The sequence below is a fragment of the Salvia splendens genome, chromosome 13 (assembly GCF_004379255.2).
Source record: "Salvia splendens isolate huo1 chromosome 13, SspV2, whole genome shotgun sequence".
NCBI lineage: Eukaryota > Viridiplantae > Streptophyta > Magnoliopsida > Lamiales > Lamiaceae > Salvia > Salvia splendens.
In genome coordinates this window covers 3,929,202-4,070,062 of record NC_056044.1, presented here as the reverse complement: position 1 = coordinate 4,070,062, position 140,861 = coordinate 3,929,202, and the positions used below count along the sequence as shown (strand labels likewise).

The following is a 140,861-nucleotide window of genomic DNA, read 5'->3' as shown; positions in this document are numbered from 1 at the left end:
GTCTCTATTTGATCCAACGGCATGGAATCTCCCTCATCAAAGCGACACCTTAACATCTCAGTTTCCGGCCCCTCGAGGCGGCGGCGATCTTCAAGAACTGGCTCGTGAGTTTCTGGCTAGACGCGAGCCATGTACAAATCAACCAGCTTCGCCTTTGCCACCCCACTCTACCTAATTAATAATTAATGGAAAGGAAAATTAACTCTTTTCTCCCATAATATGGAGGAAATTAACTTTTTTAATTTGTATCTTTTTCTTCTTCTTCTTTTGCTTTTCGGGAATTGATTGATCGATCATAATTCGATCTGATTTTGATTTTTTTTTTACAGTGAACTATTTTCTCTGGCAAATTTAATTTCGATCCGGAGATTATTTTTTGTAATTAATGTGTCCAGGCTCCATTTTTATGTTTACCTAGTGCAACACTTGTATGATACACAACCCTTTATGTGTATATTCATATTTATATAAGTTGTAATTTGTAGTACTCCGTATATTTTTTACACTAATAATAATTTGATTAAGTAATATTTCTTTGTCTCAAGGTAGTTGATTTGTATTCATTTTTTATTGTCCAAAGGTGGATGAGCCATTTTTTTTTACAAAAACTTTGTCCTTTTTCATAGTACTTTACTTTCTCTTAATCTTTCTTACTTTATTCTCTCTATTTCTATGTATATTATTTCCACTTTAACCTTTAACACATTAATTTATTAAATCTCGTGGCCAAAAGAAATGCCCAACTACTTAAAATATACTACTAGTATCAGTTAATAATAATAGAGATTTTATCCACTTTCAGTGAGCACATGTTATTTAATTTGTTATAAATTATATTAATAATAAATGTCTCACAATTTAAAATCTCATAGTAATTGTTTTTGAGTTTTAAATCATAATTCATTAATAAAAACAATTTTAATCAACAATAGTAATTTTTGTTTCATTTCAAATCACAGTCTATTAAAAAAAATAATTTTGATTAATATATAATTTTTCAATTAAAATTACTTTGAGTAAATTTCTCCAAAACTCCCTTTTTTATGTACTCCACCCGTCCTGAAAAGTATGAACATTTGGTTTAGCACGAGTTTTAATGCATAATTGGTAAAGAGAGAGAAAGATAGATAGAAAAAGTTTTTAAAATATTGTTAATGGATAATGAGTCCCACCTCATTGGAGAGAAAAAAGTTTTTAAAATTAATATGTTCATACTTTTCAAGGACGGACTGAAAAGAAAAGAGTTCATATTTTTCAAATACGGATAATATATGAAAGTATCTAATTAATATTGCAAAGATGTAAAAAAACAACACGAATATAAATTATTTGTCATGTGATTTCCTTTATTTTATGTTAAATATGTTTAAGCAAATATGTTTATGGGCCTCGTAAGCATCTGGTGAATGATTTATTTGTGGGACTTAATATATTACTGGGTTATTTCTTACATTAAGTGGCCCAAATTAAAAGAGTGTGCAAACTGAGTTATGAAAACAGAGTACCTTAGTCCAATTATAGTGATTATTGAAAAGAGTCAATTAGTCAAAATCAAAGTGGATTAGTGAAAGTTATATGGCTAGCCACTCTAACCTTACATATTCAATCTTGTGGCTGTGGGTGCTCCCCTTTTTCTCCTTATATTCCTTTTGGATCTTGACTAGATCTACCTATTGGACTTTGACCAAAGTGATAAAAATTAATCCTTCATTACATGGTTTACTCCATACTCATACATGTTACGTAGAATATAAGTCATAACACAAATCATTGAATTAAAAATAGAAAATTGGAATCCCTCAGATCTCAATCATCTTGGAATTGATGGAGTAATTGATAAAATCGGGGATATAGACGACTTAGGTGTTGGATTTTAGACCGTGGCAACCTCCCACTAACACGCATCCTTCTAATTTAATCAACATTCGTACTTAAATAAATTATATTTCTAGCTGTTAATGAATATCGATATAGATAAGCTACGCTGTTTCTTATCTGTCACTTAACCCTCTCTTAAATTACTATTCTTGGGCCCCACTGTACTTTTTACTCCATCTCTTAATTAAGCGACAGAACCTGCAACCCTTCATCTCTTATCCGTCTTTTAACCATCTCTTAAATGACTATTCATTCATTTTCATTTTTTATTTTTATTTCCAACAAATTCAATTAATAAAAAGCACACTTCATTAAATAAAAATTACAACATAAAATAAAAATACAACTTAAAGTTTAAAAAAATAAAAAAATACATAATTAAAATCCTAAAAAAAATAATAATTACATAATTTAAAATACAATTTTATAGAAAATAAAAAAAACTACTCTGCCGGCGAATCATCCCCCGAAGGCGGTGGAGGTGCACTGAAGCCACCTGGAGGCGGAATACTAAGTTGTCTTGCCATAAACTCAATTCCGGCAAGATAGGATAGGTATTGGGAGGCGTCATGCGGGAAGTGTCCGTCATTGTGGCGGTCATGTACATGGACATTAGGGAGTTCGAGGGTGCCCTCGAGCCTGCCTGGCTTGATTCGGCTCGGCCCCTCCTCCCTCTAGCCGCCTTCGCCGCATTTCTCCCTTGCGGCCGATGACGCCCACGGGAGGACCCCCCGGCATCGTCTGCCGTGCCCTCAACCTCCTGCGAGGCAAACTCTTGTGCGGCGCTGCCCGAACCGCCCTCACTAGACGAGTATTGGCCATCCGCCGTGTGCTTCATGCGCTTCGAGGTCAAGCCCGAGCTGGACCGGACACCGCTGGCCCACCTTTCCTCGTCTTTGACAACCTCCCAAACATCGACATGTTTGAATTGTTTGGCGGTGTCGTCGAAGTAGACTCGCAAAGCCAACCTCAGAATGTCGTCTCCCGTGGCTCCGCTTTGGTAATGAGCCGCTTCACTCTTGTAGATGTCGCAGAATTTTTTGACATCTCTGTCGACTCGGTCAAAGTGAGCGCGAAGCATCTTAAATGTGCGGCGGCGGGACCCCTTCGGCTTAATCTCGTGGTAGGCCTCGGTGACCTTTTCCCAGAAGCACTTCCGGGATTGTTGATTCCCCACAATGGGATCGTACGAGACGCTGATCCAGGCGTTGTACATAGCCAGCGTTTCCTTGGGGTTGTATAGATGTCGGCCTAGATCCTCCTTCTCCTCGCCCGCCTCCGCCCTGGAGCTTCCACCGCCTCGGCTCCTTCCAGAGTGGGTTCAACCGAATAATCCTCCCGAATCTGGGATAATCCCTGCGAATACCTCGAGGTGGAGGGACGGACGTATGCATCCACATCAAAATGAGGTGGTTGGTACCCCCGGCGTCGCCGACCCTGGCTGCCCGGCGTCGACGAACCGGAACCACCACCCAGGACATTGTACATGCCCCCCCAGTCGCCGAACGCGTTGATGTCAAACCCGCCGGAGCCGCTACCGCCAGAGTTTCCGTCGCCGGACATTTTGTGATGAGAGGTTAGATGAAAAATATAGAGGAAATGGAGATGATTTGGGAAGAATAGATGTCTATTTGTGTGTGAAATGAGGATGAATTATGAGTATTTATAGAGTAAAAAAAGAAAGAACGGTCGAAAAAATGGTAATATTACCGTTTTCAATTTTTTATTTTTCAAAATTTGAATAAAAAAAAAGATTTATTGCGTCAGCGTGACGATGCCCACTCGCGGGCCGGCGAGTGGGCGTCACGCATGGCGCCGGAGCGCGCCACGTTGCGCGTGGCGAGACGGCTCACCATTCGTCTCGGCGGGACGGGACGCTCGGCAGGCTGGGGACGAGACGGGACGCTGCAACGGTCTCGCCGCCATCTCGTCCCAGCGTGACGGGTTACGAGCCACCCACGTGACGCGTTGCGGGTGGCCTAACAATTACATTAATTTCACTGAGATGATGAAAATCTTTAGTTATTTTTGCATATATATATTATTAGTTTTTTTGGGTGAAATTAAATCTGATGTGCTTGTCAAAAATTCATATGTGGACTTTACCACCGTGATATAAACAAAACCATTATTTATAAAGAAAATAATGTTGTTTAGTAAAAAACATCAATAATAAAATACACGTAAACTATCATTTTTTGCCATAGAATAATTGTAAATAAATTTCAATCTTATAATTTTGTAACTCATTTTTTAAGTTGAAGATGCACAAAATTTGACTAAAATTTGTAAATTACTCTTTCTATAGTCGTCGTCAATAAATGTCCAATTTTTATCGGTTTAAATTTTATTAAATTGTTTGACTTTATAAAGAAAGGAGACAAAAAAAATTTGTGAAAGAAAATTTATATTTTTATATATTAATTATAATAAAATGTGAATAGAATAATTTAATGTAATATAAACTCTATTTGCCAAAATAGTAAAAGTTAAATAAGAAATTCATTTACGGTGCGATAAAAATAAAAAAAAACAATACATTTAATAACAGACAATAACACATTTTTTTTAGACTAAAGTCTAAATTTAGTCCTTTACATTTGCTCTAAAAAACTTTTTGATCCTTTACATTAAGTTTGTTACATTTTGGTCCCTAATAATATGTTTTGGTCCAAAGTTAACCTTTTCTGTTAAACTTAACGGTCAAACCTTAGTTGACCAAATTTGACTTATTTACCCGTATAATTAGTCAGATTTTAACTTATTTAATATTAAAATTTATAAATATTTTACTTACATATAATAAAAATTAACTTACAATTTATAAAATATTTTATAAAAATTAAATTAAATTAAAATTTATAAAATATTTTACCTATATTTTTTTATCTATAATAAAAATTAAATTTGTGAATATTTTGTAATTTTAATTTTAGTTAATTTTAATATAGGTAATTTTATAAATTTTAATTCAATTTTATTTTTGTTATAGGAAAAAATATTTTATAAATTTTAATATTTTTGTTATGTGTATTAAAATATTTTATGAATATTAATATATTTTGATATTGAAAAAAAAGTATTTATAAATATTCATATTGAATTAATTAAATTAATCTTACTAATTAGATTGATAATTAAGTTACTAATTTGGTCAATTAACGTTTGACCGTTAAGTTTAACAAAAAAAGGTTAACTTTGGACCAAAACATTTTATTTGGGACCAAAAGGTAACAAACTTAATGTAAATGACCAAAAAGTTTTTTAGAGCAAATGTAAATGATCAAATTTAGACTTTAGTCTTTTTTTTATCTCACATGACATATATGTTTTAAATACAACTACACCTTTGCATTTAAGTTACAAATTAAAAAATATTCTACTGGATATATGCTTGAATCACAATTAGTTTAGGTGGTAAACCTCCGGGGCTCTTCCGTCATTCAAACTACCGTGTATAAAGAAGAGTAAAACTTCCGTTCCATTTCAGATCACCGCCGATTAACATGGCACGACCACCGCCGCATTCTCCACCGCGCTACTGAAAAAAAAATCAGAATTTCGTCGCCACTTTACCGCTATCACCACGACGGACATCATCACCAATCCGGATCCACCCGCTCCTCACCTTGAATCTCCGGGAATGGCTTCTGCGGGAGCCGATTCCCGCCTATCTAAAGTCCTACTCCCATCGCTCGACAAAATCATCAAAAACGCCTCATGGAGAAAGCACTCCAAACTCGCCGCTGAGTGCAAATCCGTTGTCGAACGCCTCACCACACCAAATCAACCTTCACCCCCCTCCGCCGAATCCAAATCCGAGTCGCCACGGTCTCCACACCCCGGAGTTCTCCTCGACCTCTCATTACCCGATTCCGAGCTCATTCTCAGCCCGCTGATCAATGCGCTCGCGTCCGATCACCTCAAGCTCGTGGAACCCGCGCTCGACGCGGTGCAGAAATTGATCGCTCATGGCTACCTACACGGGGAGGCAGACACATCTGGCGGCGACGATGCGAAATTGCTTTCGAAATTGATCGACTCTGCGTGTAAATGTCATGATACAGGGGATGAGACGGTGGAATTGCTGGTGATCAAGGCGCTTCTATCTGCTGTTACGTCGGTCGCGCTGCGGATCCACGGCGACTGTTTGTTGCAGGTGGTGAGGACCTGTTACGACGTTTATTTAGGCAGTAAGAATGTGGTGAATCAGACGACTGCGAAGGCGTCTTTGGTTCAGATGCTAGTTATTGTGTTTAGGAGAATGGAGGCTGATTCGTCGACTGTGCCGGTGAATCCGATTGTGGTGGCGGAGCTGACGCAGCCAATGGAGAAAGCTGATGCTGATGGTTCGATGACTGTGTTTGTACAGGGATTTATTACTAAGATAATGCAGGATATTGATGGTGTTTTTAGTCCTAGTACACCGAAGAGCATTATAGGATCGGGGGCTGGGGTGCATGATGGGGCATTTGAGACTAAGACCTCGACCGTCGAAGGCACTAATCCGACAGATTTGTTGGATTCAACGGATAAGGATATGCTTGATGCCAAGTACTGGGAGATCAGTATGTATAAGACGGCGTTGGAGGGGAGGAAAGGGGAATTGGCAGATGGTGAAGGGGATGAGCATTTGGAGGTCCAGATTGGTAACAAGTTGAGGCGGGATGCTTTTCTAGTATTCCGAGCTTTGTGTAAGCTCTCTATGAAGACTCCACCAAAAGATGCACTGGCGGACCCTCGGGCAATGAAGGGGAAGATTCTGGCTCTGGAGTTGCTCAAGATTTTGTTGGAGAATGCTGGGGCAATATTTAGGACAAACGAAAGGTATTCAATGCTCAACTTCCTTCTATTGTTTGCATGACTACTTCCTCAGGTTTTCTTTTTTTGTTTATTGGATTGATGGACTTTCTCTCAGGTTTTCTTTGCTGTTTGTGAACTGTGATAATAGCATGCATAGCATGACTATGGAGTTTCTGCTTTTATAAATGCTGGTGGAATCAACAATGTTGTACAACTTTTTCATGATATGCATTGTTAAGTAGCTGTTAGTACTTTGGCACATTGCTAGAAAATTTCCTGCATTATCGGTTTAGAGAGTGCAATTAACTTAGGATAGTTGAGCTGCAATATTTTGCTCCATATTCCATAATAGTCCTGAGTAAATGTTGGTTTGAGGCTCTGGCACATACTGGACTTTGAACTTTTTTTTGATGGGGGGGGGGGGGTGTGATTGGATTTTGAAATAGGTATACAGAATCACACATTATTCACTATTATCCTATTTTCAGACTTTAAGTTAACATCTAAGATTTGATATGCTAACTATTCGTTTCTAATTCTATCATACACAAACACATACATACATGCATATATACATGTGCATATACACATACGCATACATGTGAATTGAATTATCCAAAACCTTGTCAGGGCACGCCCCTGGTGGTTTGAGATCTTGGATTAGATAGGAATACTGCAGCTATGATGTGCTTATCAATTTATCATAATAAGGTCTCTTTATTCATGCCAATTAAGTTATCCTCACATAAGTTTGTATCCTTCTCTAATTTTGACCAGTGGCATTGACTCTAGGTTTTGAGTTAGAGTCCCATTGTTTACATGATGTATTGTTATTCCATCTTTCTTTACCCTTGTTTTCTTTCTTTTCTGATTTTTTTTCTGTTGTTTTTTCCATCTATAATCATCTACGTACTCTACTCTTGCTTTTCCGCAGATTTTTAGATGCTATAAAGCAGTATTTATGCTTGTCGCTTTTGAAGAACACCGCTTCGACCCTTATGATCATTTTCCAGCTTTCATGCTCGATATTTGTAAGTTTGGTCTCAAGATTTCGAGCTGGACTGAAGGCCGAAATTGGAGTATTTTTCCCTATGATTATCCTGAGAGTATTAGAAAATGTTGCACAACCTAATTTTCACCAAAAGGTAACAGTGCTTCGGTGTCTTGAGAAGCTCTGTGGTGATTCACAGATCATGATCGACATATTCCTTAACTATGACTGTGATGTTAACGCTTCAAATATTTTTGAGAGGTATAATTTTGACATGGCTCTCTTTATTTGTTATTGTTGAAGTTGCATTAATATTATTTGCAGTTATGCTTACAGTTTTTTGACATTATTCAAAGGAAGAGGGCATTTTTGTGTATATGCGGTGTCTTATAGTTGTCCATAACACACTTAATGTACTTTTAGATCATATTCCGAAATCAGATTTGTTTTTAAATCTCTGTTGCCTTTTATTGTTTGAAATGGCATAGTAGGGTAAGAGGTTATTTGATTGGTTAGTGATATATTTTCTGAAAAAATACCTCAAAGTTTAGGTATCTAACCTAATTCAATTTTCTTTCTCAGAATATAAATTTTGGTTGAAGCAACACAATCATAAGATGAAGTTCTTAATTTGCACTCTTTATTTTGTTCCGGTATTCCAGGACAGTCAATGGACTACTTAAAACTGCGCAAGGTGTTCCACCTGGTGTTGTAACTACACTCCAGCCTCCACAAGATGTTTCCATGAAGCTAGAAGCTATGAGATGCTTGGTTGGTATTTTGAAGTGCATGGGTGACTGGATGAACAAACAATTGCGGATTCCCGACACTCACATTCCGAATAAACTTGAAGCTGTGGATAACAGTTCTGATCCTGGAAGTGCTCCTCTGACAAATGGCAATGCAGATGAATCATCTGAAGCATCAGATAGCCACTCTGAAGCAAGTGAGGTTTCTGATGTCTCAACAATTGAGCAGCGTCGTGCATATAAACTTGAACTTCAGGTCCAGTTCCATAAATAAGTTTTTTTACTGCAGTAACTAGTTGTCACTCCAAATTATAACAGTGGTCTCCTTTTTAATTATATTGCAGGAGGGCATCTCTCTATTTAATCGTAGTCCCAAGAAAGGTATTAATTTCCTGATAAATGCTAAGAAGGTGGGGGACTCTCCAGAAGAGATAGCAGAATTCCTTAAGAATGCATCTGGCTTGAATAAAAGTCTGATTGGTGACTATTTGGGTGAAAGAGAAGATTTATCACTGAAAGTGATGCATGCATATGTTGATTCCTTTGATTTTCAAGATGTGGAGTTTGATGAGGCAATAAGACTCTTCCTACAAGGGTTTAGACTTCCAGGTGAAGCACAGAAGATTGATCGTATTATGGAAAAGTTTGCTGAACGGTACTGCAAATGTAATCCAAAAGCCTTTATAAGTGCCGACACAGCTTATGTGCTTGCCTACTCTGTCATAATGCTAAACACTGATGCACATAACCCCATGGTTAAGGTCAAGGTACTGTGACTCTTCTATGATGGGGTTTTTATGTGTGATCTCATCTGTTTTTATAGCTTCTTACATTTTTCTGTTTATATAGATGTCTTCTGATGATTTCATAAGGAACAATCGTGGAATTGATGATGGGGAAGATTTACCTGAGGAGCAATTGAGATCATTGTTTGAGCGCATATCAAGGAATGAGATCAAAATGAAAGAAGATAAACTGTCCATCCAACAGCCACAATCTGTGAACTCAAACAGACTGTTAGGGTTAGATGCCATACTGAATGTTGTAATCCGCAATCGAGGTGGTGACAGCATGGGGACTGGTGATAACCTTATTAAAAACATGCAGGAGCAATTCAAAGAAAAGGCTAGCAAATCAGAGTAAGATATATTATAAAATTTCATCATTGGCTTGGGACATGATGTGCAACTGTTGACTATAGGATTTCTCTCTCTATATTCTTGCTTCTTTTCCTTCTCACTGCCCCATCATCTTTACTCGAGACATAGTCTTTGTAAATCTTTTCCCATTTTACACTCACTTGACAGACAAAAGTTATTCCTGTACTGTGGGAAATGATGATGAATTCAATAATACCAGAACGAAAATATTTAAGACACTTTTTCCTGTCAAATTTAATGACTTTTTGCTAGTTTTCTAGGATGTGTAAACCAATATGACACTATACTTGCATTTTGGTAAATGCAGGTCAGTTTATTATCCTGCAACAGATGTTGTGATTCTCAGATTTATGATAGAGGCATGTTGGGCTCCTATGCTGGCTGCCTTCAGTGTTCCTCTTGACCAAAGTGATGATGAAGTTGTAATAGCTCTATGCTTGGAAGGCTTTCGCAGTGCAATCCATGTTACCGCAGCAATGGCTATGAAAACTCAGAGAGATGCTTTTGTGACATCGCTAGCCAAATTTACCTCCCTCCATTCACCAGCAGATATTAGACAAAAAAATATTGATGCAATCAAGGTAGTTATTTCTTATCTGCTTATCATTAAAATCATTAAGGTAGTCTAAATGAATCTAGTGATACAAATAAAAGTAGCAGTTCTTTTTTTCAAATTTCTGTTACTTCTATCATTAGTTGGATCACATGGCATATAGAAGTTAAAAGGTAGCTCCACCAGTGTCTTAATATGGTATTATTTCCCTGCCTCTCTAGTGCAGTGGGAACAAACCCTTGCACCAGCAATAAGCTTCAAGAAATAATTTTCTCTACAATTACAAAAAATTACAGTTTCATGTTCATCAAGGCACCTCTGGTCCATTGGAGTTCTGCTCTTTAGCTACTGTGTTTTGATATCCCATCTCTGCTATGAATGTTTATTCCTCTCACTGATCCCTGCAACCTCCTAGTTCGTCAGCATGTGAAACCTTCTTTTGTTGACTCCTCTGCAGGACTCTACTCATGGCTGTTCTGTATATCCTGTGCTTATAAGAACTTATCTGTAATCATTGTCAATTTGTCATCTTCCCAGAATTTTGTCTCTCTACTTTACCAGTATCTGTTCATCAATAAGAACCTTTTTTTCGTAGTGACAGTATGCTTATCCTTTAGCTACTTCTATGACTCCTCATTCAAGTAAAAAAATCTGGCAGGGTTCTAAACTGCTGCTGCCTAGGCTTGGCCTAGCGGCTGTCATGCTTCTGTCCTAATTGGCCTAATAAGGCGCTGTCTCACTTAGGTGTCAGCAGGCACTATCTGGGCCTTTATTTATTTTTGTCTTTCTCATTATTGTTTTATCTTTTAAAGTTGATTGTTTTTATTTGTTCCTAGCTACTCCCTCCGTCCCAACTAAGTTGGGTCACTTCTTTTGGACAGGGAGATTAAGAATTGTGTTGAATGAGTTAAATGATAATAAAATAAAATAGGAGAGAGGAAAATAGGTGATGGATTAAAGTAAGAGTGATTAAATGTTTTGTTTTTTTGTCAAAAAAGGAAATGACTCAACTTTGTTGGGACGTCCCAAAAAAGAATATGACTCAACTTAGTTGGGACTTAGTTGGGACGGAGGCAGTATTATTTATATTAGAATTTAGATTTTTTAACATACAATCACTAGATTGTATCTGTCAAAAGTTAGAAAGTATATGTATATACTAACCAAATATGCCAGTCTCAAAAAGGTAAATAACTAAATATCAGTGATACTAATTTTACTTCTTGAACAGCACCTATAGTACTCCTTTTCTGATGATTTAGTTTGACTTATATCACTAACTTTGATTGTATACTATTTTTGTATATTAGAATTCAAAACTAGGAAAAAGTATTGATAGACTCAAAATATACAGTGAATATAAAATTTTACCTCAGAAACGTATAGAAGTCACAATTTCATTACCGAGCCTAGGTCCCTTTGGACCAGGCCTCAATCTGCAATCTCGAGGACCTTGGATTTTTTACAACACCAGCATGTGGAGCATATTCCTCTAAACTTAATGCAGAGAGTAGATGTAGTTGGCTATTACTTGAGTTCAATAATAGCATGCCTGAAATATATTGGTAGCTGAATTTCTGCAAATTGAACTATGTCTTATGAAATCATGTTTAAATCTGGGCTTGCTTGAAATTCAGATATGATTATGATTTGGTATAATTTTATTGGAAATTTATCGCAACTCTGATCAAATCTCTTACTTCCATCAACAGGCAATAGTAACAATAGCAGATGAGGATGGGAATCACCTACAGGAGGCGTGGGAGCATATCTTAACATGTGTTTCAAGGTTTGAACACTTGCACCTGTTGGGTGAAGGTGGTCCCCCTGATGCTACTTTTTTTGCAATTCCTGAGAATGAACTGGACAAATCCAAACCAGCCAAATCAAATACTCTTCCTGTTCTGCGAAAGAAAGGACCTGGGAAAATTCAGAATGCAGCCTCACCTGTGAGGAGGGGATCATATGATAGTGCTGGTATTGCTGGTAATGTGGCTGCTGGAATTACATCTGAACAGATTAACAACTTGGTCTCTAACTTGAACATCATAGAACAAGTTGGTGATGTGAACCGCATATTCATACGGAGCCAAAAGCTAAACAGTGAGGCTATAATTGATTTTGTCAAGGCTCTTTGCAAGGTATCTATGGATGAATTGCGGTCCACATCTGATCCACGTGTTTTCAGCATCACAAAGATAGTTGAGATCGCGTATGTTACTCAACTTTGATTTTTCTTTGATCTTCCATAATATTTTTTCCTGGAACTTGTCTTCTGTCACCTTGTTTTTTCTTTCTTTTTTTTTGGCTACATAAGTTTATGTTGTTCTCCCCATCCTTGACAGGCACTATAACATGAACCGCATCAGGCTTGTCTGGTCCAAGATTTGGCATGTGCTCTCTGAATTTTTTGTAACCATTGGCTGTTCAGAAAACCTTTCAATTGCAATATTTGCAATGGACTCTTTGCGCCAATTATCAATGAAATTCTTGGAGAGGGAGGAGTTGGCAAACTATAATTTTCAGAATGAGTTTATGAAGCCTTTTGTAATTGTGATGCGCAAGAGTAATGCTGTCGAAATCAGAGAATTGATTATCAGATGTGTTTCTCAGATGGTGTTGTCCCGTGTAAACAATGTGAAATCTGGATGGAAGAGCATGTTCATGGTTAGTCTTCTGCAATTGTTTTGCTTTCTTAACCATTGGTTTAGTTTATGAATCATGAATCCAACACATGGATTCATTCAGCATTAACTATTACATTTCTTGTTTGCATACTTTCAGGTCTTTACAACAGCAGCTTATGATGATCATAAGAACATTGTACTCCTTGCCTTTGAAATAACTGAGAAGATTTTGCGCGACTATTTTTCTTATATCACTGAAACTGAGACTACTACTTTCACAGATTGCGTAAATTGCCTTATTGCATTTACCAATAGTAGATTCAATGAAGACATTAGTCTAAATGCCATTGGCTTCCTCCGTTTCTGTGCTGCAAAACTTGCTGAAGGAGACCTGGGCAAGGAAATTTCAGGAAAGGTTGCTCCAACTTCACCGAAGATCGACAATGAGGAAGCTGCTAATAAGGTGGATCATCTCTATTTATGGTTTCCTTTGCTGGCAGGTATGGTATTTTTGTTTTTTTTTTAAATTATTTTTGTATATTTGTAAATTGATCAAGATTTAAAACTTGTTTTACCCTGATATTCTCCTTCAATTGTGATTTTAATTTGACCCCTGACTACAAACCAGGCCTATCTGAGCTCAGCTTTGATCCAAGGCCTGAAATCAGGAAAAGTTCCCTACAAATACTCTTTGACACCCTACGCAACTATGGACAGCATTTTTCATTGGCGTTATGGGAAAAGGTGTTTGAATCTGTCTTATTTAGGATCTTCGACGATGCTCGGCGTGCTATTGATCCATCCCTTGCTAGATCCCCAAGTAACATGACTGATGGCAATGCGGAGGAACTTGATCAAAATTCATGGCTCTATGAGACATGCACGTTGGCTCTTCAACTGGTTGTTGATCTTTTTGTTAACTTTTATGATACTGTCAGCCCCCTATTGAAGAAAGTATTGTCGTTATTAGTTAGTTTTATCAAACGTCCTCATCAAAGCCTTGCTGGAATTGGTATTGGTGCTTTTGTTCGTTTAATGAGTAATGCTGGAGAACTGTTTTCTGAAGAGAAGTGGTTTGAGGTGGTTTTGTCTCTCGAAGAAGTTGCCAGGGAAACACTCCCTGACTTTTCTATTGTGCTCAACGAAGATGATAAAATCAGGGACCGTGAAGAAGATACAAAGGATGATAGCCATGATGAATCTACTGGGACAATTGATGATGCAGGTAACTCGAGCAGGCATCATTTATATGCAGCTATATCTGATGTGAAGTGCCGAGCTGCCATTCAGCTATTATTAATACAGGTGCAATTTACATCACTTTTAAACTTATATCTTTCCTGAACTCACTGTGTGTGTTAGAGGGGCCGGTAATTACCTTGTCGACACAGCAATTGGTATTGCATACTTTAGTTGAAGGACCATCTTAATGTCAGAAGATGAACAAAAAGAATAGCATGGAATTGTAAAATTATAATTGATTTTTCACTGTAGTTTTTGTCCTTAGAAGGAACAAGGAAATCATATGTCCTAAATACCGCATTCGTAATGAATCATTACCAATTTAGAAACAGTACATCGATATCTATTTCTGGTAAAAAAGTCTTGTTATGGCGTAAAATTGCTACTGACATTACTTTCTATGATTGTTGCAGGCTATTTCGGAGATTTATACAATGTATAGAGCTCAACTATCAGTTAAAAACACTGTTATCCTCTTTGACGCCATTCATTCTGTCGCCCTTCATGCCTACAAGACAAACAGTGACGCCTCTCTACGGCCAAAGCTGCAAGAACTTGGGTCCGTGACACAACTGCAGGACCCTCCTCTACTCCGTCTCGAGAATGAATCCTATCAAATCTGCCTCACATTTCTACAGAATCTTGTTCTTGACAAGCCTCCTAGTTTTGAAGAGTCAGAAGTGGAGTCTCACCTCATGAACCTCTGCAAGGAGGTCTTGCAATTCTACATCGAAGTCGCATGCTCAGTCCGGACGCCTGATTCATCGCTCGACAGGAAGCCCTTGCGGATGATACCCTTGAGTTCCAGCAGGCGCAAAGAACTGGCTGCCCGAGCACCTCTTATCGTTGCAACTTTGCAGGCCATGAGTAGCATAGAGTATTATTCGTTCGAGAAGAACTTGGCTTCCTTCTTCCCCCTGCTCGCGAGCCTAATAAGCTGTGAGCATGGATCCAACGAGGTTCAACTGGCACTTAGTGAAATGCTTAGCTCAACAGTGGGTCCAGTTTTGCTCCGATCATACTGATCTACATGTCCCTAGAGATGTATGATTATTTTCTCAAGAATTTTCCATAATGTTAGACAGTAATAGTTTAGGAAATATAAAAAATAGCACTATAATGTATTTAGAGATGCATGGAATTTTATGAACAAGTGCAGCAGCAGTTGAGTTACAGGAGCCCCAGAGATGTATGCTTATATTGTTTCGGCTATGAAATAATTTGTCCTTTCAGTTGCATATTGTTTCAGTTTTTACTTGGAATGCTCCATTAGTCTTTTATTTTGGCAATAAAATGCATTTTATATTTTGTATAGATATGATCTTGTTATTATTTTTTGGGCTAAAAGTTGATGACAATTTCTAAAATAGGCTATAACTTGGGGGTATTTTCTGAAGGGCAAATGGGGAAAAAATTACAAAGTTCGGTAAAATTCTGGTCTATCCTGTAGTTTAGAAAAATGGAAAATTAAATCATAACTTTGATGATTTTCTGAATTGTCCAATGGAGTCGAAGTTGAGGAGAATTGAGCATTACGTGGATGCCGGAATTGGTGAGGACACAATACTAATCTTTCTTATTTTTTTTATACAACGAAGTTGTTTTATGTGTTGAGCTGGCTATAAAATTATTCTAACTCATACTATGACGAGATGAATTAACTCGTCATTTTGTATGGCGGAATATTTTATGAAAAATGGTGAAAATAGGAAATATTTTTGGAATATGTTGAAAGTAACACTATTAATTCTTATTTTATTTAAGTTCAAAATTGGGCTATAAAGGTACAGCAATAATATCTATTAATATTAAGTTTTGTTTTTGGAAATTAGGGGGCTATAGTGAAATTTGACTGATGAGATACAATGTCTCAATTATGTGTCTCATTACTATGTCCATTACTACAAATAATTTTTATGAAAATAATATTTATGAAAAAAATTACTATTATAAAATTGAAATAAAAAAAGAACAATCTGAAAAATGAAAGTGAGACATCACTTACAGTACACTGAATTTAAGTGAAAACTGGGGCTTATTGTAAATAAATTGGAATTTGATGTGTAGTCCAAAATGATGATTTCTCTCATTTATTCAAAATTGAACTGGGCCAACTACACGTGTTACGGTCGATTAAAATTGAAAACGTATAATTTGCGAGGTGTAAATTCACGTATTATATGTCTGTATTTTCATAATATATCATCATTAAATATTCATCCAAACTAAGTTGAATTAAAAAAAGTAGTCCACAATAAATTATTAATGGACACTTAACTAATTAGTTATGGGCAGCAGCCTCAATTCTAACCCAAATAGGGGACAGGCCCAAACCATGTGTCCCTTTATTTCTCATAACTTTATGCTCCGTCTCACCATATGCAAGATATTATTTAAAAAAAATATTTAATAGTAAAGTAAAAGAAAGAATAATATAAAAATAATAATTGAATTAATTAATACTATTATTATCTTAGGCAGTCTAGTCAAGATCCAATTTACTAAATTAGGTTAATCTGAATTTTGGCGCGTTTCGTAAAATGACTCCACATTCGATATATAGAAACTAAAAATACAATGCATATAAATTCATTTATAAATTGCAGACAAAATCACATGTGAGAGTTTTATTCTATGGTCTTAAATGTTTTTGCCATGTTAGAGACATGCATATTAAAGTTCATATATACTAAGTATTATACATTAATAATAATAGTTCTACTTGCACTAGAATATAGTTGTAATTGATTCGTTCAACTCATTAACTTTATGTATATTTTGGCTCAAGGATATAATAGGAGATTCTTAATTCTCTATATTAGTATAAATTATTAATGAATAATGATAAGAGCATCATAAAATAGTCAAATTAATGACAAAAGTACGAAACTATCCCATTATGGGTACGTTTATTGTGTGCATTTTTTTACTATATCTGTATGTGTAAGATTGTAACATTAAGATTGAATATGAAAATCATGATTTTGTTTTGTGTTGAGATCTATGATTGTACGGAATTTCATCTCATTTAAATTTGTGTGTTCATATTTGTGTACGGAGTAGTATTGATTTTCATAAGCTTATAAGAAGTTGCCTATATAAAATATATACTCACTTAATTTAATTCACTTGTTAATTCCTATACTAATTAAATAAGTATATATACAAACCATGGAGTTCTATTTACTTTATGATTTGGCATGTTCTTGGAACTGTCAAGTGCACAACTTTTAGTTATTCAAAAAAACATCCTTTTAAGACTACTTTTAGTTAATAATATTATTAATTAGTATGGATTAACCATCGCCCAACGCCCAACAAATATTTCTAGATTCAAAACAAAGACATGATCTATTGTTAATTAACTTAAATTGCTAACTCTGTTAATTTGTCAATTATATAATATATAAAAAATGTCAACACAATGCTACAGAATATATAAATTTAATTCCACGCACATATAAATATGTCAACTAAATTTCTGTTGATATACTAATAGGACCCTTTAAAACTATATGTCTATATATATGGCACAATAAATCATTCCTTCATGTGGTCAATTAGCTAATAAAAAAATAAGTATAATTTATTATTTATAGTGATCATATTTACCCTAAATTCATTATTTTGCAATCTAATACACTTATAACATTATAGAATAGACCGATATAAATAACATCCAGTGAAATACATCATATTTTGTTATGATTTCATTATTGTGGGAAGCATCGTTTTTACTTTTTAGCATTTCATTCTTTGTATTTCAAAAAGTATTAATTCAAATGTAACCAATAATTATACAATGTATCATATAAATAAGGCTCGATTTAAAATGTACCCAAATTCACCACCGAAATCCCAGTAGTCGATATCTAGTGCAATTGTCTCCAAATTATTTGGAGGAATGTGGATCATAATCGTTACACCCTATAGCCATATTGTCCTTCTAAATTATTTTGGGGTACCTTAATAAAACGAGTTTTAATTAATTAATTAATTAATTATGTTTTCGTAAAGTGTTGACATTTATGTAGTGGTTGATGAAGTTAGCAGGTGCAAAGATGACTAATTAATTAAAATAGATTCCAAACAGATCACTATCTTATCACGTGCTGACCTCAACTTTGGTCGGCTCTTAATTAATTAATTAATTAAACCATCCCATTACAGATGCAATTAGCCATTAATTAATCTCAACTTGTTTGAAAACGCAGGGGCTTTTTCGTCATTCCACACATGGAATAAGGCCACCTCTTTTGATTTATTCGTAACATTATATATAATAATTTCGCCTAAGTTTGGCGTTTAGAGCCCACACCATAAATCTACAGTATTTGAGGGATTTTGTGTACTTCGAGATTAATTAAATATATTCAGATCTGATTAAATATATAATTAAATAAATGAAATTTTTGGTGCTCCGGTCGATTGACTTAACTCGTTAACTATTTGAAATTTAGATTAATAAGAAAAAGATTTAATTATAAGTAAAAACAGTATGTGTACATCACACGAAAGTGATACTGTTGTTTCAAGTTGTCCAATTCCACCGAGGATTAGCTGCTTAAGCAAAATTTTTTAATGAGGGGAGTGTAACTAATGGAATCCATCAAGCTAATTAAAGAGTTGATTAAGATAAGCATAACAGTTAATTAATTAATTAATTAAGATGGTTGCACAAACTCCAATATAATGTTGCTTTAATCAACTTATAATTATTTATCATTTTCCTTCTAAAAAGGCAGGGTGCCATATGAAGTCAGAAGTGCTACTCCATTTGTCACAAGATAAGCGACTCACATTCTTTTTTGGGACGTCCCAAGATAAGTGAGTCATTTTCTTTTTTGATATTCTCTCTCGTACTTTTTCTCGCTACTCTATTAACTCTCTTACTTTATTCACTTTCCACTTTACTAACAAAACCTCATTTCCTTAAATCTTGTGCTGAAAAGTTTGTGCTCACTTATCTTGGGACGGAGGGAGTATGTCTTATTCAGTTATTTGAAAGCTTAATTAGCATCAAAGAATTTGCAAAGATTTTGATTTAAATTCATATTCACTAATATGTCTGTAATTTCATTGTTACTTAACTGTGTTCTTCAGTGTTTCAATTCAAATTTAACTTAGTTATTCATATGACATGACCATTGATGAAGCGGCGAATTTTTGATGTTTGTAAATGCAGGAAATAAATGAAGATCAACACAGAGATTTTACGTGGTTCGATTTACTGAGGTAAATCTACGTCCACGGGGAGAAATGGGGGCAGGTTTGTATTGCTTGATCTGCGAATTACAGCTTACAACACTGGCCTGCTTTATGATATTCTCTCTAGAGAGCTTTTTAGAATTTAACAGAAGAAGCAGAAGCCCTTATCTATCTGACCTAGGTTCTATTTATACAGTGAACCAAGATCGTGGAATGCAGCATTTATTAGGTAGTGGATGTCGTGGAGATCGTGGCGACCTTGCATGGGTCCACTATCCTGCATGAGTTAATGACTGCTTGACACCACTAAATAGATCGTCGGTGTAGTGGAGGTGGAAATCTTGCATGAGTCCACTATCTCCTAGTTCGGTCGAATACTGAGACCGAACTGCTGAATTATTGCCGAGCAGCTTTTGCCGATCTGAGAGTAGAGCTTGATGCCGACCTGAGAGCAGAGCTTGATGAGTTGGCTTTCACCGAGTTGTAGGCTGGGGCCGAACTCTTTGGTTGTGCCGAACTGAACTCTTTAGTCACGCCGGACTGATACTCTTTAGTCATGCCGAACTGATACTCTGTCTTGGGCTTTACTGCTGTTGGGCTTGTTTAGTACGTACTCCATCACTACCCCCCCCCGAAAAGCGAAGTGAATCACTTCGGCATTCTGGATAAAAGTATGGGGTAAGTTGATGTTTGTCCACGGTCTCATGAAGTGAACTCTTCTTTGATCGGACTTGGTTTGTGTCCTAATTTGGCGAGTTTTATCGCTCGGATCGGACTTTCCGTTGTCCTAATTTGGGGATCGGACTTTCCCTTGTCCTAATTTGGGGATCGGACTTTCCCTTGTCCTAATTCGGCGAGTTTTATCGCGTGGATCGGACTTTCCCTAGTCCTAATTCAGGCAAGTTTTATCGCGAGAATTGGACTTTTGTTGCAGTTCGTTTCAGACGAAGTGCTTGTTTAAGCTGAATTGTGGTCTTGTATCCTCTTTAGAAGCTTTGACGCACAATCGTGGGCTTGTTGCAGCTCGTTTCGGACGAACTGCTTGTTTAAGCTGAATTGTGGTCTTGTATCTTCTGTAGAAGCTTTGACTCACAATCGTTTAGCTTGTATATGTTCTAAGAAGGGGATCAGCCTTCGAAGAACAAGATACCTCAGTTACATTTGTAAGAGACGACACTCACATAGACAGACACAACGCACGTAAGACAAACAAAAACGCACATAGGCAAAGAGAGCAAATAAAAAACAAGGAAAGCACATAAGACTGACTGACTGGACTGTCTCTTACAAATGGAACTTCTTGAGGTTGGAAATGTGCCATGTTCGGGGTACCTGTTCTCCTGACATGTGAGCCAATTTGTAAGACCCTTTGCCGAGGACTTCTGACACCCGATACGGACCTTCCCATGTGGGTTCGAGCTTGCCCAGCTTTTCTGCTCGGCTTACTTCGTTGTTTCTCAAGACGAGATCTCCCACTTGAAATTGCAGCTTCTTCACCCTTTGGTTGTAATACCGGGTTACTTGCTCCTTGTACTTGGCTGCTTTTATGCACGCCAATTCTCTTCTTTCTTCGGCTAGATCTAATTCGGCTCGCAGTCCATCATCATTCATTTCTAAGGAGAAATGTAGAGTTCGTGGACTGGGTACGCCGATCTCAACCGGAATCACGGCTTCAGTGCCGTACACCAGACTGTACGGAGTTTCACCGTTGGAGGTTGTGGGTGTAGTTCGGTAGGACCATAGGACTTGAGGGAGATTTTCTACCCATTGTCCTTTGGCTTGTTCTAACCGAGCTTTTAACCCTTTCACCAGGATACGATTTGTTACCTCCGTTTGTCCGTTTGCTTGTGGATGAGAGACCGAAGTGAACCGCTGTTGAATATTCAGCTCTTGGCACCAATTCTTGAACGTCTTGTCGGTGAACTGAGTCCCGTTATCCGAGATGAGGATGTGGGGTATGCCAAATCGGCACACTATGTTCTTCCAGACGAAATCCAATGCCTTCGAGCTCGTTATCGTAGCTAATGGTTCAGCTTCCACCCACTTCGTAAAGTAGTCCACGGCAACGATTAGGAATTTCATTTGCCGAGGAGCTTGAGGAAGTGGTCCCACTATGTCTATGCCCCATTGCATGAAAGGCCAAGGACTTTGCATAGTGGATAGATCGGTCTGCGGCATCCTTGGGATATTTGCATGGATTTGGCACTTCGGGCATGTCTTGACGAGCTGCACTGCTTCTTGTACCAAGGTTGGCCAATAATATCCCCATCTTAGAACTTTTTTAGCTAAAGCTCTAGCTCCGATGTGGCTGCCGCACGATCCTTCATGAACTTCTCTGAGGATGTAGTCCGTCTCTTCTGGTCCTACGCACCGCAATAACGGCTGGAGGTAAGACTTTCTAAAGAGGACTCCTTCATGAAGTTCATACCGAAGTGATCGGCACGTGATTTTCCGAGCTTCTCTCTTATCCTCGGGCAATTGTCCCTGATCCAGATACTGCAAGATCGGCGTCATCCAGTTCGGCGAGTTAGATACTGAATGTACCTCGGCTTCATCAATGCTTCGATGCATTAATTCTTCCGCCTTTGAGCTCGGATCTGAGGCCAACTTACTTAAGGTATCTGCTCGGCTATTTTCCGCTCTGGGAACGCGGATTATCCGAAAATAGGAGAAACTTCGGCTGATGCTTTGCGCTTTGTCCAAATACTTCTTCATTCTCTCGTCACGGGCTTCACTTGTACCCAACATGTGATTCACTATGACTTGTGAATCACAATGGACTTTGAGAGATTTGACGAGCAGACTTTGCGCTAACTGGAGTCCGGCAAGGAGGGCTTCGTACTCGGCTTCATTATTAGTAGTGGGGAATAGGAACCGAAGTGAGTAGGTTACCTCGTGTCCGTCGGGAGCGATGAGTAAAATACCAGCTCCACTTCCCATCTTGTTTGAAGCTCCATCTACGAATCCGCTCCAGCAGTCTGGCGGCTCTACTTCGGATTCCAAGGGCTGTGCTAGTTCGGCATCGGCAGACTTTTTCTGTTCGGCAATGACAGGGATTGCTTGATCGAACTTGGCCTCTGTAAGAAAATCTGCCAAGGCTTGTCCCTTGATGGCTTTCCGAGGTAGGTACTCGATCGAGTGTTCTCCCAGCTCTATGGCCCATTTGGCGATTCTGCCTGATGCTTCTGGCTTGGTCAAAACTTGCCGAAGAGGCAGATCGGTTAAGACGCATACCTTGTGAGCATAGAAGTATGGCCGCAGTCTCCTTGCTGCATTTACTAACGCCAGAGCAATTTTTTCCAGAGGTTGATACCTTGTTTCTGGACCTCTTAATGCTCGGCTTGTAAAGTAGATGGGAAACTGCTTTAGGCCTTCTTCTCGTACAAGCACCGCGCTGATGGTTTGATCTGAAGCCGCTAAGTATAAGAATATTACTTCGGCTTCGGTTGGAGCAGAGAGAATTGGAAGCTCGGCTAGATAACTTTTGAGCTCGTCAAAGGCCTTTTTCTGCTCGGCTCCCCACTCGAACTTTGGTGCTTTTTTCAACACTTTGAAGAACGGCAGTTGCTTTTCGGCTGCTTGGGAAAGGAATCGATTCAGTGCGGCTAGACATCCGGTTAGCCTTTGCACGTCATGTATGGACTTCGGCATTGCCATGTTTTGAATGATTTGAACTTTTGAAGGGTTTGCCTTGAGTCCGTCCTTTGAAACCCAACAACCCAGAAACTTTCCCGAATCTACCAAAAAGGTACATTTTTGGGGGTTGAGTTTGAGGTTGGCTTTTCGGAGCACGTTGAGAGTGGATTTGAGGTTGTCTTCGTACTCCGAAGTGCTTTTGCTTTTGACAACTATGTCGTCGACATACACTTCAACCTGTTTCCCGATTAGGTGCCGAAAAAGCTTGTCTACCATCCTTTGATAAGTGGCTCCGGCATTCTTTAAACCGAATGGCATCTTTTTATAAGCGAAAATGCCGAAATCGGTAATGAAAGCTGTTTTCGGAGCGTCATTCTCATCCATCAACACTTGGTGATATCCTTTGTATAAATCAAGAAAACAGAAAATTTCGAAGCCGATCAAAGCTTCTACTTTTTTATCTATATTCGGAAGGGGATAGCAATCTTTTGGACAGTGCTTGTTTAGATCGGTAAAATCTATGCACATCCGCCATCCTCCTCCTTTTTTCTTGATCATCACAGGATTGGCCACCCAAGAAGGATATTTCACCTCGAATAGTACATCCGCTTTTAGTAATTGGCGGACTTCGTCATGGATGACTTGGCTTCTTTCTGCCGCAAAGAGTCTTTGCTTCTGTTTTACTGGCCGGATTGAAGGATCAATATTTAACCGATGAGTGATTACCTCGGGGGGCACTCCGGTCATGTCCAACGGAGACCATGCAAAGACATCTTTGTACTCCTTGAGGAGCTGAATGGTCTTTTCCCGGAGTAGAGGCGTTCCTGCGAAGCCGACTTTGACCGTTTTGGATGGATCATCTTCGTATAACTGAACGGTCATTGAGTTCGGCCCTGAAGTGACTTCGGTCATCTCGCTTGCCTCCGACTCCGGTTGCTGTGATTGCTATGCTTGATGGTGCTGAACTGATTGCTCGGCACTTTTAAGCGCAATCTGCAGACATTCTTTTGCTCTTTTTTGATCACCTCGGATGACCGCTATCCCACCTTTAGTGGGGATCTTGATGGTGAGGTGATAAGTAGAGCAAACGGCCCGAACTGTGTTGAGCCAGTCCCTCCCCAGGATGATGTTGTACGGAGACCGAGCTTTCACCACAAAGAACTCGATCATCGTATTGGAGCTTGTAGGCGCTTTTCCCACCGTGATCGGAAGGCTGATAATACCTTCAGGGCGGGTGTCCTCCTGGGCGAAACTTTTCAGAGGAAGTGGAGCCGGACTGAGCCGAGCTGGATCCACTTCCATTTTATCGAAACATTCTTTAAAAAGAATGCTGACTGACGCTCCTGTATCCACAAATACTCTGTGGATCAGTTTGTTTGCCACTCCGGCTTGAATGACAATAGCGTCTTGGTGAGGAGAGATGGCTGGGACGGGATCGGCATCTGAAAATGTAATCACTTCGTCTTTCTTCAGCCTTTTGTGTGTTGGCTCCTCTTGATTGGAACCTCTGCGTTCTGCTTTTAGGGACGACTTAGTCTTTCCGGCAGGGAGAGCATCAATAGTCAGGATTACTCCATCGTATTGCGGCTCGTCGTCGTCTTCGGGATCCTCATGCCTTTTCGGATCCTGAGGATTGCAGTTCGCACTTCTCTGCCTTTTGTTCTTTTTCGGCTGCTTGCTTTGGTATTTTTTTAACGTTCCTGTTTTCACAAGAACATCAATACCTGCAGCCAAATCTCGGCACTCCTCGGTATCATGACCGTGGGTTTGATGGAAGGAGCAATATTGATCCTGAGGTCGCCGCGCGGCTGATTTCGTCATCCGCTTTGGTCTTTCGAACATATCGGAATGTAGTTCGAAAATTTCCGCTCTTGACTTGTTCAGTGGTACGAACTGAGCGGGCGGCTTCTCAGGATTGAGACGTGGCCCCAATCTGCCTTGTACCGGTGCCCTTTGAATTCTTTCAAAAGGAGTTCGGCGAGGAAGCACCTGGTCGCTTTGATCGGGCTTCCTTTTGTCTCCTTGGGATGAGCTGTCTAACGACCGTTTTCGACGGTCTGCCTCATCCGCACGAGAAAACTGGTCCGCAATGTCCCACATTTCTTGAGCTGTTTGCGGACCGCACTCCACGAGCTTTCTGTAGAGAGCTCCGGGCAGGATTCCATTTTGGAATGCCGAGATGATAAGTAGATCATTGAGATTATCTACTTGTAGGCATTCCTTATGGAATCTCGTCAGGAAGTCGCTGATCTTTTCGTCGCGACCTTGACGTATAGAAAGCAGCTGAGCCGAAGTGATTCGGGCTTCCGCTTTCTGAAAGAACCTCCTGTGGAAAGCATCCATGAGATCTCGGTAGGATCTGATGCTGCCTTGAGGAAGGCTGTCGAACCACCTTCTGGCGTTCCCGATGAGTAGCTCGGGGAACAGCTTGCACATGTGGACCTCATTGAGACCCTGGTTCGCCATATTATATTGATAGCGTCCCAGGAAGTCATGAGGATCCTCCAGCCCGTCATAAGTCATTGACGGTGTCCGGTAGTTCCGCGGCAAAGGAGTTCGGGTGATATCGTCCGAGAACGGAGTCTTTAATGCTCCGTACATGGCGAACCCGACATCTCTTCGGTACGGAGGAGATGGAGTTCTCCTGTGGTTCCGGTACCGAGGAGGAGCAGGAACATGTCGGGGTTGAGGATTCTTTCTCCTGGAAGACACGTCACTACTGCGGTAGTGACTTTCATGTCTGGATGAGGAGGGAGAATCCGTCGTTGTCTTCTCCGGCTGTTGGCTCTTCTGCAGGAAGGTTAAGAACTCCTCCTGCTTCTCGGCCAAGAACAGCTTGACAGCTTCGTTTAAATCGGGCTGCTGGGAAGACTCAGCGCGATGACTCCTGGAGTGGCTTGTTCCTCCTTCGTGAGAACCGGAGGTAGATGTCTCCCGAGGCCGTTTTTCAGACCTGCGAGCTGGACTAGCTTCCTCACGGTTATCACGAACGGTATTATGGGTGTTATGTGATCTGGTATGCATTTTTTTTTTTTGGGGTGGAAAAAGGATCAAAAATTCGCTTTATCACAAATTTGGTTCTCTGGTTCCCACAGACGGCGCCAGTGATGAAGCGGCGAATTTTTGATGTTTGTAAATGCAGGAAATAAATGAAGATCAACACAGAGATTTTACGTGGTTCGATTTACTGAGGTAAATCTACGTCCACGGGGAGAAATGGGGGCAGGTTTGTATTGCTTGATCTGCGAATTACAGCTTACAACACTGGCCTGCTTTATGATATTCTCTCTAGAGAGCTTTTTAGAATTTAACAGAAGAAGCAGAAGCCCTTATCTATCTGACCTAGGTTCTATTTATACAGTGAACCAAGATCGTGGCATGCAGCATTTATTAGGTAGTGGATGTCGTGGAGATCGTGGCGACCTTGCATGGGTCCACTATCCTGCATGAGTTAATGACTGCTTGACACCACTAAATAGATCGTCGGTGTAGTGGAGGTGGAAATCTTGCATGAGTCCACTATCTCCTAGTTCGGTCGAATACTGAGACCGAACTGCTGAATTATTGCCGAGCAGCTTTTGCCGATCTGAGAGTAGAGCTTGATGCCGACCTGAGAGCAGAGCTTGATGAGTTGGCTTTCACCGAGTTGTAGGCTGGGGCCGAACTCTTTGGTTGTGCCGAACTGAACTCTTTAGTCACGCCGGACTGATACTCTTTAGTCATGCCGAACTGATACTCTGTCTTGGGCTTTACTGCTGTTGGGCTTGTTTAGTACGTACTCCATCAACCATCTAAGTATCTGAAATAAAACTTGTTTTTATTTTAGTGTTGTGTACTATAAATAAATATTTTTTGATGATTTTTTTAAAAGGAATTCTATGTTGAGAAAAAAGAAATACAGACGAATGAAAAGAATTATGACGAACGTATAACGATAATTAAAATAGTCACCAGCACAATTATTTTGTTAAGTGGGCAATTTAATGAAATTTTTTGTCATTTTACATTGTGTGAAAATATTATTAGCTGGATCTTTGATGTTAACTTAAGGAAAAAAATAAAATGTTACTTTTGGTAAAAGAAGGGATAAGACTGATAATATTTTTCTAGGCATTTGTATTTTATTTTGTTAATATGTAAGGGAGTAGGGTGATCATCATATGGATCACAACTTCGCATAAAAGATTATTAGTTATTGCTAATATTATTATAAATCCCCACTTCACACAAGATATTATTATTATTATCATCATCATCATAATAATTAGTATTTATTATTTTGGTGTGGTTGAGTTTGTGGTATAAAAGTAATGGTGATGTCGACATAAGATACATTTGGGACACAAGCCAATCATTTGGAAAACCATTGCAACCAATATGAACTCCAAAAGACAAAAAAAATAGTACTATTAAAGAAAAAATATATTTTCTTCCATACAAGAAAAATAATTAAATTAAACGAACTTGAGGATTGGTTGACTGCCCCATAAAATGATAAGTTACTAATATTTTGTTTTTGTTACCACACATGCATTAATTTAAAATTGTTCATTATTTTATAGGGTTTCTTTAATGCTTTTTTTCTGCATTGGTCTTTTTTAAACTAAAGAGTTCGAAATTGATATTTTTCTTATGAAAATGGCTTCCAAATTTATGTGTTTGGTTGAAAGATATAAAATGCTCTCGATCTCAGTGAAGAAGTTTCTTTTTGGTATGATATTTAAGAAAATGGTGTTTACAAAATCTAGAAGATAATAAAATATACACAAATGAAGAAAAAAAAATATTAAATTATTAATTTTTAATTAAAAATAAAATAACTCATTTATTGTTTTTTATTGGCATATCAAGAAATAAGGGTGGGTGAGTAGGATGAGGTAGAAAACTCCAACAATTTGTTGTATAACCCCACCAAATTAACATGTTTTTTTATCTCCTACGAAATTATAAAAAAATTACTATTGTTATTTCTTAAAAAATGTAAATTATTTATATTTTGATATGTCTCAAACATTGTTGGCATAAGGTGGCGCTACTATTATGGAGACAATCGATGTTCACCAACCATCCTCAACCCCACATGAAATCAATATTTGATCCCCCACTTAACCTTAGCATCAAATACCCAAAAAAGGCGACAATCATTAATTTTCGTTCCTCAAACATCGTTGGCATCAGGTGTCACCGCTATTATGAAATACTGCCAAAAAAAGGTCACCAAACCCTAGCAGTTTCCGTTCCTCCAACATTGTTGGCATAAGGTGGTGCCACTATTATGGAGACGATCGATGTTCACCGACCATCCTCAACCCCACACAAAGTCAATATTCGATCCCCCACTTAACCTTAGCATTAAATACCCAAAACAGGTCAACAAACATTAATTTTCCATTCCTCAAATATCATTGACATTAGGTGCTGAAGCTATTATGAAATACCGAAAAAAGGTCACCAAACCCTAGCAATTTCCGTTCCTCCAACATTGTTGGCATAAGGTGGCGCCACTTTTATGGAGATAATCGATGTTCACCGACCATCCTCAACCCCACATGAAATCAATATTCGACCCTCACTTAACCTTAGCATTAAATACCCAAAAAAGGTCGGCAAACATTAATTTCCATTCCTAAAACATCGTTGGTATAAAATGTCGCTGCTATTATGAAATACCGAAAACGGGTTACCAAACCCTAGCAGTTTCCGTTCATCCAACATTGTTGGCATAAGGCGACGTCTCTATTATGGAGGCAATCGATGTTCACCGACCATTCTCAACCCCACATGAAATCAATATTCGATCCCTGCTTAACCTTAGCATTAAATACAAAAAAGACCGGCAAAGATTAATTTCCGTTCCTAAACCATCGTCGATGCTATTATAACTTTCCGTTCCTAAACCATCGTCGATGCTATTATAACGACAATCAATTTTCACCGACCATAATTAATCCTACAATGAATCAGACATTCGATCCTTCTCTTAGCCCTAACCGTGAAATAACAAAAAGATTTCCCAAACCATAGCAATTTATTAATAATGGGAATCGACAACAAAAAAATTCGATTGGTAAGGATGCAAAGCCATTGGGGCACACATTGTAGTTGGGGCTTAAGCCCCCATTAAGCTCTTTTTTAATTATATAATATTGTCAGATTATCAGTACTTCATATGAATTATTATGCAAAAGCCCCTATCATCACAAAAAACATATTAAAATTATTAGTATTATCTTAAAATTTAGAATAAATATCTCTACCTTCACCCTTATGTAGTGTTAACGCATGAATATCTTAGCGATTAAATTATAATCGTCTATATACGTAGAATTCAGTTTCTACATACTACTTTCAAATTAGTAGTTTTTTATTTGCACAAAACATGTCCAAAAGTTTATTTTATATTTTACTAATTATTTTAAATTGGTTAATTGCAAAAGATATGTGGTATAATATATAGATAAAAAAGAAAACATATAAAGAATTAATATTAGTACAGAAACACATTCTCTTAATCATTAATCCCGTGCTCGTGATTAACGACAGAATGGCTAGATATTATACGATAGCTAATTTTTAAAACGCATAACAATAGATATTATACGATAGCTAATTTTTTAAAACGCATAACAACATACAAGGACTAATATTTTTTTTACAATTTCTTAATCTTACAAACACAAAATAATACTACACCAATTGCAATAGAATCAATGAATTAAGTAATAAAACGATTATAATTTCCATACTCCGATGTATGTGGCATATTAATTTTTAAAAAGTACTATTATTATAATGAATACAAACATGCTATGTATGCTTTTATGCACATGTCTATGTGTAGCATTTATGTACATAGTTAATGGCATATCAACAAAAAAAAATGTGGGTGACTCATGAGATGAAAAACTCCAACAATTTGTTGTATAAAATTCAGTGTCATCCCTAACAAACTATGATGTTTTTTTTAATAAAGCTATGCGGCCACATTATGGCCAGCCATAAATTATTTAAATAACAAAAAAATTGATTTTTTTCAAATTTTTGATTTAATACTACTTGATTTTACTTTTGTATCATCTTCATTATATGTTGCTCAACATGTTAATATTGCTCTTTCGTAGTTTTTGCTCAACTTATTACTACTGTCACTCCTTGATTGTTGCTCAACGTATACAGTAATTCGTGATATTAATGTGTTTTACGTAATGGAATTCAAAGATAAGTATCAACTCACAAGTCCATTCACACACATATAAGTTTATGTCGGTAATTCTAATTTTTTTATACATGTAAATGGACTAAATTAACTCTTTATGGCCGGCCACATTATGGCCATTTAGCATCACTCTTTTTTTTATGTATATGAAACTCTAAATTAGATACATTTTGTAGATGGCAATAATATTTACTGGCACCCACAGAATTAAAACAATTAATATCAATATGGTTTTTTGTTTCAAGGTGGACCTATTAATTTCCAAACCAAAAAATTAGCTAGTAAAATTGAATTTTTATTTCTAGAAGGAATGGAGGTCTCTCATTAAATGAATATGTTAACTAAAATTAAAATCACTTTTTATGAGCAAAGAACATCTATTAATTACTGTCAATTTTAAAGATAAAGGACTTAAAATATTCTCTATTCTCATAGTAATAAAAAAGATTTTCATTAGAACCTCTCCATTTCAATATATTTACAAAGTAGTATAAAATGCAAAATAAAAGGAGTAGTGTTAATTAGACATATGTTAGCTAATGAAAGTGTTAGTTATAAAAATATTCTCTATTATTCTATTGAAGGAAGTGTGTATAAATATTAAATATAGTAATGAATTAAAAGTCGAATTTGAGTGATTTAAAAACAAAAGAGTCGCCCTTTAGACACGGTCTGCAATGAGCAGAAGCACTTGTTTTCTTCCAATTCCCCATAAACATGTGCTATAACATGTCGTCTTCTTTCTTCTTGTTCTTGTATGCTTTTGATTTTCTTTTTTTTGAATCATTTCTGCGTGCTTAACAAATCTATTTTCACCTATGTTACGTCTTGTCACTCTATAAGTAATTGTCCAAAAATAAAAAAAAGCTAGCAATTTTTATATGTAAAATTTAAAATAAGCTTGGTAGGGTGCACCACAAAAATGTACTATAGTACTAGTAAAATATAGTAAGATGTTGCACTATTTATATCAGAAAAACATCGTACTATATAGTATTAGTAGAATAATACTTCATGGAAACTTATAAAATAAAATTTATAAATTATAACTGGAAAGCATACGTGGACTTTTAATTTAATCGATATATAGAATAAAATCATTAAGAAAATTAAATTAAAACCTTAATAATTTAAAAACAGTCAAATTCTGCAATCAATTTGATTCAAATACAACAAATTAATAACTGAAACTAACCTGAAAACTGAGACTTTATTAAATATCACAAATATTTTAAGTTATACATATAGCAATTTTTAATTTATCACTAGATTAATGTAAACATCACAACTATTTAACTCTATGCATATAACATATTTAATTTATTACATGGAGTATAATATAAGCGATTGAGTAAAATTGACGAGGACGGCAATAATTTTTGAAGAATCATGATTTAATTATTTGTCACATTTCAACATCATCTGTAACACCCAAAACTTTGGTCTGTCTTTTGTAAAATGCTCAGTGCAAGAGATGACCCAATTCAAACACTTATTTACACCTCCATTTTCTTGATTTGATTGAATGACATGTATATGTATAAAATATAGAAAGCCCTTCAATAATTCGAGGGAGTTGTTGATCACGTTCATCGACCATTTTCTTCTCAATCATCGGACATGGTATATATCATGAATAATCATAAAGCGACAAAGTTGGGGGTCTTGTCCTATAATCTTCACAAAAAAAATGAAAACAAAATTGTTATAGCATTGAAAAAATGAATAGATTAATTAATTTACTGATTAGGACATGAATCATGCCCTTCAATTAATTAATTCGAATATTCGGCTATAGGATTTTGACATTTTCATGTTTGTAGGGAACTTGTTTAAAGCCAGTAATCAATTACCCTTGATAAAGTTGGAAAATACTTGAGAGTGAACTTGTTGAAAGATATGAGTATTATTCATTCAACTTGTTAATAGAATTACAATGGGTACGCCTCCTTTAAATAGGCCAAGGGTTACATAAAATTGGCAAGATTTGCCATAATACTCATTCCCTAATTAATTTTTTTTCCTTGCTTACCTATTTTCCTTACTTACATATTTTCCTTTCTAACACTCCCCCTCAAGTTAAGTAATGGGATTACCGATACTTAACTTGACCAATACCTCATGGAAGCTTCTTGCATCGACAGCTTTCGTGAGTATATCCGCCAACTGATCTTCAGATCTCACAAAAGGAAGTTCTACCGTCTTGGCCTCTATATTGTCCTTGATGAAATGTCGATCCACCTCGACATGTTTTGTCCGATCATGCTGAACTGGATTTTCAGATATACTGATTGCCGCCTTATTATCACAGAACAACTTACATGACTTCTGTGAGTTTAAGTTCAACTCGGTCATCAATTTCCTCAGCCACAGAATCTCAGTCAATCCACTCTTAATCCCTCGAAATTCAGCTTCTGCACTTGACAAGGCAACCACTTTCTATTTTTTACTTCTCCACGTGACAAGATTTCCTCCCACAAAGGTAAAATATCCAGCAGTTGATTTTCTGTCATTTGGGTTCCCTGCCCAATCAGCATCCGTGAACCCATGAATCTCTAAATGTCCATGATTCTCGAATAGAATCCCATGGTTCACTGTCCCTTTCAGATATCGGACAATCCTCAGTGCTGCTTCCCAGTGAGCTACTTGAGGTGCATGCATAAACTGACTAACTACTCCAACTGCATAAGCTATGTCGGGTCTAGTGTGGGATATGTATATCAATTTCCCAACTAAACATTGATATCTCGTGCGGTGAGTGGCTTCAGCTCCTTCAACTATCCGCAGACCATGATTCTGAACCATAGGAGTATGTGCTGGCTTACAGTCCAGTAGTCCTGTCTCGGTTAACAAGTCAAGTACATATTTCCTCTGACTGATGAAGATCCCCTTCTTTGACCTTAGCACTTCTATACCCAAAAAGTACTTTAGTAATCTCAAGTCCTTCATTTCAAACTCTGCAAACAAATTCTTCCTTAGCTTGCTTATTTCCTCTTCATCATCTCCCGTGAGAATCATGTCATCTACATAGATGATGAGGCATGTGATCTTTCTTTCTCTTTTCTTCAAGAATAATGTATGATCAGAGTTGCTTTGTTCATACCCATACTTCTTCATTGCCTCAGAGAATCTCCCAAACCAAGCTCTAGGTGACTGCTTTAGTCCATACAGTGTTCGTTTTAGTTTGCAAATCTTTCCTCCTTCGAAATCTCCAACAAATCCAGGTGGTGGCTCCATATAAATGGGCTTCTTCAGTTCCCCATGTAAGAATGCGTTTGTCACGTCGAACTGATGTAGTGGCCATTCCCTGACTGCCGCTATTGAGAAGAGCACTCGAATAGTACTCATCTTTGCTACCGGTGAGAATGTTTCAGCATAATCAACTCCATAAGTCTGAGTGTATCCTTTGGCCACACGAATCGCCTTATACCTTTCAATCGACCCATCTGGCCTCCGTTTGATAGTGAAGACCCATCTGCATCCCACAGTTCGAACTCCATCAGGTTTAAGACATACTTCCCATGTATTGTTCTTCATCAGGGCCCGCATTTCTACTAGCATTGCTTCTCGCCAGTGAGCAATTTCCATAGCCTCCTCGGCCGTATATGGGATTTCTTCTTCTTCGTAAAGTGCTGCTTCAAACGCCCTAGCCATCTCTGTTAGATTTGCTTTAGCCAGATTCGCCATAGAATATCGGCTTCTACTAATCCTCTCAGGAATGTATCTCTTAGCCGGGACCCCACGAGTAGTTCTGTTGGGGAGTATATAGCGGCCGGTATCACCATCAATTGCTGCATTCTCATTCTCGTCTACACCAAAAGTGTCAGGGGTAATAACCGTATTATCTGAGCTAGTTTCAGGAATTACCTCAGATATCACTGGAAGAAGACTCGATTCAGGCGTGGGCGGTTGAGGAGGCTCTACAGCAGATGTGACTGACTCGGCAGTGACACTAGCTTGTTCTGTTGGTTCCACGATCGAGATACTTGGATGTGGCATCGGCGAACTGAGGGGTCCAATTTTATCACACTCCCCCTGAACAGCACTCTCCCCCTGACCCCTAGGTTGGGTGTGATAAAAGTATTCACTTTCTAGAAAATTACAATTCATGGTTGTTATAACCTTCCTAGACCCCGGGTGATAGCATCGATAACCCTTCTGATTTATCTCATACCCCAAAAAACACATTTTATTGCACATGCAGAAAATTTTCCTCTTTCGTGTTTCGGTACATGCACATAAACGGAACAACCAAAGATTTTGAGCGGAAGTGTGAGAGGTGGGGGAATATTAGTAAGGGATGCGAGAGTCTGCAAAGGAGTTTTCATACCCAAAATTTTTGTAGGCAAACGATTAATCAGGTAGACAGCAGTGGCAACAGCTTCGGGCCATAAAAATTTAGGAACATTTGAGTCAAAAAACAGGGCTCTCGTGACCTCTAGGATTATCCTATTCTTTCGTTCAGCTACACCATTTTGTTCAGGAGTGTAAGGACAAGTAGTTTGATGAACTAACCCATTTTCTTTAAAAAAATCGGTCATGTCTTTGTTAACAAATTCCCTACCATTATCGGATCTAAGAATTTTGATCGTGGTTTGGAATTGTGTCTGGATCATTGTAAAGAAACGGGTAAATTTTTCAAAAACGTCAGATTTATGCTTCAAAAAATATACCCAAGTCAATCTAGTGCAGTCATCCACAAAAATGAGAAAATATTTAAAACCATGATCACCAACAATAGGAGCTGGACCCCAAACATCGGCATGCACTAGAGAAAAAATAGTCTTAACGCGAGTATCACTTGATCTAAAGGGTTTTCTGTGGTTTTTTGCCAAAACACAAGATTCGCAAGTAATATCCTTAAAATGGGAAAACTTTGGAAAAAGCATTTTTAAATAACCCGAGGATGGATGCCCCAATCTGCGGTGCCACAACCAAGCTTCCCGATTTGCAGATCCGTGAGCAAGCATCGCGGTGCCACCTTGTTGAGTAATCTCATCCACATAATAAAGACCTTGATGCTCAGTGCCACGCCCAATTATCCTCCTCATCCTGATATCCTGTAATACACAGAAATTTGGATGCATTCGTAACGTACAGTTTAATTCTTTCGTCACGTGGCTGATAGACATAAGTTTATGAGATAATTTAGGCACATAGAGACAATTTGTAAGCTTTAGGGTTGGGGATATTTCAATGGTTCCACTCCCACCCACAGCGGTCAACTCTCCATCGGCAGTTTGAATTTGGCTTTTAGTTGCCCCATTAAATTCAGAAAAATCTTTCATATCGTAGGTCATAGTATTAGTTGCCCCACAATAAAAAATCCACTCACTCTCCTTAGGGTCAATTTTACTTTGGGCAATGCATGCAATAGGTATATTTTCCAAGGGTGCAAAACGATTTGGGCTTAAGACGGAATTTCCAGACAGTTTTGGGGTCAAACGTGGAATATAGTCTTTCTGGGGTCCTAACTGTAATTTTCCCGGGTTATATTGCATATATTCTGAACTATAAGGACCAGAAATTAAATTACTCATGCTTTGGGGTTTATTCTGAAAAACAAATTGGGGATCGGGGTTTCTCAACCCCAATCCGTTACCTCCATATGACCCGCCTCATTTCTTCTCCGCGAAGGCTGCCTCGACGGGCTTGCCGCCTCCACCCGGTTGAGGACCGGTATCTCCTGCTCTCCCACGGGTGTTAGTCATCTCCCTATTCCCTGCTTCTTGCGGAAATAATCCGCATCCATCTCCGACTCCGATGGCTAATCGAGCTTTAGCCTTTTGAGTTTCATCCCACCATTCCGGAAATCCAACTAGGAGGAAACAGGTATCTCGAGTATGTCTTTGTTTTCCGCAATGAGAGCACCATAATTTTAATTTGTCGGGTTTGAAACCGTCTTGGCGATTGGGCTGTTGCGCGGTGGTTCGTGGTGGTGGCTGTTTTGGTCGCGGTGATGGCTGGTTTCTGACGGTGAACCCGTGTCCACTTGGCCCGATGATGATCCATCGTTGATTGCGCCGGTCTGGGGATCGATGTCTGCTGCTGGCATGATTTTCAACCGCGTAGCTTCTCGTTTTACCAGACCGTATGCGGTCTCGGCTGAGGGCAACGGAGTTTCCTTGAGAATATCCCTTCGGATCCTGTCATATCTTGCTTTCAAGCCTGTTAGGAATTTGAACAACCGTCTTGTTGCTACATACGTTCGAAGTTGGCTAATCCCCTTGTCGCAGCAATCCACAGGTTGATGTTGGCATCGGTCAATTTCGACCCAGATTCCGTGGAGATGTCGCCAATATGTTTCTAGCCCATGTTCCCCTTGCACGATTCGGCCTGCCTTTTCCTCTAGATCGTACAACAGATATGGATCTGCAGTACTTTCGAATGTAGTTTGTAGGCTCTCCCACAGAGCCTGCGAGGTTTGGTGATGTGCAAAGTCGACAACAATTTCTGTTTCGACGTTGTCAATTATCCATGAGAACACTGTCATATCGGCTTCCTCCCATTCTGTGTACCCCTTCATTCCAGGTTCCGGCGGCTGCGGTGTACCGGTGATATACCTGTTTGCTCGTCTTCCCACGATGACTACTCTCATCAGCCGTTTCCATAAGGGATAATTCATCCCGTTGAGTTTAACGGCTAGAGTAACATTCTTACTCGTCTTTAATCGTGTCTCCTCCATATTTGGTTTCTCTTCATCGTCTGACATGTTGCAGGTTGAGAATAACCGCCTTCTTGGTCGGGAAATGTATTAGGCTATGATGATTTTGTTCTGAGCCTTTGCTCTGATACCATGTTGAAAGATATGAGTATTATTCATTCAACTTGTTCATAGAATTACAATGGGTACGCCTCCTTTAAATAGGCCAAGAGTTACATAAAATTGGCAAGATTTGCCATAATACTCATTCCCTAATTAATTTTTTTTCCTTGCTTACCTATTTTTCTTACTTACATATTTTCCTTTCTAACAAACTAATAAAATATTTATATTTCTATTGTATAGACAAAAAAACATAAATTAAAATAAAGGGTTTTAGTTTACATGTAGCAAATACTACTCCTTGTTACTAAAGTTCTAAATGACTATGGTTCTTAGTTGTGACTTGGGATCAGAATTTGGTTCTTATGTGAGATTAATTATCAGTCAAGATCAGTATTCAAATATGACGAAATTCAAATACGAATTTCGGATTAAAGTTAATATTTTCAATATATGAGTAAATCCCAATTCCGTATATATAACTGTTTAACATACAATTTTGTGCTCCAATCTTATTTAAGATGTCTAACTTTTTGTCCCATTTATTTAGAATAAAATTTATCTAAATTAATTACAATTTTCTATCTACTTTAATACACTCAATAACTCCATATAAACTTCCGCGTTATCAAAGATTGTGATAAGACAGAGAGAGTAGTAGTATATGCATCGATAGATCTAGAGATGCCACGATCGTCCTTCCGATTTGCATGATTTTTTTAATAACACGACAAAAAACAACGTTGTTTAACTTTTTTTTAAAAAAAAATTATACCGCGAAAAAACAATCACTTCCCCGTTATTCATCTGTCGAATGATTCCGATATTGTTAAAATTATGTTTTGGATCCGCCGGCCAGCGCTGACGAGATAGTAATAAGTGGGATTATCTTAATAATAAAAAGAGTTGAGTGTGGCACTTAAAAGTGTAAATGCGGGTTCGCAAATTGTGTGCTCAAGAAGAGGGTTTTTAGAGACAAAAGATAGAGACTGGTGGGGCCCATCACCACCGCCCATGCGCACGCTATTCCCTTCCCCTCACCGCGCCACCACCATCATTCCTCCCTCCCTCCCTCTTTGACCTAACCCTAACCCTCTCTCTCTCTCTCTAAAATTAGCAACCGAGTAACATTAATTGCAAACTCCCTCAAGCAGAAGAAGGCCAAAAATCATAATCATACGCGTATGTGAAGATATTGTTGAAGGTTGTACACAGTTGTTCCTCAAATCTCTACTTAAATTCGTCCAATTTCCTAAGAAATAGAGAGTGTGCAGCAATTATTCAAAAACCATGGATCAGCTCCCGCCGCCGTTCCACGCCCGAGATCTCCAGCTCCACCACCACCAATTCCAGCCCCACCTCCTCAATCCCGAAAACAACAACAACAACAACGAGGAGAATGATAATTCCCCGAGCCTAAAGCGCGACCGCGACGAGAGCTACGGCGCTGGCGTTGACGCGGCCTCGGAGGGCGAGAGGGACGCGGACGCCGCGGGCGGGGAGGTCGCGCGGCGCCCGCGCGGCCGGCCCGCGGGGTCGAAGAACAAGCCGAAGCCGCCCATCATCATCACGCGGGACAGCGCCAACGCGCTGCGGTCCCACGTGATGGAGATCGCGAGCGGCTGCGACGTCCAGGAGAGCATCTCCGCCTTCGCGACTCGGCGGCAGAGGGGCATCTGCATCCTCAGCGGCGGCGGCACCGTCACCAACGTCACCCTCCGGCAGCCCGCCGCCCCGACCTCCGTCCTCACCCTCCACGGCCGCTTCGAGATCCTCTCGCTCTCCGGCTCCTTCCTCCCTCCCCCGGCCCCTCCCGCCGCCTCCGCCCTCGCCATATACCTCGCCGGATCCCAGGGCCAGGTCGTCGGCGGCACCGTCGTCGGCCCCCTCATCGCCTCCGGCCCCGTCGTCATCATGGCCGCCTCCTTCGGCAACGCCGCCTACGAGCGCCTCCCGCTCGAAGACGACGAGGCCCCTCCGCCGCCGCCGATGATGCCCGATCCGAGCGCTGCGGCGGCAGAGAATTTGTTCCAAGGAAATCCTCAGAATCTGCTGAATCCAGTGCAAATGCCGCCGGAGGCCTATTGGGCCACAGGTCGCCCTCCATTTTGATAATCGATCATCCTCATTTAGTATTTCTTGCAATTCATTTTAGTGTTTTCTCCCTTTTTTTCTCTCTTGAATTCATGGTTAGTTACAAAGCATGCAGCTTTAATTTCATGAATTCTTTTGTGCTACATTTTCATATATCAAATCTTGTTACATTACAAATTTACAATCTCTATCTCTTCTTCTTCATTCCCTTTTCATTTCATGCTTTTTTAACTACATAAAAAAATGAATTGATTAGTAGTATCATTAAATATGTAGTGAATATGTATTGATGTGTATAATTGATGGAAGTGGAGATGAACAGAGGGGTATGGGCTTAACAATAGTAGTTTGACTGTAATTAATATTTAGAAATTGAAAAAATGTTGGTGAGAGACATGAATATTGGGTAGTGGGGTTACACGTGCAGTGGCCTTAAGTAGGTCATTTCCAAGGCACAACTAACTCCAGCAACAAACAGCAGGGATTATTGCAGATGCAGATAAAGTTTTCACCACCTTTATGCCATCCACACACCTCCCTTTTCTATCTCTCTCTTTCTCTGAATAACATATATAGTTGGTGAGGTGAGTTATCTGTCTCTAGTCTTGATTCTGTAAATTAAGCTTCACTGGACTAAGGCTACTGACATGTTACTCCACAAAGAGTATTTATTTTATGGAATAAGGTTGGAGCTAGATTAATTACACAAACCATTACTGCCTTTTGCCTTGCTATCATAATATGAATAACTATTTATTACAATTTCCTTGACCTAAATTGAGATAAGTACGTAGAGGAGTTGAAAAAGAACTCCCATTTATTGTAGGAGTATTGTAATTAATTGTAGATGTTCAATTCTTTACTTATGTGCCATGAATTAGTGAAAAAATTTCCCTCCAAAACTTTGCAATTTAGAGCGAAAACGGCGAGCATTGCTTGGTGCTCGAGTACATTAGTGGTTACGGAAGTGTTTTGGAGGGAAAATTCCTGCCAAAATTTTGTAACTTAGGATAAATGGCGAGGGATTCCTTGTGCTTGCAGAACTGTCTGGCACACGATGTTCGCAAAGATAAGTAATTTTCTTATTATCAACTATGGGGGTGTTCGGTTGGCAAGATAAAATCTCATGATTAACTATGTATCATGTTTGGTTCATAAGATTGAACCCTTCAACTTAATCCTAGATGGATAGTACAATGGTATAGAGGTCGTTTTGGTTAATTTATTTATTTCCTACGTTGCTTTGTTAAGTGAGTCGTATTTCTTTTTAAGAAGTTCTAAAGTAAGTGAGTCATTTTCTTAAATTACATTCTCTCTTTTACTTTATTTTCCACTTAACTCACAAAATTCCAATTTCTAAAAATCTCATATAAAAAAGAAACGTCACTTTCAACTAGGGATGGAGGAAGCATTAATTAGTGGCTTATTTGCAGTTATTGAAAATGTTAAGATGAAAGTATAATTTTTTTGGTATTAGTTTAGGGATTAGTATGTAATACGAACTTTAAATGAGTATACTTGAACATAGTTTATTTTTTGGAAGGTTTACTCAAAGTATTCGTTAAGAGACATGGATATTACGTGGAGTACGATTTACTAGTAGAGAGTGGTTGTACGAGAGAAAATTTTCCAGATTTTTTTCAAGGCATGGAGTTTTTTTTTTTTTTTTTAATAAATTTACTTCTAGTCAACCATCCAAAATGGTTAGTTCAAAAATAAAATATCCTTGTGCAAAATGCGACAATATGAAATATCAACAAACCGACATGATAAGAAATGAAAAGGTATAGATATAATAGATTTGTACTAGTGTTTAGCAAAAATGAAAAGGTGAATTTTGTACCATTTGGCAATATGTTGACACTTATAATCAATGAACTTATTTCGTAATTTTTTTTTTCAATATAATTAGTTATAAGTCAATAGTACTAGCCAGCCAAAAATGTCCAAATAATTCCATCATGGTAAAAAACTAAAAATTATTCGATTGGACCGAACTAACATTGATTTAACTATATATATTTGCTATTAAGTAGTCGATCGTCCGATTAATTAACCTATGAATCGTTATTTCATTGATTTGCTATATATACATTTCAATCAAACACTCGATTAGTCCGATCAATTTAACTATGAATCGATAATTCATCGATTTGTTATAATTTAAAATATTTTTCTAGCCCGTTTAAAGTTAAAACACGCCTCAGCGAACACGCAGGCTAAATTCCACGAATGTACGTCATGGGTGATGATTTACAAACAAACACGCATGAGCTTGATGCGTGTTTAATTAAAACACGCATGGGAGTAACGCGTGTTTTGTATACACGCAAGAGACTATCGCGTGTTTGGTTTATCAAAGACGCGAGAGCCTCACGCGTCTTTCCCATCACTGGAAATCTTTTTTTTTCCGGATACAAATAGCGGATATCATCTCCCATGACGTACATTCGTGGAATTTACCCCTCATACCCACCTCGTGACTTTTGACTCCCAATTTGATTAGATCAAAATCACACACAAATCTCTGGTTTTGAATATCAGGATTCCGATCACCATTCATCCCAGCAGGCCTCAATGATGATGGCAGCGACCAAAGCCGCGCCAATCCGGCTTTTCGTCGCGGCTCTGATCGTCGCCGCAGCTGCGGCGGCGGACACTTACACCAACCATACAGTGGGCGGCGACGCCGGCTGGTTCTTCAACTCCACCGCCAATAAAACTTCCGCTGATTACACTGCTTGGGCTGCTAATACCACATTCAATCTCGGAGACTATCTCAGTAAGTGCTCAATCCTGATTTTGAAGTTTCAGCTCGATTCATACTCAGTATTGGATTTGATTTTATTGATGCTAGATTTCTAGGTTTTATGAGTTCCTGCTATTGAGATTATGGATTAATTTTTGGTGTTTTCTTGTTAATTGTTGATTGCAAATAGTAATATGGATGTTTGTATAACAGAATCTAGACTGTAGCATGTTCCATTATTTGGGATTAGGGCTTTGTTAATGAATCTGGTTAATTTTTGGGGAAGGAATGAAGAAAATAAAGAAAGAATGTTGCTATTTAAGCTGAGATGGTGAGAATTCATTAGTTGAAATCTTCAATTTAGAGTGTTTCAGCACACTTGCATTTATTTATGCATTCAAAGAAATGGAACATCAGAATTCAGACTCAAAGAGAGGCAACAAATTTGGTTGACAACAAATTGAGCTGAAATTAGCATCTAGTGAGATTGCAAGTAGGGAAACTTATCTGATTATCTGTTTCATTCGGCTTTTTTCTGTAGTTTTCAACACAAACACAAACCAAACTGTGATCCAAACCTACAACAAGACGACGTACAGTAGCTGCATAACCGATGATGCCTTGGACAGCGATACGTTTCAGTATGATGGTGGAAGAAACGAGTTTGGAACCGAAATGACCATATCTGTGCCGCTGACCATTGAAGGGACCCAATACTACTTCTCGGACGCTGATGATGGGGAGCAATGCGAACAGAGGATGGCCTTCGAGATCAAAGTGGGGCATGGGCTGGGGCTCCCACCGAGCCTCAACCAACCACCTCCTCCGGCCTATGTTCCGCCACCGGGCTCAGCAAATGACGAGGGGGAGTCGCCACCTGCAGGTACGGTGGCGAACACTCCTCCTTCCTCCAATTATGCTGTCATGACTGGTGGTAGCTTCTTTGTTTCTGTGGTTGTTGTTTTGATCTCCTTGGTGGGATGTTGATGGTATAGACTATAGATATTCAAGATTTTTATTAGATTTCAGGGTCTTTGAATAAATTTTTGGTTTTGTTGTTTGAACACACACAGTAGAAGAGAAGAAGATGATCAACTTTGTTGCACTCACCCTACACTGAAATTTTGATTTTTTTTTCATTACCGTCTTCTTTTCTTTTGCTTTCACTATTTTTCATCTTCGAATTAAAGTTTCATTAGCTCAAACAGTAGAGAATGTGATCTTTAGATTTATTGTCATAAGTTCAATTTTTCTCCAATACCATATTTTGTAGTACTATCTTTTTTTAACTTATTATATCGAGCTAGGTTTAAGGGTCTAAATATATTTTTTTCATATTTTATGGATGTAATTTGGCAACATAATAATTTAAGTAATACTAGTATTTTTTTTTCTTATTTTTGATAAAAGGTCAAATTTAAGATTTCGCATACGGCAACCACCCCTATTAATTCATTTGCCACTCTTTCAAAATTACGAGCAGCAACAAACAAAAACATTACTCGTCAAAGTTAGAAAAAATAAACATCAAATTAGAAATTGGAGTATATAATATCAAATTTGCATTAAATTTTCACTTTTCTAATATCACCCGAGTATACAATTATGTTTTTATGTAAGTCCGAGCTACCGAGTATACAATAGTTAATATTACAAGCTGAAGTTAGTCCAATGATATCAATGTGTATATAGTATTTCACAAATGCATAATACTTTAATACTATATGGGGTGTTTGGTAGCTAAGATAAGCCCTTGATAGATGAGTTATCTTGATTTATCTTGATTTATATGAGTGTTTGGTAGGTAAGATAAATTATCTATATAAGACTTAGGCCCATCTCGGCCCGAAATAAATTAGTTCATTTTCTCATCTATGTTATCAGCCCAAAGAGGTGTGATAATTTATCAGGCGCATATCCATCACCAAGATAAAATATAAATTTACTAAAATACCCTCTTCTTTCATCTCTTTTATCCGATTCTGTAGCCCTAATTTATGAAAAAACCCCAATTCTAAAATCCCCAATTCTTCTAGCCCTAATTTCCGGGAAAGCTCTCTCCGACGGCGCCAGTATGATATGATAAGGATGTTGATTTGATATCAGATCTGGTGTGGTGGTGACTCCATGTCTTCTCTCGTGGTTAAGCCATCGAATTTGGGTGGTGGTGGTTGTATGAGGTGGTAATGGAGGTTCTCCACGGCAGGTCCATCCATAGCCGTCGCCGGAGCTCCGATCCGATTCTATTTTTTCCTAACCCTAATTCTTCGATTTGAGATTTTTTTTTATTTTTGGATTTTGGTTTATTTGTTGAACAATGTTCTTGAACAACAGTGATCAAATGTCATTTATGGTGAGAGGTTGTGATGATTTAATTATTTAATTTGAACCTATTTTTTTTATTAGGGTTTATCATTTGAATTCTGATTTTGATGAGGTGATTAGGCTCATTTAGTTCTTAGTTAAATAGAGTAATTAGTTCACCATATTAGAAATTTAAATATATTTGCTTCGAATTAGCAAAACACAATTGCAGAATTAAATTCATACTATAAGGGCAAAAATGTAATTGCAAATCTAATCCATAAATCAATCTTGATTTTTGTCTTAACTACCAATCAGTATTACTAATTTCTTATCTGAATTTGTATCTTAATTTTTATCTTAAAGCCCATCTTATCTATTATCTTATGTTATCTTAACATCTCTACCAAACAAGCACTATAGATACAACATAGTAAGATTAATATTACAGTGTAATTCTAGTTGAGGATAAAACAAGCAATCTATAACAATTCCAGAAAATATAATTATTCATCAACAATGTCACACACACAACACGCACTAGTCCCCTCAATCAAGACAATATTTCATGCCAAATTTTACTACTACAATTTTAAACACACAATTAGGGGTGAGCAAAAAAACCGGAAATCGAATATCCGAACTGAACCAAACCGAAATTTTAAAATTCGGTTCGGTTATTTCAGTTTTTCGGTTCTGTTCGGTTTTGAAAATACAAAAAAAATTGGTTTTTCGGTTCGGTTCGGTTCGATTCGGGCGAAGAAAAAATCGAATAACCGAATAACCGAATTTATTTAATTATTTATATTATATATATGTTACTATTATTTAATTATAACTAAAAATAAAAGCCCTAATTGGAAACTCAATAACTCACGTTTCTGAATCTATCGCTCTCGGCTCTCCTCTCCCTCTAACCCTAAATCCCTCCACCAATCCACCACCAACTCCATCGTCCTCCGTCGCCGATCGCCCCTCCAGCTGTCGCCTGTCGCCGGTCGCCCCTCCAGCCATCGTCCTCCGACTCCAGGTAAATCTCTACTTACACCTTCAATTGCATCCCTAAGCTCGTGGAGAAATAACACAAATTAGAAGAATAGTATGAATTACACCAGAAAATGAATTGCAAAGAGGCAATTTCATTTCATGATATACCTGACATCAATGCCGACGAGCTTAGGCCCCAAAACTCATTAATATTCCTCACCGCATTGAGGACTCCTTTTCCCCCATATACGGCCTTGTCGCCGTCTCTGAGCTCGAGTGCCTTGTAGATCCCGTTGGAGGCGCCGCTGGGGACGGCGGAGCGGTAGAGCGCGTTGTCATCGTGATCAGATCGACCTCGACGGTGGGATTGCCCCTGCTGTCGACGATCTGGCGCGCCTTAACGTGCTTGATTAAAGTGTTATGATGTTGCTAATTTTGACATGTTTCTTTCGTACTTACAGATTTCAGATTTAGTAAGTAAAAGGCATACGGTTTTTCTCCACTCTACAACATAGATTATTCAGCATCAAGTTGTAATGTAAGTTATTCATTAATTTTGATGTAATTTATGCATTGTTAAGTTGCAAATTGATTGCTAAGTATCTCTGAATATTTCTTATTATAGATGTTGTGTGATGAAAGTGAAGCGGTTGGAGATACCATCGAAAATAATGCAACTGAAGATACTCCATCTGAGGATCCTCAAGACAAAGGAGATGCAAAAAGAGGAAAACTATGGAGAAAAGATCAGAGGTTTGGGATCATTTTACTCCGTTCTTAGATAACAATAAGAAACAGAGAGCTAAGTGTGTGCATTGTGCGAAAACATTGTGTGGAGAATCTAAGAATGACACTTCTTCACTTAAAGCACATTTGAGTAAATGCAATAAAATTTCAACTACAGGTCCTAGGCAAACACGGTTGGTGTTACAATCTGGTCAAAGCTCATCACTTAGTAGTTGGAATTTTGAGCAAGAAGAGGTTAGGAAAGCTTTAGCTTATATGATCATTGTGGATGAGTTGCCTTTTAAGTTTGTTGAAGGGGAGGGTTTTAAATACTTTTGTTTGAAGTCATGTCCTCAGAAATGCAGTTCGGTTTATTAGGCACTCATCTACAAGGCCGGGCAAATTTAAGGAGTGTTGTGAACTAGAAAAAATATCTAGTAAGAGCATGTTGTGCTTAGATGTTGCAACTCGATGGAACTCAACATTCTTTATGTTGGAAGCTGCGACAACTTTTGAGAAAGCTTTCTATAGGTATGAGTTGATAGACTCATCATATAAAAAGGATCTTGACGTAAGGCATAAGGATCTTGAAGTTGATGATGATGAGGATGAGGATGTGGATGGAGATAGAGTTCACAGGGTGCCAAAAGAGGAAGATTGGAGGAAAGCAAAATTAATGTTGAATTTCTTGAGGATTTTTTATGAGGCAACTAATAGGATTTCTGGATCTTTATATGTTACCTCTAATTTATTTCTTCATGAGATTTACAAAGTGCATGCATTGTTGAAGGCTTTCATAGAGGGTGATGATTTTGAATTGAGTATCATGGCAAAGAAAATGAAAGAAAAATTTGACAAGTATTGGGGGAATCCTAGGAAGATGAATAAGCTCATTTTCATGGCTGTTGTTGTTGATCCTCGATACAAGTTGAAGTTGGTGAAACTTGTGTTGGCACATATGTACGATGAGGAGTTGGCTAACTCATTTGGAAATGAAGTTGAGGCTCAATTAGTTAACATGTGTGGTGATTACAAACAACCAATTGTCCAACAAAATGTAGGACATGCAGAATTGAAATTGAATGCTACACAAGATGATAATGATGTATTGAAGAATGCTATGAAAATGGTGGGTTCCTTGTATGAGACTTTTCACCAAAGGCATGATGAAATCAATGATGTACATAAATATCTTAAGGAGGATATTGAGAGTGGTGGGCCAAAATTTGACCTTTTGGATTGGTGGAAAAATAATGAATATAAATATCATGTACTCTCCCAAGCTGCCCGTGATATTCTAGCAGTTCCTATCTCCACTGTAGCATCTGAGTCCGCTTTTAGCACCGGTGGCCGAGTTCTTGATCCATTTAGGAGGTCTTTAAGTCCTAAAGTTGTCGAGTATCTTGTTTGTGGTCAAAATTGGCTTCGCAAATCTTCCAAATTTAGTGTTGAAGAAATTCTTGAAGATGTCCAAAAGATAGAAGAAGGTAGTTTTATACATTTAAGTTTTTTGTTATTGATTATTTCATTTATAGTACTTATATAACTCTTTTTTGTGTAGGTATTGCATTGATGTTTACTCAAGATTCAACAAATTAATCAATCTCCATTATTTGTTGAAACTTGCTTGCACTTGGACAATATTGAAGACTTGTCATGGAACTTCATTTTGGATTTATTTTGATGTAATGTGTTGAAACTATTGAAGACATTTTGGTTGATGTTTTTTATTGTGGAATGTTGATTGCATATTTGTATTTGTTGGTTGATGTCTTTGATGGATTAGGGATATTATCATTTTTATCATGTTATGTTTCGTAGGTTGAAAATTTCTAAGTTTCTGTACTATTTTCTCTCTCCGGATTTTCGGTTTAAGGTTTTTCTATTTTTCGGTTTTTATATAATTTTGGTTTTTCGGTTTAATTCGGGTTTTTAAGTTCGGTTTTCAGTTTTTCAGTTTTCGGTTTCGGTTCGGTTTTAGTTTTAGGCGAAATTCGGTTTTTTGGGTTCGGTTCGGTTAGGGCGAAAAACTGAACCGAAACCCGAATGCACACCCCTACACACAATGTTCAAGCATATGCGGATAACAATATTTGCATGTCTTCACAAAAAATTTACGATACTATAATGTCTTTGCAGCTTCGTAACACTTTTTTTTCAGCAAAGGAAAACAAACATCTTATTATTTGTCAAGTTTAAAGTTAGTGGAAAAATTCAACTTTTTGAAAGTTCCATGATATTAAGGCATCAACAATGGGGCACCCGATGCGTGCCATCATTCTCGGGCGCGCCATCGGGCTCCATTGTGGGTGCCCGGACGATGGCACGCCCTACGCCCATGCCCTAAGCTTCGGGCGCGGAAGAAGCGCGGACGATAGGCCATCGTCCGCGCCATCGGGCACCATTGTGGGCTCCGCGGACGATGGCACGCGTTTTTTATTTTTTTTTCCAAATTTTGTCTTTTTAAACCTCGTTTCTCATTTACTTGTTCATACGAACATCTCGCCTCTCTCATTTCTCCTATCTCTCACATTTCTACCTCTCTCACATACCAAAATGAACCACGACGACGACACTATGGGCTTCAATGAGGTTCTATGTAGGCATACCTCAATGCGCAACCAACAAGACCATGCTCAGCTCATGAACAACATGATTAAAGAAGTGTGGGCACGTAACCGCCGTCGCTGAGTTTGCGTATTTTTTTAATTCATATTGTAATGTATTAATTTTTATAAATGAAATGAAGTTTTTTCCCAATTTTTGTAGTTATTTAGATATTCAAATAAAAGAAAATGCTTAGAGCGTCCCTTAGGGCGCCCAACTGCAGGTGAAAGGGTAGGAGGATAAAAAGGATGACGTGGCGGTGCATAGGGTGCGCCCCATAGCTAATGCCCTTAGAGCATCCACAACCGTGCTCTTGCCAGCGGCACGGTTGTGGGCCCGGGCGGTACTATTCATGCCTGCTCTCTGGCAAGAGCACAATACCCACAACTGTGCTCTTCCGCAAGGACGAGCACAATTAATATAAAATTCAATTAAACAAAAACATTTCCATAATATTAAAATTCATTTAAAAACCACAATAAATATTACAAATTACAAATAAAATTAAAAATTACATAATTAAAATCCTAAAAATTAAAAATTACATAATTAAAATCCTAAAAATTAAAAATTACATAATTAAACTCCTAAAAATTAAAAATTACATAATTAAACTCATAAAAATTGAGATTTAGAGAGTTGTTTAGTATAGTGTCATTTTTTGTGTTTGAAATGAGAGTATTTATAGATGAAAGTATGAATTTTGGGGTAAAAATAATGAAAAAAAATAAATTAAAAGTGTGGAAAAAATGGATATATTTTATTAGGAAGTGAGAAAATATTTTTTTTATTAATTTTGAATTTTTCAGATTTTTTCGATTTTATTAAAAAAATAATAATAAAAAATGATAAATCAACTGGCCAATCAGAAGCTGCCACGTCGCCACCTCGTGCTCTTGCCGCTGGCACGGACGTGCTCTTAGCTAAGAGCACCACCCTGCCAGCGGCAGGGCGCATCAACGGACGAGCTCTGTCCTTGCCAGCGGCAAGGACGGCGGTGAGCATGCTGCTCACCGCTGCGGATGGTCTTAGGAGCCCATAGCCCGGCATGTCTTCACAAAAAATTTACAATACTGTAATGTTTTTGCAGCTAGGTAACACTTTTTTTTACAGCAAAGGAAAAGAGACATCTTATTATTTGTCAAGTTTAAAGTTAGTGGAAAAATTCAACTTTTTGAAAATTTCATGATATTAGGAGCCAATAGTCTATTATTTTCAATAGCCTATTATTTTCTTTCCCCTCAATAAATAAAAAACGAATTTGCTAATCCCATTCTTTTTTCGTATCCATATTCCTTTTGGTTTCAATTGGTTTTCATACATACAGAAAGCAACGCCTTGATTTATTCCTAGTATTTTTTTGGAAATCTAGACAATTTTAAGATATTTTAACTAGCTAGATTGAAAGTTTGTTACTAAAATCGCAGTCATTGGTTTGATCGTTATCTTTATAAAATGAGCTCAAATAAAACTCCACTCAAACATTTCCAAACTAAATATGCATACATAATGCACACAATTTCATTCATAATAGTAATTGTTTGGAAAAAAATAAAAATGTTTGGAAAAGATGAAAATTGTCATAGTACATATGAGTTCGACGGGGCGGCACGAGATGAAGAAGAACAAGAATGATCTCAATGCCGCTACGGGATGCAAAATTTCAAATATCTCGAATTAAAATGTTTATATTCTTTTGAGCCGAGCAAAAAATATAAGCTCTTTCTTTGTCAATTCTTTCCCGGAATGCTTAGCAGGTTGAACATCATAGGTTTAGGGTATAAATAAAATTACTTATTTCATTGAATTAGATTAAGAAATATCCCATACAGAAAATGCAATTCACATGCTCAATAGACCACAATTGTCAGAAAGAAAAAGAGTTTATTGATAAAAATTAAACTTGTACAATCTCATTTCAACTATCTATTTGGAAAATGGAGAATTGAGGTTAAAATCAGAGGATTCCGCAATTGTATTTTCATTTTAATTCCTTTGGCTTGTTATTTCGTGCTTTAGGATTTATGTTTTTCTTTAGTTCGGTAATTTCGTCTGAATATCATAGTATTTGAGTTCGTTATTTGATTGTGAGCTTGTTATTCAGATTTGGTGGTGTTTGTGGAATTAAATTGTATCAACTCAATTTTGATTAATATATGGAGTATCTCATAGTTAATGTGAATCAAATCTTTTGGGAGGTTTCTATGTCAAAAGAAAATGTTTATCAGAAACTATTATATTTTTCTATCACGTGCGATATGCGTATACATATGAGAGAATTGTATATTAAAAATACCTTCATAAAGGCTGATCCACCACGGTTAGTACCAACGAAACCAACGAGATTGCTTGCCAGTATGTGATATTTGTCTTTACCACTAATATCCAATATCAATACATACTATGGATTTCAAGTTGCTCAGGGCACTTAGATATTCTTGCAGTTTGCTTTTTTATCATATTCCACATCCCAATTGAAATTCTAAAACTAATTTGTCCAAAGTAAACTCATTGATTCATATCAAACCTTTGTCACATTCAATTTTTATCAAACCTTTATCCGTCCATATATATTGATTGTACATTTGGACTTTGGAGTAATTTTCATTGATCGCGCAAACATTATTTCCTAAGGTCATCTGCAACGCTGTCTCTTATCCGTTCCTTAACCGTCTCTTAAATTACTATTCTTGAGCCCCATTGTACTTTTTACTCCATCTCTTAATTAAGAGACAGAACCTGCAACCCTCCATCTCTTATTCGTCCCTTAACCATCTCTTAAATTACTATTCATTCATTTTAATTTTTTATTTTTATTTCCAACAAATTCAATTAATAAAAACACATTTCATAAAATAAAATAAATTTACAACATAAAATTCTTAAAAAAATAAAAAAACATAATTAAAAATCTTAAAAAATGAAAAATACATAATTTAATTTCTTCCGCTCACTCTCACTAAATTCAAAATCTTTAAAGCTCAAAGAAGCAGAAGAACGGCGATGATGGGCGTCTACCGGTTGCCAAATTTTGCTCAAATATGCTCAATTAGATCATCTTGGAGTTGGGCGTGGGCGGTAGAGTCACGTGTCCTTGCTCGAATAGACAACCGTTCTTGTATAGACGGATGCACTCCACTGCGAGGCGGACTACTTGCGGTAGAGCTTCCGAGGGCTTCAGGGTCGAACCAGTTTCCCGCCTCAGGTCCTTCGTCTTGGACAATCATGTTGTGCAAGATTATGCACGTATACATGATGTCGACCATACTCTCCATAAACCACGTACGAGCCAGGGCTTTGATAATGTTGAAGCGCGCTTGGAGAACCCCGAACGCCCTCTCCACATCCTTGTGAGCAGCCTCCTGCTTCTGCGCAAAAAGAGCCTGCTTTGCGTTCACAGGCCGGCTGCACGTCTTCTCGAAGGTTGGCCACTTCGGGTAGATGCCGTCGGCAAGATAGTACCCCATTTTATACCGCCGGTTGTTAGCGATGAAGTTGATGGCCGACGCTTTACCATCCAAAACTTCGGCGAAGAGGTCGAATTGGTGGAGCACGTTTACGTCGTTGTTCGATCCGGGGACCCCGAAGTACGCATGCTTGATCCATAGCTGGTAGTTGGCAACGACCTCGAGTATAACGGAGGGGTGGGTGCCTTTGTGCCGCTCGTGTACGACCACCTCCACGCCACATGGCAATTCTTCCATTGTCAGTGCATGCAATCGACGCTGCCAAGCATCCCGGGGAATCTGTGCACTTCTTCGTGAAGGTGGAGCACAAACTGGCAATCTGTTGTGCTTGGCTTCCGGAGAAATTCATCGGTGAAGGCTGCCCGGACGCTTTGCAGAATTGGATCAAGCACATTCTCCCAGTGCTTTCTCCAATGTGGAGGTATTCGTCGAACACATCCGCCATTTGTCCAGTCGCAAGCTGACGGATTGCTGCAGTACATTTCTGCAGCGTCGTGTGGCTGGGACGGCCGACGGCGTCGAACCTTTCTTGGAAGAACTCTTCCCGGGCTGCCAATGTATTTGCGATGTGGAGAAATAGCGATTTCCGCATGCGGAAACGACGACGGAAGTAGGTATATCGCAGAAGTAGTCGCGTACTAACCTTACGGCAGCTTCCTCCTGGTTACGATGGATGTAAGTCCGGGAGCGTCTTTGGGGCGGCGCCGCTTCCTCTGCCTCCCGGCGTCGATCTTCTTCAAGTGATTCTTCCATTATTCGACGCATTTGCTCATATGGATCCATTAGATCGATTAACTTTGGGGGAAGAATAAAAGAGTTGATTTGAGATGAAAATTGGAGTGGAAAGAGAGATGATTTGAGAAGAATAGATGTGTGTTTGTGAGTAAAATGATGATGAAATAAGAGTATTTGTAGAGTAAAAAAAATTAGGAAAACGGTCGAAAAACGGTAATATTACCGTTTTCGAATTTAATTTTTTTTATTATTAAATAACTTATTTAAAAAATAATTTACTGCGTCAGCGTGACGAAATCCACGCGCGCGAGTGGGCGTCACTCATCGCACCGGAGAGCGCCATGTCGCGCGCGGGGTGGCGAGACAGCTCGCGGGCTGTCTCGGCGGGCTGGGGACGAGACGGGACACTGCAACGTGTCCCGCGCCCGTCTCGTCACGGAGGGACGGGATTCGAGCCACCCGCGTAACGCGTTGCGGGTGCCCTAACTACTAGTATATCAACGTTTTTTACTCCTCTCCGTGTGATGTGACAATTTAATTTATTCAAAGTGCATTTACTTTTGAATTACGAAGTGGCGGTCACAAATTTCTTATACTCATAAAAGATAAAATTAGAGGAACAAACTCAATACTACTGTCACTTTCTTTTATGTTCTCGTTTTGAAAAATCATACTCCCTCTATTTCACTTAAAATATTCGCTTTCCTCTTTACTTTGTCCTAATTAAAATGACCGATTATTAAAATAGATACATATTTATCTCTACTTTATTCCTCCTCTTTTACTTACTCTCTCCACTTAACACACAAAATAAAGTTGCATAAATTCTCGTGCCGCTCAAGGGATCATATTCCTTTTGAAAAAATTGTAGTAATAAATAGTTAAAGTGAATATATTGTAAAATATAAGCAAGAATAATGTAGTCTTCTCTACATTATTAATTATGTTTAATAGTCTCATAACGGTCAATCATGGAGTGATGGAACGAGTTTATACGTAGATTATTAGTACGTATTTGTGTCGATGAAGTAATCATTTACCGAAAGTTCAATGAAGAAAAGTAACTGCATGTATAATTTAGTGAAAGACCACAATAGCGAATCATCATGTGACAAAACTAAAATCTAAAAATTATAACTGAAAAACAAATATAGCCAATCATCATGTAACAAAACAAAAAACCATTTTACCTTTTAGACATTTTATTTGATTTATTCATAAGTAACAAAATTATAAATTCAATTAAGGTGTATTTTAAGTTATCAATTATTGAATCAAATCATTTATTTGCATCTATTTGTAATATTCATTTCACGTTGAAACTATCACGCAAAGCAAATGGAGACGTATAAGATTTTGATCACCGATTTCTGAAAAATCAAAGCAGCAGTTGAAGAGAGAGTGGATTAATTCTGACAAGTAAAACCATGCATCGATCAGATGATCATATCGGAATTTGTACGTACACATATACAAACATACGCCTCGATTCAAATGTAATGCAGCAGTGAATTCTACGGTAGAAGCCAGTGGAATTCCTAAGGTGCAATTTCCGGTTGAAACCGTGAAATCAGGGTTTCAGATTTGAAGAAACGGAGAAAAATGGGGCTGATATCGGGAATGGTGATGGGGATGCTGTTTGGAATCGCGTTGATGGCGGGTTGGAAGCGCATGATGCACCGCCGCAGCGATAAGCGAGTCTCCAAGGTTGTTTTCGCTTCCATTTCCTCATAATTTTGAATGATATTGTTCATTTTCTCTGTTTCGTTCGTCGAAATTTCTGGATTGAAGCGCTCGCACTCAGAAATAACTCCTTGATTACTTCGTCTACATTTGGTTTGATTGCTCAATTGAGTCTGATATTACTGTTTCCGATTTCAATTTTGGTGCACTGCTGAGACTCTGTGTAACGATCTATATATGATGCTTCCATCGGCAGGCAGCTGATGTAAAGCAAGTAAGCGAGCTGAACAGGGATGATCTGAAGAAAATCTGCGGCGACAACTTTCCGGAATGGATATCGTTTCCTGTTTTTGAGCAGGTGAGGATACTAGTTTTCTTCATTAGGAACTGTATGTTTATATTAAGCTTTCTTTTAGCAGCCTGGATTGGTAATTGTTTTTTTTTTGGTTTGTAGTTTGTTTTTAAGTATCTTAACTTTGGTTACAAATAGATGATTTCTGTTTGAGATAAAGGCTGGAGACTTATGCTACTCTGCCTGTAATTTCAGGTGAAATGGTTGAACAAGCACCTGAACAAACTCTGGCCATTTCTTGCAGATGTAAGTTTCCCACATTTTCCTTCAAACCATGTCATATGTAATTATTCTTTGTGTAACTAATTATCATATCATGCTATGGGATCTAGTCTTCCTAATGATTACTCATGCTATGGAATTACTTCCTTTTCTTATAGCCCCTTTCTAGGTTCCTTCTTCTAAATTTCTTCTCATCTTACCTCTGTAATTAAATGTGGAATACCTTTACATGTTGATATCTAATCCTAGTTATGATATTCACATTTTTTATTTTAAGTTTCCCATTTACTTGGATTCAAATTACTGAGCATGAATTTCTTCTTCTTAGGCGGCAGAGGCTGTCATACGAGATTCTGTTGAACCAACATTGGAAGAATATCGGCCTCCAGGGATTTCTTCATTGAAGTTCAGCACATTGTCTCTAGGAACTGTGGCTCCCAAAATTGAAGGTCACACCTTTATTGGCATGTTGTTAAATCACTTGCTTAATCTTCTATGTGCATTTTCCATCATTCAGTTCTTATGTACTTATTATATTTTGGCATAATGTCATTTTGATACTTTTTAATTCAACCTCTTGGCATGAGTAATTACTAAATCCATGCAGGAATTCGAGTTCAGAGTCTTAAAGAAGGTCAGATTACTATGGATATTGACTTCCGTTGGGGTGGTGATCCTGATATTGTTCTAGCTGTTGAGGCAGCACGTCTTGCCTCCATACCTATACAGGTTGGTACATCAAATGTTTCATGCTAGAAAACATCACTCCCACCCGCAAAGTGCTATTGTACAAGTTTGTAATATCTTTATTCTTTTCTTATAGTCTAGCACTATGGACCAAAACTTATGTTTTTCATTCTGTTTTCAGTTAAAGGATCTTCAGGTTTTTACTGTAATCCGTGCTATATTCCAGCTTTCAGATGAAATTCCTTGCATCTCTGCTGTTGTTGTTGCTCTACTGGCTGAGGTATATTATTAGCATCCTACTTCTACAGTATGGCTAGATTTGAGGAGATACTTTATATTTCCTTTTTATTTTATTTTTTATTTTTGGAGTAACAGATGAAAGGTAATGAATTTGAGTCAGAGGGTATAAAATTTAGAATGAGCAAACTCCTTTTGTCAGTTAAGGTAATGAACTTGTAAAAATTGAAGTATATTTTTATGTCTTTCCGAATTGTGGTATGGAAGTCTGGTATATACCATCCATGCTTGATAGTGTTTGTTTGTTATTACTTTATAATTATTTATAGTTTTGAAATGTTATTCAATTAGTTTGTACCATATATTAATGTCAGGTTTAGAGGAAAGGTGTTTTTCAGGAGGCATTTGCAGTCGTCTTTCTTTATGATTGACTAATGTTTGTGATTGGTGAATTCCTATATTTCAGCCAAAGCCACGAATCGATTATACTCTGAAGGCTGTTGGTGGAAGTTTAACAGCTCTTCCAGGGGTCTCAGATATGATTGATGTAAGCTTTTATAGTGTTTATCTTAGTGGAAAGTTCACCTTTGTTATTGTACTAACTGTAATTTTTATGGATGTAAGGATACTGTTAATTCAATTATAACAGACACGTTGCAATGGCCTCACAGGATTGTTGTTCCTCTTGGTGGGACGGATGTAGATACAAGGTTACTCATCTCCTTTTTTCATGCTTTCACTTTTAGTATTCTGAGAATCACAACTTGTATGAACCAGTTTCATATTTCATTTAGTAAAAAAACATCGTATGTAAGTTTTTGTTAGGCATCTGTCTGTAGGAACCTGGCTTGCTGTGGCCAGATAACATGTAAATATATTTTAGAATTTGTAAAATCAAATTGCTCTCTACTCTTCTGTTCTAGTATTTGTTTGCAAGGTTGATACCCATGAAAATACATGGATATCTTGATCAAGAGACTTGACTCTCAACTGTTAATTTGAACCTTAGTCGCTTTACTTGACTAGAACTTTCCTTTTGCAGTGACTTGGAACTTAAGCCTGTTGGAAAAGCTACAGTGACGATCGTTAAGGCAAATGAACTGAAAAACATGGAGTTGCTTGGCAAATCTGACCCTTATGTTTCTGTGCACATACGTCCGCTGTTTAAAGTCAAAACAAAAGTTGTAGACAATAACTTGAATCCTGTTTGGAATGAAACGTTCGACTTAATTGCCGAATGCAAGGAGACACAGTCCATCATTTTTGAGGTTAATCTCTTTACTATTGACAGAATTCATATGTAGAGCAGATGATGAAGTGTTTGATGAAACAGGTATTTGATGAAGATATCGGGGAGGACAAGTGTCTAGGGGTAGCAAAGCTGCCTCTGATTGAATTGGAATCTAGAAGATATAAACAAATGGAGCTAAAGCTGCTTCCCTCACTTGATATGCTCAAAATCAAAGATAAAAAAGACAGAGGATCTCTCACAATTGAGGTGTTCTACTCCGTGTTCAAAACCATCTTTTTTGTAGTAGTATGATATAAACGCATTGCAACTTCTGAGTGTTCCGGGTTGAAACTTGTCAGGTGACTTATCATGAATTCAGCAAGGAGGAGCAGTTGAAGGCGCTCGAAGAAGAGAAGAGAATGATAGAAGAAAGACATAAACTGAAAGAAGAAGGGGTGCTCGATAGCACGATGGAGGCAGTTGATGAGACGGTATCAGGCGTTGGCGCTGGAGCTGGCCATGTCGGGGGTGGCTTTTCAGCTGTCGGCAACAGCCTGCACAAAGCCGGGAAGTTCATGGGGAGGACCCTCGCGGCCCACACCGGCGGTGGAAACAAGAAGAGCGGATCCACCACGCCTGTCAACTCCATCCAAGAAAATGGTGGTGCAAAACCACGTCCAACTTGACTGATTCTTGCCTCATTTTTTTGTTTCCTTATTATTTTTTTCGTCTAGTATGTAAACTACGTATAATAGAATACTGTGAAGTTCATTAATCCTGTTTAATAATTTGAGGCAACAAATTGTTACTTAAATGAGTATTATGTTTATTTTTGCATCCAAAATCGACTAAACTAATTCCAAAATTTTCCTCGTTTTACAATAAAACAAAAACAATAAAGTAGAATATCTGTAAACCTCAAATTACATTATCGGATTTTCCCAAGTGAGTAAATTACTATCTGTATACCGATGGGCTCCGGCGATGAACAGTTGCCGGAAATCGTAGTCCTGGGCCAGCCGGTCGTTTTCGAATTATACGACGAACAATTCTGCTCGAGGTTCCGATTTTTAAGGCCATGGGAATCCGAGGAACCCTTGCCACACTTCCTAGCTTCCCGGGGCCGCAGCACTCAGGCCGCCATCTGCAGCGGCGATTTCTCGTTATCCGCCGCCGTTCTCGCCAATTTACCCTCCCTGCGCCTTGTCGTCACTTCCAGCGCCGGCCTCAACCACATAGATCTTACTGAGTGCCGCCGCCGTGGCATCGCCGTTGCCTACGCCGGGAATTTCTTCTCTCCCGACGTGGCTGATCTCGCGGTGGGGCTACTAATCGATGTCCTTCGGAAAGTGAGCGCCGGAAATCGCTTCGTCAACAATGGCCTTTGGCCTCACAAACCAGACTTCCCTCCCGGGTTCAAGGTAACCCTTTTTTAGCCAAAAAATAAAAATTAATTGATTACAAATTTATCATCAGAAATTATTTGATTTTTTTCACTCATATTCTCTAAATTGAAAAATATTATGATAAAAATTTTATGAATTGAAGTGAAGATGAATGAAGTATGATTATTTTTCCATCGAAGAGAAATGATATTTTATTAAAGAATTGTTGATTATCAATAATATCCGATCAAGAACTCTTTAGTAACAAGAATGAACACACTAGTTTATGGAGGAACGTAAACTCTCATTGAAGAAGATGGAATGTAACAGAAAGAAAACGTGCTCTGTCTAACTAACAACCGAGCTCTTCTCTATCTAACTATTGAGCTATGAACTAACTACTTAACTACAATGATTGAGTGCATGAGCTTTGCACTTAATCAGTTACAACAAACTTCTTCTAACGGCTAGTTCACTAACTAACTCCTCGGCTCAAGCCTTGATCTCCTATGCCGCAACTCCACCTTGCTCCCATGCACACACGGCTGCTGCTGGCTGACCATATTCATAACAATCTCCACCTTGGTCACCACAACAGCTCGAGTACTAGAAATCAGACTTACGCAAGTTCACTAGCCTGCAACAGTAGTCGAACTTTTCTTTATTCAAAGCTTTGGTAAACATGTCTGCTAGATTATGAGCTGTATCAATCTTCACCACTCTAACCCTGCCACTTTCCACTTCATCTCTGATAAAGTGAAGCCTCACGTCGATGTGTTTACTGCGTTCATGAAATATTTGATGTCTTGCTAAACAAATGGCTCCATTATTATCACAATGGATTGAAACCGTCTTGTATTACCCCAAAGTCAGATATCAGCCCCATCAACCACTTGCTCTCCTTCACAGCTGAAGTGAGGGCCATATATTCAGCTTCTGTGGTTGATAGAGGGTTAATTCTTTTTTAGTTCTAGGCTGTTTTATAAATTCCATAAGTGTACTGGGCTTTTTTTTTAAATTCTGGCTTTGGGAGAGACACATGACCCTCATGCGTCGCCCGTTAATGAAACGCATGACCGTGATGCGTTTTAGGGTAAGACGCATGACCTTAATGCGTCTTTCAGTTTTTTTTAATTGAACGACGCATGAAGCACATGCGTCTTAGGGTAAAACGCATGACCCTCATGCGTGTCTCTTTCGAATCCTCAAAAACCATTGTCTTCGTCTTCGAAAGGGCTTCACGCGAGTATCTTGCACGCCCCCATCGGAGTCCGGATGAGAGAGTTATGGCCATTATACGAAAGTCGCGCATTGAAGCGCGGATGACTCCAAAAGACATGTACTCGTCATTGGTCGATGAATGTCCTTGGTGGGGTTGATCAAATGATGCGAAATTATTCATAATAATTTCTCATTTAATTCTTGTTACGAATAATTACGCATCATTTGATCAACCCCACTAAGGACATTCATCGACCAATGACGAGGACATGTCTTTTGTAGTCATCTGTGCTTCAATGCGCAACTTTCGTATAATGGTCATAACTCTCTCATCCGGACTCCGATGGGGGCGTGCAAGATACTCACGCGAAGCCCTTTCGAAGACGAAGACAATGGTTTTGGAGGATTCGAAAGAGAGACGCATGAGGGTCATGCGTTTTACCCTAAGACGCATGTGCGTCATGCGTCGTTCAATTAAAAAAAATTGAAAGACGCATTAAGGTCATGCGTCTTACCCTAAAACGCATCACGGTCATGCGTTTCATTAACGGGCTGCGCATGAGGGCCATGCGTCTCTCCCAAAGCCGGAATTTAAAAAAAAAACCAGTACACTTATGGAATTTATAAAACAGCCTAGAACTAAAAAAAGAAAAAGCCTGGTTGATAGAACTATCACATTTTGCAAGCTAGACTTCCAACAAACTGTTGAGCCAAATAATGTGAAGATGTACCCAGTTTGGGATCTTCTTGTGTCCAAGTTAGCTGCATAATCTGAGTCACAAAATCCCATTAAAGGCTCCTTCTCATTTTTCTTGCCTCATTTTTCTTGCCTCCTTATCAGCTACTTTCAAATACCTTATTGTCCACTTCAAAGCATTCCAGTGCTGTTTCCCATATTCTGTCATGTATCTGCTTGTGGTGCTTATGGCATGGGCTATATCTGGCCTTGTGCAGATCATCATGTACATCAGACTTCCTACTATGTTAGAGTAAGGGATCAACTCCATTTCCCTCCTCTCTTCATCATCTTTAGGCCTCTGCTCTTTTGAAAGCTTAAAGTGAACAGCCAGTGGAGTAGCAGCATCTTTCATGTTGCCTGCCTTGAATTTGTTCAATGTTTTCTGAATATATTCAGTTTCAAACAGCCACATATTCATATTGTCTCTGTCTCTGACTATATCCATTCCTAGGATCCTTTTAGCAACTCTAAGATCCTTCATCTCAAAATCCTTTTTCAACTGAGCCTTCACTTCATTGATCTCATTGATGTCTGCACCAGAAATTAACATATCATCTACATAGAGTAGAAGATATACAGGCTCCTTTCCTTGCTGCCTTTTAACAAACACATAGCTATCATATTGTGATCTTGTGAATCCCAGCTTTGATAGGCTTTCTCCAAACTTCAAATACCTTTGCCTGCTGCTTTGCTTCAGCCCATATAGGCTCCTTTGATGTCTGCACCAGAAATTAACATATCATCTACATAGAGTAGAAGATATACAGGCTCCTTTCCTTGCTGCCTTTTAACAAACACATAGCTATCATATTGTGATCTTGTGAATCCCAGCTTTGATAGGCTTTCTCCAAACTTCAAATACCTTTGCCTGCTGCTTTGTTTCAGCCCATATAGGCTCTTTTTCAGCAAGCATACTTTTCCCTCTGAGCCTGGGACCTCAAAGCCTTGGGGCTGTGACATGTAGATTGTCTCTTCCAGATCCTCATTTAGGAATGCCGTTTTTACATCCAACTGCTCAAGCTCCCAATCCCTTCTAGCAGCCACTGACAGTAGCACTCTGATGGAATTATGTTTAACCACTGGAGAGAAAACTTCATTGAAATCTATTCCCTCTTCTTGATTGAACCCTTTAGCCACAAGCCTAGCTTTAAATCGACTTTCTCTGAGCCAACTGATTCAAACTTCTTTTTGAACACCCATTTGCACCCTATAACCTTTCTGAATTCTGTTTTATCAACAAGAATCCAAGTCTTGTTGCTAATCAGAGAATCAATCTCCTCTTTCATGGCTTGTACCCATTGCTTACTGATAGCCTCTGTATAAGATGCAAGTTCATTCAATTCCAATTGCTCAGCAATGCAGAGCAAAAAATAGGATCTCAGAATCTCTGAACCTTGCTGGAGTTCTAACATTTGTTCTTCTTTGTCTGTCTCTAGCTAGCGGATAGTTTGCTAGATCAGCTTGGTTTTGTTGAGGCTGACCTTGTTCCACATCCTGAGCCTCAAAACTTACTGGAATATCACTGATTTCATCCTCAGACTCAACATGTTGTGGTCCTCCCATGAGCTCATCTACCTCAAACTGATCAGGATTCTGAACCCTGCTATTCACAGACTATTCATCAGCTTTGTGCTTCAAGTAGGGCATCATGTCTTCTATGAAAACATCTCTGCTAACAATCACCTTTTGGTTCCTAGCTTCAATACACCAAAGCCTGTACCCCTTCACACCTTTTTGATATCCCAGCATAATACATTGAACTGCACTGGGATTTAGCTTCCCTTGCTTCTGGTGTGCAAAGGTTGTACAACCAAAAGGTCTCAGCCTTGAGTAATCAGATTCCCCCCATACCATCTCTCATCTGGAATCTCACCTTGAATACCAGAAGCTGGACATTTATTGATCAGATATGCAGCAGTTGAAACAGCTTCTGCCCAGAAATTTTTCTTAACTCCAGATGAAGATAGCATGCATCTAACTCTCTCAACAAGAGTTCTATTCATTCTCTCAGCAACCCCATTCTGTTGAGGATTTGCAGGGACTGTTTTGTGTCTCTTTATTCCCTTCTCATGGCAGAACTGATCAAATCCCTTTGAGAGATATTCAAGGCCATTGTCTGTTCTCAAGATTTTTGGTGAAGAACCTTTCTCAACTTCAACTTCTTTACACCAAATCTTGAAGAACTTGAAAGCATCAGACTTCTCTTTAAGCACATACACCCAAACTTTCCTAGACCAGTCATCAATGATGGGCATGTAATATCTACCTCCACCTAGACTCTTAACTGGAGTAAGTCCCCACAAATCTGAGTGAATATAATCAGGGGGTGAGGTAGAGGTATGTTTAACTGTTGGAAATGAGAGCTTCTTAGCGTTTCCAAGCAAACAATCTTCACATATACCTAGCCTCTTAGATCTATCTCCATCTATAAGGCCCTTCTGGATCAATGCTTTGAGACTTCCTTCTGCTGGATGGCCAAGCCTGAGGTGCCAACTCCTCAAATCTGTTCTGGTGATAGAATTAGTTTCACCATTCACCACAGTTGCTTGCAGATAATAGAGGCTCAACTTTCTTTGAGCAATCATCATGGTTTTGGAGTTCTTGCAGACTCTAATCTCACCATTTTCAGAGGTGAATGAGAAACCCTTCTTTTCAAGAGTTCCTAGAGATATCAGATTCCTTTTAACTTGTGGAATAAACCTTCTGACAACTTCTTCATAGTGCCATCATGAACCCTCAAGAAGATACTCCCAACTCCTTTAATCGAGCAAGTCTGATTGTTACCTAGCAGCACAGTTCCAGTAGTCTCATTTAAATCTTGAAACCAATCCTTGTGAGGGCACATGTGAAAGGAGCAGCCCGAATCCATGATCCATGAGCCCTTCTCATCCCTTTCCATCACATTCATTACCTCATGCGTTTCATCAGCATCACCACTGACTATATTGGTGTGAGACACATTCTCTGATGCCTGCTTCTTCTTCCATGCATAACAATCACGTTTCAAATGCCCAGGTTTCTTACACCAATGGCAGCTCCGAGTCTCCTTGATTCCAGAACTTTCATCCTTTGCATCCTCACCTTTTTTTTTATTTCTTCTTGCTGAACCTCTTAATGTTCAGAGACTCTGGTTGGGAGTCTTGACGTCGAACCACTCCTTTCTGCAGCTCCTTTGCCATGAGTGCGGCATGAACCTCGGCCAGAGACTGCCATACAAAATTGCATCGCGCATCTGGTCGTAGGAGTTTGGCAAGGCATTGAGAACAAGGATTGCCTTGTCCTCATCACTGATCTTGACATCGATGGCCTCAAGATCATCAATAGATTTGGGGAAATCCTCCAACTGCTCTATAATGGATCTATCTTCAGAGAAACTATATGAGTAAAGCCTCCTCTTCATGTAAAGGCGATTAGCTAGAGACTTATCTAGATTAACTTTATCTAGCTTAGCCAAGATCGCAGCCGCCGTGCTCTCATTCTGGACCTCCCTCAAAACCTTATCTCCGAGGCACAAGATGACGGCGCTATGAGCTTTCAATTGCATCTCATCAAGCTTCGCCTGAGCCTCTCATCGAGAGCAGGCTCCTTTCCTTTACTCGCAGGATCTGCCGGAGCAATCACGGCTGCAAGGCCTTGTTGTATCAATACCGCACGCATCTTCATTTTCCATAAGCCGCAATCGTTCTTCCCGGTAAATTTCTCTGCCTCCAAACGTGCTGCCATCTCTCACTGCTTCTTGATCGATCAAATCGCTTCCCACAGACGGCGCCAATTGTTGATTATCAATAATATCCAATCAAGAACTCTTTAGTAACAAGAATGAACACACTAGTTTATGGACGAATGTAAACTCTCATTGAAAAAGATGGAATGGAACAGAAAACGTGCTCTGTCTAACTAACAACCGAGCTCTTCTCTATCTAACTATTGAGCTATGAACTAACTACTTAACTACAATGATTGAGTGCATGAGCTTTGCACTTAATCAGTTACAACAAACTTCTTCTAACGGCTAGTTCACTAACTAACTCCTCGGCTCAAGCCTTGATCTCCTATGCCGCAACTCCACCTTGCTCCCATGCACACACGGCTGCTGCTGGCTGACCATATTCATAACAAGAATTGGGGCTAACTTGATTAGGGAATGATGTGTTCTAGTTAAATGTGTAGTTTGATGGTGAAGGGTGAAGAGAATTATCCTAGATTTATGAACCAATTTGTGGTATGAATTTTGTGTTTTTAATGTTGGTGCTGCATAGATATCTATATCAAGAAATGAAACATCATTGAATAATATCGTACATTCTATATTCACAAATGTTGGTGTGCTTAGATCTTAGTAATGCAGTGTTGTGTTTGCAAGTATGATTATAGTTGGGAGGCAAGCGAGTTGGAATCGTGGGGTTAGGAAGCATAGGTTTCGAGGTAGCAAAGAGGCTCGAAGCATTCGGTTGTGGCATATCATACTACTCGAGGAAGCAGAAGCCATTTGTTTCATACACATCATATTCCACCATCCACGAACTAGCATCAAACTGCGACGTTCTTGTCCTGTGCTGCTCATTGACCGAGCAAACGCACCACATGGTCAACCGGGAGGTCATGCTGGCACTGGGTAAGGATGGGGTTATAGTAAACATTGCACGAGGTGCTGTCATTGATGAGAAGGATCTGGTGTCTTGTCTGCTCCGGGGAGAGATTGCGGGTGCTGGCCTGGACGTGTTTGAGCACGAACCTCGTCCTTCTCCGGAGCTTTACCAGCTCGACAATGTTGTGCTGTCGCCTCACAATGCTGTGCTCACTGAGGAGTCGATGGAAGGATTGTACCAACTCATTTGTGGGAATTTGGATGCCTTCTTCATAGGTAAGCCTTTGCTTTCGCAGGTTCCAGATGAGTAGCTTAGTCTGCGGGGATGTATCGAGCATCCGTCGTCATCACCATCACCAAATGAAGTTTGGTTGGATAGTTCTTACTTCTCAACTTGGATGTCATGATTTTCCCAGTTGTTTGAGTAGAATGCTGCAAAAGAGTGCAGCCAAATGAAATTTTAGTACTATACAGTTTAGTGAATTTTGTTGGATGGATTATATTGGAGTTATTACCTGTGTTTAAATGAAGATGTTATGAAAAGGAGAGGGTTATAAACAACCTAAAACCTAAGACAAATCACATAATTCAGTATGAGTAATAGTATTTGATTTTGTCCCATCGTTTTAGCATTTTAAAAAAAAAGAAATGACTCATTTTAGGTGAGATATCCTAAGAGCATCTCCAATGGTTCTGGACATGCAATAGCCCTCCCATAGCCTTCACATTGCCACATCATCTGCACTTTGCCACATCATCTGGACATGCAACTGGACATGCAATAGCCCTCACATAGCCTATCCACATCACTAATAACAATTATATAATTTAATTTACAATCGTAGCAGCATACGGAATTTAATTTACGAGACAAATACAGGAAAACTGAATAATAATATTAAAATTTATAAAAAAAGTACAATAATTTATAAAAAAAAAAAGTACATTAATTTTAAAAAATACAAAAATTAAAAAGTACAAAAAAAATACATAAAAAATCACTCCTCGCCGCCGTCCTCGCCAACCACCTCCCACGGGAGCCGGGGGAGTCTGAGACCCTCTCCCCGGGAGTCGGGGGAGTCTGAGACCCGGTCGTCACTGGAGTACCTTCGTAGTTGTTCTCCATTTCTCGTTGTTGATCTTGTACAGAAATTAAGATAGAGAGAGTACTCGTTAATACAACTGGTGCGAATGAAAATGACGTCCAAAGCGCGTATATGTAGTGTTTCGAAAAAAAATTTTAAAAAATAAAATTCTGACGCCGATTTGGGGCTTACAATGGCGCCGTGAGAGTCGGCATCAGAATCTGCGTCAGTCCAAGAATCGGCGTAGGCGCGCCGATTTTGACGCCGGTTTCGCTGACGGCGTCAGTACCGGCGTCCGCGAAAAATCGGCGTGCCTACGCTGACGCCACCATTGGAGATGCTCTAAACATGAATATGAGTTTATAATGGCATGGGACAGAGGGAGTATGATTTTTTAAGACGAAACGAAATTGTGAGCTTAAATCTTAATATAGGAAATTATATAGTTGTAATAGCAATATTGCGCTTGTTTGTATAATTGTGAATGACGTTTTGATTGTCCACGTCGAATCGTATTGGGGAAGGTAATATTAATAATAATAAATTTTTTTTATCAAACTGTCAAATTATATTGAAAGGTGATAGGTTTTGATTGAGAAAATTATTTTTAAGATATCCGTAAAAATGCAGTTTTCAGAGTTTTATAAATGTGATACCCAGTGGTCAATGGTGGCACAAATCCTCTGCAGTGTTAAAAAACCACAGCACAAGCTGCTGTGGTCAAAACGCAGCTGTTTGCACATTAAACGCGTGAAACTGACAAAATCCCATTCATTTACTTTTTCTCTTTTCTATTTTAGTTTTTAGTTTTGGATACTTCATTTTATTTAAGAATTAAGAACACTATCAAAACAATTAAGTCAATAAATTAATTCGTATAATTGATCTTCACTATTTATTTAGGACTTTTAAATTCACAGCTAAAAAAGCTTATACGTCAGTAACTTGTAGTTTGTTTATTTAAATGAAAAAAGGAAATAAAGGGATTGTGTCAAAGTCTTGCGTTTAGTGGGTATTTGGCTGCGTTTTAACCACAGCAGCTTGTGCTGTGGTTTTTAACACTGCAGAGGATCTGTGCCCGTGGTCAATGACTCTCTAACTATTTTGCAAAGGGGCCTTCACTTTTAATTTATTAAAATTATTGCAGAGTAGATTAAAAGGAAGCAGCCTTTGCTTTGGCCATCTTATCCCTCACCATCTTCGCATTTTCACAAATCACAATCACAACTTGATTAAATTTTTCTATTTAATTTCGTGTTAAATTATAAAAATAGTACTCATATTAATATGTAAAAGTATTAGTATAGTATTCTAAGGTAGTTGAGTCGTATTAGTATAAATGGTAGTAACTGATATTTTTGGGTTTTTGACAAAATAATGGAGTACTTCATAACAGATTCACAGCACAAGATAATGAATAATGATGGTGTAGTTAATACCATAATTAAATAGGATTAAAGTTAAAGTAAAGATGGTGATGGTGGTCCCCATTGATAGTACGAATAGGGCGGCATCTTGAGACGTGAAAGCTCAGGTGATAAGAAAGGCTTGCCTATAAATGGAAATAAGGCAGAAATATTACCAACTTGGCCCTATTAATTTGTTTCCATAAATGGGAAGCTTTAACTACCACCACTTACTAAACAACCAACTCTCTCTCCATCATGTGTGCTTAACAAAATGTGTCTAGTGCATACCTTTTGAATTTCTATTTCTTGATTGGTTACTATTATATTCTCTTACCTATTTGAATCTCTTTGTAGTAAAATTTAGTTAGTCTAATGTGGATTGTTTCATACTTTCATGGGGTGGGAAAAGAATGTACTAATTAGTGAGGAATGAGGCAGTATGAGTTTCAACATCTGTTCAACTTATTAATACTCAAGATTGATTTGTCAATTCATTAAGTTTAGGACAAAAAGTATGAAGTAGAATATATATCACTACTAGAAAAATTGCTTCTTACTACACTTTTTTTATCACACTTTATAAAAAGTGCCAGCATAGATGTACTATCTACACACTAGCTTTTCACTGCACTTTATAATATATTGTTACTGCACTTCAACATAAAAAGTGTCATCATAGATGTACTATCTACACATTACCTCTTACTACAGGTACCCGGTGCTGCACTTGCATCAAGTGCCATTATAGATGAAGTGTCAGCACAGTAATTTTCTAGTGACAATTTTAAGTGTCAATACAAGCCAATTTTCTAGTAGTGTATTTCGTCCCCTACATGGAATATTTGTATTTGTGCGTATCTAAAAGTGGGATATTTATATGATTTGGCTCCTAATTTTGTAGTGTATTGGACTATATGTATTTATTTAAGTATGATATATGGTTTGTGATATATGTAAAACTCAATCTTACTGCAAAGCATAGAATTAAAGCACAGAGGTCAATATTTTATTACATGGAATTTTTTATAGTTATTTTAGAAATCATGACCTAAAACAATCTAAGTAATTATCATTAAAAGTGAGTTTTGTTTTGATCACAATTTGGTACTACTAATAATCTAATAATGTGGTGTACTAAAAAAATTAGAGTTACATTTGATTTCAAATTAAATCTTAAGGACCACCTATCTATGACATCCAAGGATCAGCTAATATTGACAAAATTCAAAGAGCATAGCTGTAATGTAGTACTAACCTATTCATGTGTCCCTTTTTAACGAAGTTTTTTAATATTGTGGTCCTCCTATTAAATATTATTTATTCTCTTGCAATAATCAATTTTGCTAAAAATGAAGACCTATTAGACCCTATCTTGCCTCACTTGAAGGAGTAAAACTAAATTACCATAAAAGCTTTATTTTCCCTTTTTTTCTTTCCAAAATACAAAACTATATTACATGGTTATCATTGATATGTTGTATTATTAATTGTACATTTGTATGTTGCAAGTCCTCGATTGCTATCATCAATATTTAGTGTATACTTTTGAGTTTAACCTTAGTACCTAATGAATTAGTTATGTTTCAACTTTCAAATTAAAATTGGGTTGAATATTTAGTTATGTTTCAAATGAAAATTGGGTTGAATATATGATAATGGAGATCTAGTTGGTTGTTGAAACTCCACACACATATAGGGTTGTGCTAGGTTGAAACAACCTAGCACAAGCCCATTAAGATAGGTCTCTAAGATATAAGATTACATAGAAGAGAAGATCCAAACTTTCTTGTCAAATTTTGTGAACGACGCATTCATTCGTGTAAAGAAGGAAGATATCGGATTGTTAGGTAAGCAAAAGGCGAGATTCCACATTCTACTAGAAATCATGTATCCAAAATTGACGTGGTGAATTGTTTCAGGTTCCTCTTTACATAAGACGCAAAACTCATTTTCAACTCTATAGTAACAAAATCTGAATAGCCTCTCCTTAGTGTTCAGTCTATAATGCAAGACTAACCAAACTACAGTTGCGCACGCAATGAGGCCACATTTCTTCACGCTAACTTCTCATGACGACGGTGGTTGTTTCCCTGTCCGAAGATGTGAGTAACCTATAAATAAAAATTAGAAATCATAAAAAGTTGGTTCATCAAAATTATGATCTACAAATAGGTAGGGATCCTTCTCGGAGTCCTCTTCCCAAGCAAAAAGCCTCCAACCAGAGCACGAGAGGCGTAATAGGGAGAACATCTTAAAAGTATCATTTCCGATTCAATTATGGAACCAAAATTCAAGATCTGACCCAATTCCTTTTCTATGATTTATTAAGAATCGTTTTCTTTACACTCCCACTTTTTAAAATTTTTTTTTTTGAATGGTGGTAATTGTATTTGTGCCCCAACTCCCATAGTAGAAAGTTGAGCACGAGCCATTGTAGCGCGTGGTGGAGTTGTGGAGATGGTAATGAAAAGCATTGGTTGGACAAAAGCATTAGAGCATCCGCAGCGGTGGCCACCGCCGTCCGCGCCGTTGGCAAGGCGAAGGACCGCCGCCGCTGCAGCCGCGCCGCTGGCACGGCGCTGCTCGATGTATCGAGCACGTCCGTGCCAGCGGACGCACACGTGTCGCCCTCCCATTCGTCAACGGCATAGCCGTTGAGTTTAAAAAAATTTTATTTTTTTTTTAAATCGGTTTTTTAATTAAAAAACCGATAAAAAAAATTTCACTTCCCCAAAAAAATATATCCGTTTATAACCGTTTTTTACACCTTTTTAATTTTTTTTTTCATTTTTTTACCCCAAAAATACACACTTTCATCTATAAATACCCCCAATTTCACTCCCAAAAATTCACACTTTCACTACACAATTCTCATCATCATTCTCTCATCTCCATTCTCATCTTCAATCTCTCATATCCATTTTCATCTTCCTCTCACACCCTACAACACCACTATGTCCGGTCACGACGACAACCCAAGCGGCTCCCACGGTTGGAACCCCGAATGGTTCGGTTCGCAACCGTTTCCTAGTCCGGATACGGAATATTCGGCCCCTCCTCAAACCCAAGATTCGGGCGTTCCGGGTGGCTACCGGCCATACCCGGTCGACGACCAAGGTGGCTCCGATGGGCGATACGGGTGGACTCCGGAGCCTAGGCCTCCCGTCCCTTCCCAAACGCAGACTCCTCCATCTCGCGCCGGTGTCCGCACACCGTACTCACCGGCGGAGATGGATAGATTGTTCAAGTCGTACTTGGAAATCTCCGAAGATGCGGTGGTTGGCACGAACCAATCCGGCGATCACTTTTGGTGGCGCGTCTCTCGGCGGTACAATGCAAACCGGCCGCCGGGAACGATCGAGCGCAACGAGAGTATGGTGCGCAACTGCATCGGCCGAGCCAACGACGAAATTTTAGTATTATGAAAATGTTTTTGTGTAATTGAATTTTATATTAATTGTGCTCGTCCTTGCGGAAGAGCACAGTTGTGGGGGTTGTGCTCTTGTCAGAGAGCAGGCATGAATAGTGCCGCCCGGGCCCACAACCGTGCCGCTGGCAAGAGCACGGTTGTGGGTGCTCTTAGTGTTTGAGGTTGAGGCCACTCTATTTTCTATATTAAAATTCCATATTTTAAGAAAAAATGTTTTTTTCATACTACAACGTTATTTGATTTAATATGTTTTGAATAATGTGATGATAATTTATGATTTTATAAATAAAAGGGGTGAGAGTTAGAATTGAAATTTTGTTTTTTCAAAAAAGTTCAGTGTGCTTGCCTAAGAATAGTTTCATTTTGATACTTCCAAATAATGTTTCATTTTTATTTGTGGACTCTATCAACTATATATTATTTTTAATATATCAATTTATTTATCATTTTTATCATATGACTCCATCACTTTACCACTTAGTATTAAACATTAATAACAACGCAGTCTACACTTTATGGACTCACAATACACCAATCGAAGGGAATATATATATATACACACACATAGATACATGTATACTCCAAGGTATAGTCATGTCATTGATGTGAATAAGTAGTAGTAGTAGTAATAATGATAAAGCGGGGGCATGGGACCTAAACTATGCAATGATGTGACCTAATTGAATTGAAGGGTCACAAGGGGGGATCAATCACCTTTGAACGAAGACTATGAAGACCTAGCCAGTGGAGATCAGTTCACAAACACTTCCTCAAGATTAAATTATTTTCCTTGCAGACGGACAATTCTTTTAATTCCAAGCCTAGTGCACATAGTCGATGTTGTGTGTCGTGTTCCATTCATATTGAACAGGCAATCTTGCATTGTCGGCCCTTCAAATATTTAGCAATGAATGTGTCATGAATGGCGAGGCGGAACCGTCTAAATTATTCTGCTCAGACAAGGTGTATGCGGCGACTTCACGTTCTCTGTATATGTACTTCCCCCACAACTTGATGATGGATGGCTTAACCTTCGATAAACAATAAAAAATTAGTGGTGTGGCGGTTCAAGTCACATTACGAATTATGTTGCGTTCTTTGATATTGGTCTGATTTAAGACAACAGCATCCCCATCATCATATGGCTCTATATTACCGCCCTTGTGCATCACATCGCGCCCGAAAAACCAAAAATTGACTGCATCGTGGATGCCCCAATACATAAGGGCATGAATAGCCCCTCCACGTCATCATTCCTCTACAGTTGCGGCCCAGGCCCCAACTGCTCTAACCCTGCAGGCCACAACCCGGGTCGCAACTAATAAATGATACTATTCACAACTTCAGACTATTTTGCTCGTAAATGCAATACGTTGAACTATTGAAACCGAGAAAATACATTGTTCAGTAGAAATTAAAATTACAATTCCTAGAAAACGCAAATTATAACACGAGAAATTCATTTTTAATACAAAAATAATAAATTATAAACTAAAAAACATAAAAAAATAGAATATTAAAAATCTGCAAAAAAAAATTAAAAAAAAATTAAAAATCTGCAACAACGTTCTCGCCCCTCTCCCTCTTTTTTATTATAACATAAAAAATTGCAAATAAAATGCAAAAAAAATTAAAAATTGGAAAATGGGATCGTCTCCCCTTTTCTTCATCTTCCTCCCGGATCTTCATCTTCCTCCCCCTTCTTCCTCACCCCCCTCCCTCTCCCTCTTCTTCCTCTTCCAATTTTTGCCAAAAATTCCCCCTCCATCACGGCCCCTCTCCCTCCATCGCGCCACTGGGCCTGGCCGCGGGACGGTCACCAGGCCGGGAACGCGGCCCCGGGACCGGCCCAGGCCGTGCCTCTCCTCCGATTAACGCGTGGGACGGGCCGGGACTCGCGATTTGCGGCCCGGCCCTCCGCGTTATTCATGCTCTAAACAACCTATAATTAAAATTTTCACCGATCCAATGCCCACCTCGATCTTGTTAACTAATTAAGTATTATATACTTCATTCCCCTCAAAATACAATTAATTATATATTCGAAAATGAGCAATATTATCACATTAAAAAAAGTTACTTCATCTGCTCCCCATTAAATATCTCATGTATTATTTCTTTATTTAAACGGTCCCTAATAAATGTCCAACTTCACTTTTACTATTTTTAGTAAATGGACCTCACACTACACTAACTAATTCTATTCATAGTTATTATAAAACTAAGTAGTGTATATAGTATAGCCCATATTTCCAATAATTTTTTTATCAAATTTTTTCCATAAAATTAAACAATTTTTTAGTTAAACATTAGTAGGGAGATGAATGAAGCAAGGGTAAGCGCGTGGGATGAAATGAGTGTATACCCAAGAAACCAACCCACTGTCGCACAAGACAATTTAAGTCTTCAGTTAGGTTTTCCAGTACAGTAGATATAGAATAAAAGGAACAGTAAAATTAATATGTTTTGGGTAAAAGGTGCCAAAAATGATGAAAAATTAAAAGAATTGTGCCTCAACCATTTTCTTGCAACATGAAAAATCCAAGAACTACATGTTCATGTGTATTTATGAAGGCAAGGAATTTTCAGACACACCCTACCTCTTTATAATTAACACATCCCCACACCCCATACACACACACTCACACACTGAATCAGACAGAGAGAGAGAGAGAGAGAAAATGGGGAGAGGGAGAGTGGAGTTGAAGAGAATTGAGAACAAAATCAACAGACAGGTCACCTTTTCCAAGAGGAGAAATGGGCTGCTCAAGAAAGCCTATGAGCTCTCTGTTCTCTGCGATGCCGAGGTCGCCCTCATCATCTTCTCCAGCAGAGGAAAGCTCTATGAGTTTGGTAGTACTAGGTAATTCTTTGTCAACTGTTCATGTGTTTACACAAATGTGTTAAGTGTTTTTTTACATTTTGGCTTTGTTTTCTTCAGACAGCCTTAAACAGCATGCAAGATTGTTTCTTTTTTTGATTAAACACGTTCTTGCAGTAGTTTTTAATTTCAAGATTGAAACTTTTTTTTTTGGGATTTGGGTTTTTACCTTCGTTTCTCAAGATTGAATTTTTATTTAGTTTTTTGCTTTTTTGTTTGTCAAAAATGGCGATGCTAGTTTTGCAATCGACACGTTTCATACTGTTCTGGGATTCCCAATAATAAAAAAACTGACGAGGTTTTGGAACACCTCTCGGACCTCCGTGCAAGATCTAGGGTTTAAATTCTCTCTCCTCTTATCTCTCTCTATGCATCTTTAATGTTTCATCAATGTCTATTTTATATTAGTGGGGCAAGTTTCAGTTTTTGTCTTCTTTTCTTTACATCCTTTTAGATCTTTTAGTTTAATTGTTGAAATTAACCTTTTTTGACTACCGTACACCAATTCTTGAAAGATGGAGAGAGAAAAGAAATGGTGAAAAATGCATTGGAATTGTTGCATTTTTTGAGGGGAAACATTAGGCTGTGTTTCTGGGCAGGTTCCATCATTTTTTTTATGAAAGTTTCACAATTTTTTCTAGGTTTTTTTGGGTCATCTGAAATTCAGGCTTTTAAAGAAGAGAAAACTGTAGCAACCAAATTGGTGAAACCCTTTTATTTTTCTTTGGAGAGGGTGAAGATTCTTGTAGTTTTTTCTGCTGTGATGTTTTTTCGTTTGTTGCAAGTTTTTCTCACCTCTTTTGACCCAAGATTCTATCTTTACCTAGTACAAAATCATTGAGGTAAAATTCTCAAATTGAACTATGTCATTATTTGGTTTTGGTGATTTTTCTTTATTTTTTGCTTTTATTTGCCACACTTCCCTTCCTATTGTGTTTCTCATATCTCTCTCTCTTAACTTGAATAATTAATTTTCGATTCGTTCAAGAACTGTTACTTCTCTCTAAACTGATTGGTCTTGAAGACTGTCATACATTTTTCTCCTTTAGTTAGATCCCTAAAAATTGGCCTCACATTACAAATTGTCTGAAAAAAACAGTAGTATTATCTGATACTATGAGGTTTATTTTTCTTCTTTTCATCAGCATATTTACATAAATATATAGAAGAGTGGTAATTAATTTGATATCGATGGGAATTTGGCATATTGAGGGAAAGGTCTTAAGAAATTTGAGTTATTGATTTTACAGAGAATTAAAGTTTAGTACTTTTGCAGCATAGCAAAGACCCTTGAGCGTTACCACCGTTGCTGCTTTAATCCTCAAGACAATCCTACTGAAACAGAAGCACAGGTTAATTTTAATTAATTAACTAATTTAGTCATAACTAAGTCTTGTTAATGTTAATGATTCGTCTTTGGTGACCACATCTACAGAGCTGGTACCATGAGGTCTCTAAATTGAAGGCCAAGTATGAATCCCTTCAACGCACACAAAGGTTTCTTGATCACTGATTTTTTTTAATTTTTTGTATATTTATTAGTGAGTTTCATAAAACAAATTACATTCTTGATAAAGTTGTGAATGTTTTTGTAGTACTTGTTTAAATGCTACAATAATTTGACATGTATTATTTGATGGTTAAAAGGCATTTGCTTGGAGAAGATCTTGGCCCTCTGAGTATTAAGGAGTTACAGAATCTTGAAAAACAGCTGGAAGGGGCTCTTTCTCAGGCCAGGCTAAGGAAGGTAGGATTCACATTTTAATTTTTCTTATTTTGAGAAATTTGATTTACATAATGTATATAGATGTAAAAAAAATGCATTGACATTTTCTTAAAGAAATTAAGCCATTCTCTTTCTCCAAAAACCAAATTTTTATCATAGTTTCTTATATTAATCTTAAAAATAAATAGGAATGATTAAGATAGAGAAATGAAGAAATTAATTCACAATTCTCATATTTAACTAATTTCAATAATAAACTTGAAATGTCTGCAGACGCAGATATTGGTGGAACAAATGGAAGAGCTTCGCAGAAAGGTATATTAAGTACTTTTATTTAACAATCAGTACATGTTTGAAGATGTTAATATATGATGAGCTTGTTAAAATAAACATTTTTAACAGGATAAATTAAACTATTGTCATATATTAAAAAAATCTAACCAAAATAAAAGAATAAAATAATGACATTTTCAAACATAAATCACATTATTAATATAATCAAATTCTTGCAGGAACGTGAACTGGGAGACATGAACAAGCAGCTTAAGATCAAGATTTCCCTAGAAATGTCATCGGTAATATATATTTTACATGCAAACTTTTAATTTAATTAAAAACAAATATTTTTGCATATATAATTAATTAGTACTATATGTGTTAGCTTAACGATCGAGTGGTTAATGTCTAAAATCAAAAGCCTTATGAATATATAATTATCCGAAAAGGACACTTATTACTAATTCAAAATAATTCAAGACCTTTGGTATTTGAAGCTCGACGCGGAGCGACAAGGCCTGAGAGCCCTTCCCTCTCCATGGACTCTTACTTCATCTGAAGCCAGTAGTTTTCCACTCCAAATACAAGCTTCCAATCCAATGCAAATGGAGCCAGAGCCTTTTCTGCAAATAGGGTATGTCAACATCTTAATAATAGTACTATTTCAAACCCCACTTCCATTATTATCTTTTTGGCCAAGACAATAAAATAAAATTGAAAGAAAGAAATAAATATTTTGTGACAGGTATCATCACTATAATCTTGGAGAAGGGCCATCTGCTTCTACAAGGATGGCTGTTGATAATAATATGGTCCAAGGATGGACACTTTGATATTGATTTAATTCCATCCACCTTCTAATCCTTTTGATAAATATATGTTTTGTCTTAATTTCAAGAATTAATATGCCTCAAAACTATTATGTGAAGTTGGGCTTTGATTTTAGTGATCAAGAAACTTTGTAAAGTTCAGATAATTTAAACTTGTATGTGATATAACGTACACTTTGATGCAAATGTTAGGCATGATTTTGTGGTTCTGATAGACATGAATATATGGTCTGAAATTGGTTTTGAATGTAATTTACCACTATCATTAATTATGTGTAGGAGTAATGAATTTATATATGTTTTGTCGATTAAAAAAACATTAGTTCTATTTTATTGAATTTAATTTATGCATACACTAGTATATTGATTTGTTGGGTCATGATTCAATAGGAATATTTTGACTTGGACTAGTAATAATAGATGGAATAAAGGAACGGCGACATAAGTCACATAACCAAAAATACCCTAAACCCTGAAAGTGGTGGCATCATTATATTCATATTATATCAAATAATAATAATCACATTTTTAAGGACACAAATTGAGACGCAATTACTTGCATTGGAAAATTTTAAAAAAATAACAACAATTTAGGACAAAAGAAAGTGTTCCTAAATTAAGAACAAACTAATTTAATTTTGTTGCTTTTTCAGGACGCTTCCATTAATTTGTATTCTCTAATTTTAGTTGGAACACCATGTTTTTGAAGCTTTGGTGGTATATTTGAAAACACAAATTAGTGTTCTTAATTGAATTAAAAATGTCCTTAACGGTTTTTTTAGTGAACGTTATATATTAAATGTTATTTAAGCAATATTGTTATCAATATACAATGCTACATTATTCGTAAATACACATGTGCGACGCACATTTACTATTATAATACCGTACAAAATGTATATGGAACACACTCTATATTTTTTTAATTTAATCTAATAATATTAAAACTGAACGTTACAGTTAAAAGATCTAATTTCCTACTATAGTTAATGTAATTTTATGCAAAATATGGTATATGTAGTTCTACCACAATTCATATATTTGGATAATGAGTTAGGTTACACTCACTTCATCATATTCAAAATTGTCACATTCTTGGCACAAGATTTTATGTAAAGATAGGTGTTTATTAAAGTAGAGAAAAACTATACTAATTAAATATTTTAATGAAGATAGAGAAGAGATCAATTTTATTTTAATTTTGGAAAAAAGACATCTTAATTGGATAAATTATACTAAAGGAACGTGAATATCTTAAATGGGATGGAAAGAATATCGAAAACCATGTCATTGATTGAAAATAATAAGTTATTTGTACCTTTCATTAACATAAAAACCATTATCCGTACATAACATTGATCTTGAGGAGATAGTATTATAGTGGAAATGGAGCCCAAAAAAGAGCAATGTTAGCCCAAAAGGACTACATCTAGTTTATATACAAAGAATAATGAAATGAAGAATGGTGCAATTGATTGATAATTGTGATTTGGGAATTACGAATTATTGATGATTGATGATGAACAATTAATATCATGAATTATGATTTTTGGATTGTAGCTGACGATTTGGACTATATTATTTGGTTGTTTTCATATCTTAATTAATAGGTTGAGTGACTATTTTTGGTTATAAAATTGTGAAGCGATTGAAACAAAAATAGGTGGAAATCTGAATAAAAAAAAGTTTGAATTGAGAAGCACTAGTTGAATTTTATTATGTGTAGATAACTAGAAAAATGGGAAGGAAGCTTGCTTCCGGCAAAGTAAAACACGGTTTATGTATTAAATTATAGCACTTTCAAAGCTTGAAGGTAGCTTCACTGTTTTCAGCTTTGCTACTTATGAAATCAAAGGGGCTATTCTCTTGCATTTCAATCCAAGCAAATCTTGTGGTCATACATACTCATGGACCAAAATCCACAATTAAGTTACCATTCATACTCATTCTTTATTCCTCAATTGGGGTTTAAAATATACGCAAGAAGTCGCACTCACTGCTTCCCAACGTGAAATGTCTAGCTCCACCACTATAATTTTATTGGTCCGCCTCAGCTATCAAGATTAGTTAAATGGCACATTCATATTTTTGTTTGAATTTAATATATAGAAAATGTCTTTTTGAGTTGAATTGTGAAATGTCTAGCTCGATTAGTAGTTTATTCCTCTTTATTGGGTATTCCCATTGGAGATGCAAATGGAAATGAGTTCAAAGAACTAAACTTGAAACCAATCCTAAAATTCAATTATTAATTAATTAAAAAATATATGAAAATTAATTATAAACCCCAAATGGAGTTATTTATATTAAAGAAGTGATTTCAAATTTCCATGTGTGGAATGCAGTAGTTGGGTGAACACATTGTGATCATTTTGTAACTAGTAAAAATAAAGGCAAATAAATATGAAAGAGTAACACAATTAAGATTTCCTATAATCAAGTTAAATAGTTGGTGCAAAGTCCAAGTGAATCAAGGTAAACAGTAGCCATAAATACAAGTTAAGGTTGTACTAAATTATCACCCAAGTCTAAACAAAAAATAAAATTATCCCAAATCATTTTCAGACATGATTTAATGTCCCATAATGCTCATATTTTCCTTGTAAGATTTCCCAATTCATATCCTATAGCATAGACTAAAGAGTTAAGCTAAAGTCTGATGATATTATCTATTCATACCATTCATGGAAAGCATTGTTTCTTCTTCTCCTCCAATGCCTTCTTCACTTGCATCCTATTTATATGTCACAACAATTCTTATCAGATTACATGCACACACATGTTCCTCTTATGATGTCGAACAACAGCCGCCTTCGTTCGCTTCTTCTCTTACTCTACCTCGTCTTTGCAAGCGTAGTCATAGCTGCACAAGAGAATGTGAGCAACTCTATCTACCTAACCAGTTTTCAGTACTTTGAATATGATGATTGATGTGATTTTTTCAGGACATGTACATTGTTTTCTTGAGAGATGAAGGGTCGGGCGAGAGATTGCTCGAGACACACCACAGTGTCCTCTCTTCTTTAAAGGGAAGGTTTGTTGCCATTCCTGCATCTCCATCTTCTTGTAGGCCAAGAGACTATGGCAAAAAGACGCGATTTTGAGTGTTCGTCTCTTTGATTTTGGTGGTGTTTTTGTGTAGTGAGAACGATGCTTCGGAGTCCCTTGTGTATAGCTACACCAAAATCTTCAATGCATTTGCTGCAAAGCTGTCTCAAGATGAAGCCAGAAAGCTTTCAAGTATGTAATGCTTATGTGATTTTTGTGTGTAATGGTGTGTGATCGGTTGATCATCATATGTGATGTGTAAAAAAAACTTCAGATATGGAAGAAGTGGTGTCGATTTTACCCAACAGATACCGTAAACTACACACAACGAAGTCGTGGGAATTCGTTGGCCTCGCTCCAAACTCAAGAAGGAACTCCAAGGTCGAGAGCAATATCATCGTTGGCCTGCTTGACACGGGAATCACTCCAGATTCCGACAGCTTCAAGGACGACGGCCTTGGCCCGCCACCGGCAAAGTGGAAAGGGGGTTGTGCACCCAACTTCTCAGGATGCAACAAGTAAATCTATTTTAATTTTCAAGAGCAGCTAGATAGATATGAATTGTAGTTTGAAGGAAATTCCCTGTTTTTTACCTCTGAAGCAAACTTATTGGAGCGAAGTATTTTAAGCTGGACAAGAGGCCTGATCCGGACGACGTCCTATCGCCCTTGGACACAGACGGGCACGGGACCCACACGTCGTCCACTCTAGCAGGAGTCCCGGTCCCCAATGCAAACCTTGATGGTCTTGCACAGGGCACTGCACGCGGTGCAGTGCCCCATGCTCGGGTGGCCATGTACAAAGTCTGTTGGGCCTCCTCCGGGTGCTCTGACGCGGACATCCTTGCTGCGTTTGAGTCAGCTATTAGTGATGGTGTCGACGTGATATCCATCTCTATAGGAGGCGTAACCGGGAGCTACACTGCAGACTCAATAGCAGTGGGGGCCTTCCATGCTATGAGGAAAGGGATCCTCACAGTGGCCTCGGCTGGCAATGATGGGCCGAACCATGGCACTGTTGCAAACCACGCGCCTTGGCTTTTCACCGTGGGGGCGAGTGGGATGGACCGGCAGTTCAGGAGCAACATCGTGCTGGGAAACGGAGTCACGCTATCGGTAAGTCTGCACCTTGGATTCCACCTCCCATTGATTCACTGGCTAAGGACAGTGATGTTTTCTTGATTTAGGGAGTTGGGATAAGCACGTTCGAGCCAAGGCAGAAGCTGTACCCTCTCGCGAGTGGGATGGACACTGCCAAGAGCTCGGATACGAAGGAAGAGTCGCGCTACTGCCTCGAAAACTCCATGGACCCCAACAAGGTGAAGGGGAAGCTTGTCTACTGCAAACTGGGTTCTTGGGGTACTGACTCTGTCATCAAGGGCCTCGGTGGCGTTGGCAGCCTCATCGAGAGCGACTCCTTTCTCGATGCTGCACAGATCTTTATGGCTCCGGCGACCATGGTGAATTCCTCTGCAGGGAAGAGAATCAATGACTACATTCATTCAACAAAGTAGGATCCCACCTTCTTCTTCATAGTTTATAACAAAATTATTGGATTTCTCAAGACAATACTTTGATTTATCTGTTGTTCTGTGCAGAACACCATCTGCAGTTATACACAGATCAGAGGAAATCAAGATCCCAGCTCCCTTTGTGGCTTCATTTTCTTCAAGGGGTCCCAATCTAGGAACAAAGCATCTTCTCAAGGTAATAAAATTGGAACAACTACATCCAGTTCTTACTGAGCTTTTTTACGTTCCGGTCTCTGATGAAAAACGATACCAACAGCCAGATATAACAGCTCCTGGGATCGACATCCTAGCATCATACACACTTCTGAAATCGCTAACCGGACTGAAAGGCGACACTCAGTATTCCAAGTTCATCTTCATGTCCGGTACATCGATGGCGTGCCCACATGTAGCAGGCGCTGCGGCCTACGTGAAGTCGTTCCACCCCAACTGGTCTCCAGCAGCCATCAGATCTGCCATCATGACTACTGGTAAGTAACACTCCCTGGTTTCGAGTATATCTAGGCTCCGGTAAATTTTGTCAGCTGAAATTTATTTGAGCTTGTGCAGCAAAGCCTATGAGCTCGAAAGTGGACAAGGATGCTGAGTTCGCATACGGGGCAGGGCAGGTTAATCCGACTAGAGCAATCAGCCCTGGGCTGGTGTATGACATGGACGACATGTCTTACGTCCAGTTTCTATGTCGTGAAGGCTACAATGGAACCGGCATCGGCAGTTTAGTTGGTCAGGGACCGATAAACTGCTCGAAACTGGTTCCTGGAAATGGTGAAGATGCCATCAACTATCCAAGTATGCAACTAGCCCTCAAGAATAAGCAAGAACCTACCGTGGGAGTTTTCAAGCGGAAGGTGGTGAACGTTGGCACGCCTCAGGCAGTCTACAACGCCACCATCACAGCTCCGGCAGGGGTGGAGATTGTGGTGAAACCAGCCACACTCACCTTCACTAAGGCACTGCAGAGAAAGAGCTTCAAAGTTGTGGTGAAGGCGAAGCCTATGTCCGACCAGGTTCTCGTTCTATCGGGCTCACTCACATGGAGAAGCTTCCACTGCACAGTGAGGAGCCCTATTGCTGTATACAACCCATGGGCCAATTAATTAGACAAACTGAATTATGCAAATAGAATTCTTTTAATTATAGAAAGCCTGTAAATGTTGGCAATTGAATAAAAAGGAATCTGTGAATTTCTGGTCAGATACAAAATTGCCTTGATTGAGATCATGCTATTACAAAAAATAAAAAAAAATCACTTATTGGCCTTCAGGAAAAAGAATTTCTGGAGTGAATGATTCTTTTCTGGCGAGATTTAAATAAACTACACTTGCTAATGATACCCTTTCCGGAGTCAAGCTGGGACGACGTCAGGGGCTGCAATGCGACTGTTTCTGGGGCGGAGGCAATCTGTTCGCCAGCAATCTGTGTTGGATATCAAGCCTTCTGTTTCCCTTTTTTAACTATTTCAAGTTCCGGTTCAGCTTCTTGGAGCTTTCCTTTTAAGATCGATGCCCTCTGCTCCACCTCCTCTATCGACCCTCGTTGAATGGATGCTTCATATTGTGTTAAAAAATGTTTCGAAATGCTTGCAAGGCTTGAACTCCACAAACCTGTTCAATAAACCTGTTCAATAACCTGTTGTAGGACTATATCGAAAGCATCAATGCGATTATAATATACTTCCTGAGGCAGCAATGGCAGCCTAGTTGTGTTGAAGTCGTCATACAACACGTAGAACTGATCCAGATACTTCCGTTGCATTTGCATTCTAGCTTTGAGCAATTTTGATTCAACAGCTGAAAAGTTAAAGATACAACATAGATCAAAATAAACAATTTGATACTTAACAATGGAAATGAATAGTTCACCTTCTTCATCGAAGATTACTTGGTTAATAACGATATTATGAGTATCTATTTCAAACCTGGTAAGCTCCTGAACTAGCCGTTCCGTTTCGTACAGAGACAGGAACTCCGGAATGCAAACACAGATGAAAGTAGTCAAATCATGCCACGGATTATTAATGTGTAAAAAATCATAATCATCACTCAGAGTTGAACGAAGGAACTTCTCATTCATACATCCTTGTAACATCAATAAACCTCGGGAATAAACAGCACCAGAGAATCATTTGAGGTCTTACGGGATCCTTAAATTGTCTGTTTACTTGTTCGATCACATCTTTCATGCCTTCAAGCTTCCCCAATATGTCATCTTCACCAAAATCATTCTCAACACCAAACATGCGAGTCATCTGCATGAAACACCGAGAGCTACGCCAATGAAACAAGCTGGAGATGTAAGAGAAACCAAGAACCTAAAAGAACTCTCAAGGGATTTCTGAAACATGATCAGCAAAATTGGTAATTTTCATTTCAACAAATTAAAAGATTGGACATTCCACATGAAGAATTTTCTAGGCGAAAATATTGGAGCCATTCAGTTTAGAGAAAAGGAAAAAATTGGCTGTATATGTTGAAGTAGATGAATCACATTTCCGCTATATGTGCCCTTAGACAAGTCGTGTAAAATAGACTCGACAAGGAAGTTGAAAGCCAAACAATATATAAACATAATCAACATCCTATTCCTAGCACAAGATCAAACTGATAAGCAAACAAAACATAATGAGAATAAAGTGATAGCAAATCCTATGTGATTGACAAGAATCTAATACGGATTTCGGATCTTAGACATCCACTTGCAGAAATCTCGCTGACTGTGTTGTATAATCATCGATTTTATGCACTATCTAGAGGCTTTTTATCTAGAGCCAATTCATTAAATGTTTCACTTACATCACAGATTTAGTTAATACTGCTATTTACTCGACCTTCAAAAATATATTCCGAATTACTATTATATTTTGAAAAGTCATCATCTTGTACCTGGGTGAACAGTCCGCCAAACTTATTCCTCAAACTCATCAACTTTGAAAGACCTTTCTCTAATGTCGATGGAAATTGTAGCAACCGAAGAGTATGACCAGTTGGAGCTGTATCAAACACTATAACAGAATAATCCATAGTCTGCACTAGCCTGCAATACAAATTCAAGACCAATTCAATTAAGAATGATGGAACAAATATACATGGATCAGTGATCAGAAATCAAGTATTGATTTACATTTTAAAAGTAGAGATCAAAGCAACCATAGTTCCTTAAAAAATAACTCCCATTGAGATCGAAACTGAAGCAGTAATGAGATCAATATGAAGAAATAATCTCCAAAAAAGCTGTTACTTTTGACATTGCAAAAGAAGAAGAGTAAAGGCTAAAAGTGGTCCTAAACATATGACGATTTTATGATTTTGGTCCTAAACATTATCTTTTGAATTGTTTGGTCCCGAATAAATAAAAATGGACCGGATTTAGTCCATTTTTTACGGAACTGTTTATTTTTAACGGTCAACGCAAATTAAATAACATTTGACTAGATGGAAACCACCGGATCTTAAATTTCGATGCTCCCTCAGTATCCATCTCCGCCCTCAAAAGCCGCATCGAAGCCCTAACCTCCATCCCTTCCGGCCTCCAGCTCCTCCTTAACAATTCCCATATCCTCGATGATCTCCAGACCCTAATCATCGGTCAATCCAGCAGGAAGTCCCAATTTTCTGAAACCCTATTTTGCGATTCCAGTATCGAATTAGAGCAAGATCGAGGCTTTACTCGATGCCGTTCGGATGGATTTGGGAAGTTTCCTGTTGTGGTCAATTTGTTGCTTAGGCTCAGGGGTGGGAAAGGGGGGTTCGGGTCGTTGCTGAGAGTGGCGGTGTTACGTCCTCAACTGAATCACAGGGAACGGAAGGAGCTACAGACGAAGACATGGCTGAGACACCTCCGTCGCCATCGTCGTCGACATCACAAAGCAAGGAAGATCCGTCCACAAGCCTGGAGCCTCAGAGTCCACTGGAGGAAGTCACTAAGGAAGCTTCGGCGAGGAAGTTGAGACCGAGACAAGGAACCAAGACTTCGTCTCCAAATAGCGCGCCAGCTGGTCGACATAATGCCTGAAAGAGTCTGCCTTTTTATTCTGTTATTTTAGTTATTTACTTTATTGTAATTTTGACTTTCCTTTTGACTTTCTTTCCTTTTGAATTATTTTGTGTCGAGCGTTTTAAGCTCGGTCGGGTTTTCTTCGTTGGTTCTTTCCCGATGTTTAGGATTAGGTCGAACCAACCCTAGGGTTTTAGTCTTATAAATATGGCTATTCATTAATTCTGGCTTTAAATTAATGAAGAATTATTTTGCCCACAAACTTGTGCAATACTCTATTGAAACCTAACGCTGCCGACGGAGAGACCCCTCCGCGCCAGCTTTGTGAATCAGCCGCCGACCCCAACATTCGGGGCGCCGGATTTGTCGTGTTGCGTACGTAGAAGGGAGGGAATCTTCGTTAAGAGAATTGTGCTCTTAACAACTGGTGCTTCATCTCGAGCTCATGGATGCAATAGACGACATACAATGTTCTCAACCGGTTTTGACCGGAGGGAATACGCAGGAATTGGTTTTGGGGGCGACACGTCGGCCACCGGTGGGGAATCGACGTGACGGGGGTGATCATCCCCGGCCACCGCCAAGAGGGGAGCCGCCTACAATCGGCCAGCAGAGGACGGAATCAGGGTCGATCGACCCACTAACCCAGGGTTTCGATCGGATCATGGCGCGATTTGATCAACTGGAGGTCCGGGTGGATAGTTTGGAGTTTCCGCGTGGTCGTGGTATCGATCCTCTGGAAGATAATTACGATTCGGACGACCGAGATTATGCGGAGTATAGAGGGAGTGAATTGGCGCAGCGTGACCCGAACCCTCGAAACTGTCTACTAGGGTTTCGCGAAAGGAGAGGGGCAAGAGGAGGCCGACGGGGGGCTTTTCCACGCCGGGACGATGCGAGGCGAGGAGGAGATTGGCAGTATGAGGGAGTTCATGACACTAGAATGGTCCCATATCAACCGCGTCGGATATCAAATTGGGACCCGCCGGCGACACGTCAACGGGGGTGGCGTGATCATCGTCGATGTGCCTCATGCTGGGACCCACCGGTCCCTAGAGATCGGCCCCCATACCAATTTGGGTCTGATTTACATCACGGAGTCAAAATGAGGGCCCCACATTTCGACGGATCGGATGCTACGAGTTGGATTTCTCGTGTGGAGTATTATTTTGATCACATCTTGATGCCAAAGGAGGATCGACTACACTACGCGGTAATGCTTTTCGACCCTCCAGCTGCGGAGTGGATATTTAACTATAGAAACAACAATCGCTACGTGACTTGGGCCGAATTCTTGGAGGATGTCCGCCACAGGTTTGATCCGCAGAGTTTCCAGAATTACATTGGACCCTTAGCCAAGCTAGTGAAGACGGGAACAGTGGCGGAGTATCACGACACGTTTGAGAGGTATTTGAATCGGGTGGAAGGGGTACCGGATTACATCTTAATTCCGGTATTCATCGAGGGCCTCGAAATGCCCATTCAGGAGAAGGTAGAGCTGCAGCAGCCGCAGTCATTAGCCGAGGCCATGGCATTGGCTTTACAACTGGCCGCGAATCAACATCATCGATATCAACAGGCGTCGTCGTCACAACGGAGGCAGTGGCCTAGCAAAGATGCGCGCCAGCAGCCGCTGCCATCCTCTGCGCCGGACAGTAGTGCAGCTCAAGGACCGAAGACGAGCAAGCAACCCCAGGAGCTCGATCGCCCCCGCTTTACTCTGATCCGTGTATCTAATGCTGAGAAATCGGAGCGCTCTCGTAAGGGTTTGTGCTGGCATTGCCCGGAGAAGTACGCGCCAGGCCACGTTTGCGCAACAAGGCTGTTGTGCTATGTGGGTGACAACGAGTGGGAGGAGACGGGTCAGGAACAAGACAGCCCACCTCAGGATAAAGAGTTGATCACAGAGGACATCTCACACCTTCATTCCCTCACGAGTGGCAAACGATTAGTTCCTTTCCAGGTCATTGGGGACCTCGGGGTCACGCGAGTGCGCATTCTTATTGATACAGGAAGCACTCATAATTTCCTACACTCCCGTTTCGCGGAGCAACTGCAGCTACATTTGTCACGAATCCGCCCTTTCCGCGTGTATGTAGGGAATGGAGCGTCACTCATATGCTCCCACGTCTCCAGACGAACCAAATTATCCATACAAGGGACTGACTTTTTGACAGATTTGCACATCCTCGATGTCCACGGCTGGGACATGATCCTCGGCATGGACTGGTTGGAGTTTCTAGGCCGGATATCCACGGATTTTGTGGGGAAAACCTTAGAATTTCGACGAGATAACAAATCAGTGATTTTACAAGGTCATGTACCGGGTCCAAAACAGATTTTCCTTCAGTCCTTGGCACTGCTAGCGTCTTTCTCCGCAGAGCATGAATTCTATGAAATAGTTCCCGTGGACCCTGACGACGGGGCGTCGAACAACGCAGCCGCTGAACCAGATTTTCCGCATAACATACCGGTTGACTGTCGACAGGTTCTCGAATCTCATAGAGGGGTTTTCGATCTACCCATGGGTATGCCTCCACCCAGAGCCTTCGACCACCGAATACACCTGCTGCTGGGTACGAGACCGATCAATGTGAGACCGTACCGCTACCCGTATTTCCAAAAGAATGAAATTGAACGTCAGGTGAAAGAAATGCTATCCCAAGGCATAATCCAGCGAAGTCAGAGCCCGTTCTCCTCACCAGTGTTGTTAATTCGGAAGAAAGATGGTACTTTTCGTTTCTGCATCGATTACCGCGCCTTGAATATGGCGACGGTTCCCGATCAATTTCCGATCCCTACCGCGGATGAACTTTTTGATGAGTTGGGATGTGCGAAGTTCTTCACAAAGCTCGACTTACGCTCAGGCTACCATCAGATCAGAATGCACGAATCCGATATTTTCAAGACAGCCTTCAGAACTCATGATGGGCGCTTGGAGTTCTTGGTAATGCCATTCAGACTGACGAACGCCCCATCTACGTTCCAGGCAGCCACGAACACTATCTTCCAGCCTCTCCTGCGACGCTGCGTGATTGTGTTTTTTGACGACATATTGGTGTACAGTCCCACGCTAGACGCCCATTGCGAGCATTTGTCTCAGGTACTATCGCTCCTTAGCGCCAATAAATTCTATGTGCAGTTGTCTAAGTGTTCACTCTGCTGCACTACTGTCGAATATCTTTGCCATTTGATTGCAGATGGCACACTGAACGCGGACCCCCGGAAAATAGACGCTATGACAGCGTGGCCCCTCCCACGGAACGTGAAACAGCTGACGGGATTCTTGGGCCTCACGGGATATTACAGACGGTTTGTCGCACACTATGCAACGATCGCGAGTCCGCTTACGGAATTGCTCAAAAAAGAAGCGTTTGTGTGGACACAGGCAGGACCGAGGCATTTCAGGCTTTGAAATCGGCAATGACGGCAACCCCAGTTCTACGACTTCCGGATTTCTCCAAGACTTTCTATATCGAAACAGATGCATCCGACACGAGAATTGGGGCGGTATTGATTCAAGAAAGTCATCCGATCACCTATTTCAGTCGCAAATTAGGGCCACGCCGCAGAGTCGCCTCGACTTACCATAAGGAGCTCTACGCAATAGTCGAGGCCGTTCAGAAATGGCGTCAATATTTATTTGGCCGTGAGTTTGTAATTCGCAGCGATCAGAAGAGTTTAAAGGAGCTACTTCAACAGGTTGTCCAGACTCCAGATCAACAATTATATGTACGGAAGCTGATGGGATACAGTTTCCGCATCGAGTATAAGAAGGGAGCATTGAACCGAGCAGCGGATGCGCTATCTCGGCGTGAGGATACGGACCACCCGCATCAGGACCAGACCTCGAGCGACGAGTTGCCCGAGGTCGACGGGGACCCGTTGGCTGACGCAGCGTGCCTAACCGCGGTCGCCCACCCTGTTCCGAAGCTGATGGATACCCTGCGACAGGAAACATTGACCCAACCCGACTTGGTGGATCTCACGGCTGAAATCAAATCAGGAAAGGCCCCCTGCTCAATTCACCATCGTGGATGGTTTAATTTATTTTAACAGACGATTAGTCGTGAGCCGGTCCTCTAAATTGAAACGAGTGCTACTGGAGGAGCATCATTGTACGCCCATAGCGGGCCACCCCGGGCAAGAGCGCACATTCCGTCTGTTGTCAGACGGATTTTATTGGACTAAGATGAGGAAGGAAGTCCGAGACTTTGTTAATGCGTGTGCGGTATGTCAGTCCACCAAGTACTCAATGCAAAAACCTGCAGGCCTTCTACAACCGTTGCCCGTGCCATCGCAGGTTTGGGACGATGTCTCAATGGATTTTATCACGGGTCTTCCACAGTCACGCGGATACACAACGATTATGGTGGTGGTCGACAGACTTTCTTAGTATGCACACTTCGCGGCCCTTCCTACTCGCTTCGACGCCCTGCGAGTGGCCCATTTATTCGTGAACACGGTTGTTCGTCACCATGGTTTTCCGAAGACTTTGGTCTCAGACAGAGACTCGGTATTTCTTAATGCAGTTTGGGAGGAGATTCTGCGCCTTAGTGGGACCAAATTGAATTTCACCACCGCCTATCACCCCCAATCAGATGGCCAAATAGAGATTCGCAACAAAGGCCTGGAGTAATATTTACGCGCATTTACTTCGGATAGACCGTCTACTTGGTCGAATTTTCTCCCTTGGGCGGAGTTAGCTCTCAATTGCTTCCACCACGCTGGCCTAGGCACCTCCCCTTTTAAGGCATTGTATGGACGGGAGCCCCCGCTGTTGGTGGCAGCCGCCCCGTTGGCGAAAACACCCTCCAATGTCGCAGATTTGATTAAGGTGAGAGGGGAGCTTCTCATTGAGTTGCGCAACAATCTATCCCGCGCGCAGCAACGGATGACTGCGGCAGCAAATAAGCATAGGCGCCACGTGGAATTTGAAGTAGGTGATTTTGTGTGGTTGAAATTACAACCATATCGCCAACATTCAGTCGCGAAGCCCATTTTCGCTAAACTTGCTAAACGTTTCTACTGTCCATTCGAGGTGGTGAAGCGAATCGGTCCAGTCGCGTACAAACTACGCTTGCCTGAGGGGAGTCGCATTCATGACGTTTTTCACGTGAGTCTCCTGCGCGCATTCGTGAAGGACGACCCGATCGTCCCACTCCCGGATAAGTTTGTCGGTAATAGACCCGTCGCCCATCCAGTGGCGATCCTTGACTCAAAGATATTATGGCATCATGGAGCGGCAGTGGAACACGTCTTGGTTCGTTGGTCAGACGGCTCGGATTCACCATCTTGGGAGACATTGGAGGAAATGATGAAACCGTATCCTACAATCTCCCTTGAGGACAAGGAAGTTTCTAAGGAGGGGGGAGTTGTTACGTCCTCAACTGAATCACAGGGAACGAAAGGAGCTACAGACGAAGACATGGCTGAGACACCTCCGTCGCCATCGTCGTCGACATCACAAAGCAAGGAAGATCCGTCCACAAGCCTGGAGCCTCAGAGTCCACTGGAGGAAGTCACTAAGGAAGCTTCGGCGAGGAAGTTGAGACCGAGACAAGGAATCAAGCAGCCGGAACGCTACCAAGACTTCGTCTCCAAATAGCGCTCCAGCTGCTCGACATAATGCCTGAAAGAGTCCTCCTTTTTATTCTGTTATTTTAGTTATTTACTTTATTGTAATTTTGACTTTCCTTTTGACTTTCTTTCCTTTTGAATTATTTTGTGTCGAGCGTTTTAAGCTCCATCGGGTTTTTTTCGTTGGTTCTTTCCCGATGTTTAGGATTAGGTCGAACCAACCCTGGGGTTTTAGTCTTATAAATAGGGCTATTCATTAATTCTGGCTTTAAATTAATGAAGAATTATTTTGCCCACAAACTTGTGCAATACTCTATTGAAACCTAACGCTGCCGACGGAGAGACCCCTCCGCGCCAGCTTCGTGAATCAGCCGCCGACCCCAACATTCGGGGCGCCGGATTTGTCGTGTTGCGTACGTAGAAGGCAGGGAATCTTCGTTAAGAGAATTGTGCTCTTAACAGGCGGTGACGAAGGCGGGGCAGAAGAAAACAAACAATTTCGATACTTGTGAATGGGCGGAGGCTGCGGCATGTGAACGCTGAGAAGAAGCTGGAGGAGTGGAGGGCAGAGGCGAAGGAGAGGAAGTTGGCCATTAAAAATAAACAGTTCTGTCAAAAATGGACCAAATCCGGTCCATTTTTGTTTGTTCGGGACCAAACAATTCAAAAGATAATGTTCAGGACCAAAATCATAAAATCGTCATATGTTTAGGACCACTTGTAGAAGTGACTAGCCTGTACTCAAAGAAGAAAGATATAGGCATTTGTAGAAGTGACTAGCCAGCAAATGTGGTACTGTTAAACATGCATATAAAGTTTAGCACGAGCATGACATCGGACGTACTTGAGCATTTCTCCAAAACTCATAGCCTCATCGATTCCAGGTATTGAATTTGTCAAGTCCGACATAAACCCATCGGTACCATCTGAACTAAGGTTTTCGTCATTTTCCACATTAGGATCAACTTCCTAGAAGAAGAAGAAGAACTACATCACTAGATACAATATCATACATACGTGGCGCCAGGCCAACGCATACATTCAGTTCAAACTAAACTCTGCATATACTCCACACCATTTGCTCCAACTAATATATCAACATGTTAAAATTGAAATAACAATCACAACAATTTCCAAGAAATTTGAAAGCATAATCAATTAAATGAACGGGACTCTTTATTCATCAATCAAGAGAAGGGATCTCCACTTTAAGAAAACAAAGTGAACATCGCAAAATTCAAATTAGCATCAATTTTGATATTAAAAAATTTCCAAACTTTTTTCTCTGCATGCTAACCCAAGGTCATTTAGCACGTTCAAATCAAAATGCAATATCCAAAAACATAAAAAATGCAGAGTGGGGGTCTTGAGACATGAATTTCCTCACCATTGCATACAAGTTTGTGAAGCCGTTAACGAGAGTGGGGGTCTTGGTGAACCTCTGCTGGAACGCATCGCTGAGGTTAAGGGCAGGGTCGGTGGAGATGATGAGCACAGAGGGTCTAACGTTGGCCAGCAGAATTGACATGATTGAGCTGCACGTTGTCTTCCCCACTCCCCTTTTGCCGCCGACGAACACCCAGTTGAGCGACTCCTGCTCCAGAATGTTCTTCACCGTGCCCTCCGGCATTTCCTCGCTCGAACCCATGATTGATTCTGCGATCCAAATACCCGTTTTTTCCTGTGGGGAATTTACGCAAACATGTGGAGTGGGTGCTGTGTTTCACCGGACGAAACAGATCTTCAAGCCTTGTTGATTTGATGGAAAATCCTTGATCAAAGATTGTTTTTTTTTATTTATCAAGATTATCCACAACTAACAAAATGGGAATGAATTTTATAAAAACAAATAAACATATACATGATCTTGTTAATTGCTGCAATAATTTTTATAAAACAAAGATTAGGATATACTAATAATTTTAATCATGCATCTCCACACTTATGAGAAAGTCTAGTGAGGTATGTAATGTGATACTTGTTGAGAAAAGGAGAATCATAAAGAAGAATAGAGTTCCAAGAAGCATTAAAGAAGAATGGAGTTCTAAGATTAAAACATTTATCATGTCTGCTTTGTTCCAATAATAGTGTAGTTCCATGAATACATTTATTGTAGGATCTCAAAAGGTCACCAGCATCCCTATAAATATATGGGTGTTGAGTACCATTTCATTATCCAATTCAATACAATTATTTTCTCACATTGCTTTCTTCTCTAAATGTGTTGCCTGTACCATTTGACATGGTATCAGAGCGGGTTTGGACTCAGATAAGGTATCATCATCGTCCTTGATACCTTTCTCGGCCATTTCCTATTTTTTTTTCCTTTTTTTTCCGCTGTACCTGTAACCATAAGCCAAAATGTCAAATGACAACAGAATAATAACCGAAACCTCAGAATCATCTATGGCAGATGAATTTGCCCGGCAGTTTGCCAATTTTATGCGCAATAGTTTTGCGACGAACCAACCAAATCCACCAGAAACAGCTGTCGTGTCATACAGAATTGACACGCAGCCCCTCCACATCGGTGGGAACAAGTTGAATGGAGAAAATTACGCCCTTTGGTCCGTGGTGGTGAAGACGGGAATAAGCGGTCGGGGAATGGTCTCTCACGTCACCGGAGTGCCTCCTCCCCCATCGAGAACCGATCCAGCCTTCATATAGTGGCAACAAGCCGATCACTGTGTGGTCACTTGGTTGATACAAAACATCGAGCCTCGACTGATTAGTCGAGTTTTACAACATCCGACGGCGAAGCATATTTGGGATGCTTTGGCCGTCACATATGGGAGCGGAAGATATAAAATCCAGGTGTATGATCTTCAGTTCAAAGCAACCACACTGAGACAAGGAAGCAGTTCATTAGAAGAAATATGGAGCCGGTTGGGAGAGATGGATTTCAATCGACCAAAAACAAACGAACCCAATGAAATATCAAGAGGATATGGAGATTCATGACAAATTCATACAAGATCAGAGAGTATGTCAGTTTCTCTATGCAATTGATAGCAAATATGAAACAACCAAGAGGGAGATACTGAAAATGGACCCACTTCCCTCCGTCGACTACACGTACAACCTGATTCAACAGGAGGAGACGCGACTCTGAGTATTACAACAGGAAAACACCGGCGGAGCAGTCGCCACAGATGGAATCGGAACCGGCCTCGCCGTCCGAGGGTGGCAGAACCCTACCAGCGGCTCTCAGGGTGGCGGTCGCGGGGGGCGGCAATGGCAGAAATCGGCGAAGTGATGAAGAAGACAAGTCAAAATTAGTGTGTTCCTACTACAAACAGAAAAGACACACAAAATATTCATGCTTTGAACTAATTGGATATCCAGATTGGTGGGAAGAGAAGCACGGCAAGCCACCGCCACCGCAAACACCCTGGAACCGTGGCGGGCACACCGCCGCAGCAGTCAGAGGCGACGAAGGCAACGCTGTGCAGGGGATCGCGCAAGCCGCCGATGCTGTCCAGCCAGGAAGTAGGACCGGAGATGCCGCTGCTCAGCAGGTGAACACAACCGGGGCAGCAAATTTCGTCGCCGGCGGAAGTGGAAGTGTAATTCACTATTGGAGTGAATAATTGATGGGGGAAGAAGCGGCGCCCAATTCAGGTAAATTAGGGATAGGGGGCTCTTTTATTAGTGGCCCCCAAACCTTTGGAAAATTGCAGGTTTTACCCCACCAAAATTTGCAGCCTCAATCACCCCCCAAAATTTACCAGAAATTGCAAGATGTACCCCACAAAAATATTTTTCCCCAATTAGCCCCCAAACCTCCTGAAAATTCCATAATTACCCAAACTACTTGCCAAAATCGATTTCAGCCCCTCGAGAAGCTTGGAGTTGCGTGTGCAGTATCTAATGGCCATGAAAAAAATGATAAATGAATTTTTTACTGTGGGGCAACCGATACCATAACATATGATGTCTCGGACCTTACCAACCTTTAGAAACCTCAAAAATCTCATATCCAGACTGCCAATGGAGAATTTACAGTACTTAAGGGGGCTGGAACTATTAACATTTCACCTACTTTGCAGTTATCAAATTGTCTCTATATTCCTTCGATGTCTCATAAGTTATTATCCATTAGTAATGTAACAAAGGAATTGAATTGTACGTTACTAATGCAGCCACAATTTTGTCTGTTGCAGGATATCCGAACCGGGGAGATAATTGGGCGTGACACTAAACGCGATGGGCTTTACTATGTGGATGAGATAGCTCAAAAAGGGACGGCCATGCTAACTCACTGATCAGCTGACCGGAAATCTTAGCTTTGGCATCGGCGCTTGGGTCATCCATCTATCGGTTACTTAAAATTGTTATTTCCTAGTATTATTCCTAAGCATGAGATGTACTGTGAAACTTGCCTTTTATCCAAAAGTCATCCGAACTCTTATCCATTAAGTAATACTCGCGTTGAAACCCCGTTTGCCTTAGTACACTCTGATGTTTGGGGGCCCGCACCAGTTATTGAAGGGCAAGGTTTTCGATATTACTTAGTTTTTGTAGATGATTGCACTCGCATGACCTGGGTATATTTCATGAAATAAAAATCTGAAGTTTTGTCACACTTTACCTATTTCTATAACATTATCCAAACTCAGTTTCACAAAACCATTCAGGTCCTTCGGTCAGATAATGGGGGGGAGTTCGTTAATTCTAACATGAAACAATTCTTCGAAAACAAAGGCCTTATACACCAAACCACATGTGTTCATACTCCCGAACAAAACGGTGTGGCTGAAAGGAAAAATAGATCTCTCCTCGAAATTACTCGTTCTATGCTTATAGAGTCAAAAGCCCCGAAACACTTCTGGCCAGAAGCCATTGCCACCTCAGCCTATCTTTTAAACCGATTGCCCACAAGTATTCTCAAACACAAAACTCCCCTACAAGTCTTGTCCGCCTACACAAAAATCCCTCCGCCCTTGACTCTTGAACCTCGCGTCTTCGGATGCTCCGTTTTTGTCTACATTCCTAAACATGAAAGAAATAAACTATCCACATGTGCTATTAAATGCGTATTTGTAGGATATGGGGTAAATCAAAAGGGGTATAGGTGTTTCGATCCAAAGTCCAATCGTATGTTCGTTACAATGAACTGCAACTTTCTTGAAACTGAGTATTTCTTTACCCATCTTAGCGGTCAATGGAAGAGTAATGTTAGGGATAACAATGATACGGACCCGCTAAGTTGGATCTCAATGCCACTGCCAATGCCAAGCAATCCTGATGCGGACCTAACAGAGAAAGCAGTAAGCAATTCCGCTGAGCAAGTCTCTGATGTGGTAGAGTCTATTGTGGAAGGTGACATCGCCTCAAATATTTCTCCTTCAAGGTTTTCCAATGTAAGTACTCATGTGGATACAGATAATTGTTTGGCTAACACTATAAGTGCAGAAGAAAATTCAATTGAGGCCGAAGAAAGGGAAATCGAGGAAGTCGAGGTCGAAGGGTTGACCGTGACACTGGGAGATACATACTTCCACCAAGGCCAAACAGAGGAGTTCCACCCAAAAGGTATACACCAGAAAAGATTGACAGAAAAAAGCGCTACTCTATTGTGAACCTAGCCAAAGGCCATTTATTAGAGATGGTTGGGGCTTTCGAGAATGCACTATATGAAGAAGAAGAAATACCACAGACATGGGAAGAAGCTATGAAACACAAGCATTGAAGGGAAGCAACGAAGAAAGAGATTGATGCACTGATTCCAAACCACACATGAGAGAAATGTGCTCTACCAGGAGGGAAGCGACCAGTGGGTTGTCGATGGATTTTCACTATCAAAAGAAGACCTGATGGCTCGATAGAAAGGTACAAGGCACGACTTGTCGCAAAGGGCTATACACAGACATATGGAGTTGACTATTCTGAGACCCTCTCTCTAGTAGCTAAGATGAACACTGTTCGGGTATTGCTATCTATTGCTGCTAATAAGGACTGACCATTACACCAGTTTGATGTGACAAATGTCTTCCTGCATGGTGAGTTGAAGAAGAAAGGAGAAGTTTACATGGAGGCACCTCCAGGTTTTGCAACAGATTTTAAAGCAGGTGAAGGGTGCCGATTGAGGAAGACCTTGTATGGATTGAAGCAATCTCCAAGAGTATTGGTTTGGGAAGTTTGTTGGGGCAATGATTAGCTATGGATATACACAGCGCAATTTAGACCATACGCTATTTTTTAAGAAGCGAGGTGATAAGATCACATGTTTAATCATATATGTTGATGACATGATTATTACAGGTGACGATCTAGAAGAGATTGAGGCATTGAAGAAGAATCTTTTTCAGGAATTTGAGATGAAGGACTTGGGGAATCTCAAGTATTTTCTTGAAATTGAAGTGCTAAGGTCAACCAAAGGAATTTTTCTGCGACAAAGGAAGTATATCCTGGGCATACTAGCAGAGACTGGCCTACTCGAATGTAAACCAGCAGACACTTCTCTAGCAGTTAATCATGGATTACAAATCAGAGAAGGATCCAAGTTGACTGACCATAGTCGGTATCAGCGACTAGTCGGAAAACTCATATATCTCTCGCACACTAGGCCAGATATTGCCTATGCAGTTGGGGTTGCAAATCAGTTCATGCATAAGCCGCAGACGGATCACATGGAGGCAACACTTAGGATTTGTCGATATTTGAAGGGAACTCCAGGGCATGGAGTGTTGTTCGCCAAAAATGGGCATCTTGGGATTCATGGTTATACAGATGCTGACGGCGCAGGAAACCCGAATGATAGGAAGTCTACAGCAGGCTACTTTACCTTTGTTGGAGGTAACTTGGTAACGTGGAGAAGCAAGAAGCAGAAGGTGGTGGCTCTTTCGAGTGCTGAAGCAGAATTTCGTGGGATTAAAAGAGGGTTGACCGAGATTTTATGGTTAAGGAGATTGATGAAAGAGATTAATCTCTCTCCGAGCAAGTGCCAGTTGTACTGTGATAACAAAGCCGCTATAAGCATCTCAAAAAATCTAGTACAACATGATCGAACGAAGCATGTGGAGGTTGACAGACACTTCATCAAAGAAAACATCGAGAATGGGATTGTTGAACTCCCTTTTGTTCGCTCTGAGGATCAACTTGTCGACATCCTAACTAAAGCAGTCAACTCAAGGAGTTTTGAAGATATGCTTTCCAAATTGAGTTTTGGAGATCTCACCACTCAATTTGAGGGGGAGTGTTGATAAAAGGAGAAGCATTAAAGAAAAATAGAGTTCCAAGAAGCATTAAAGAAGAATGGAGTTCCAAGAAGCATTAAAGAATAATGGAGTTCCAAGATTGGAATGTTTATCATGCCTGCCTTGTTCCAATAATAGTGTAGTTCCATGAATACATTTATTGTAGGATCTCAAAAGGTCACCAACATCCCTATAAATATATGGGTGTTGAGTACCATTTCATTATCCAATTCAATGCAATTATTTTCTCCCATGGCTTTCTTCTCTAAATGTGTTGCCTGTACCATTTGACAATATTAACATATTTCCATAAATCAATGAATCTCACCATTATGTAATATATCTACAATCAATCCCTTCTACATTCTGTAAATTCAAAATTTTCAGAATCAAAAAGGGGAAACAAAAAAAGGTAGTGAAGCAGAAATAGTTTCTATGTTGATCTAGAGGTTGCTGCATAGGGGAGCAGCCACTGCTGCGAATACTCGGCCGAGATCTCCGAGGATTGTGGCGTGGTCGGAGGAGGCGCCTGCACCGAGAGACGGCACACGGGGCAGGTAGACTGCTTCCTTAGCCAAACATCAATGCAGCATAGATGGAAACTATGCCCACATTTTGGCATAATTCTCAACACCTCTTTCTCTTGATACTCAGATAAGCATATGCTGCATCTGTAATTTCACAACATATTCAGTTTAAACAAAAATCAACCTATTTCATTCAAGCCATTCATTGATACTCACTGTGTATTCTCCATTGAGCTGAATGCTTCGCGATTGAACTTCATTGTCGGGATTGCTGCAACCACTACTGGTTCGAGGCCATTAATCCGATGCTCTGGCTGCCAAACATCCGAAGAAGCTGTTATAATCGATGATGATCTACACGATGAATCTTCAAGAATGCAATGTTGATAGGAACCTCAAGGCCATATCCATATGGAAAAAGCTTCAACTAACCAATCTACTTCTTGTAATTTGTTTACATATCTTCTCCTCACTTACTCATTTATGCAATTTTCAATATGGTTAATTGCCTCTAAATACACAAACTTTGACACAATTCATCACTAGTGCAAGATTTCACAACAACACAAAATGACAATGTATTTTACAGCCAGAGATTTCACAGAAAAAAAATACATTTAGCAAGGGGAGAAACAAGATGAAGCAATCACACTACCTTAGAAATCACATAGTACTATAACTGTATAACCAAACAACTTCAACATAAACATTCACTTAGTCGAATTTATGTACAAGAACACAAAGCAAGTAGCAAGATTGCAATGATCATAGGTAATTAGCCCAATACTCAATCCAAAGACCAACAAAACAGACACATACCAGCTCAAGATCAATTCTTGAATCAATATCCAACATTTGCTGGGCCTCCAAGCGGCGGAGCCGCCCGCAAATCAGCCTGGTGCAGACAAAAACAATGAAAGTTGCACTCATTCCAAACCCAATAATTGTGGTGATCAGATTCACCCCAGACCCCAACATAACACCACTCCTATTTTGAATCTTAGATCAAGATTGCTTTTTTCAGGTAGCTCATCTGAAAGTCAACTATTAGGTGAGAATAAGTCATCCCCCGAAAAAATATGAAAATCAGCTGCAAAACAGAGCAATAAAGCCCACATCAAGAATTTTCAAGAAACGGGTCAAGAAAAAGATTGTATTTTTGTGGGAGCCAATGAGGAGATATTAGACTTATTAAGAAACAGCAAGAAGAAAGTTCAAATGAGTGACAAACCAACAGAAACCAATAATTATAATTATAAATAGGAGCGTCCAATAAAATAATGACAATTTTACCAATTAATCAAGAATTAAGTAAATGAATCCCTAGGGATAATAATGAAGAGGTGCAACAAAGTCTTGCATCACCTATCTTGCTTTGTGCTTGATGTGCACTTCTATATTTCCAGTAGGGTCCACTCTCGGGGACCCACTGTTTTTCCATCAAACAGTTGGTGGGTAAGAAGAAATCTTACTTTGGGAAAATGGCGGCTAAATGTATATGTGGTGTGGGAAATGATTCTTGTTAGATTCAAATCATCAGTAAAATAGTAGGCGACAAATGATTCTTTTTTTCTCTTTTTATCTAATTTTCATTATTGGACCGACAATGCTCCCCTTTGTTTGATACGTCTAATTTAAGAATCTTATTACAATAAAAATGTTGAGGTAGGTGGGATAATTCAGTTGAAAACGAATATTGGTAGGTGAAAACATAAAAAAAAAAACATGAATTTAACTAAAACTTAGGGTCCACCGTAGTCCTTAGTAGAGTGATTTTTTTGAATCAATCTAACTTTAGATGATAAAAATCATAAATAATAATCTAAATAGGTAATTATATTGTAGCCTAAGCAATCAAACTAAACTCCTGTTGTAAATTTGTCAGAGGAAAATGAGTGCTATAAAAATTTTCTATCTTTAATTTCTCCGTTCTTTTCTCTCATTATCTATGTAAATAAATTTCATCATTTTCGTTTGAATGATGGAAATATTATCAAATCAATGCCTCATGATAATTGAAGTTAAAATGAATAATAAGAAAGGGTGAGATTCTTTTTTTTTATCAAGTCATAAATTGGTTGGTAGATTATATCAATTCATAAATTGGTTGGTGGCTCATAAAGTTCAGTTTTGTTGGGTGCTGTTTGGAAGGATAATATTGCAATTTTATTAATTGGATATAATTGTTTTGTTGGTCATCAATCGTATCTAACACGTTGTGCTTGACCCATATATTTCGAAATTAGAATGTGTTCATTTTTTGAGGAAAACATGTGTTCACTCTGTCTCTCCTCAAGTTCCAATCAAAAGTATCAAATTGATTAATAGTATTATTGATAAAAGATATTGGATAAGTATATATAATAGTAAAAATGATGTATCATGACTATGAAAAATTGGTTATTGTCATTTTTTTAAGTGAATATAGTTTAAATAAAAAGTGAATATAGTCTACGTAGTTTAAAAATAAGTAATAATAAAGCTATGGTTTATTTTACCTTTCTTTTGTGTTTTTCCGATATTCAATACAAAATCAATGGTACTTCAATTATCATTCTCTATTAACTGAATCTCCTTGATTAGTTTTCTTGGGTTTACAAAGTGAATAAACAGAATTTTTTTTTCATTGAGATCACTTATATAATGATATAGTGGAGAGGAAAACCAACTTTAACGAAGTTATAAAAATATGTAGATAAATAATTTAATTGATAGAAAAATCATTAATTGGATAAAAATAACACAACTTCTACATTTTTATTTGCATGATGACCTATCAGCATTTTAAATCTTGACATGATTATATCCAATTACCATTATTTTTCTCCATTTAATACATTGAATTATCATTTCAATGTCTACTTAAATATATTAATAAAAAAATAGTACTCCATATTTCTTTTGGGCATAGGTTTTTAGTAGTGCAATAAAGTAGAGATAAAAAATTAAGAAAGATAAACAAAATAAGAGAAAGATATTTTGTCATTTTTTGCCATAAAAGAAAATGTCTAACTTATAGCGGGGCATTCTAAATATAAATTCATTTCTTTTGTAAATGAAACAAGGGAATAATATTTTGTAAATACATTTAGTTAGAGCAATGAAAGTGTCTCATCGTGTTAAATTAGTGTGGGTTGTTGGAATATGTTTAGTATTTATTAGTCGAGTAAATCATATTTTATGATTTGGCTTTGTCTTATAAAAGGCTCAGTTGTGATCCATAAAATTGGACATAAATCATAAACCAAAGCACGATTACATCAATTTATCCATGAAATACAAGATCAATCAGATACACATAAGTTGAGACATAGAACAGTTTGACATAAGTACGAATCACAATCGAATTCAACTATGCATAGGCTACAACACTCTCTACCCAAAGTTTTAACAATAACTAGTTGAAAAACACTTGCAGAAATTTGCAGGGAAGAATGAAGAGAATAGATTCTACCAAATGCTACCAACAGTGTTCTTCCTTCTCAAGACCGGGATCGTGATCGAGACCTCTCCCGTGGAGGCGGGGGTGAACGACTGCATGTTTACATACGATCAGATAAGGAAATTTCATTAAGTCTTAGTCCACAGAAACTATGTACTACAAAGTAACAAATGCTAGAAATAAAGAATAGTAATAATGACCTGTTGTATCTATCATTGGCAGGGCTTTCTGCTCTTCCATATTGAGGACTGCCCCTTCGTTCTGATCTAGAATTTGGTACAGATCCATGTCCATAGTCAGGGCTACCCCTATCTCTTTGATAGGGACTTGGGGAACGTCTGCGATCATAGTTTCTTCTATCAGGAGACGTGTCACGTCCTCTTCCATCAGGGCTGTGCCCATTTCTTTTGTCATCATCGTCCCGGATTGCATATTCAACTGATATAACTCGATCCATGAACTTGCTGCAAAGTAAGAAGAGTGTCAAGTAAGGCAGTTTTCCCATTCGGCTTCAAGAAACTATGATCTGGGGTTTCAATATACGGTAGCTTAATGACCTTATTCTAAGTTCATTTTTGTGTATGTTTACATACTTTAGTTGGCTTAGTAGACCATAGTAATAACACCTACAACAACAAGACAATAGATGGATTTATTACGGACCTTAAGTGAGTTTCCTCTAATGCTCGGGTTGCATCTTCCTGCAACTCATACTGCACAAAGGCAAAGTTCCTTCTGATCCTGACATTGGATATCTTCCCATAATGCTCAAAATACTTTTCAATGTCCCTGGTCCTAGTATTGATAGGATCAAAGTTAATGACAAATAACGTTTTAGAAGGTCGTGCACTGGAAGAAGATTTTCTGGTGCTATCAGGCCTTCTGCTACCACGCTCTTGCTGCAGATGAAATAGGCACACTTAATTATGTCATGAAAAGGGATCAACAGTAACCTTAAATTCATACGTATAAACTACATACCATTTGGCATTAAATAAATATAAAAACAGACATACCTTGGTCCACTCAACACGAATTCTGCGCCCTTTTCTGCCAAACTCTATCCTGTCAAGCCTCCGGATCGCATCCTCTGCATCCCGCTCATCTTCCATATAGACAAAGCAGAAGCCTATAAAGCCGAAAAGAGTTAAGAGAAAACAAGCCTAGACTTTCAGCTGGGAGACAAATGACTAAGTTAAAAGACACCTTGCACAATGTAACATAATGATGCTAGGTAAACAATTACAACATCCAAAACCCCTGCAAATAAGATGGAGACATTGGAGAGGAAAGGGAAAAAAACTTTTGCATGAAGAGAACATAACACCTGCCACTGGATCCGAATTGAACATGAATCTATGTCGAAACATGTTGGAAATCGGTGACTGGGCAAAGTGGTGAGGAATAGAAAAGTGAATGATCTACAGGTAGTGTGGAATGGTAGAGCATGGCAGAAATATCGATTCTTTCGGACAGACAAACATGTATCTTGGGCACAAGCCAGAAAATTAAAGCAGAGAGAACCATCCATCCAGGAAGACCAAGAGTAATCCTGCGCGAAAGAAACTATTGAGCTCGAAGCCTCACTATAACATAAAGACAAAAGCGCCCCCCTCTTATAAACAACACCAGCTAAACATTCCTTTTTCTATTCAATTAGTAAAAAACACAAATTTTTTACACTGCAACATCGATTAATATCTTACTTTAAAGCAAAACGACAACTAAATGACTAATGAGAATCACTCAGCTCTCCCCTTTCATCCATCCAAATTTTTTTTTCTTTTTAGTTTCCATCGACATTACAAGTACAAACTGCCTTAGATGCTTCATCGAGTGTGATACAGAGAGTGCAATGTTCGAGCCTTCGAGGTCAATAATGGAAGCGGATTACACAGTACCACAGAATCCAACACAGGATCTACTTTAAGAAACCATCAACTAAAGATATTTTTACCAGATTTCATATCTACGCGATCCACCCTCCCATATTTTCTGAAAAGGCGATCAACGTCGGATTGCTTAGCGTCAAAGTCCAGATTCCCGCAAAATATAGGCTTCATGATGCTGAATTTTTTTCAGAAATACCTGCAAAAATAGTAATCAAGCTCCATTTGTTGCAAGGTTGAGTTTTGGTTGAATTAATCATAGAAATGGAGAGAGGAAGGTTGTGGATCAGTTACCTTGGCGCCTCCTCTCTTTGCAGCGAGACTGATGTTGAGAAACCCTAGAATTGGCTAATTGATTTTGAAGAGGTGAACTTTCGGGCCTTCACAATGTGGGCTGAAAGGCCCTCAACATGTTATTTGGGCCTTTGAATCTAAAATATTATTTACAATTGTAGTATTTGAATGTGAATATATATCATCCAGCAAATCCTTGGGAATTCCGCGGCGAAGTCCGCCATTGCATACGCTCTTGCCATCTCTTCTTTCACAACTGTACAAGATATGCAGGCCAACACAACAAATTGGGTGTGTTATTGGCATTTTAATTACTCCATTTGAATATACTATATCCAAATTATATACAGTTGAATGCATGTGTGTAATAACGTTTTGGTGCAAATATTATTGTAAAAAACTTGCACTCCCTCCGTTCGTGAAATGTTGTTCAGTTTTATCATTTCGGTCCGTCTGTGAAATGTTGTCCAGTTTGCTTTGTTCCATTTTTTTATGAATGGACCTCACTTTCTCTAACTTTTTCCACTCACTTTTCTTCATATTTCTTAAAATTCGTGCCGAGTCAAATATGGACAACATTTTGCGGACGAAGGGAATAAGTATATTGATCAGTAATTATAATATTCCACTAATCAACGACCTTTTGTCACAGTGAAAGGAAAAGGGTGCATTGCTGCAAATGAGAATTTTTGGATAAATGAGACATAGACATAGTAAAACTAAAAAAGCGATACTACAACAATTATGCATATGAAATTATACAAAAAAAATTGTCTCTTTAAAATAAAAGGAAAGAGGAAAAAGAGGATTCCTTTTGAGTTAGGAGTAGTGGAGTACTAAGTTATTATCAATAGATATAGCAAATGAATTGTGAATGAATCAAAAGGAAAATGGTGACAAATACGGAGTGAATGGAGAAGTATAATAGTAATTTTTTAAATTGGATTATTTACAAAACTTACAAAGGAGAGCCTGTTTATAAACAACCAATTAATTTTAATATCCCGAAAGAAAAAAACAAATGAATGCAAGGGCGATATTGCTGCATGTCTAATTCCATTTCAATAGCAACACCATATCTATAGTATTTTATACTTTATAGTAGTATGGAATACATGACATAGATTATTCAAATCAAACAATATTATTCAAGCATGTCACTTGCATCGAACATAAAAATATAAGGACGCGGTTTACCTTTCTTAATTATTAGTACTATTTTTTTTTTCCAACACAAGAGAGCCTTTTCTTTATCTCCGTTTTTAATTTCCAAAGCAAACAAACTTAATTATACTTTAGCTTTTAACATGATTGGTGATTAAATTCTTAATCGAAATAATAATTGGACTCATCATAGATTAAATTCACTTTTTTAAAAAAAAGTGAAGAGAGGGCCCAACCGGGTTCGAACCGGTGACCTATTGATCTGCAGTCAATTGCTCTACCACTGAGCTATGGACCCATTTGTTTATGGGATCATACAGAATGATATTCATTTTATGGAAATTAAGACCATCCACTACGCGTCCCGCGCCGGGCTCGCGTCTCGTCCCAGAGGGACGGGTCCTCCGCGGGACGCGTTGCAGCGACCATCCCGTCCCTAGCCCGCGCCCGTCTCGTCCCGTAGCCCGTCTCGGCGAGACACGGGACGCGCTGTCCCGCCACGCGCCAGCGACACGTGTCTCGTCCCCATGCGTGCGTGACGCCCACTCGCTGGCCCGCGAGTGGGCGTCGTCACTGATGACGCAATAATTCGTTTTTTTTAAATTCGACTTTTAATAATAAAAAAAATTCAAACGGTAATATTACCGTTAAATTTTTATTTTCGTTTTTTAAATTTTTTTTATATATTTTACTCTATAAATAATCCTATTTCATACTCATTTCAAACACAAACACACATTTATTCCTCTCAAATCATCTCTATCACTCCAATTTCCATCTTCAATCAACTCAAACAAATGGATCCTTTTGAGCAAATGCGTCAATTAATGAAACAATCACTCGAAGAAGATCGACGACGAGAGGCGGAGGAAGCCGCGCCACCCCCACGACGCTCCCGGAAGTACATCAATCGGAACCGGGAGGAAGCTGCCGCACGGTTAGTACGCGACTACTTCTGTGATAACCCGATTTGGGGAGATACCTACTTCCGTCGCCGTTTTCGCATGCGGAAACCGCTATTTCTCCACATAGCGAATACTTTGGCGGCCAGGGAAGAGTTCTTCCGAGAAGGGTTCGACGCGGTCGGCCGTCCCAGCCACACGACGCTGCAGAAATGTACTGCAGCCATCCGGCAGCTTGCGACTGGACAAACGGCAGACATATTCGACGAATACCTGCACATCGGAGACACCACTGGGCGCATGTGCTTGCTCAACTTCTGCAGAGGCGTCCGGGCAGCCTTCAGTGACGAATTTCTCCGGAGGCCAACCACGGAGGATTGTCAGTTCCTCCTCAACCTGCACGAACAAGTGCACGGATTCCCCGGATGCTTGGCAGTGTCGATTGCATGCACTGACAATGAAAGAATTGCCCGGTGGCTTGGAGGGGGTCCTACACGAGCGGCCACAAAGGCACCCACCCAACCGTTGTACTCGAGGCCGTTGCCGACTACCGGCTTTGGATCTGGCACGCGTACTTCGGGGTTCCTGGCTCGAACAACGACGTAAACGTGTTCCAACAATCCGACCTCTTTACCGAAGTTTTGGATGGTAAAGCGCCGGCCATCAACTTCGTCGCCAACAACCGGCGGTATAAAATGGGGTACTATCTCGCCGACGGCATCTACCCGAAGTGGCCGACCTTCGTGAATACGTGCGGCAGGCCTGCGAACCCAAAGCAGGCTCTTTTTGCGCAGAAGCAGGAGGCTGCGCGCAAGGATGTGGAGAGGGCGTTCGGGGTTCTCCAAGCGCGCTTCAACATCATCAAAGCTCCGGCTCGTTCGTGGTTCATGGAGAGCATGGTCGACATCAAGTATACGTGCATAATCTTGCACAACATGATTGTCCGAGACGAAGGACCCGATGCGGGAAATTGGTTCGACCCCGAATCCCCCGGAAGCTCAACCGCAAGTAGTCCGCCGCGAAGTGGAGCGCATCCGTCTATACAAGAACGGTTGGCTATTCGGGCAAGGACACGCGACTCTAGCGCCCACACCCAACTCCAAGAGGATCTAATTGAGCACATTTGGGAAAACTTTGGCGGAGCAGATTAAATTATGTCATTTTTATTTTTTTAGAATTTTAATTATGTCTTCGTTTTTTTTAATTTTAAGTTGCAATGTTGTTTTAATTTTAATAAAGTGTGTTTGTTTAAATTGAATTGGGTTAAAAAAAATTATAAATGAAATTGAATGAATAGTAATTAAGGGACGGTATAGAGACGGTTAAGGGACGGAGCGTTGCAGGTTCCGTCCCTTAGTTAAGGGATGGATGAAAAAAGGACAGTGGGACCCTCAAATAGTGCTCAAATAGTAGTTAAGGGACGGTTTAAGAGACGGTATAGAGACAGCGTAGTGGATGGCCTAACAAACGATATTTATTAGTACTAATAACATCATATGCCAGTAAGGGTTCAGAAAATACATTTATAAATTATAATGATATTATTATGGTAACACTCCATATAGTATTATACTCCCTCCGTCCCGTGCTACTCGCACGTTTGCTTTTCGGCTCGTCACAAAGTCCTTACACTATTTATAATTTAAGTTAGAATTAATGCATTTAATTAATATGTTAGTTTAAGTTAAGAGCTCTTTTATTAAGTGATGTCTCATTACACCTAAAATTCTTTTTCAATTACATAAAAAAATCAATCCCAAATTTACGGCCTAAAATGAAAAGTGCGAGTAGCATGGGACGGAGGGAGTACATTATACTATATTTGCATTACAATTTGATAAATATAGCATCATATGCCATTAATAATTGCATTATAAACAATATGTAAATTACATAATGATTGTGGTATTAAATTCCAAGATTTACAGCCTCAATTTTCATAACCTCCCTTATTCAATCAGTTGGATAGACTAAAGCTATGGCGGTAATCATTATATGATATTTAACATGTTTCTATTTTGTATGATAGAATTCCCCGGCACTGATCTGAAAGGTAATCCTCACATTTCTTCGAAAATATCGGCATGGAAGAAATCATACTACTCACTTTCCCAAATACTGGAGAGGAGCGGTGTTGGATTTAACGAGAATGGAAAATTCAAAATTGATTGTGACGATGATCAATGGGATCAGATTGTAAGGGTAAGAATTTAATTTCCCAATTATTTCTGAATTGACAACTTACATACAATTTAATTGTTCACACAATCTAAACTATTTTGTCTTTCATACTGCATCTCACAAACGTTGATGTAGCACGACAACAATGCTCGAGGTATGCGGTAGAAATTTATGTTATTTCTGTTTATGTTTATTCAGACATGTAGCGTGGGGAAAGTTTCTTATCTGCAATCCATTTATGAAAAAATTAATGCCTTTTGATGAGAGGCAAGTGTTACTTTTTTCTAATGTGTATGTCTTTTGCTGAACTGAAATCCTCCAGTAATGTCTTCTTCATGGTGTGCCTCTTCCTATTTGTCTTCGCAGTAGCTTTTGAAATCGAGGGCATGGTTTGCCACACCATATTGCTGCAATCTTTCTAGAGCTTGTAATATTGCACTTGACATTTGTTTTAATATTCGAAATGAGTGATTAATATTTCATTTATTTGCTCGATCTAAGGCATCCCCAATAATTCTCGTAAGAAAATCTAGCTGATCGAAATGCTTTTAGAATTAGTTTTTTTATACTGATAATTTCAGGTGAAATTTTACATGAAAATGCTTCAATTCACCTGATCATATCAACCTTCAATTTTCGTGTGAATTTGTCCTATCACACTAAATCATTCAATTTGTGGACCTGGGTTCTATTTAGTCGATCATATAACCCTTCATATTTTTTGATTTTGCACTATCAAATAAAATTGGAAATCGTAAAACTAGAGACGAAGTTAATCAAATTACCCAAGTTAAAGTAGATATAGGAATTGTTATTGCTTTTGATTAATTTATAGTCATATGTTATATGTATTTTTATATCATGTGTTAAATTTATCTAGTATATTTAATATGCTTGATTAGATGTTTTAGTGCTATTAATTTCGATTAAATTAGTCGAATCAATGATAAAATAAAAAAAGTTACTAAGGAGTATTAACTATAGAGTGGTATCATTTATTATTCATTTTTGGATATGATTAAATTACAAATAATAACATTAATATTTATGAAACAACCAAATACTCAAAATAAACTAAGATAATTAACAACAACAAACTACTAAACATTCATTTCTTCATTACTTAATGGTAGCCTAGAAATTACATTCATAACATCCCCACTAACCACAACTAGATTACACGATCTATTACATACTTGAACATATTCAAGTATCAAAAAAGATAATACGCATATTTTCAGCTACTACGAGACACACAAGACACACAACATCAGTTTGTGCTTCTAGCAAAATAGACGCGGACCACATACAACAGATCTTATATCTGCGGCTTACGGCGCATCCTCCACCATATGATGGGGCTATTGGAACCAGAAGAGTACGTTGGAACCTTAGGTGGACAGTTTGCTCATTTGAAAGTAGGGGTGGGTCGGTACGGTATACCGTACCGACCGTGCCATACCGCATACCATACCGGAAATTACGGTATGACAAAATTTCATACCGATACCATACCGAATTTTCGGTATACCGGAATTCCGGTATACCGAAAATTCGGTATGATAATTTTTTATACCGTTACCATACCGTTATTGCGGTATACCGTACTGTGTTTCGGTATACCGTTAAAAACGGTATACCGAAACACGGTACGGTATACCGTAATAACGGTATGGTAACGGTAACGGTATACCGGAAATAATTACTAATATAATAAAATTAATTTTTAGATAATCTTATTATTATCATTATCATTATTATTATTATTAATTCTTTTTATAATAATGTATAACCTGGGTATAATATTCATAAAATTACTATGCAATGAAAAAATAAAACAAGAGCTACACTATATAATTATTAATATACTTAGTTTAATCTATACGTATATAATCTTTCATATTGTTATTTTAATTTATTGTTTCAACTAACAAAACTGAAGTTATTATTACACTTTTATTTGTCTAGATTATTTTTGCATATATATTGTATATATTTGAGAAAACCAATAATTTGCGTGTGAGATGATCGAAAATAATTGCAAAATATGATTACAAATTAAAATATACAAGTATTAAATATTTTTATACTACTCCTATACATGGAATGTACATAAACTATTCATATAATTTAATTGTGTGTGGTTATATAGATTGTTCCAATAGTTTATACATCTAATTGGAATTAGGGATATATGTATTTCCATTTGTCACAATTTTATTGATATGGCATACCAAGTAGGATTGTCAAGTTGGTATTCCTTGACCATGGATTTTTTTGTCAAGATAAAGATATGTGGATCAAATATTTAGGGATAATTAAATTTTTTTATGTCGATCTACTTCAATATAAATCCAAATTGAAATTTAAATAGGACCTTTTATTTCATTATAATTAGCTAAACAAAACTGAAGTTATTCTTAAACTTTTATTGTCTAGATTATTTTTGCATATATATTGTATATATTTGAGAAAACCAATAATTTGCATGTGAGATGATCGAAAATAATTGCAAAATATGATTACAAATTAAAATATACAAGTATTAAATATTTTTATACTACTCCTATACATGGAATGTACATAAACTATTCATATAATTTAATTGTGTGTGGTTATATAGATTGTTCCAATAGTTTATTCATCCTTCAATTTAAGTAGTACTAGTATATAAAATACGATAACATACAATGAATTAAACACTAATTAAACGATTTGATTCATTTTCAGCTGCACATATTTTTAATTGAAATTTTATGAAATGGGACGAAGAATAAAACAATTTTTAATTACTTTGTATATTTGGAATATGACATTACACAAAGAATCATATACTAAATGGTGTGAGTTAATACAAATTCTTTCAAATGTGCTTTGTTGAAACATATTCTCGAATCCCGATATCGTATTTCCAATCTTCTTTCGGTGTTATGTGTTATTGTGTTTATTATATTTAATAGGATGAGTTGATAAAAAAATAATTGTGAATTTGTTTGAATAAATTATCATTTGAATGTTTAATTTTATTGTATTAATCAATGTATTAATTTTTTTAAATATAATATATATATATATATAAATGTAATATATATATATATATATTACAACATATTTAATATTAATATATATATATATAATAATCTATCGGTATACCGGTATACCGCGGTATACCGAATATTCGGTATATACCGCAGATTCGGTATACCGCGGTATACCGGTATACCGTGGATTCGGTATACCGCGGTATACCGCGGTATAGCAAACTTGATACCGTTACCGTACCGAAACACTACGGTACGGTATCATACCGTACCGGAAACTGCGGTATACCGAAAAATCGGTATTTTCGGTATTTTTCCGGTACGGTAAGTCCGGTATTTCGGTATTTCGGTATAATTTCCCACCCCTATTTGAAAGTAGTGATTTACATGGTGAGGAAATTTCGATTTTCTTATGTTTTTATTTTATTATTATTTGGTTTTCTAATTATTTTTAGTCTGATAATTTTAATTTTAATTGAATTAAAATATATAATTAATTGATAAAATAACGTGATTTGTGGCTTGGAAGTGTCCACTATTGCCGTGGACAAATTTTTGTGGTTGTGGACAAAAAAAATGGCTTGTCCACCAAACCTTATTGTGGACACTCTAACACTATTCCGCTATATTTTTTCTCTCTCTTACTTTTTCTTATATCTCCCTTACTTTACCAATTGTAGTAAGAGTAAAACTTGTGTCATTAACAAGTTTGTCTATTTTTTTTAAGACAGAGTGGTTTTAAAATACTCCCTCCATCCCATAAAAATATGTGAACTTTTCCATTTTTGTCTATCCCGTTAAAATATGAACATCCCATTTATGGAAAGTTATCCCAATATATTACTCATATAAATCAAGTTATTATAATTTATATCATCATCAAAACATTAATAAAAAAATGGGTCCCACTATCCACTACACTACTTTAACTATCATTCTCCTCATCTTTCTTACTTACCCAATTTTGTCTTAATTCTCGTGTTATATCATCCGCCGATGTTTTATGGGACGAGGGGAGTACGAACGCTGCTAAAATTCTTTATTATTGTGATTTTTAATAATGCTTTATTATACTCCATCTATCCGCCATTAGAAGTCTCGATTTACCATTTTAATCTGTCTGTCATTAGGAGTCCTTATTTACTTTGAGTATAAATGGTAGGTAGACCCCACATTCTACTAGCTCATTCTACTCACATTTTATTATAGAACTAATACATAAAAAATGAGTCTCACATTCCACTATGCACTTTCCTTAGACCATCCACTACGGGTCTCGCCGGCGTCTCGCGTCCCGTCCCGGAGACAGTGGCGGATCCAGAACCTGAATATGGAGGGGGCGAAATTAAATATTAAAAAATAATATAATTTTTAAGAATAAAATTAAATAATATATTAATTAAAAATAAAAAATAAAAAGAAATACTACTACATTAAATAGCAAATATTTAAACTCCATAAATATTTTAAATATTTATTTTGATATAAAAGTAATAAGAAGCAATAAAAATTACATAAAATAAGTATTTTTTAACTAAAAAAATAATAGTATAACAAAATAATATGTGTAAACTAATAAGACTATAGATTCATAAAGTAATTAAATGGTTTAATTTGGTAATGAAATGAATTGATAAAATAAAGAGAGGTTAAAAGAATAAAAAAATGGTCTTATTAAGGTTTGATCCATGGACCTCTTGATTAAAAGTCCAACAATATAACCATTAGGCTACTAACTATAATTCAACATTCATTGAAAACTCATATTTTTCTATGCACGGAGGGGGCGATTTTTGCTATTTCCGGCTCGATTATAAGGGATATTTAGGCTCTCCGGACGGCCGGGAAGGGGCGGTCGCCCCCTCCTGCCCCCCCTGGATCCGCCGGTGCCCGGAGAGACGGGACCCCGGCGCGACGCGTTGCAGCTTGCCGTCCCGTCCCGCGTCTCGTCCCGTGTCGCGTCCCGTCGAGCCAAGAGACGGGCTGTCTCGCCACGCGCCTAGGCGACGTGGCGCGACCCGGCGTCGTGCGTGACGCCCACTCACCAGCCCGCGAGTGGGCGTCGTCACGTGCTGACGCAATAAATATTTTTTTAAAAAAAATTCGAATTTTAAAAAAAAAAAGAAAAAAAAATTTCTAACGGTAATAATACCGTTTTTTTGCTTGTTTTTTAATTTTTTTGATTTTTAACTAATTTTTTTACTCTATAAATACTCCTAAACTCATCCTCATTTCACACACAACTACACATCTATTCTTCCTATCATCTAAATTTTCTCTCAAATTTTCTCTCAAATTTTCATATAACAACTCAAGATGTCCGGCGACGGCGACGGCAACTACGGCGGTTCCGGCTCCGGCGGGTGGGATCTCAACGCGTTCGGCGATTGGGAGACATGATCAACACATTGGGCGGTTCCGGTTCATCAACGCCGGGGACCCAGGGTTCGGCGACGTCGGGGGGGTACCAACCACCCAATTTTGACCTTGATGCATATGTCCGTCCCTCCGCCCCGCGGTATTCGCAGGGATTATCCCAGATCCGGGAGGATTTTTCCGTTGATCCCACGCCGAGAGTAGGCCGAGGCGGTGGAGGTGGCCGAGGCGGTGTACAACCCCAGGCGGGCGAGGACGAGGAGGAAGAGGATCTAGGCCGGCATCCGTACAACAACCTAGAAACGCTGGCGGTGTACAACGCCTGGATCACCGTCTCGTACGATCCCATCGTCGGGAATCAACAATCCCGGAAGTGTTTCTGGGAAAAGGTCTGCGAGGTCTACCACCAGATAAAGCCGAAAGGCTCCCGCAAGCGCAAATTTAAAATGCTCCGCTCTCACTTTGACCGAGTCGACCGACAGGTCAAAAAATTCTGCGGCATCTACTCGGCCGAAGATGCGCGCTACCAAAATGGCGCCACGGCAACCGACATTTTGACGTCCGCTTTGCGCGCCTACTACCAGGACGAACGTCATCAATTCAGATTTGTTGATGTTTGCCAGGCCGTCAAGGACGAGGAACGGTGGGCCGGCGGTTTCCACTCCAGCTCGGGCTCAACCTCGAAGCGCACGAAGCATACGGCGAGTGGCCAATACTCGTCTGGTGGTGACACCGCTGAGGGCATCAGCAAACCTGAGGCTGAATCCCAGGAGTTTGCGGGTACGGTCGGCGATGCTGGAGGATCCGCGAGTGGGCGCTGTCGGCCGCAAGGGACGAAGGCGGCGAAAGCGGCTAGAGCAAGGAAGGGCCGAGGCGAATCAAGCCAGCTAGCCTCGAGATCGGGCTCGTATGGAGGCTCGGACACACTTATGGTGGCGTACATGACCGCCACAATGGCGGACACTTCCCGCTTCTCGTACGCCCAATTCACGGCCTGGTGGAACGGAATTGTGCATATGGCAGCACAACTTGGCCTTCCGACTCCCCCTCAACCTCGACCGCCTCCGGAGGATGATTAGCCGGCGGAGTAGTTTTTTTATTTTTCTTTAAATTTGTATTTTAAATTATGTTGTGTGTTTTTTTATGTTGTGTGTTTTTTTATGCTGTGTGTTTTTTAATAAAGTGTGTTTGTTTTAATTGAATTGGGTAGGGAAAAAAATAAAAAATGAAATTGAATGAATAGTAATTAAGGGACGGAATAAGAGATGGTTAAGGGACGGAGCGTTGCAGGTTCCGTCTCTTAGTTAAGGGATGGAGGAAAAAAGGACAGTGGAGCCCTCAAATAGTGGTCAAATAGTAGTTAAGGGACGGTATAGAGACAGCGTAGTGAATGGCCTTAATACTACATTCGTCCCACCGAAGATGACCCACTTTCTTTTTTAGTTTGTCACACCCAAAATGACCCATTAATAAAAATAGAAATACATTTATCTCTACTTTATTATCTCTCTACCTAATATACAAAATAAAACTGCATAAAATCTCGTGTAATCCAAGGAATTGGTCATCTTCTTTGGGACAGAGGGATCCTTAAAACCCTTTCCGAACTCAAATGAGAGACTCATAATGGCGAATGAAAATGGGGTACATTTTATATCTATTTTATTTATTAGATACTAGTAAAAATTGTAATTTAATAAGAATCCCAAGAATCATAATCCCTAATCCCAGTGTGGCGTGCTGTCTCGCCAACTTCCCCTCCCCAGCGAGCCCCTTTGCTAGACGAGACGTCCGCTACGTAACTCGTTGCGGGCATGGACTCATCTCAAGCGAGCTCGCAAGTCGCAACCAGCTGCGCTGCGGGTGCCCCCATAATTTTATTAAGACTTTTTTATTAAATTATTAATTGATACTACCTCCGTCCCACAATAAATATTACATTTTGCCGCTCCGTCCCACAATAAGAGTCAAATTTCACTTTTACCACAAATGACAAATAGACCTCACAATCTACCAACCAATTCTACTCACATTTTATTATAAAACTAATATATATAAGTGAGACTCATAATCCACTAAATTATTCAACCCACTTTTCTTTAACATTTCTTAAAACTCATGCCCACACTAAATGTGACATTTAATGTGGGACGGAGGTAGTAGTATAGTAAATAACATAATACTCCTCTTGTCCATAAAAAAAACAGACAAATTTTACTATTTTGGATCGTCCACCAAAATTAACTAATTCTAAAAAATGGAAAGTTTTAAACCAATACAAACCCTACACATCATCGTAAATGTGGACTCTATAATCCAGTAACACTACCAGTACTTTCACCATATTTTTCTTCATCTCTCTTAATTTATCAATTGCGCATTAAAAATTATGTTATTTATAACTTTGTCTATTTTTTTAGAAGGGATTAATAATCAACATTATTACTGTTACTATTATAGTGTAGTAATTTATTTTTCATTATATTATCGTAAAAAAATTGTATTTTTTCTTTAACCTTTTTTACACTTTATTCTTTTCACTAAATTAATAAACATCACTCAATTTAGTTGCGACATAATGAAAAAAGATTAAAACGTAATTTAATTAGGACGAATAGAGTAAGTAATATTATAAAAAATATATTTTTTGAAAAATTAAATATTTCACTGAAACGATTATCAAATAAAATTATTTAATTCGACGTTACAACTAAATTAATCACTCGTTTCAAAATTTGAAAAGGCCTGAAATAAATGCAGGCTAATGAAATCCAGTCAAACTGAAATCAACTAAAAAACACCCCACCAATCCACGCCGTGGGATCGCATCAACAAGGAATCGACGGCGGAGATTCAAAGTCTAGCCATAGGCTCAAATTTCAAAGATAAAAGAAATATGGTCGGAAAGGATGATGATTAGCTTTGAAGCTTTGACTGGAGAGAGGGAGAGATTTCTCTGCCTTTATTTTTCTTTGAATTTCTTTTCCACCTTTTCCCTTTTTTTGGTTTCCGTTTCTCCTATATTTCTCGCTCTCTTTCTCTCTCTCTTCTCTTGTTTGTGTTGTGAACGCAGAAAAGAAAGAGAGAGAGGAAAACAAAGAGAAAACACATTTTCCCCATTTTGCGATTCAGTTTCATTTCCTAATCTGGATTGTGCTCTTTGTTCGGTTAATTTGATTGGAGCTCGAAGAATAAGAAGACATTTTCATCTGATTCCTCTTTGCTGTGATTCTATTTGGATTTGTTAAATTCATATTTTTCGACGATGAATATGATGCGGCGGCTGAAGAGCATTACTTCCGGCCGCTCCTCCGTTTCAGATCCTGTAATTTCTTTTTCTTCTTCTGTATTTCTTTGTGTGCTCATGAATTTTGATTTTATTAATTCTAATCAAAATGTTAATCATTTTTGGAATTATTTGGGATTGGAGAAAATGTTTGGGAATTTCAAAGATTGTAATTTTGGTGGTTTTATTTATATTTGAGCTTTTGATGATTTGTCCTTTTATTAATTGATTCTTTTTTTAGAAGATATGTGACTATTTGTGTGTCTAGAATTATGTTACATTCCTCTAGTGTTGATATGTTGATACGTGTGGACTTGTAGCAAAGTTGAGGATGTTGATAGCGACAGGAAATCTTGTGATTTTTGTGGATTTTTGTTGTTGTCTGTTAATAAGTGGCTCTGAATTGCAGCTGCGTTTTGTTTTTTGTCTATTTTGTTTAATCTTTGAGGATGTGTCTAGTGTATGATCAATAATGCATTGGCACCATATTTGGTAGCATTTGTATGATGGTATCTAGAAATGGAATGCAATGAATCACAAATGCAAGAGCAAATTCTAAAATTTAATGATTTGTTTGGCTCAGGGTGGGGAGCCTAGCACTATTAAGAGGGCAAAGGTGGATCAAGAACTCTATCAGAGGCTCCCGGGTGGAGTAGGGACGGTAGAGAACAGGATGCGGGATCCGGAGCAGCACAACGAGTTAAAATCTGTTGCGAGCACATCTGGCAGTAGTCATGATAGACGAGACAAGCCTGGCTACGATGAGCTTCCCAAGGAGATGAATGAGATGAAAATTAAAGATGATAAGAAGAGAGATGGTCATGAGGAGAGCCTCAAGGTTGGATTTTAATCGTATTTCGATGTTAAATGATGGATACGTTTCTTGACATGGAAATTGTTTGCTATTTCCAGGATGTGGAAGCTGCGGTCGTCAGTGGCAATGGGACAGAAACTGGTCAGATAATCGTGACTTCAGTTGGTGGCCGGAATGGGAAACCAAAACAGGTGATTTGTGCTTACTGGTTGTTGTTGATCATGTTAGCATTTCTTTTAAATCAGCATGTTCTATATATGATTTCGTTTTATATTATCCTTAGACAATGTCGTATATGGCTGAGCGTGTTGTTGGAACTGGTTCATTTGGAGTTGTCTATCAGGTAATGTGGATCGAATTAAGTACTTATGAGAGGCGGTGCATTGTATTATGGTGTCCTAATTTGGTTTGTGGTGTAGGCTAAATGCCTTGAAACGGGTGAATCTGTGGCTATAAAGAAGGTGCTTCAGGATAGGAGATACAAGAACAGGGAATTGCAGGTAATGCAGATGCTTAGCCACCCGAACGTTGTGCAGCTGAAGCATTCCTTCTATTCTACTACGGAGAAGAATGAGGTGTACCTTAATGTCGTTCTAGAATACGTACCAGAAACTGTTTATCGGGCTTCCAGGCACTACACCAAAGTGAATCAGCACATGCCCGTCATCTACGTTCAGCTGTACGTATACCAGGTACTCTCCATTTCTTGTGATTGTTATATTTGTCGTCCGAGTGGTTTCTTGTATGTTGAAACTTCGAATCATGGTTCCCGATGTTTCTGATCTGAAATTGCAGATATGCCGAGCCCTAAATTACATTCATAGAGTTTTTGGAGTCTGTCACAGGGACATTAAACCACAGAATCTACTGGTATGATTATTCATTTCTCTTTATACTTAGAGAACTTTTGTCTAAATCGTGCATCGTTGTTTCTAAATAAATGGAAGCCTTCACATAGCCTCGATGCAGTGTTCTTCATGCTCCTGACAAACCAACACTCTGTTCATTTTCTCTTGTTATTTATGCTGCAGGTTAATCCTAGCACACACCAGCTTAAGATCTGCGATTTTGGGAGCGCAAAGATGCTGGTATGTAGTATCACTTCAGAGTTTGATCGAAATCATACCAATCCATGAAGGTCTCTCATTCAGATTTGTGTTTTTTTGGTACAGGTACCCGGTGAACCAAATATATCGTACATCTGCTCCAGGTATTATAGAGCACCCGAGCTCATCTTTGGAGCCACGGAATACACGACTGCGATTGATATGTGGTCAGCTGGCTGTGTTATGGCTGAGCTACTCCTGGGGAAGGTAGGAATATAACCCCTGTTTGTCTGAGAAACATCTACTTGTGTTAAATTTTGGAATTTAGTCATCATGTTATTATAATGGGTGCAGCCTATCTTTCCCGGGGAGAGCAGTGTCGATCAGCTAGTCGAAATAATCAAGGTATGCTCACACTTTCTGCTAACCTGACGTCTTGCCTCTCGTTGTATCCCGGCCCTCAGCTGTTACTTTGCTGTAGGTTTTGGGAACACCAACGAGAGAGGAAATCAAATGCATGAACAGACACTACACCGAGTTCAAATTTCCTCAAATCAAAGCCCACCCGTGGCACAAGGTTCGCCAACCTTGACCAAGATGCCCTTTCCCTACTATCCAATTTTTCTATGTAAAACCACCATTTATGAAGCTATCTTTTGCAGGTATTTCACAGGAGAATGCCTGCTGAGGCTGTGGATTTGGTGTCCCGGCTCCTCCAATACTCCCCGACTTTACGTTTCACAGCTGTAAGTTTTTCACGTTCAAAACTCATACATACATTTCAAGATCTCGAATATGAATCTCTTGTTTTTTTTTCGTTTAGTTGGAGGCTTGTGCACACCCTTTCTTCGATGAGTTGAGAGCATCAAACGCATACTTACCAAACGGGCGACCACTACCTCCTCTGTTCGACTTTTCACCAGAAGGTGAGTGTTCCTCTCTGCCCACTCCTTTCTTCCCTGAGCGCTAATTATACGCTATCCCTGCCTCTCGGTTGTAACTGTTGGGTCGAAATCTTGCAGAGCTGGCCGGTGCACCTCACGAGCTGCTGGAACGGCTCATTCCAGAACATTCGAGGAAGCAAAGTTCATGAAAGTAAGGAGAAGATGGGTGATGGAGAAATTGAAGTTCATCAAGGGGATGACACGACGGTTCTGTTGAAATATGCAGATATATATATATATATATATACATACATATAAATATGATATAGATGTCCAGTTTGCAGGTGTCCACCTTGTTGATGGAGGCTTACAAACTGGATATGGTTTTATTAGTTTATTTCTTTTGTATTTAGTTCTTTTTGTTCAAAGTTTTGTTCCTAATATAAAAATGAGATTTTTGCGTTTTCTTGATTTCTTCTCTCGTCTTTGAACATGGCTCGTATGTGATGATAGTATCTTGGATTTAACATATCATGTATATTAAAATATTTAATCATTAAGATTTGGAACTTTGTATCAGGTGTATACAACACCCCAAATTATGTAGGGTATTTTAATTTCCATTTAATATTGATATGAGATGTTGAAATAAAATATGATGACCAATTGAAAAGGGACATTGAAGCATTTTTTTGCCGTATGATTAACTATTTCGATAACGATATAGACTCACAATAAAATGATAAAATAATTTAGTTAACATATAGTAGTACTGATATACTTATAAATGAAGATATAGCGAACTACAAAGAGAAGGACACATTGATAAAGTTAGATTGAATCATTACTCATTAGTGGAAGATCAATCATCATAATTATAATCTCCCAATTCATCATATTAGTAACAAACAAAAGATTAATTACCTCAACAAAGAAATTGATCAATAACTTATAGTCTCAATTTTTTGATGTACGAAAATAGTAGGTTTGATTATATATGAGCATATCAAAATTTAGTGCCACTTTAGAGCATTGAAAATTTGAAATCAAATTTGAATTATAAAAAGGTTACTAATTGGCTTATAAAAATCTGAAACAAAAAAAGGAGGTGTTTGAACATTCTAATATGTATGTGTTCATATGTATAGAAACTATACTATTATTCCAATCAAACAGTTTTAATTTTATTGCAATTAAACAACATCATTATATACTCCATATAATAGTCTTTAAAGCTATTATAAACCTATGGAAATACATAAATAATGTACATGGGATTATTTTAATCCACGATAGTCCAAACATTGGGATCTTAGCATGCCAAAATTATATGATTGTGACATTTATTTGAATAAATAATTTTATATATAGGTATGAGTTGGCGCTCAAATTGTAAATGGACGGCTGAGATATACCAGCTTATCTTTTCCTAGTTTGGTGTTCTTCCAATCATGTAATTCCACCTTGAGATTCAAATTCAATTGTTGCGGTAAAGTCAGGTCCATAATAGAGAAACAAATGGTATGAATGATCATGTGTTGTTCTAATAATCACATTGATTATTATTTTTATTTGGGTCATGATAACATAATAGTAGTTTTTTTTCCTTAACAAAACATGAGTTATACGTAAATAGCCCCGTTTCGATTCAGAATTGGCCAAATAATAACGGCTCCATAAATTCTTAGGCGATTCCGAGTTTAAGTACAAAATCGGTAGATAATGAGCTACTGACTTGCGTGTTTTTCCTATTTTATGAACAATTATAAGCTAGCGGATATGTTGGGCACCCATAAACACTGAGCGACTAAGGCTCCACCTATAACGTAAACGTAACCAACGGTGACAGAAGGAGAATTATACAACAAACGATCATGTGATTTCTAAGCACGACTCATAGGCTTCCATCTCCATCGCTGTGTTTGTCAATCAATTCTCATGTCTAGAAACACAAAATCACATAGTTCTACTTTTGACTTTTGTTGGTTTAGTTATCCTATGAGTTAGTTCTCAATTGCTCAAAGTCTTTTCAGGTAGTTGATGAAATAACATATCGGAAAAAAAAGAGCAACACATCAACCAGATCTATGGTAGGCATGAGACGTCAAGACCGGATGTCTACCACATAGTTCTTGTTAATGACTTAATTCACACATGACAATAATAGTTTTTACAGTTTGAAATTTGAGAAAAGTTTATTAGTATATGGTTGCATAACTTGTATTGTGTGTGATTTTAGAATGGAAGGGATAAGTTGTTTATAGAGAAAATCGACGATTTAAAATTTATTGAAATCAAAATTGTCAAATAGAACGATTTGACCGATTCCGCAAATCAAACTTTTTTTTTAATTTATCCTAATAAAATATTATCTTTCTCTCTACTTGATAAAATATTAAAATTATCACTTTTATCTCTATTTTATTACTATATTCAATCATTCAAAATAAAATTTGTTTAAAGAGCATCAGCAGTGGCACGGAGCTCCCCGCAGAATTTCCAAAAATACATTCTACCACGTCATACGGATTTCCCACTGCACTGCCACGTCATACGGACTTCCCACTGCACAGTGGCGGAATTCCCGACAGATTTCTCACAATAAATGGAAATTCCGCGCAGACGTCTGTTGGAGTCAACGCAATGGCGGACGTCCGTCACGGAATTCCGGCAGCCGGTGGGAATTCTGGGCGTGGAGCTCTAACTAATGTATTTAAAAACTGGTCATGACCCACCAAAAAGGTCAAAATAAATTCAAAAAATATCTCACACAAACCCGGATCTGATCTCCTTCTCTGACCGTCCGATCAACCCACCTTCATCACAACGTTCAGACAAAACTAAATCCAATCAGGAATCAGCGCAGCACCGTAACTAAACGATGTCGTTCCCCGCGGACTCTCCGTCCCCTGCCGCCGTCGATACGACGCCTCTACTCTCCGACCAGATCTTCCGCCCCCACCGCCGCCCTCGCTTCCTCCGCCGCCCGCCCAGCCTCCGCGGCGCCGCCAACTTCCTCCGTCGCGCCAGCAGCCAGAGCCGCGCCATGCGGGAGCCCTCCGTCCGCGTCCGAGAAGCAGCCGCCGATCAAATCGAGGAGCGGCAGAGTGATTGGGCTTACTCGAAGCCGATAGTGATTTTAGACCTCGTTTGGAACATCTCCTTCGTGGTCGTCTCAATTTCGGTGCTGATTGTGAGCCGGAACGAGACGCCTTCGATGCCGCTGAGGCTCTGGACTGTGGGTTACGCGCTGCAGTGCCTTCTTCACGCGGTGTGTGTTTGCTGGGAGTATAAGAAGAGGTATTCGGGGCAGAATTTGGAAGGGGGCGACGGAGCTCAATTAGGGCACACTCGGAATTACTCGAATTCCAGCTCCGGTAGTGATGACGTCGAATCTGGCGGTTACTTTTCCGATCACCGGCAAAGTGATGATGAAGCTAGGTACAGTTATCACAATTTTGCGCTTTTTAAGGGGCAATGCTCTCATTTTCACCTGAGTTAAGAGCTTGATTTTAGGGGGCAATGTTCTTATTTTCACTCGAGATAAGAGCTTAATTTTAGGGGCAATGTTCTCATAGTTCGGATGCAAGACAAATTATCAAGATCTTAATTTGTGATTTTGTGATGCTGGTGCCTAGAAAAATTTATACTTTCTCAAGTTTGGGGGATTGGGGATGGGGATTGGAAGATTTATGATTAGTATTTAGATTGTTAAGTACAATTTGGACAGAATAATTTGAGTCAGGAACTGTTTGTGCTTGATGAACTACGAGACGTTTGCATAGCTAGGTGCAGAATAATCATGACTCCTGCTTTGCTTGAATTAGTTGAGAGAAATTTAGCAAAGATGAAAATTGATTTGAGTCCACAGCCACAGTATATTCATGACATTCACTTGTTTAAAGTCGAGAATTAATTTGAGTCACGGTGACAGAATACCAAGTATTTATTCATTGCATTATTTGCTGGTTCTAACAGTTGATGCACTTCACTTTTGTCTGATTGTAAATATCATATTTGAGCCCTGCATTTCCCTAAGTTTGCCTCGGAGTATGATCCAAGAAGCTTTCCGTTGACCTTTTATGCTCCTTACTATCCTAATTACATGATATTTATGATTACAATGTTAACTTGCTGATAGTTTCCTTGACAGCGTTGCTAAACATATGGAGTCTGCAAATACTATGTTCTCATTTATTTGGTGGTTAATTGGTTTCTACTGGGTTTCTGCCGGAGGCCAAAGTCTTCCTAGTGAAGCGCCTCAGCTTTACTGGTTTGTCCGACTACTCTATTTACCGAAGCTATTTATGCTTGTCCCGTGTGTTTATGAATCCTCAACCTTTATCCTTGCAGGCTGTGCATAACATTTTTAGCATTCGATGTGTTTTTTGTTGTCGTTTGCGTTGCTGTAGCGTGTGTTATTGGACTTGCTGTTTGCTGCTGTCTACCTTGTATCATTGCAATCCTATATGCTGTTGCCGATCAGGTAAGTCAAATCGATTTCGCTCTTTCTTGTAGAGTCTAACAAACTGAATAAACTTCACATATTAATTTGAGTGACCTGTTCATATGCTGTATGATATTTTTTGGTGTTACCAACGCCAAAGTGTTCTTAATAAGTTGGGAGAGATAATTTACCCACTCTTATGTGGTGCAGTAACAGTTAATGCTATCTGTGTTCCTAAATGGCTAGAGCAATGGCAAGCAGTTCTAATCTAGGGCGTTATTAGTTGAATAGTATATTACTATATTGATATCCAATAACTTTTGGTGCTTGTTAGTTCTACAATGACCTATGAGGGAACCATTATAACTGCTATTCTATTAGAATCAAATGTACTTTTACTAGAATCCTTGTGTAAAATCCGACAAAAAGACGTGTCCTATACTTTTTGATACTTTTGATACTGCTGCTAATTGTGATGTAAGGGTAAAATGTTCCGCTTCTGCGTTGTGATGGTTGGGACTCAGTGATGTCAATTAATACCAAAAAAGGTGTGTTCTTCATGTTTGTGTTACAGGAAGGAGCTACTAAGGATGACATTGAGAGACTTCCTAAATACAAATTCCGAAGAATTGGTGATTTGGAGAAGCGAAGTGGTGAAATTCAAGGATCATTTGGTGGAATAATGACGGAATGCGACACTGACTCCCCAATTGATCATGTCCTTCCTCTGGAGGATGCTGTATGTCCATCTATTCTGTTTTGCAATCCAAATCGTGTGGCGTGATGTGTCTTTACAGTTTACACTAATATTTAGCTCAGTAATTCATGCATATATAGAGGTGCTATTGAGATTTGGCTTTTATACTCAGGAATGCTGCATCTGCCTCTGTGATTACGATGATGGAAGTGAACTGCGGGAGCTCCCTTGCGCCCACCATTTTCACGTGGCTTGTATAGACAAGTGGCTGTACATGAACGCAACCTGCCCTCTCTGCAAGCTCAACATACTCAAAAATGGCAACCTGAGCGGTAGTGAAGAAGCATGATCGTTGAAAAAGCTAACTCCATCGATCTGCCCGGATGCTGGGTGGGTGGCCCCAACCCTCATGCGAAAGCAAGGCGGCAGATGCCCATTTATGTGATATATCTACTATACATATATATAGCCGCCGTTTGTTGTTAAATATAGTGAATTGATATGGTGTTTGATAGTAGTTTAATCTCAAACCTTATAAATATGAGGTGCTAGAAGAGCTAGCTTTTTTTATTTTCTCATGAGTGTTGCACTCTGTGTTGTAAGAGAAGGAACAACAGTGTATTTATGCCCACCTCATCCCTCATTTTTTATGTAAATCTTTGTTATATTCTACTGAGTCTTGATTTCCCAATTTCCGTGACGAATAAATATACTGTATAATCTTTAGTCAAGTGTAAATAGTAGTACAATGAAAAAGGGATGCATGCTTAAATCGAAACGGTCGAGCTGAACTGAGCATGCTGGTTTACGAATTTTTGGACCATCGATTTCGGTCCACAATCGGAAAAATAACAGTTGAAAAATCAGAAAAAAATTTGTGCACCAGCCGGGAATCGAACCCGGGTCTGTACCGTGGCAGGGTACTATTCTACCACTAGACCACTGGTGCTGCTTGTCATTCTTCTTCTGCGAATATTACTTACTAATAGTATCCGTAGCTTAATTAAGCTAATCGATCTCAGTAAATTATTCATAGCTTAATGTTAGAGCATTCGCAATGGCAGACTTCCCGCCGGACGTCGGACCGGCGTGCCGGATGTCCGCAGCGGATACCTCACATCCGCGGCTTTCCGACGACGTCCAGAATTTTGATTTTATTTATTTATTTTTAAAAAAAGCTCTATATATACGGCTCATTGAACATCATTTCATTCGCACCACTTGTTTTAACGAATTTCTCTCTCTCTCTCTCTCTACTTTTATTTCTTTTGAAGATAAATGGAGCACGATAGTGATTCTTCCGCCACGAGTGAGTCACAAACGCCGACGTTTCCCGTTAGTGGTGGGGGAAACGCCGGCGGAACTGCAGGGATGTCCGGGATGGTGCCCGGAATGGTGCCGATGATTCCCCAACCCCAAATGGCGGGGATGATGCCCGGGTACTACAATATGTACCCTTAGTGTGTAGGGATGGGTGTGATGATGCCCAAAATGCCCGGGGTGAGTGGAGGGATGACGGGGATGGCGCCCAGGATGATGGGGGGAATGATGCCCGGAATGGCAGCTGGGGTGGGGGGAATGATGCCTGGTATGATGCAGGGCACGCCTACCGCTGCGGGGGGTAGCAGGCTGAGGTCCCCCAATAACCTGGGGACAATGTCTATCGCCCCTACATGGATTTATTGTCTAGCGATTCCCTCATGAGTACTAATCTGGAGACTCAGTTCACCGGTCAGGGAGTCTCCCACTGAGATGCCACCGGCGGTAGGAAGGTCGAAGAAGAAGGGCAAAGGGAAGTGCAATGGCACTACCTCGTCCTCGCGTGCGGGGGACGAGGGTGGGGTGGGGGCCAAGGTGGGGGGAGAGGAGGCCGACGAGGGAAGGAGGACCATCTGGAGCGTGGCGGAGTGCTTCGCGCTGGCTCAGGCCTGGGTCGGTGTAGTCGAGGATCCCTACATCGGGGCTAACCAGCATATCGACAGAATGTGGTGGCTCATTAGCTAAAGCCACCTCCAATTCAAAAGCCAGGTGGTAAGCCTCACGATGGAAATCAATGTCGGAAACAGTGGGAGCGGCTAAGGAGGTAGCTCAGCCGATTTGCCGGCATCTACCAAAACAACCTCCGCACGACAATCACGACATGTCAGCCGAGGATGTGAAGAATCTGTCCATGCAACAGCACCCCGATAGGTCTTTGAAGTTCGGCGAATTCAAATATTGGGAGGTCTATCTTGTGGTGCAGACTTCCGCCAAGTTTAGTGCGGGTGTTGAAGCTGGCTGGCCGAAGCGGACGAAGATCAACGCCTCCGGCGAGTACAGCAGCAGTGCCGGTTCCCATGATCTCCCCGACGCCGAGGCAGAGTTCCCACCCCTCAATCGTCTTTCCGCCGCCGTCGCCCAGTTGGGAAAAAGACCGCGATGCGGATGGCTAGGGGAAGCGCCAGCGGGTCCCACGAGGTCTAATCGGAAGCTCCTTCCCAGCTCAATCCCGAGCTCACCCATCTCGCCCGCGTGTAGCAAACGCAGCGCCTGCTAGACACCATGGACAAGTGGCATGCAGCGACTAACCCCTTAAACAAGATGATGCTGAAGGATGTCATCGACAGTATGAGGCGCGATTTGGGGATGCCACCCCTGCCCAGGAGTGACGCCGGGACTGGCACCGGGGACGACGAGGAGTGAGACGGGGGCCGCGTTTGTCGAAGCTTTGGGGTGTAATTTTTATTTTTAACTATGTATTTTTACTAAATAATTATGTATGTTTTTTTCTATTTAAATAAAATCGTTGCATTTTCCCCATATTCTTGTTGAAATTTTAATTCCGTAAATTACATATTTGTGAATTTGTAAATTTTTATTATTGTGGATGTCCGCCGGGATGTCCGCCATTGTGTAGTGGGATGTCCTTATGAAGTGGCAGTGCAGTGAGAGGTTCTTATAACGTGGCAAAAGGTGTTTTTAGGAAGTCCGCCTGAAAGTCCGGCGGGACATCCACACCATTGCGGATGCTCTTAGCACTTAGCACTCATTCTCCCAGCTAACTCGTTTCTTGTGTTATATTCTCGAACTTTTGTGATGGACAAAATACGTTGTGATTGTGATTCTCGATCTTGCAAGTGCTGGATGGAACAACTGGTTTAAACATGCTTCCACAAGCAAGCCAATTCAATGATGTAAAACATCTCACTCTACTGCTGATCTTTTTTCTTGTAGTTCGTTTCAGAGGGTATTTGGCTAATCTTATTTTCGATATATTAGAATCCATCGTCGACTTGAGCCCCACTCTGATACCATATTAGAAATGGACCACTCACCCCTTAAAAGGCCTTGTAAGAGGGATGTTTATCCACAGTTATATAGAGAAGCTAGGATCATCACCAAGTCGATATGGGATAAGATTTAAGAGTTTTAAAGCATCCGCAACGGTGGCGCCGTAACCCGCGTCCGTCCGCGCCGCTGGACGGACGTGTCTCGCCGCCGCTGCGCTCGCGCTGCTGGCACGGCGCTGCTCGATGCATCGAGCAGCGCCGTGCCAGCGAGCAGGTGACGTGGCGGCACGCGATTGGGCAACGACATAGTCGTTGCCTTTGAATATTTTTTTTATTTAAAATTCGTTATATAATTATAAATAATGATAAAAAAATTATTTTCCAAATCCCAAAAATATTGCCGTTTTTTTGCCCATTTTTCTGAATTTTTTGGAATTTTTTTTATTTCCCCCCCCCCCCAAAATCATCTATAAATACACACATTCATCATCCATTTATCACATCAAATCATCTCTCATTCATCTCTCATTCATAATTCTCATACAAACTATCAACACATTCATCCCTCACTCAAAACCTCATATGGATTTCACCTATCTCATGGCGGAAGCGGAGCGCGAAGAACAAGAATACTACGAACAACATCGTGCCGCTTACGAAGCATATGTCGCGGCAAATACCCCCGCTCCTCCTCCTCAACGAACTAGATCAACTCGCCGCTACATCCATCGGGACCGGGAGGGAGCCCACGAAAGGCTCGTTGCCTACTACTTTGCCGACCAGCCGCAGTTTCCGGCAGATTACTTCAGGTTTTCGCATGTCAAAGCGCTTGTTTATGCGAATTGTCAACACATTGTCCGCACGTGTTGAATTCTTCCAAACAGGTCCAGATGCAGCCGGCAGGCAAAGTATCACGCCGTTGCAGAAGTGTACGTTGCCATCCGACAAATCGCTACTGGGCAAACGGCCGACATCTTCGACGAGTATTTGTGTATCGGTGAGTCCACTGGAATCCTTTGTCTAAAGAAATTTTGCGAAGGCGTTCGTTCAGCCTTCGGGGATGAATTCCTTCGGGTACCCACCACCGATGATTGCCAACGGTTGCTTCGTCTTCACGAATCAGTCCATGACTTTCCCGGAATGCTTGACAGCATTGACTGCATGCATTGGAGGTGGAAGAATTGCCCGACTGCTTGGAGGGGGCAACACTTAAGCGGTCACAAAGGCGGCGGCCCAACACTTATCCTTGAGGTGGTCGCCGACCACCGCCTATGGATTTGGCATGCATATTTCGGCGTTGCCGGAGCCAACAATGACTTGAACGTGCTCTATTCGCCACCCCTCTTCAATGATGTGATGAATGGTGTAGCACCGACGATCGACTTCACCGTCAACGGAACTACATACCTCGCCGATGGTATCTACCCAAGGTGATCGACTTTCGTGAAGACGCTCAGCAACCCGCACGACCCGAGACGGGTTCTTTTTGCGCAGCGTCAAGAGTCCGCGCGGAAAGACGTCGAAAGAGCCTTCGGGGTCCTTCAAGCCCGATTCAACATTGTGAAGGCCCCGGCTCGGCTGTGGTACGTGAATAATATCGCCGACATCATGTTCACGTGTATTATCTTACACAACATGATTATAGCCGACGAAGGGCCGAGGGCGGCTAGCTTCTACGACGAGGATGAAGCAGGAAGCTCAACAGCGAGGTCTCCCCCACACCGAGGTGAGCATAATGGTTGTCCAGAGGATCGAGACAAGGCACACAATGTGTGATACCCGAACCCACATTCAGCTACAAGACGACCTATTCAAACACATGTAGGCGAAATTCGGCAACGAGTAGTGGTTTTTTTAATTTTTAGTATTTTAATTATGTAATTTTTAATTTTTAGGATTTTAATTATGTCGTTTTTATTTTATTTGTCATTTGTAATATTATTTAGGTTTTTTTTAATGAATTTTAGTATTATGGAAATGTTTTTGTTTAATTGAATTTTAAATTAATTGTGCTCGTCCTTGCGGAAGAGCACAGCTGTGGGTGTTGTGCTCTTGTCAGAGAGCAAGCAGAAAAAGTGGGGCCGGACCCACAACCGTGCCGCTGACAAGAGCACGGTTGTGGATGCTCTTAACACGATATTTTATATAAGAGCTTAAGGAGTAATTTTTGTCTTAGGAGAGGAGTAACTTATAAGATGTTAGGTTGTTTGGATAAAGTTATGAAATTGTGAATTTGAGAGAAAAAATCTTAGTTAGATGAAATTGGAAGGACTATATGTTTGAAGGAAATAATAAATCATAGTATGATAATTTTGTAAATTAATTGTTGCTTATAAGATCTTGAAAAAAATAGAATGAGGTTGACGAACTTTTTATTAGAAGATTATATCATAGTAGTAGTTTTGTAAGATGTTTACAAGTTCATTTGCCAAACAATTTAAAAGTTGACAATACGATATTTTTGTTGTCCTTGGCAGTAATATATCCAGTAGTAATATTAACCGAGATGAATATATCGAAGCCGTTCAACCACAATCTACATTCCGGCAACGTTGATTAAATCGAAGCATGTTGTGCCGACTTTCCGGTGACAGGGAAAATTGAGGATGTTAATTTGTAATTAATTGAAAAAAAGGTAACATTATTGAATTAATATTTTGGTTTCCATTTTTAGATTTTTTCTGTTTTATCGATTTTGGTAGGATATGCATTTTTGTTACTATGAAATTGTTATGAAAAAATCATGTTGAGTTTGAGAAAACGGTAAAAGCTTTGACGCCAACATGAAAGGGATAATTAACTGTCTTGAATTATGCTTTCTTAAAAAAAACTGTCTTGAATTATCATTGAGTGATCAATAAATACATATACTAGTTTTCTGCCGGTGGACGTAGGCCTAGAGCCGAACCACGTAATCGCTGTGTTTTCTTCTCTTGCTGTTTATCATTTAATCGTGCAATTGGTGTTTCACAACTACTCGGTTGATATTCACACGGACGATGCCCTATCGTCCGTGGAAGATCGATGCATCGTCCGCGCACCCACAGTAGGCGGACGATGGCGTGCCCGAGGTATCGTCCGCCCCATTGCGGATGCTGTGCGACTCGAGTAACATGAATATTTAAAAAGAGATGACGAATAGTCGAATAGCTATCAGATGGAGAGAATAAGAAGCGTTTCAATTATATAAAAATTTAAAAGAAAGTTTGGCATTGCAAAAAGTAGGCAGATAACAAATGATTGGACCAAAGATAATGAAACACACCTCCGACAGAAATTCATCTCAAGCCAAGCGGAGAGGTCGACCATGTGTCCGAGCAACGACGATCGGTGTGGAGCTGAGTAGGACTCATCCAATTAGACAAAAGACGACTAAGCATTTATATCTGACCCCAAGACTGTATTTTAGATTGGAAATTATTGTTATTTTTCATTTATAATTGAAGTGTTAATCAAATAGATATAGTTTTAACATTATTTTTACCATTCGCGTCATCTTGATTATATACAACAGTAGTACTATAACAAATTGAAAATTAGTAAATTATTATTCAAATTTTGAAATATAAAATAAGATACTATTATAATACGCGAGCGATCATGAGGTTGTGGGTCCCGCAACTTTATGACTTCATTACAAAATCAGCAAAGCAAAAAATTTTAAGGTAAGAGTAGAGAGAAAGAGACTCCGATTGTAAATTTTGCTGTGTTCCTGAGTTGGATTTTGATCCGAAGATGGCCAAAGGAACCCTTGAAGTTCTTCTTGTCAGCGCCAAAGGTCTCGATGACTCCGATTTTTTATGTATGTTTCTTCACCATAACTCTCTCATTTCGCGTGTATAGTCTCGATTACATCGGATTGAAATTCGTTTTTTTTTTCAATTTTAGTAAAATTATGGAATTTCTCACATATGCAAAGATCCACCACGATTCATGGTTCCGATGTTTCAGTTTTTGTGAGATTCATGACTCTTAGTTGACTTATTAACCGATCCATTGAATCCTATGAATCTCACGCGGTTTGATCTGTTTAAAAGTTGATAAAGGTTGATTAGATTTAGGGGGATTTAAGGATCAAAAAGTGTTGATTTTATACTTTTAATCATGATCCATGAAGACCTCTGTTTAAACACTGAATCAAAATTATCTGATACATGCTAAATTTAAGTTCAGATTCATTGATAAATGAAAACTAGTTTAGATTCATCTATTGTATACTAAGATGGTTTAGAACTTTGGGATATCATAGTATTTTCTGTCATTTGGATTATGTTTTGTTTGATTCACATCTCATTGAAATGGTAGGAATTAAGACATCCTAGTAACGAGGATAGAAATACACAATCATGTAAAGTAAATGTCCCCCAATTATAATATGTTTCTTATGAAGTGATGATATAGTATTTCCTTCGTCCTGATCTTCAACTTGGCAGCTGGGTCGGATCCCTATGCGATTCTCACTTACCGGACTCAGGAGAAGACAAGCGGCATGGGGACAGGTGCGTTTCTTCTCCATCTTGCGATTCTTGCATAGTTGCATAAACGTTGTTCGAATAAAAACTTCTTATTATGAGAATTGAGAACTATAAAGAGTCTTCCTTTGTAACACCCCGACTTTTTCTACTCTTTTTATTGTGTTCTTGAAAGGACCGTCGTTTGTACACTTGAAAATTTTTTCGACCTTGTTTCTTTTGTCGAGAGAATAATTTTACAATTTGGCTTTGGGCTATTAATTTTAAGAGTGTTGGGTCATCCAAATTTTCTTATTCTTTAACCAACTTAGCCAAACTCTACAATTTACATGTTGGGCCCAATTTCATCAAAGAACTTTAAGTTTCCAAGCCAATTCATTTTATTTGGAAACCACACTTTGAAGCCCAAGTTTTTTTCTTCTTCTTTCGTTCTTTCTTCTTCTTTCTTCCCATGACCGACGGTTTTCTTCATCCCCCCATGATCGACGGTTTTCCTCCACTCCCCACTTCCTCATCATTACCTACACCCTCCCCAAGCCCTCTAGCACCACTCACTACTTTCATTTGGCAAAAAAAAAAAGAGAGAAGAGTGAGGCAGCGGCGATGAGGAAGAGAAATGGCGACGTTAGAAGCGTGAGGGCTCCGGTTCAACCGAGCTCAGCAACGTGAGCTTGTAACCCAAGTGGGGGCTATAAAATGGTTGTCTTAATGGGCCCACAGATATGGCTGTAATGGACTCGAAACACACCGACCCGTTATCCTTCCACTGCCAAGAGCGGGAAGTATTCGCTGCTCTGTGAAGCCAGCCTGACGCAGTACCCACCACTCTACGGACCAAGAAGTCCATGCCTTCGCACAAGGCCCATGGCCCAACTCCCAGCTTGGAACGGGCAGGTCAGAATCAGCATTTCAAAGCCCAGCCACACAATTACGGGAAATCGGAACCCAATTGTTGGTGAAGGCGACGAGTTTGAGAATTTCCTCAATTTTTGTCGAGAGAGACAGAGAGAAAGACGTGGGATGTGGCAGTAGAGATGGGTTTCTTTCTAAAAAAATTGGGCTGCTGCTTTCTAAATAGTGAATGGGGCCTTTTGGTTGTTTTTTTAAAAAAAAAGATTTGGGCCAAGTTGTTAATGAATCAAGCGGGATGGAGTATTCATTTTGTTGGGTCAAGCTCGGGCCGCCTCAACAATAATTGAAAGACGGGAAGCATGGACTCAAGGAAGGATTTTCTCCGCGAACAAATTAAAGTCAAAGTAAGGAATTCAAATTCAGAAAAATTAAACGATCGAGGTGGGCTTTCGAACTAAAGTATTTTCAAGAGCTTTCGATTTAATATATTGGTTTGAGCATCATTTTATGTGACAAAATTTCCTTTTAATTGAGATTGCAAGTATTATTAATTTTATTCGATGATGATGTGATTTATGTGCTTAAAGTGAAAGTGATGTTATGTGATATACGTGTTGATTTAGCGAGTGCTTTGTGATTTGCTCGACTTGTTGATGTGATGTGAGATGATACTCGACCTTGACAGAGAAAAATGATTTTATGTTTCAAATACGTTTTTGAGGAAAATAAAGTTTGCAAAGGGAATATCATGCCATGTGTTTGTTTTGGGAAATGTCTATCTGTTTGTTTAGCAAGGGAGTTGTCCCTACTAGACCTATTGAAATCGAATTCGGGTCTGACTAGGGAGTGAGTCCCTACTCAGGCTAGTGTACACCAATGGGGATCGTGAGCCGTCTTTTGGGTCGGCCGGTCTAGTGATCGAGTTTGCGGCCACAAATCTCGTTTCACAGTATGTTGTTGATGTTGACGAGGTTGATGTTGATGAGGTTGATGTTGATGAGATTGATGTTGATGAGATTGATGTTGATGTTGATGTTGATGATTATTTAGTGGGGAGTGAGTCCCTACTATGAGTTTAATCGAATTCGGGTCTTAGCAAGGGTGCGTCCCTACTCGGACTAGTGTACACGATGAGGACCGTGAGTCATCGAATGGGTTGGCCGGTTTTCGTGCTCGTGGAAAGTGGCCCCTTACACGGCACCCTAAAGAACAGATATGTCAGTTTCTTAAATAATCAAGGAGAAATGGTTGGTTTGAAATGATGAGAAAAAAAGATTTGAGGATGAGTTGAAAGTTTGTGTTTGAAATATTTTTAGTGTCTCGGGCCTTTTCAAGTTAAAACCCCGAGGTCACTCAATGGTGGCATGATATACACAACTGTTATAAAAATTGTTTTGGCATTTGTTCACTGAGTGCATCAAGTACTCAGCCCTGCATGTGTTTTCCCTATGTGCAGGTTGAGCGGTGACGAGTGCGGTGGGTGTTGAGCATAAAAGGTGAAGAATGTCTATCAAATGTCTAGAATATGTTGTGTCTTCATACATAGCATTATTCTACTCTCGAAATGCTTCCGCTGAATGTTGTTTCTTTTGAGTTTATGTATTGTTGAGATATAATCTATTTGAGTTCTCAATTGTTGAGATGATACTCTGATTTTTATTCGAGCTATTCCCATTTGTATTCAGGCTATGGTCAAGTTGTGTCGTTTTCCCCTTTCTTCCCCGCTTCTTTAATCCTCCCCTAGTCACGATCAACCGTGTTTTCTATCCTTAGAAAATGTGGGCGTGACATCCTTCCTTCTGTAAAGTAACACTAGTGTAGAGTTCAGTGAAGTTATAACTAAAGAAGTTTTTTATATGAATGCCTACTTTATAACTGTAACATTGCTCCACATTGTTGTGTCCAGTTGATGGATCTTGCTCCGAGTGGAATGAGAGCTTCCTCTTCTCCATATCCAGCGATGTGCCTGAGCTGAAGATCAAACTAATGGACAAAGACACGTTTACAGCAGACGACTTTATTGGAGAAGCAATGTGAGTAATATACAATACTCATGTTAGATTCTTGTTCATGGTTTATGTATATGATCAACATTTCTGATTCTTGAATTCTTTGGCAAGCGTAGAATTCCTCTCCAGCCACTGTTTGTTGAAGATAGCCTTCCGCCCATGGCGTACCATGTTGTCAAAGATGAGGAGTACCGTGGAGAGGTTAGAGTCGCCCTCACTTTCACTCCCCAGGTATGAGACATCTTATCAATCATAGTATTTGGTTTGTGTATCTGTTGTCATGTGTTTGCTCCTTAAACGATGAAATTTTTTGTCATTGCAGAGAAGCAGAGGCGATGAGGTTGAAGAGGAGAGCCTTGGAGGATGGAAGCAATCATGTGTGGAGTGAAAAAGATGTTGGCATTACTTGTCAGTTTGAGATTGTCAATTTCATTGCAACTACTTGCTGTTTCGATTTTTTTGAGGAACATACAACTGATGGATATCAGCACTATTGATCATGGTGTTCTTATATATGGATCCGATTTTATGCTCGTTAAGTTTTATCCAACAATTCAATTACAATGTTTTATGTTTGTTGTGCTGCCATAATCATTCCTTTATTTATCATTCAATCTATACGAGGATAAAATAGAATTTTGACTATCTTAAATATTCTTATAAAATCTATCATTCGAGCTAATTTTGCTTGATTCATACAAGTACTAGTACAACTATACAGAGGATAGCTCTTTATCGAGAGGGTGTTCGGCTGCTCAAGATTAACTTGTCTGAGGAGAAAGATTAATTCAGTACCCACAAGCAAGGACTGATTCTACGTGACATTGTCTTGAAATTAAATACCGAGTCATATCTAATAGTACATCAAAGCAAACAACATTTAAAAAAAATATCTTATCTAATCTATCAAAGATCATGATCTTTAGGTTGAATTTAGACTCTTATTAGATTAACTCAAAAACTTGAGTAAGAAAGTGCCAAATTCACTTTGAAAAATAGTACTACAAATTAGATCTTCCAACTCTATAATAAAACTGTACTTATTTTGCAACAACCAACACACAAACTAGTAATACACAGTCTAAACAGGTAAAAAATAAAACCAGGTAGATACATGAAAATAAGTTACACAACCATTGGAAATGTGTAATAAGGAAAGATCATACCTGGGAAAATCATCATAGTCAAAAGTTGCAAACCAGATGATATCAATCCTCCCAAAAAGAAAAGCCCCTTTCCCTAGTAACACCCCTCATTTCCGGCCGCCGCCGGAATTCAACATCCCTTAACTTGTTCCACGATTTGAACCTCTCCTTTTCCCCTACCTTACTAGAGTTAAAACCATACTCTCTTGATCCAATCACATTGCCTTCAACATTAGCATCACTCTTACTCGCCAGCCACTCTTGAATCATAGCATCCACTTTCGGCTCCGGCAACAGATCCTTCTCCTTCATCTCCACATAGTACTTATGAGCCACATCCACTCTCCCATTCAAGAAAAGGCCGTGTATCAGCACAATGTACGAGCTCCTATCCGGGTCGACCCCATTCCTCCGCATCTCGCCCCACACCTTGAACACATCATCAATCTGGCGCCACCGGCAGAACTTCCTGATCAACATGATGTACGTATCATGGCTGGGATGGCATCCGGTCGTATGCATCCTCTCCAGAAGCTCAAACACTTGCTCCGTTGTCTTTATAGCGCGGAAGAAGGCGTGGTAGGTCCGGACAGTGGGTGCCACGCCTCTCTCCACCATCTCCTCGAAGGCCCGGCTTGCCTCATTCAAGAGATGCGACTTGCAAAGAGGCATGATCAGCGAGTTGTAAGTGACGGTGTCTGGTGCGATTCCCTCCTCGTTCATCGTCTCCATGAGGGCATGAGCTTCGTTCACGAACCTCCCCTTCGCCAGAGCATGGATCATTGAGTTGTACGCTTTCCTATCCGGTTTGATGCCTAAAGATTTCATCTTTTCGTAATGCCTCATCACTGCATTGAGATTCCCCATCTTGGAATAGCAAGACATGATGCTCGAGTACGAGTAGACATCGTGTCGAACCCCTCTCTTCTCCATCTCCATCCAAATCCTCCTCCCCTCACGAAGGCTGCCGATCACATTGCACCAGCCGTTGAGGATGATGTTGAAGCTCTTCGTGTTGAGCGGGTACGCGGCTTTGTTGCAGAACAGGAGATCCTCTGCATCTTTGACATTCTTGTACCTGCATAGAGCTGAGAGCAGGCCTTGGAATTCGTCGACTCCTATCTCGAGATTGAATCGCCTGAGGCCGTAGAAGGCGCTGATCGCCTTCGCGACGTCGTGCACGGCCGCGTGCCGCCTGATCATGATCAGAATCGTCACTTTCGTGACGAGGGACGCGGCTCTCATTTCCTCGACCAGAGACCACGCGGTGTCGAACTTCCTGAACTTGCCGAGGATGGAGATCATGGAGTGGTACTCGCGCCGCGAATGCGAGTAGCCTGGCTGCTTCCCTGCCCACAGGAAGAAGGTGAACGCCGCCTCCCAGTCGTTCCGCACGCGGGAGAGGACGTTTGCGACGAACTCCGGAGACACACTCAATCCGCATTGCTCCAGCTTTGTGCTCCTTTCCTGCGCACCAGGTGTTCGTATAATGTCCACAATGACATCGACATCGACATCGACATCGACATCGACATCGCGCGAGGAGCCTGGATGGATTGTGATGGCTCCCGTTTCTTCACCATCGGTGTCGGATTCGGATTCATGCTCCGATCCGCTGCGGAAGTCGACGTGATTGTGGATTGAGGAAGCGAAAGACGCGGAAACTGAGGGGGTGGTGACGATGGGGTATCGAGAGAGAAAGTGCAGAGGGCGGTCTGGTTTGATATACGGCGATATCCGATTCAATTGGAGATTACCGCGGCGTGCAAGGAGCAGAGTAGGTATCCGGCGAAGACTTGCTCTCATACTTGAAATCAATCGGCAATCAATTTGTGGAAAAGCTGTTTGAGTAAACTTGTGAATGACGGAGGTATCAACATTCACGACACAGATAAGAGGACAGCTGTGTTGAATACTCCAACGATATATCTCCTCTCTCGCATTTCGTGAAACTGAAGCGCAATGTTCAGTTCAGTTCAGTTGTTCACAACTGTTCGACAAAATGACTGATTGACAAGCGAAGTGTTCATGAAACTAATTATTCAAGGTTTCGAATATTGGGGATGTTATCAGTATTTAATTATTTTAATAAATAAATATATTCAAACATTCCCATTTCTACCCAAGATAAGATAAAAAAAACTTGATACTATTAAATAGTAATCAGATTATAGTACCTTTTAAACCATAGTAACTGCGTTGATTTAAAATCACATTTTTTGTATAATTGTCCCATCGGTAGAAATCGAAACTAGGCCTCTCAAATTGGGTACCCGCGGATACCCGATCCGATATTTTCGGGTACCCAATCCCGAAATTCCCAAAATCCAATACCCGATACCCGAGCCGAATTTGATTTCGGGTACTCGGATACCAGACTCGAGTATCCAGTCCCGAAAAATTGGGTATCCAGTCCCGATTGTAAATTTGATTTTTTTTAAAAAAATTAACTACACAGTTTTACAATTTATTTAATAATATTTAGTTCGAATTTAATAAAAAGTTGAAGTCGTATTCAAGAGAAAATAACTACAAACTTTTATATACAAAATTCTTGTAGTAGTTCGAATTTAAGAGAAAAATAATTACAAACTTTGAGAAATACAAAATTCATAAGTTATAGTAACATATTAACATCTTTCATCCATCCATAATAAGAAAATAAATTAGATTAAAAAATTATATTACAAATCACTAACATGTTTACATTGCGCCACCACCTCCCCTACGTGCCCACACTTCTTCAATCAAATCGGCCTACAGTGTGTTATGTGATGTGGTCCTGCGCATATCAGCGAAGCGTTGGATCAAATATTCATTGCTTCGTGGTACGCCCATCTGGATCAGCGCGGAGGCAACACCGTGACTTGTACTTGCGCCTTCTTCCGGTGCCCATCGCTCTGCCGCAAAGCCTTCATCTTCTATTATCATATTATGCAATATGATACAGGCTAACATAATATTCGCGACATCATCTTCGTGTCAAACTCGTGCCGGACACCGTATAATAGCCCACCGCGATTGGAGGACACCAAAAGCCCGCTCAACATCCTTCCTAGCACTCTCTTGTTTGCGCGCAAAATATTGTTTTTTCGGTCCAACCGGTTGGCGGACAGTCTTCACGAATACGGGCCAGCGCGGATATATCCCATCTGCCAAATAGTAGGCCCTACTGTACTGCGTACCGTTGGCTACAAAGCTGATTTCTGGACCCTCCCCCCGGCACTCCTCGTTGAAGAGCGGCGATGATTGAAGAACATTGATGTCGTTGTTCGAACCTGCCACACCTAAATACGCATGCCAGATCCGCAGACGGTAGTCCGCAACGGCTTCCAGAATCATCGTTAGATGTTTGCTTTTGAATCCAGTAGTGAACTGACCTTTCCATGCCACGGGGCAGTTCCTCCACTCCCAATGCATGCAATCGATGCTTCCTAACATTCCTGGGAACTCGTGCATCGAACCGTGCATATCCAGTAGGCGCTGACACTCATCCAGGTTAGGCTTACGTAGAAACTCCCAACCGAAAATTTTCCGGATCTCATCTGTAGGTATTCATCGAACATGTCCGCTGGTCCGGCGTAGGCAAGCTGCTGGATTGCAGCGGTGCACTTCTGTTGCGTAGACAATCCGATCCGGCCAGCCGCATCACGCCGGAGGGTGAAGCACCGGTAACGCTCCGCCAAATTCGTTGCTATATAGTTGAACAGCCGTCGCGACATCCTGAATCTCCGGCGGAATATCTCGGGTGGATAACGGGGGTTATCCACAAAGTAATCATCCATTAGATGATGGTGCGCACCGACGTGGTCTCGTGGGATTGTCCGCCGATGAGTAATGGCACGAGGGATCGCATCCTCCGCATTCTCCGCCTCCTCCGCCAAACGGGCCGCTTCCTCCTGGGCGGCCTGGTGTTGCACTTGTTGAACCAGAGCATTCCAGCTGTCTCTCCACAAATTGTTCATTTCCGACCCCAAATTGTAGTGAGAGAAATTTTTTATAGATATAGAGTTGGAATGGTGTGAAAATAATGAATGGAGTGGGGTGTATTTATAGGTGAATTGAAATGTAAAATAAAAAAAATAAAATTTTCGGCTATAGCCGCGGCGGTCGGCGCCGCCACTATAGGCGCCGCGGCTATAGCCGTGTCCTCGCCCATCTCGCCGCGTCCTCGCCCCGGAGCCGGCTGATGCCCGTCCGCCCCCCTACCGCCCCGATTTCGCCGTCCGCCCGCGCCCTCCACTATAGCCCGCCCGCCGCCCGCCCGTGGACGCGGCTATAGCCACGTCCATG

The 140,861-nt window shown here is 39.4% G+C and overlaps 15 protein-coding genes, 1 long non-coding RNA gene, 2 other non-coding genes and 1 pseudogene across 24 annotated transcripts in view; 13 read left to right on the top strand and 6 right to left on the bottom strand.

The window, feature by feature from the left end:
* The window catches only part of LOC121761318 (LOB domain-containing protein 18-like), a 2,507-nt gene extending 2,036 nt beyond the window's left edge, over positions 1-471 (top strand). The window contains exon 2 of the mRNA XM_042156970.1: positions 1-471. This exon is cut by the window's left edge and continues 179 nt beyond it. Coding sequence (XP_042012904.1) covers positions 1-175 — 175 coding nt within the window. The 3' untranslated portion in view covers positions 176-471.
* A 4,814-nt stretch (positions 472-5,285) lies between these two features.
* LOC121761726 (brefeldin A-inhibited guanine nucleotide-exchange protein 2-like) lies at positions 5,286-15,241 on the top strand. The gene is made up of 11 exons (XM_042157355.1): positions 5,286-6,705; positions 7,616-7,933; positions 8,335-8,677; positions 8,766-9,188; positions 9,271-9,560; positions 9,889-10,162; positions 11,847-12,346; positions 12,480-12,801; positions 12,919-13,261; positions 13,390-14,066; positions 14,417-15,241. Exons 1-11 carry the CDS (start codon positions 5,522-5,524, stop codon positions 15,026-15,028), a joined length of 5,286 nt encoding a protein of 1,761 aa, XP_042013289.1. The 5' UTR covers positions 5,286-5,521; the 3' UTR covers positions 15,029-15,241.
* Positions 15,242-37,769: 22,528 nt separating this feature from the next.
* On the top strand, positions 37,770-39,104 carry LOC121760605 (AT-hook motif nuclear-localized protein 22-like). Its single transcript, XM_042156246.1, has one exon. It carries the CDS (start codon positions 38,120-38,122, stop codon positions 38,939-38,941), a length of 822 nt encoding a protein of 273 aa, XP_042012180.1. The 5' UTR covers positions 37,770-38,119; the 3' UTR covers positions 38,942-39,104.
* Positions 39,105-41,386: 2,282 nt separating this feature from the next.
* On the top strand, positions 41,387-42,777 carry LOC121761144 (blue copper protein-like). The gene is made up of 2 exons (XM_042156745.1): positions 41,387-41,705; positions 42,214-42,777. The coding sequence occupies exons 1-2, from the start codon at positions 41,501-41,503 to the stop codon at positions 42,657-42,659; spliced, it is 651 nt and encodes a 216-aa protein (XP_042012679.1). The 5' UTR covers positions 41,387-41,500; the 3' UTR covers positions 42,660-42,777.
* A 4,288-nt stretch (positions 42,778-47,065) lies between these two features.
* On the top strand, positions 47,066-47,448 carry LOC121761794. The gene is made up of 2 exons (XR_006042099.1): positions 47,066-47,176; positions 47,275-47,448. It is a non-coding gene; the product is annotated as an uncharacterized LOC121761794 (long non-coding RNA).
* Positions 47,449-53,852: 6,404 nt separating this feature from the next.
* Positions 53,853-57,724, top strand: LOC121762460 (calcium-dependent lipid-binding protein-like). Its single transcript, XM_042158344.1, has 11 exons — positions 53,853-54,205; positions 54,438-54,539; positions 54,729-54,779; positions 55,084-55,204; positions 55,363-55,484; positions 55,624-55,722; positions 56,146-56,226; positions 56,304-56,389; positions 56,722-56,947; positions 57,013-57,177; positions 57,270-57,724. Exons 1-11 carry the CDS (start codon positions 54,101-54,103, stop codon positions 57,594-57,596), a joined length of 1,485 nt encoding a protein of 494 aa, XP_042014278.1. The 5' UTR covers positions 53,853-54,100; the 3' UTR covers positions 57,597-57,724.
* A 36-nt stretch (positions 57,725-57,760) lies between these two features.
* LOC121762461 (glyoxylate/hydroxypyruvate reductase HPR3) lies at positions 57,761-65,404 on the top strand. Its single transcript, XM_042158345.1, has 2 exons — positions 57,761-58,331; positions 64,630-65,404. The coding sequence occupies exons 1-2, from the start codon at positions 57,882-57,884 to the stop codon at positions 65,152-65,154; spliced, it is 975 nt and encodes a 324-aa protein (XP_042014279.1). The 5' UTR covers positions 57,761-57,881; the 3' UTR covers positions 65,155-65,404.
* Positions 65,405-73,240: 7,836 nt separating this feature from the next.
* On the top strand, positions 73,241-76,626 carry LOC121760124 (agamous-like MADS-box protein MADS3). Of its 2 annotated transcripts, XM_042155737.1 has the most exons (8): positions 73,243-73,630; positions 74,925-75,000; positions 75,084-75,145; positions 75,296-75,395; positions 75,648-75,689; positions 75,887-75,949; positions 76,148-76,284; positions 76,396-76,626. In XM_042155737.1, the coding sequence occupies exons 1-8, from the start codon at positions 73,320-73,322 to the stop codon at positions 76,481-76,483; spliced, it is 879 nt and encodes a 292-aa protein (XP_042011671.1). In that variant the 5' UTR covers positions 73,243-73,319; the 3' UTR covers positions 76,484-76,626. The 2 variants fall into 2 exon arrangements, with proteins under 2 accessions (XP_042011672.1, XP_042011671.1); XM_042155738.1 differs by lacking the exon at positions 76,396-76,626 and having other exon boundaries at positions 73,241-73,630; positions 76,131-76,256.
* A 2,596-nt stretch (positions 76,627-79,222) lies between these two features.
* On the top strand, positions 79,223-82,243 carry LOC121762378 (subtilisin-like protease SBT4.14). The gene is made up of 9 exons (XM_042158244.1): positions 79,223-79,357; positions 79,426-79,514; positions 79,623-79,720; positions 79,803-80,046; positions 80,130-80,643; positions 80,715-81,037; positions 81,126-81,234; positions 81,316-81,529; positions 81,609-82,243. Exons 1-9 carry the CDS (start codon positions 79,223-79,225, stop codon positions 82,154-82,156), a joined length of 2,274 nt encoding a protein of 757 aa, XP_042014178.1. The 3' UTR covers positions 82,157-82,243.
* LOC121762379 lies at positions 82,171-92,655 on the bottom strand (annotated as a pseudogene).
* Positions 92,656-95,743: 3,088 nt separating this feature from the next.
* LOC121760358 lies at positions 95,744-97,560 on the top strand. The gene is made up of 3 exons (XM_042156038.1): positions 95,744-96,167; positions 97,059-97,438; positions 97,513-97,560. The coding sequence occupies exons 1-3, from the start codon at positions 95,744-95,746 to the stop codon at positions 97,558-97,560; spliced, it is 852 nt and encodes a 283-aa protein (XP_042011972.1).
* Positions 97,561-98,141: 581 nt separating this feature from the next.
* Positions 98,142-99,662, bottom strand: LOC121761153 (RING-H2 finger protein ATL67-like). The gene is made up of 3 exons (XM_042156752.1): positions 99,178-99,662; positions 98,575-98,672; positions 98,142-98,502 (listed from the first exon to the last, which is right to left on the bottom strand). The coding sequence occupies exons 1-3, from the start codon at positions 99,334-99,336 to the stop codon at positions 98,265-98,267; spliced, it is 495 nt and encodes a 164-aa protein (XP_042012686.1). The 5' UTR covers positions 99,337-99,662; the 3' UTR covers positions 98,142-98,264.
* Positions 99,663-101,572: 1,910 nt separating this feature from the next.
* On the bottom strand, positions 101,573-104,058 carry LOC121762268 (serine/arginine-rich splicing factor RS40-like). 5 transcript variants are annotated; one of them, XM_042158086.1, is made up of 7 exons: positions 103,984-104,003; positions 103,758-103,867; positions 103,007-103,352; positions 102,817-102,929; positions 102,464-102,699; positions 102,001-102,264; positions 101,573-101,892 (listed from the first exon to the last, which is right to left on the bottom strand). In XM_042158086.1, exons 3-7 carry the CDS (start codon positions 103,329-103,331, stop codon positions 101,841-101,843), a joined length of 990 nt encoding a protein of 329 aa, XP_042014020.1. In that variant the 5' UTR covers positions 103,332-103,352; positions 103,758-103,867; positions 103,984-104,003; the 3' UTR covers positions 101,573-101,840. The 5 variants fall into 5 exon arrangements, with proteins under 5 accessions (XP_042014020.1, XP_042014022.1, XP_042014023.1 ...); XM_042158088.1 differs by lacking the exon at positions 103,007-103,352 and having other exon boundaries at positions 103,758-103,888; positions 103,984-104,058; XM_042158089.1 differs by lacking the exon at positions 103,007-103,352 and having other exon boundaries at positions 103,984-104,007.
* A 1,315-nt stretch (positions 104,059-105,373) lies between these two features.
* On the bottom strand, positions 105,374-105,445 carry TRNAC-GCA. Its single transcript has one exon. It is a non-coding gene; the product is annotated as a tRNA-Cys (tRNA).
* Positions 105,446-116,629: 11,184 nt separating this feature from the next.
* Positions 116,630-120,148, top strand: LOC121762033 (shaggy-related protein kinase alpha-like). Its single transcript, XM_042157779.1, has 13 exons — positions 116,630-116,972; positions 117,517-117,771; positions 117,846-117,938; positions 118,031-118,090; positions 118,167-118,439; positions 118,543-118,617; positions 118,779-118,835; positions 118,920-119,060; positions 119,148-119,198; positions 119,275-119,370; positions 119,456-119,539; positions 119,617-119,719; positions 119,816-120,148. The coding sequence occupies exons 1-13, from the start codon at positions 116,913-116,915 to the stop codon at positions 119,884-119,886; spliced, it is 1,419 nt and encodes a 472-aa protein (XP_042013713.1). The 5' UTR covers positions 116,630-116,912; the 3' UTR covers positions 119,887-120,148.
* Positions 120,149-122,433: 2,285 nt separating this feature from the next.
* Positions 122,434-125,493, top strand: LOC121760173 (E3 ubiquitin-protein ligase At1g63170-like). 2 transcript variants are annotated; one of them, XM_042155795.1, is made up of 5 exons: positions 122,434-123,118; positions 123,831-123,950; positions 124,031-124,163; positions 124,699-124,863; positions 124,994-125,493. In XM_042155795.1, exons 1-5 carry the CDS (start codon positions 122,559-122,561, stop codon positions 125,168-125,170), a joined length of 1,155 nt encoding a protein of 384 aa, XP_042011729.1. In that variant the 5' UTR covers positions 122,434-122,558; the 3' UTR covers positions 125,171-125,493. The 2 variants fall into 2 exon arrangements, with proteins under 2 accessions (XP_042011729.1, XP_042011728.1); XM_042155794.1 differs by having other exon boundaries at positions 123,819-123,950.
* A 206-nt stretch (positions 125,494-125,699) lies between these two features.
* TRNAG-GCC lies at positions 125,700-125,770 on the bottom strand. The gene has a single exon. It is a non-coding gene; the product is annotated as a tRNA-Gly (tRNA).
* Positions 125,771-131,738: 5,968 nt separating this feature from the next.
* On the top strand, positions 131,739-135,962 carry LOC121762964 (16 kDa phloem protein 2-like). The gene is made up of 5 exons (XM_042158989.1): positions 131,739-131,892; positions 132,524-132,589; positions 135,321-135,447; positions 135,540-135,654; positions 135,746-135,962. Exons 1-5 carry the CDS (start codon positions 131,826-131,828, stop codon positions 135,809-135,811), a joined length of 441 nt encoding a protein of 146 aa, XP_042014923.1. The 5' UTR covers positions 131,739-131,825; the 3' UTR covers positions 135,812-135,962.
* Positions 135,963-136,344: 382 nt separating this feature from the next.
* On the bottom strand, positions 136,345-138,614 carry LOC121762754 (pentatricopeptide repeat-containing protein At5g15010, mitochondrial-like). The gene has a single exon (XM_042158738.1). It carries the CDS (start codon positions 138,372-138,374, stop codon positions 136,632-136,634), a length of 1,743 nt encoding a protein of 580 aa, XP_042014672.1. The 5' UTR covers positions 138,375-138,614; the 3' UTR covers positions 136,345-136,631.
* Positions 138,615-140,861: the final 2,247 nt, after the last annotated feature.

Bases quoted from the DNA above. Each gene is read 5' to 3' on its own strand.
- LOC121762378 (XM_042158244.1), top strand. From the start codon at position 79,223: ATGTCACAACAATTCTTATCAGATTACATGCACACACATGTTCCTCTT. The intron at 79,358-79,425 runs GTGAGCAACTCT...TGATTTTTTCAG, and splicing joins TCATAGCTGCACAAGAGAAT to GACATGTACATTGTTTTCTT. The intron at 80,047-80,129 runs GTAAATCTATTT...TTACCTCTGAAG, and splicing joins AACTTCTCAGGATGCAACAA to CAAACTTATTGGAGCGAAGT.
- LOC121760358 (XM_042156038.1), top strand. From the start codon at position 95,744: ATGAACTGCAACTTTCTTGAAACTGAGTATTTCTTTACCCATCTTAGC. The intron at 96,168-97,058 runs GTATACACCAGA...GCATACTAGCAG, and splicing joins AGAGGAGTTCCACCCAAAAG to AGACTGGCCTACTCGAATGT. The intron at 97,439-97,512 runs GTAACGTGGAGA...TGGGATTAAAAG, and splicing joins CCTTTGTTGGAGGTAACTTG to AGGGTTGACCGAGATTTTAT.
- LOC121761153 (XM_042156752.1), bottom strand. From the start codon at position 99,336: ATGTTGGGGTCTGGGGTGAATCTGATCACCACAATTATTGGGTTTGGA. The intron at 98,673-99,177 runs GTATGTGTCTGT...GATGTTTGGCAG, and splicing joins CAAGAATTGATCTTGAGCTG to CCAGAGCATCGGATTAATGG. The intron at 98,503-98,574 runs GTGAGTATCAAT...GTGAAATTACAG, and splicing joins AGCTCAATGGAGAATACACA to ATGCAGCATATGCTTATCTG.
- LOC121762964 (XM_042158989.1), top strand. From the start codon at position 131,826: ATGGCCAAAGGAACCCTTGAAGTTCTTCTTGTCAGCGCCAAAGGTCTC. The intron at 131,893-132,523 runs GTATGTTTCTTC...TCAACTTGGCAG, and splicing joins CGATGACTCCGATTTTTTAT to CTGGGTCGGATCCCTATGCG. The intron at 135,655-135,745 runs GTATGAGACATC...TTGTCATTGCAG, and splicing joins CCCTCACTTTCACTCCCCAG to AGAAGCAGAGGCGATGAGGT.
- LOC121760124 (XM_042155737.1), top strand. From the start codon at position 73,320: ATGTTCATGTGTATTTATGAAGGCAAGGAATTTTCAGACACACCCTAC. The intron at 75,690-75,886 runs GTATATTAAGTA...AAATTCTTGCAG, and splicing joins TGGAAGAGCTTCGCAGAAAG to GAACGTGAACTGGGAGACAT. The intron at 75,950-76,147 runs GTAATATATATT...TGGTATTTGAAG, and splicing joins TTTCCCTAGAAATGTCATCG to CTCGACGCGGAGCGACAAGG.
- LOC121762460 (XM_042158344.1), top strand. From the start codon at position 54,101: ATGGGGCTGATATCGGGAATGGTGATGGGGATGCTGTTTGGAATCGCG. The intron at 54,540-54,728 runs GTGAGGATACTA...CTGTAATTTCAG, and splicing joins CGTTTCCTGTTTTTGAGCAG to GTGAAATGGTTGAACAAGCA. The intron at 56,948-57,012 runs GTTAATCTCTTT...TTGATGAAACAG, and splicing joins CACAGTCCATCATTTTTGAG to GTATTTGATGAAGATATCGG.
- LOC121762268 (XM_042158086.1), bottom strand. From the start codon at position 103,331: ATGGATGGTTCTCTCTGCTTTAATTTTCTGGCTTGTGCCCAAGATACA. The intron at 102,930-103,006 runs GTGTCTTTTAAC...TCGGCTTTATAG, and splicing joins ATTATGTTACATTGTGCAAG to GCTTCTGCTTTGTCTATATG. The intron at 101,893-102,000 runs GTCATTATTACT...GTAAACATGCAG, and splicing joins GCCAATGATAGATACAACAG to TCGTTCACCCCCGCCTCCAC.
- LOC121761144 (XM_042156745.1), top strand. From the start codon at position 41,501: ATGATGATGGCAGCGACCAAAGCCGCGCCAATCCGGCTTTTCGTCGCG. The intron at 41,706-42,213 runs GTAAGTGCTCAA...TTTTTTCTGTAG, and splicing joins CAATCTCGGAGACTATCTCA to TTTTCAACACAAACACAAAC.
- LOC121762033 (XM_042157779.1), top strand. From the start codon at position 116,913: ATGAATATGATGCGGCGGCTGAAGAGCATTACTTCCGGCCGCTCCTCC. The intron at 119,371-119,455 runs GTTCGCCAACCT...TATCTTTTGCAG, and splicing joins AAGCCCACCCGTGGCACAAG to GTATTTCACAGGAGAATGCC. The intron at 119,540-119,616 runs GTAAGTTTTTCA...TTTTTCGTTTAG, and splicing joins CGACTTTACGTTTCACAGCT to TTGGAGGCTTGTGCACACCC.
- LOC121760605 (XM_042156246.1), top strand. From the start codon at position 38,120: ATGGATCAGCTCCCGCCGCCGTTCCACGCCCGAGATCTCCAGCTCCAC.
- LOC121762754 (XM_042158738.1), bottom strand. From the start codon at position 138,374: ATGAGAGCAAGTCTTCGCCGGATACCTACTCTGCTCCTTGCACGCCGC.
- LOC121761726 (XM_042157355.1), top strand. From the start codon at position 5,522: ATGGCTTCTGCGGGAGCCGATTCCCGCCTATCTAAAGTCCTACTCCCA. The intron at 7,934-8,334 runs GTATAATTTTGA...CCGGTATTCCAG, and splicing joins GCTTCAAATATTTTTGAGAG to GACAGTCAATGGACTACTTA. The intron at 10,163-11,846 runs GTAGTTATTTCT...TTCCATCAACAG, and splicing joins AAAATATTGATGCAATCAAG to GCAATAGTAACAATAGCAGA.
- LOC121760173 (XM_042155794.1), top strand. From the start codon at position 122,559: ATGTCGTTCCCCGCGGACTCTCCGTCCCCTGCCGCCGTCGATACGACG. The intron at 123,951-124,030 runs GTTTGTCCGACT...TTATCCTTGCAG, and splicing joins GAAGCGCCTCAGCTTTACTG to GCTGTGCATAACATTTTTAG. The intron at 124,164-124,698 runs GTAAGTCAAATC...TTTGTGTTACAG, and splicing joins TATATGCTGTTGCCGATCAG to GAAGGAGCTACTAAGGATGA.
- LOC121762461 (XM_042158345.1), top strand. From the start codon at position 57,882: ATGGGCTCCGGCGATGAACAGTTGCCGGAAATCGTAGTCCTGGGCCAG. The intron at 58,332-64,629 runs GTAACCCTTTTT...GTATGATTATAG, and splicing joins ACTTCCCTCCCGGGTTCAAG to TTGGGAGGCAAGCGAGTTGG.